The following is a 144,179-nucleotide window of genomic DNA, read 5'->3' on the forward strand; positions in this document are numbered from 1 at the left end:
TAAACTACAAACGTCGTCAGGTCCTGGGAGTTTTGCCCAGAAATCTATTTTTTTGGTGGGAAAATTCAATTTTTTTCCAGTGACATTACAACACAATTAGATTTTCCTGGCCCATACGGTCAATGGATAGACCACACAGTCCAATCCCACACCTCTGCTCAGTCCCTCTACATTCCATGGAAACATAACCTCATTTAGTAGAATTAACTCTGTCAAGTATTGGTCTTAAATGAAATATTTTTCCTCACAGATTTTAAGTTCTGGGAAGTTAATTACCAAAATTGGTTTAAATGGAAAGTTAACAGGGTTTTGAAGATGAGGAACTGACAAGATGCAAGATGGTGAAACGAGGCAGGAATGTTTGAAAGAAGCCTTCTTGAAATGGGAGCAGTCCCAATGGTGAAGGAACATCAAAATTATGGGCGCTTCATTCTCTGAGGAAACAGAAACATAGAAATTGGGTGCAGGAGTAGGCCATCGGCCCTTCAAGCCAGCACCGCCATTCAATATGATCATGGCTGATCATCCAAAATCAGTACCCCGTTTCCCATATCCCTTGATTCCCTTAGCTCTAAGGGCTAAATCTAACTCTCTCGTGAAATACAAATGGAATTGAATATTGCACAGTCTTCAGTGCACATCACCTCTTGACCATGTAATGGAAGGAAGGTCACTAATGAAGCAGCAGAAGATAGTTGAGGCCAGGATACTGTCCCAATGGACTACTGTAATGATGTCCTGGGTTGGGAGGATTAATCTGTGACAAACACAACCAAAGTTCCTCATGCAAGGTTTGACTCCAATGCCCATTGTCTTCAACTTTATCAGGGCTCTTTGCTGCCATACTCAGTCAAGTGCTGCATTAATGTCAAGAACAGCACCCTCATCTCAAAACGAGCGTGCTTTTACAAAATTCATTTTCTTAAGCAAGTGATTCCCACTCAATGTCCTCTATGGCACCAACTTCAACAACTGTTTTTGCAGCAGAATTCCATATTCTAAGCACCCTTTGTTGATGTCCATTCTATAGCACGGCTTAACATTTCTATCTATGTTGTCTGAGCTCTTGCACCACTTTACATAGTACATAGATCAGTATTGTACAGGAACAATCCCTATAACCCACCATGTCTGCGCCGAACATGATACCAAACTAAACTAATCTCTTCAGCGTGCATTTGATCCATACCCCTCCATTCCTTGCTTATCCATTCACCTATTTAAAGCCTCTATAACACCACTGTTGTTTCTTCCCCCTATCTAACCTTGAAGCCATTCCCTCTAGTCTTTGACATTTCCACCCTGGGTAAACGATGCTGACTGTATGCCCGATCAGCACTCACTTGTTGAAACAATCTCATTATTCCCACTGCCCACCCAACTGAGGAGATTTCAGTTTAATGCTTCCATCTGACAGATGATGCTGGCTGGCATAGTGCAATGCTCACTTTGTATCTCACCTGATTAAGTTGGGTACTGGCTCAGCAAGAGAAAGAAAGCAGCAACATCATCTATTTTCTCCAGCTATCGCAGATAAATAGAAAATTGTGCAGAGATTGAGTGAGGACTGAAATAGGTCTCTTACAGGAGCCACGGTCCCACCCTTGAGTCATGTAGCCCATTTTCACACAATGCATCCGCCTATATCATTGAGGATACTTGGCTCTGATGACCATGTTAAATCCTTGCTGAGGCACTGTTTCATATTCAGAAAGGGAATGTGGTTGTAAGGAGCAAATTAATTAAATCAGTGCTATTTGACAAATTTATTTTGTAATGTTAAAATCATAAGAAGGCTACAGATACTGGAAATCTGGAATAAAAACGGAAAATACTGCAAGTGTTCAGCATTTTTAGAGAAAGAAACTGAATCACTGTCTCGGGTCAATAGCCTTCTTTCAGAACTGACCTGGAACATTAACAGCGATTCCCTCCCCACAGATACTGTCTGACCTGCTGAGGGTTTTTATTGCAGTTCTGTAATAACGTTCATCTCTCACAGGATTGAAGCAAGAATTGAACGAGAATGAATATTCTGCAGTCCACAATTTGTACAAAAATAGCTGGGAGAAGAAAATAGGGCATTTGATTAATAACCACGTCTCAGGAAGCAGCTTTGAAGCCAAGAGAGGCTTAATTTTAAATAGAAGCAGAAAGTGCTGGAACCATTCAAATAGTGCCTGTGAAGTGAGGAACGGGGCTAATATTTAAGGTGAAAGACTGTTATGCTAAAGGACCTTTGACTTGTGACATTAACTCTGTGTCTCTTTCCACAGATGCTGCTGAATATTTTCTGGGTTCGGTCCAAAATTCTACCATGTGCAGTTTAGGTTTTCATTAACCATGGCTTGAATTTGCAAAGAAATAGGAATCTTATCAATGGTTAAAGCTTCCACTGGGACTTTGCTGGGAAAATACTGTAATTTCTGCTCCATGTTAGTGGAGGTTTATTACAGTTCTCCACTAGTTGCTATGTGTGGGCATAAAAAAAACGAGTGCCTTGCAGAAGGACCAGGATAAAACATTTTATTGATTGCAGATTCTCAGCCTTTAATTTTCCACACACTCCCATTTTTCCACCCTATATTGACAAGCAGTCTTACTTCCTTGTCCAATGCGTCAACTCATAACCTGTAGATGCGTGGTAAATGACGGGATCTGGTGGAAACGTGGAGGGAATCAAATGGATGCAGGATTATGCAGGATTAAATCAATGCAGGATTAGAGTGAATGGTGATCTGTCTGGGTCTGAAGTACCTATTTATGTGTTGGTTCACTCTAAGGTTCAGCTTTAACATTTCGGGAAGAGGTTGAGATTGCAAAAATTTCAAAGATTTGATTTAAATTTCAAAGTTAATTTGATTTAAGACGGAGTTCAGAAAAGTTCAAATTTTGGCCGGTTCCAATTGATTTTTATTCAGACCACATTGACATCAGAAAAGGCAATAAGGTTGGTACACTCACCTCACCATCAACAGGTCTTTGTGAAACACTTTTGATGGAGCAAACACTACAGATGCATCCATGGTGACCTATGCTGATTTCAGGTATTAACAGTGATTGCTGTTAGAATTTGACAGAAGAAAATAGGTTAAGGTAATTTGGATCAGTCAGGTCAAATTGAAAGAATAGCTTGAAGGGAATAGAAAGTAGGGAGAGTATCAGTTAAAGGGGCAGATTCTATTGGTGAAAATGTAAATATCAAAAAGCGCAGAAGACCAGATTTGGAGGAATATGAGGAGCAAGAGAGTTGCAGGGACAGAAGTGCCACAGATGTAGGGACGGATAAGGGGCTACAGTGCTTTACAGAGACAATGAGGGGTGTCGGAGATGGACAGAGTGATACTGAGGGGAATTAGGGCCAGGTCATTTTGCAGAGATAGAGTGGTGTTGAAGTGGTCTGTAGAGTCACGGAGTGGATTAAGGCTAAGTAATGGTCTTCATGGACATTTAGAAGGATATGGATGAAATGCAGGCAAATGGGAGCAAGCCAGTTGGTCCTTTGGTACCTTCCCCCTTATTCAAGAAGATCATGGTTGATCTTTTACTTCAGCACCACTAGGGGTGGCATGGTAGAGTTGCTGCCTTACAGTGCCAGAGACCCAGATTCGATCCTGACTACGGGTGCTGTCTGTATGGAGTTTGTACGTTCTTCCCGTGACCTGCTTGGGTTTTCTCCAGGATCTCCGGTTTCCTCCCACACTCCAAAGGCGTACAGGTTTGGAAGTTAATTGGTTTTGGTAAAGATTGTAAATTGTCCTTAGTGTGTGTAGGATAGTGTAAGTGTGCGGGGATCGCTGGTTGGCGCGGACTCGGTGGGACGAAGGGCCTGTTTCCGTGCTGTATGTCTAAACCAAACTAAACTAAACACTTACCTCCACTAACCCCATATCACTTGATTTCTTTAATGTCCCAATAGAAGATTTATTAATCTCTGTCTTGAATGCACTTGGTTTTGCAACCTCCATAGTCCTCTTGGAATTGACACACTGCGGTCAAATCAGCAGCATGTGGAGAGGGAAGCTTACCTTTCCATCAAAATCCCCTTGGGTTGAGGTGTAGGCAGCCAGGTACAAACTTAGTATTAATCTTTGTTAACTGGGAAATCCAGCAATTGATATTAGCAACAGCATGACCCCCATATAAAATAATGCAGCATTGCCCCAACGTTTTTGGAATTTAAGAATAAATGTTGGTCCAAATACCAATTTGTTTTCTAAACATTGTCAGGGCATCTTCTGCCTACACCTGCCTTAAATGAAAAGCCTCTGGCAGTGTAACACTCCCTCAGTACTGCACAGGAGTGGGCAAGTCCCTGGAGATAGGCACAAACTGCAACCTTTTCTTTCAGAAATCAGTGCTTCCATTGTACCTCATTTCAGCGAAATGAATTGCAATTAACCCATTCAAAGCCAGAACCAACAATCACAGATCTGCAACAGAGAGGCATTAACACAGAACTCAGTGCATTGCAAACCTGCTGTATTCAGTGTGTTTTTTTACAGCCTTATGAGACAAGCAATTCATTTCTAAAAACACCTATGGAAGAAAAAAAAATCCACAAAAATCACAAAGTCCTTAACATTTTCACATACAACTTGGTCTAATTAACTCGAAGTTAATACACCCAATCTGTTACCAATACTCACAGTATTATATATCAACATAGCCTGGTAATTACCTTGGATAAAGACTCCTGAGCAATTAGTTTTTAAAAAAGGGACATTCACCTCAATCTATTTAATGTGCATCCAATTTGAATAGTTGAGTCCAGGTTCCCAGACACTAAGAGCAGTCAAAACAGAGGTGGGCACCACACTCAGCTTCTGGTGCAATTGTCAGTAAGATTGGTTCAGTTCATTCTCACTCATAACCGGGGAGCATTGATGTAAAACGGAATAAAAATATTACCCAGTCATACAGAACAACCCAAATATAGGGGAGCTGAAAATAGACACTCTATAAAAGGGATTCTGGCTTCGACAGGAGACAAACTATCCGGATGAGTGCAGCCGAGAGGGATGGCTGGAGTGTATAACAGCAGGAGTTAATGCTAGAATATCTTTACACTTCCTATCACTTGGTGTTCATTTCATCCCTCAAAGGTCAGGATAATCTGTCATGGTGGATTGTACATGTCCTACACTTGAGCCAAAAGACCCATCGATAAAACTTAAAGCTCAGGGAGGAAAAGAAGCTCCCGTGTGGGAAAGGAGACAGGTGACAGCCACTTAATGCACCGTACAATACTAATAAAGCACACAGCCGGAGCTATCAACATACTGAGGCTTGCAGAGTTGCTCAGGATCAAAGGACCAATGCAAACATTCGAAAAAAAAGAATCGTGCTCAGAAAGCATTATTCACAACCTCAAGGTAGTCCAAAGACTTATTGCAGCCAATTTGATACACCGATGGAATGTAGTCAGTGATGTGCTGGAGGAAATAGAACATAGGACAGAGAACACTACAGCACAGGAACACGCCCTTTGGCCCACTATGTCTGTGCTGAACATGATGCCAAGGCCAACTCTTATCTGCCTGCACATAATCCATATCCCTCCATTCCCTGTATATCCATGCGCCCATCCAAAAAGTCTCTTAAATGCTAGTCTCTTAAATGCCTCCACCACCACCCCTAGAAGCACATTCCAGATACTCAAAACCTTTTGTGTAAGAAATGCAGCAGTCAAGGAATTCCCCTAGATTCCTCGACATGATGATAATCGGATAATCTATCCTATAGGTGATGTGTTGATTGGGAGACATATATTGGCTGAGGCATCAGAGAAAGCTGACATGCTCTTCTGCGAGGCAGTGTCATGGGATTATGTATGTCCACCTGAGAGAGAACACAGGTTTCGGCTCTTCTGAAAGAGAGTTTGTCCAACAGCGCAGGGCTGTCTCAATGCTTCACGTGGCGAGTCAAGCTACATTCTACTGGGTGTAGAGTGGATGTTGAAGTCCAAAGTTGCACAACTGTAGCTCTTAGTCATTTTCGGCATTAAATTTGGAATATTTGCAAGGCACAATCTGACAGCACAGTGACAAATTTGCGCTCACAGCTCCGCTTGGCGCAATGAGGCTCCTATCACAGGAACACAGGCCACGTAATCCTAGCCGCTTCCAGATGGTTCCTTCAGATCTTTCAGGAAGCAGGTGGCACGAAAGAAAAAAGAAAAAGAAAACCTCTCTATTTAGCATGGGCTCGTTGAACGTCATTACGAATTGCAGTCTCTTGTCTAGAAATTCATCCCTGCTCAGGACCCCTAACTACGTTTAGTTTAGCTTAGTTTTGAGATACAATGCAGAAACAGGCCCTTCGGCCCACTGAGTCTGTACCGACCAGTGATCCCCGCACATTAACACTAACCTACGCACACTAGGGATAAATTATTTTTATAGCAAGCCAATTAACCTACATACCTGTACATCTTTGGAGGAAACCACTGCTGTACAGATGTATCAGCATGTTCCACTGTGTTTTCAGTAGAACATAAGGAATAAAGCCCCTCATGCTTCATCTACCATTCATCAAGGTGTGCATTTTAATTGCGGTGACGCGATGGCCCAGCGGTAGAGTCGTTGCCTTACAGCGCTTACAGCGCCGGAGACCCAGGTTCGATCCCGACTACGGGTGCTGTCTGTACGGAGTTTGTACGTTCTCCCCGTGACCTGCGTGGGTTTTCTCCGAGATCTTCGGTTTCCTCCCACACTCCAAGGGCGTACAGGTTTGTAGGTTAATTGGCTTGGTATAAGTGTAAATTGTCCCTAGTGTGTGTAGGATAGTGTTAATGTGCGGGGATCGCTGGTCGGTACGGATATGGTGGGCCGAAGGGCTTTGTGGCAGCAGCACTACCTGTCCAGGTACACTGTTCAAAGAATGTCCCACAAGGACAGGTTTTTGTTTTTATAAAGCTGTGCCAGGTACTTCCTTGACGTATCAACCTCATTCCCCATTGCATCTTTTAGCCCCTCGTTTGGTCTCCCAGATACACTCATTTAGGACCACTTGTTAGTGTGGAAGAACTTAATTAGGGTGGAAGAACTTAATTAGGATCGAGATATTTTTGGAGATTAAATTTTGAGACAAGATTGAAAGTCTCTGCAAGCTCCAGAAATGATCGCAATTACAACTATGAAACCTAACTTTCCTAGCATTTCCAGATTGTGGCACTGTCTTCCAATCCCAATTCTATTCTTAATTTTTGTTTTGTATACCAAATCTACGTTAGAAGAAATTTGAGATTTCTCTCAGAAACCAGCATATCCGAGGCTAATTAACAGCCTTGTGCTGAACATGCAAAAGGCAAAAGGAAGCAAATAAACCATTTACCATTGCAGTTTCACCTCCCTCTGCTTGAGCCTTGATAATCCCAGAATTTCCCAGTTATTCCTTTATGACAGTCGAACAATCTGCAAAGCAAGGTGTTGGTGCTGGCAAGTGGAGCCCTGTCCTATTTCAGTCTTCCAATGTAGATTCCAGCACTTTCAGTAAGTTGCAGTACTTCTTGAAGTATTATAAGGCTCCCTCTGCTGCCCTGACCATGTTCCTCAATCCCTAGCTCCAAAGATCCACCAATATTAACTAGCTTTTATTTCAGTTCATGAAGGATTCATTGCCTGACTCTTGTGATCCTTGGAACAGGTTGGATAGTTATGCCAGTGCAAAGACCACTTGACGGTAAAATACATTGTCAGGCCCGGCAACAATGCTGATTTCCTCCGCAAAGCACACCAGTAAACAGTGAGGCTTCGACTTAACTCACCAACGTTTGTTCACCATCTACAAAGTCTCGTCACGAGTGTGATAGGTCCTCATCTCTTGCCTGGATGAGTACAGCTTCAACAACACTGAAGAAGCCCGACACCAATCAGGACATAGCAGTCCACTCCGAAGGCACTCCATTCACACAGTTCACTCACTCCACACCGACACATGGTAAAAGCAATTGATACCATCTACAGGATTGACTGCAGCAACTCACCAAGACTTCTTCCACAGCATCTTCCAAACCCACGACCTCTACCAGCTAGAGGTACGATGGCACCACCACCTGGAAATTGCCCTCCATACCACACACCAGCCCGACTTGGAGATATATCGCCGTTCCTTCAGCGTCGCTGGGTCAAGATCCTGGAACTCTCTCTCTTACAGCATTGTGGATGTATCCAAGAGTTCAAGAAGGAAGGAACTGCAGATGCTGCTTCCTGCAAGAGTTCAAGAAGGCAGCTCACCATCACCTCCTCAAGGGCAATTAGGGACTGGCAATTAACTGCTGGCTCAGCCTGCCATGCCTTGAATTAAGACAAATAAAATGTGGGGCAGGTGAGAAGGAGTAACATCCCATGTCAGGAGAACCCGGTTGAACATCCCGATGCCGAAATGCACGCTTCCTCTCCCACTGCCGCTCATCATGCCTCCCATTTGCCTGCTTTCAAAATGATACATGTGAAGTTAATTTGTATTTCTCTTTGCTGCTTGTTAGGTGACTAATGGTTCACTCAGCGCTTGGAGAAGCTCACGATAGCTCACACAGCAACGTGCATCAAGAGTAAACTGGTGTCAGAGAGCAGGTGACAATATGAGCTGCCCCAGTGATGGTGAATCTATTAACCTTCACTGCCATCACTCACATGGATTTCCATGCAAACTCAATCCAAGGCAGCAATTTACAGAGTGCTATGTTTATTGTCATGGACACAAAATGCTGGAGTAAGTCAGCGGGTCAATAGGCAATAGACAATAGACAATAGGTGCAGGAGTAGGCCATTCAGCCCTTCGAGCCAGCACCGCCATTCAATGCGATCATGGCTGATCACTCTCAATCAGTACCCCGTTCCTGCCTTCTCCCCATACCCCCTCACTCCGCTATCCTTAAGAGCTCTATCCAGCTCTCTCTTGAAAGCATCCAATGAACTGGCCTCCACTGTCTTCTGAGGCAGAGAATTCCACACCTTCACCACCCTCTGACTGAAAAAGTTCTTCCTCATCTCCGTTCTAAATGGCCTACCCCTTATTCTTAAACTGTGGCCCCTTGTTCTGGACTCCCCCAACATTGGGAACATGTTATCTGCCTCTAATGTGTCCAATCCCCTAATTATCTTATATGTTTCAATAAGATCCCCCCTCATCCTTCTAAATTCCAGTGTATACAAGCCCAATCGCTCCAGCCTTTCAACATATGACAGTCCCGCCATTCCGGGAATTAACCTAGTGAACCTACGCTGCATGCCCTCCATAGCAAGAATATCCTTCCTCAAATTTGGAGACCAAAACTGCACACAGTACTCCAGGTGCGGTCTCACCAGGGCCCGGTACAACTGTAGAAGGACCTCTTTGCTCCTATACTCAACTCCTCTTGTTACGAAGGCCAACATTCCATTGGCTTTCTTCACTGCCTGCTGTACCTGCATGCTTCCTTTCATTGACTGATGCACTAGGACACCCAGATCTCGTTGAACTCCCCCTCCTCCTAACTTGACACCATTCAGATAATAATCTGCCTTTCTATTCTTACTTCCAAAGTGAATAACCTCACACTTATCTACATTAAACTGCATCTGCCATGTATCCGCCCACTCACACAACCTGTCCAAGTCACCCTGCAGCCTTATTGCATCTTCCTCACAATTCACACTACCCCCCAACTTAGTATCATCTGCAAATTTGCTAATGGTACTTTTAATCCCTTCGTCTAAGTCATTAATGTATATCGTAAATAGCTGGGGTCCCAGCACCGAACCTTGCGGTACCCCACTGGTCACTGCCTGCCATTCCGAAAGGGACCCATTTATCCCCACTCTTTGCTTTCTGTCTGTCAACCAATTTTCTATCCATGTCAGTACCCTACCCCCAATACCATGTGCCCTAATTTTGCCCACTAATCTCCTATGTGGGACCTTGTCGAAGGCTTTCTGAAAGTCGAGGTACACCACATCCACTGACTCTCCCTTGTCAATTTTCCTAGTTACATCCTCAAAAAATTCCAGTAGATTCGTCAAGCATGATTTCCCCTTCGTAAATCCATGCTGACTCGGAATGATCCCGTTACTGCTATCCAATAGCATCCCTGGATAGAAAGAATGGGTGATCCCTTGTGAAACACTCTTGACTCTTGAAACCATCATTCTCGGCTTCTGTGGTGAAGGTGGCTATCAGGTGGGTGGTGGAATTGGTTAGAGGGTGGGTTTGGGGGCAAATGATCAACATTTTAATGAATCCTTACCCACCCCATCGCCATCCCTATCCCCATTCCCATCACTGGAAATCATCTGAACTGGCATAAATGTCAGGAATTTATAAATCAGTCCCACTGTAAAATATTTAGAAATTGTTAAATCAGAGGCTTAACATTTGAGGCAGCCAGAAGCTAAAGAACAGCTTTAAGCCTGTGTTTTGGTATTCTCATACAGGTACATTTCAAAATAAAAGAAATGTAATATTTTTTATGTTTAGGTTTCAGCGTCTACCATCTGCGTGCATTCTGATATTTACTTTACACTCGAGAAAATGTTTAATAAATGAGATAAAGTGGTGTGGCTCTGGACTCCAGTGTCACTGAATGGCCATTGCACTCAGAGTCAGAGTATAGTTTAGTTTGTTTTTAGTTTAGAGACACAGCGCGGAAACAGGCCCTTCGGCCCACTGAGTCCATACCGACCAGTAATCCTCACACCTTAACACTACGCTACATTCACTAGAGACAATTTTACATTTATACCAAGCCAATTAACTTACAAACCTGTACGTCTTTGGAGTGTGGAAGGAAACTGAAGATCTTGAAGAAAACCCACGCATGTCACGTGGAGAATGTACAAACTCTGAACAGACAAGCACCCATTGTTAGGATCGAACCCAGGTCTCTGGTGCTGTAAGGCAGTAGTTCTACCGCTGCGCTACCGTGCCACCCAGTCTTAGTCATACCAAGTCAGAGAGCTATGCAACATGGACACGGGCTCTTTGGCACAATTGTTCCATGCCGGCCATGCTGGCATTCTGAGTTGGCCCTATTTATCTGCAATTGGTTAATATCCTTATAAAACATTAATATCCATGTAATCTGCTTGAACGTACAAGGAATTGTATTTACTGGTTTGCAATAATGATGGCAATAATGATGCATGGCAGATGCAGTATAATGTGGCTAAATGTGAGCTTCTCCACTTTGGCGGCAAGAACAAAAAGGCAGATTATTATCTGTATAGTGTCAGATTAGGAAAAGCAGAGGTGCAACGAGACCTGGGTGTCCTTGTACATCAGTCACCGAAAGTAAGCATGCGGGTACAGCAGGTAGTGAAGAAAGCAAACGGCATGTTGGCCTTCATAACAAGAGGAGTTGAGTATTAGAGCAAAGAAGGCCTACTGCAGTTGTACAGGGCCCTGGTGAGACCACACCTGGAGTATTGTGTGCAGTTTTGGTCTCCTAATTTGAGGAAGGGCATTCTTGCTATTGACGGAGTGCAGTGTAGGTTCACCAAGTTAATTCCCGGAATGGCAGGACTGACATATGATGAAAGAATGGGTCGACTAGGCTTATATTCACTGGAATGTAGAAGGATGAGAGTAGGAAAAACACACAGTAAATAACAAAGCTTGATACACGTTTGTTAAAATACAAAGTGCAGGCACATGTTTAGTTTAGTTTAGTTTAATTTACTTTAGTTTAGAGATACAGCACGGAAACAGGCCCTTCGGCCCGCCGAGTTCGTGCTGACCAGCGATCCCCTTACAGTAGGACTATCCTTCATACTGGGGACAATTTACAATTTTGCCCTTGGGTCTCGACCCGAAACATCCCTCATTCCTTCTCTCCTGAGATGCTGCCTGAACCGCTGAGTTACTCCAGCATTTTGTGATACCTTCGATGTAGATCACGAATACCTTGCTCCCATTGTTAAATCACACGTGATACTGGATTAGCACACCATCACTGATCCTCGTGGTGCCACGCTAGTCTTAGGTTGCCAGCCTGGGAAGGAACTATTTATTATCAAACTTTGCCTTCTGTTCGATAACCAACTCATTCCAAGTTAGTACATGGACCCCACTCCTTGAAAATTGTCCATGTCCTGTTCTTTTCAACTCCATTTTAGAAACCCCTCTGCTTTTCTACTTTGTTGTTGTTTGCAACTTGTTCTCGAGTAAGACCGGGACATCCAGTCTATGTTGTTTCGACGTATGTGGAGATGACTGATTAGACCAAATTAGGCTCAAAATGTTCCTCTAGCTTTTGTCACGTGCCACCTCCCAACCTTCGTACATTTGACAGCTTCTTCTAATCCTCCCCCACTGCCAGCATCTTTGAGGTATGTTCCGAGACTCCTCACAAGAGGTAAAGGCTAAACTCAAGTGGATACTAATACACAAAGTTAACCAGGCCATTTTCCAATCTCTGCCCTGTACCCTGCACTTACTGCAACCTCCAGCAACTACTTAAAGAACAGCAAATGCGAACGAAATTCTTAAGAACATTTTTAAGAAAGTTAAATTCCTAAATCTTTAATACAACAGCCGGTGTTGAATAAAGTATGCTAATTATATAGCCGTCGTGAATGCTCTAGCACAAGGCACTCAAACTGCTATGCAACACTGTTCGATGCATTTGAATTCCAAATATAGACTGTATCACTGTGCAACATCCTGAGTAGATGTTAAACTCTCTCTGCAGAACTCCCTTTCGCATTCTCTCACAGTGCCTCCTGCCTCCACGTACTGAACCCTTCCATGTCTGTCTCCTAGTGATTTCCAAGTCACGAAGTCATACAGCGTGGCAAACAGGCCCTTTGGCCCAACTTGCCCACACCAACCAACATGCCCCATCGACACTGGTCCCACCAGTTCTCCTCTGAATTGAAGAGCATTGGATATATCCCCAGAAATCCTCCACTAGGTGCAAAGAATTTGGGGATTGCTTTATGTCTAGGGCTAGAAACAATCGTTGCAGATTATTTCCTCCCCGTATGTCCTGTCCTCATCTCTCATTTACTTGACTTTATTGTACTTTAGAGATACAGCTTTGTAACAGTCCCTTCGACCCAACTGTGAGGTCCTGGGAAAATCTATCCTTGTTCCATCTGGAGGGTGGGGTAGCAAGAGTAGAACAACGGGACATAGAGAAGATGTGGGTGAGGGATCCATCTATGACAGCAGGTGGGGAAACACATGGACTGGTCGGTAGTTTTTAACTTTGTCGGCGCCAGACATGCGCCGATACTTGTATACTGCCAAGCTTGTATGAAGAACAAAGCGTTTCACTGTGCCTAGGTACCCTAGGTACACAGGACAATAAAGTATCATAAAGTCATGAAGAGAGAGGATATCTCAGATGCACGTTACCTCTCTTGATGCTCCTCCGACCTTCTCCTGGATTCCTGCACAAGTACTTCCCCGAAGATCTTTTCCCCGTTCAACCACCCTTCCAGAGCACCTAACTAAGCTAACTAGCATTCTTTCCAAATTCTCTCTCCAATTCTCACTCTGTGATAACTCACAGGTCTGCCACCTGGGACCTTGGACAATAGTACTGGCAAACCTTACAGCTGTTCAGGCACAAACTCAGACTTCTATGGATGTCATTTATTCACAAAATGCTGGAGTAACTCAGCGGTTCAGGCAGCATCTCGGGAGAGAAGGAATGGGTGACGTTTCGGGTCGAGACCCTTCCTCAGGCTGATGTCATGGGGGGCGGGACAAAGGAAGGTGGAGACAGGAAGATAGAGGGAGATCTGAGAAGGAGGGGAAGAGAGGGACAGAGGAACTATCTAAAGTTGGAGAAGTCGATGTTCATACCACTGGGCTGCAAGCATCTGCAGTTATTGTCTTATACTACTCTATGGAAGTCATGATTCACATCATCTGCAGTCAATACCACATATAGAAGAACTACCAGGCAAACATTAATTGCTTCATCTAAAGCCTTGGCACTCAGCATGTTGAAAGAAATCTGTTCTTAGTTTCTTCCCTTATGGATTTATTCTAATTTTATCAATGTTTGTTTCCAGCACACTGTTGTACCTTTTTAACTCGATGCAATATTCAATCAGTACATTCACCCAGCCAAGTACAATTAGCTTCTGCTTTTCTCCCAATTAAGCAACTCAATCTTGCCCTTGGCTTGTGTATCTTTATTCTCTTCTCTCAATTCACCAGGATCTCGGCTGACCCATCCTGGGCAATCGTCCAGGCCTTCTAGTCATCGCTCCTCTATTGGTAACTTTTACTTTCAGATGTCTCGGCATTAAACTTCCCTTCCCTTGCTAGGGAAGTGTCTCCAATGATTCTCCGTTATTTATCCCATTGGTAGTGTCCCACACAACGTAATGGACTTTGTCAAGAAGGAGACTGAGGGGAGATTTAACTGAGATGCAAAAAACTGCAATAGACCTGGTCAAAAGATCGTGGGTGTGTGAGGCTCATTGTCTGAGTGGGTGTTCGAAACAGAAACCTTCCCCAATTTTTAAATATACTTTGAACAGTTTTTAAACTATCTGGAAAATGCTGGAAAATGGGAATCATCTAAATTGCGTCATTTTAGTTGTCATGGGCATGGTGGCAAAATTGCTCCTTCTGTATAGTAGGTTTTTACATTTAAAACTAGTCTAAGATCTAATGAAAGCAATGGGCTAGGCAGTGAACTGAACTCAGCACATACTACTGTAAATGAAATTCAAAGCACTCAGACTTGATGCCACACCATTCCACAGAGGTCACAAGGCAGCCTTTACCCAATTCACAATTGATAGCTGTGGCTTCCTCAGAACAGCACTTCCTTCCTGACACGCATACTCACCAAATCAATCATTAGTAAGCTTGCACTGTGAGTAACTCACGGAAGTTCCTTCTCATTACGGGTAACATTATTGTCACGTGTACCGAGGTACAGCGAAACAGATACAGATACTTGCGTGCCTTCCAGTCAAATCAAACCAAACACGAGTACGATCCAACCGCACACAAATACAACAGGGATTGCATCGGGAAAAATAAACAGAGTGCAGAACATGGTGTTACAGCTACAAAGAAAGAGCAGATAAAACAGAAGGTGCAAGGGCTGCAACGAGGTATATTGGGAGATCCGGATTACATCCTGAGCTGATGAGAAGCTGTTCCTGAATCTGGCTGTACGTGCTTTCGCTTTTGTATCTTCTACCTGGAGGGAGAGGGGAGAAAAGGATAAGACCGATTTCTCTGAGGGTCTGCGTTGTGGTTGCTAATTTAAGTCATGATATCCAGTTGTCAGATTTTTTATCTGAAGAAGGGTCTCGGCCAAAAACATCACCTATTCCTTTCCTCCGGAGATGCTGCCTGACCCGCTGAGTTATTTCAACATTCTGTGCCTATTGTCAGATTTTTGTGTTGCTTCCTTTTGCTACGATTCATTTGCTACAGCTTACTTACTGGCAGAAGGAGGCCACTTATTTGATCAATTCTAGGTATATGTCAATTGCCATCACTCCCATTCCTCTTTTTCTTCTTTCGTAGAGTCATAGTCATAGAGTGATACAGTCTGGAAGCAGGCCCTTCGGCCCAACTTGCCCACACTGGCCATCATGTCGCAGCTATGCAAGTCCCACGTTTGGTCCATATCTCTCCAAACCTGTCCTATCCATGTGTTTCCTTTTAGTTCTGCAACCTATTCTCTTTCATGAGCCCATCAATTCCCATCTGATTATTTTGCTACTTGGCTACACTACAATTTGCACAAGCCAATTAAACTAGCAGGAGTATTCTCCCAGAAGAATATAGTACTGAAGGTTAGGGACTGAGAAAATTTATTGTTCTGCCATCAAAATAATCTTGCATTAAAAAAAAACCTTTCAGAAAGTCAGAATGTGCCAAATTATTTCCCAATGAATTCAGGACTTTTGAAGAGTTATTACAATTGCAATGTAGGAAACACAGTAACGGAGGTGGTGAGTTGTTGGCAGAGGAAAGTGGAGCCTTGTTGAGGACATAGTCAGGATCATTTTTCAATGATACCATTGGGGCACGGTTCTAAAGCGATTCCCGTCATGTGAGCCTGCAACCCTGAGAGGTGTCAAGTCTCCAAAGCCAGAATAGAAGTTATTTTTAAAGCAGGAGTATGACAGAGAGCACAAGGAAAGCAATGGATGACGGTGAGCACAAGGGGAAACAATGGGGAACAGTCAGCCTAGGGAAACCAATGGATAACTCCTCGTGCAGGGAAACCAATGGAGGACAAGGAGCAAAGGGAAACTAATGTGTGACACAGAGTATGTGGGGATCAATGGAGGATAGGGAGCACAGGGGAACCAATGGAGCACAGGAAGAACAGGGGGAGCAATGAAGGACAGGAAGTACAGGGGGAACAATGGAGGACAGGGTGCCCAGGGGAACCAATGTGTGACAGAGAGTACAGGGGGACCAATGGAGGACAGGAAGTACAGGGGGACCAATGGAGGACAGGGCGCCCAGGGGAACCAATGTGTGACAGAGAGTATAGGGGGAACAATGGAAGTCAGGGCGCCCAGGGGAACCAATGTGTGACAGAGTACAGGGGGACCAATGGAGGACAGGAAGTACAGGGGGACCAATGTGTGACAGAGAGTACAGGGGGAACAATGGAGGTCAGGGCGCCCAGGGGAACCAATGTGTGACAGAGAGTACAGGGGGACCAATGGAGGACAGGAAGTACAGGGGGACCAATGGAGGACAGGGCGCCCAGGGGAACCAATGTGTGACAGAGTACAGGGGGACCAATGGAGGACAGGAAGTACAGGGGGACCAATGGAGGACAGGGGCAACCAGTGAACAGAAAGGAATATTAGACATGGGCATCGGCGATTTGGATAGGTTCAAGGTTACAGCAGATGTAAGGGAATCCAACAAGGAATCTTTTGGAGCAGTAAGTAAGAGCCACAGATATGGGTTTTACTGGGCAATAGGCTGAACAGAGTGAGGTCGGGCTATGTTACTGAGATGGTTTGAGGGATGGGGTGAATCTACAGTCAGGGGTTCATCGGTGGTTATTAAGCCAGCCCCAGAGCCATGGTTAACACTTCCTCTGTCAATGCAACCTCTCGCATTGACCATCACCCCTAGATATTCTCCCCAACTCTCCGAAGAAAGACTTTAGCCCACGGACTTTTAACACAGTACAAAACCAGTACACACTACACTTACCCCCCGCACACTTCACAACCCCTCCTGCCCAACCCCCACCCCCCCTACAACACACATACGATCTCATGTAATTTCAGAGATAGACAATTAGCAGAGCAAATCTAGAGTTATTTAGTGATGCAAAACTCTTAACAATTTCCAACTAAAGGACAGTGAATAGTAGTTTTGGCAGTCACACAAGATTCCTTCTTCCACAACAAACACTCTCTGAGCCAAACAATCGGACATCCTTAACGTTACAAACAAAGCGTTTCAACTTGGCAACAACAAAGAAGAAAACTGCCAATATTTAGGAAGTACAAATAATTTAATCACCATCACTGCAGGGCCTTAAATTTCCATTAAAAGTTTATCGCAAACTTGGCAGTAACAAGGACAAATCTAATAACTCTCTGCAATTCTGGGTTCCAGCATTATTCAGTGTGAAGGCTTTTTTTTTTTCACTTTTCAGTCGTCAGCAGCTTTATGATTGATTGCAGTGGAAAAGTAGGGCATCCTAGAAAGAGGCACAAAGCGGCAGCTGATCGCTGAATTATTGTTGCACCCCATTTATCAGGACTTCATCCCCAAAGTGTAAGAGGAACCTGTATCCCCGATGTTTATAAATTGACCAAGAACCTGAGCTTCAGTGCAGTTTGGTTGGTAATCCAGACGTGGGCACCACGTCGTTAATGATCCCAAACTAAACCCTGCCTCATTCAATCATCTGTTGTCCATATCCATTGAGGCCCACCCAGTCCAATGCTCACTCATCCACACTATCTGCTGGTCTGGTAAGACCACAATCGTGTTTCATTCCATGTTCCTGCCCTTCTCCTCGTCCCTCAGCCCTTCAACCTCTGAGAAGCATCTTGTCCTCCTTCAGGTCATCCTTAAATCACTCCCAAGCCTTGGCAACTCTTGAACCCTGTCTGTCCACCTCTCCCGTTTCCCAGCCTCAAGCGAGTGAACCCAATCAGCATGCTTTGGGGGAGGGCCATCAATTACAGGGGCAGGTGAAGCTTTAATAATATCGACGTTAGTTAAAAGATGCCAACAAAAGAAGTAAAGATGAAAGCGTAGTTGCCATATTTACTGCCCATTTCTTGGGAGTATATAAAGCAGATCCAACACCCGAGAGAAGGAATGGGTGACATTTTGGGTCGAGACCCTTCTTCAGGTCAGGTCTGAAGGTCACCAATTCCTTCTCTCCAGAGATGTTGCCTGTCCCGCTGAGTTACTCCAGCATTTTGTTTCTATCTTTATGTTAGCTCAAGGTCAGTTCCCTATTTTGTAATCCTATTATATCATAGAGATATACGCTATAGAACCAAGCCCTGTGGCCCAATGAGTCCACATTGACCATCAAACACCCAATTACATTAGCCCTGCACTAATTATACATTATTCTCCCCACATTCCCATGAACTCCCTACAGATTCTACTACTCATCTGCACATTGCAGTGACATATTAACCTACCGACACATTCATCTTTTAAATATGAAATGAAACTGAACCACGCAGGGGAAACCATGAACTGTAACATGGAGATGGTGCAAAATCCATAGAGATTGCACCGGAGATCATCTTTGAACCTGAATCACCGAAGCTATGAGGCTGCAGCGATGAGCCATTGAATATTGCAAGGTGTAATGATTTATTCACTTCCATGGAATTTGATAGGATCTGTGCACAGAGAGAGACTCCTGTGTCTATGCTGGTCTTCGAAAGAGGTGGTCAATTTAAACAGCCTTCCTCGAGTCATAGAGTGATACAGTGTGGAAACAGGCCCTTCGGCCCAACTTGCCCACACCAGCCAACGTGTCCCAGCTACATTAATCCCACCTGGTCCATATCCCTCCAAACCTGTCCTATCCGTGTCCTATCCGTGTCCTATCCGTGTCCTATCCGTGTCCTATTCGTGTCCTATCCATGTCCTATCCATGTCCCAAGTCCTCTTCAACCTTTCCTCAAAAACCTTATTCCTCCTGGACAAGTACCATCCAATGTTGCTTTAAAAGCTCCATTAAATGTCTTTCCACTGTCTACGCAAAGTGACTTTGAAATCAGCTGTGTTAAAAAGGTCTCTTAATTCATGAATATATGAAACCTATTTCTATTTAATAATGATGTCAGATTCTGCTGACTTTTTTTTAGCAATGTGTAAACTGTAACTTGTGTTATAGATTGAAAGGTAAGTGCGGGATTTGCAAAGATTCCCCTTCATATCTTAAATTGTAAAGTCTTTACAGCCAAAATGTCTTTCATAAAGGTCATTACTTATATTTAATTCAATATCGTCCAACCTTCAAGAAAAAGGTCAAACTGTATTGGATAGAGCCTTCCCACGAAGGCACTCAGTATGTCAAAGGGGCTAGTCATTGACTTCAGCAAGGAGGCCTGTGTACACGCCCCAGCCTGCATCAATGGTGCTGATGTGGAGATTAGTTGGGTTTTTTTTATAGTTTAGAAGTACAGTGCAGAAACAGGCCCTTTGGCCCACTAAGTCCGTGCTGGCCAACACTAGCACTATCCTACCATATAACACCATATAACAACTACAGCATGGAAACAGGCCTGTCCGGCCCTACCAGTCCACGCCGACCACTCTCCCTGACCTAGTCTCATCTACCTGCACTCAGACCATAACCCTCCAATCCCCTCTTATCCATATACCTATCCAATTTACTCTTAAATAATAAAATCGAGCCAGCCTCCACCACTTCCACCGGAAGCCCATTCCATACAGCCACCACCCTCTGAGTAAAGAAGTTACCCCTCATGTTACCCCTAAACTTTTGTCCCTCAATTCTGAAGCTATGTCCCCTTGTTAGAATCTTCCCCACTCTCAAAGGGAAAAGCCTACCCACGTCAACTCTGTCCGTCCCTCTCAAAATTTTAAAAACCTCTATCAAGTCCCTCCTCAACCTTCTACGCTCCAAAGAATAAAGACCCAACCTGTTCAACCTCTCTCTGTAGCCTAAGTGCTGAAACCCAGGCAACATTCTAGTAAATCTCCTCTGTACCCTCTCCATTTTGTCTACATCCTTCCTATAATTTGGCGACCAGAACTGCACACCATACTCCAGATTCGGCCTCACCAATGCCCTGTACAATTTTAACATTACATCCCAACTTCTATACTCGATGCTCTGATTTATAAAGGCAAGCATACCAAACGCCTTCTTCACCACCCTATCCACATGAGATTCCACCTTCAGGGAACAATGCACAGTTATTCCCAGATCCCTCTGTTCCACTGCATTCCTCAATTCCCTACCATTTACCCTGTACGTCCTATTTTGATTTGTCCTACCAAAATGCAGCACCTCACACTTATCAGCATTAAACTCCATCTGCCATCTTTCAGCCCACTCTTCCAAAAGGCCCAAGTCTCTCTGTAGACTTTGAAACTCTACTTCATTATTAACTACACCACCTATCTTAGTATCATCTGCATATTTACTAATCCAATTTGCCACACCAGATCATTAATGTAAATGACAAACAACAGTGGACCCAACACAGATCCTTGGGGTACTCCACTAGACACTGGCCTCCAACCTGACATACAATTTTCAACCATTACCCTCTGGTATCTCCCATTCAGCCATTGTTGAATCCATCTTGCAACCTCACTATTAATACCCAACGATTTAACCTTCTTAATCAACCTTCCATGTGGAACCTTGTCAAATGCCTTACTGAAGTCCATATAGACAACATCCACAGCCTTGCCCTTATCAATTTCCCTGGTAACCTCTTCAAAAAATTCAAGAAGATTAGTCAAACATGACCTTCCAGGCACAAATCCATGTTGACTGTTTCTAATCAGGCCTTGTTTATCCAAATAATTATATATATTGTCCCTAAGTATCTTTTCCATTAATTTTCCCACCACAGACGTCAAACTAACAGGTCTATAATTGCTAGGTTTACTTTTAGAACCTTTTTTAAACAAAGGCACAACATGCGCAATGCGCCAATCTTCCGGCACCATCCCCGTTTCTAATGACGTTTGAAATATTTCCGTCATAGCCCCTGCTATTTCTGCACTAACTTCCCTCAATGTCCTAGGGAATATCCTACACGCTAGGAACAATTTACAATCTTTACTGAAGCCAATTAATCTACAAACCTGTACGTCTTTGGGGTGTGGGAGGAAACCGGTGCACCCACACAGGTCATTTTTTAGATTTTAGATTTAGAGATACATTTCGCGGAAACAGGCCCTTCAGCCCACTGAGTCCGCGCCGCCCAGCGATCCCCGCACATTAACACTATCCTACACACACTAGGGACAATTTTTACATTTACCGAGTCAATTAACCTAGATACCTGTACGTCTTTGGAGTGTGGGAGGAAACCAAAGATCTCGGAGAAAACCCACGCAGGTCACGGGGAGAACGAACAAACTCCGTACAGATGGCGCCCGTAGTCAGGATCGAACCTGAGTCTCCGGCGCTGCATTCGCTGTAAGACAGCAACTCTACCACTGTGCCACCATGCCTCATGAAGAGAATGTACAAACTCCACACAGACAGCACCCGTCATCAGGATCGAACCTGGGTCTCTGGTGCTGTAAGGCAGCAACTCTACCGCTGTGCCATCGTGCCGCTCAAGAGATGATCAAGAGTTTCAAGTTCCTAGTCTAAATATCACCAACAATTTGTTCTGGTCTGACCACACTGAATCTATGACCAAGGAAGCACCAACTAAGGAAGTCCAACATGTCTCCAATGACTCTTACCAATTTCTTGTGATGACACATTGACTCCTTCTTTGCTTTGCACTGCATCGGGAAAGGACCATTCACACCCTAGACATTCACTCTTTCTTCCCCACTATTAACAGACTACTGAACGAGCCTCTCACATGATATGGATGTATGCCCTATCTTCCAATCTACCTCATTGCAACACGTGCACTTTTTTTAACTGCACTTTCTCTGTAGTTATAACACTATATTCTGTTCACTGTTTCCTTTCTCTGTTTGTACTCATGTATGGCATGTTGGATGGAATTGTGGCACAGAGCAGTGGTGCAGTGGTTGAGGGCATCGACAATATCATCTAGCCAGGCCCACCCTTGCAACTCCAATCCAGTGCTGCCCCAAGGACAACAAGCCTTCACGGCCAAGTTAAGGATCTACATTTTTAACCACTTTGAGTGTGAAGGATATAAGATAGCGCTGGAAAGTGGCGACTCTTGCATAGTACCTCATTCTAATTTGCTATTCTTACACTCGTGCACGTACGTATTATTCTCCCTGGGTATAGCTAGAGTTTTACTGAAAATTATTCAAAAAAAGAATTTCACTGTACGTAAGGAGATGTGACAATAAATTACCATTTACCCATTAAATGCAAAACAAAGTTTTTGCATGAAGGTACACATGAGAATAATAAATCAATACCAATACCAATACCAATAGGGCGGCACGGTAGCGCAGCGGTAGAGTTGCTGCTTTACAGCGAATGCAGCGCCGGAGACTCAGGTTCGATCCTGACTACGGGTGCTGCACTGTAAGGAGTTTGTACGTTCTCCCCGTGACCTGCGTGGGTTTTCTCCGAGATCTTCGGTTTCCTCCCACACTCCAAAGACGTACAGGTATGTAGGTTAATTGGCTAGGTAAATGTAAAAATTGTCCCTAGTGGGTGTAGGATAGTGTTAATGTGTGGGGATCGCTGGGCGGCACGGACTTGGAGGGCCGAAAAGGCCTGTTTCCGGCTGTATATATATGATGATGATGAATACCAATACCAATACGAAATTCAAGACAGAAGGCAAAAACTGGAATAGATGAACATTGGCTGCACAGAAGAGCCTACATATTAAAGATGTACCTGATAATCTGGTCCTTGCTTATATATTCTCTTGTCTACTGCTTGGTGAAACTCATTTTTGAGCACATAGCTAAACTGCTCACCAAATATGTTAGTAAAAGAAGTTAGCAAGTGGGTGATACGACAATATGTTTAAATTAGCAACATGTCCTTTAAATTCCATGAATCATCCACCTCTGTCTGTCACACATGCTCACTTTCGTCTATCCTTGCGTGGTTACATCCTCCGACTCAGATTCACTGACCTGAATAAGGCACAAGGACAGAATTAGGCCTAACAAGGCTGCTTTGTTTTATTTTTTTCAATCTGATTAAGCTGAAGAAATGAGGTCCAGCAGACATGAAAATAAACTTTTCTAAACTGGGGCAAGTTAATATAAAAATATATTAAATCCCTTGAAAATCGTCAGCTGTGCTGGGTTAGATATGTGCCTTAACCTTAGTGTATCAAACAGTTGCATGTTTAAGCTCAGACACCAGCAGAGACTGGTGAGTGATTAGGAGGCAGTGTTAAACCCCTGTCCCACTTAGGCAATTTTTTAGGCAACTACAGGCGACTAGGCTGTCGCCACATGGTCACCAGGGTGTTGCCTGTATGGTCGTGAGTAATCTCCAAAGAGTCGTAGCGTTTTTCTGGTCGCCGCTGGATTTTGAAATGTTTAAAAAATTTCGGCCACTGCTGGTTTGACGCCAATGATCATAGCCTGAAGTCTCTTGACGTAGGTCCTGTCGTAGGTTGTCGCCAGGTGACGTAGGTTGTCGCCGGTGCTGACTTCGGTGAATTCCATTGGCGACTACCTACGTCAACTGGCGACAGGTACCGGCGTCAAAACCGGAGGCCAAAATGACGTGAATTGTCTTCACTTGTCTTCAGTTGTCGCCGACAGGGTCGTAGCTTGTCGTAGCTTGTCGCAGGTAGACGTAGGTTGGCCTCAGTTGTCGTAGGTTTTTGCCTGCGTGGCCGTAGGTTGTCATAGGTGTGGTCGTAGGTGGCTCGTCCTAAGTCGCGACGACTGGGTCGCAGGTTGTCGGTAGCTTGCCGTAGCTTGACGTCGACTGGGTGGTAGTTGTTGTAGCTTGTCGTAGACATTGTCGTGGGGGGGTCCAGTCGCTGTTTTTTTGGCGAACTGCTACGACTATGACAGTCGCCGGCAGTCGCCTAAAACAACGCCTATGTGGGACAGGCCCCTTACCTGCACCCCACAGGTAGTTGTTGTAGGTCCTGGCCACACAAAACATGAACAGCATATTGATAAGCATTCTGACTTGCAAACATTTTGATCGACAGTACATAGAACTTGCATCTACAGCACTGGAACAGGTTCCTCCGACCGCAATGTCTATGCCCAACATAATGTCAAAATAAACCGACCTCATCTGCCTGCACATGATCTATACCCCTCCATTCCCTGGATATCCATGTATCTCAAGTGGGGTCACGACCCGATATGTCGCCCATTCTTTTACTCCAGAGTTGCTGCCTGACCCGCTGAGTTACCCCAGCATTTTGTGTCTACTGCCTATCTAAATGCTTCTTAAATGCCACAGGATGCCTCTGCCTCCACCACCACCCCTGGCAGTGCATTCTAAGCACTCACCATCCCTGGTGCAAAGATTTGCCCTGCGCATCTGCTTTAACTTTGCCCCTCGCACCTTAAAGCTATGTCCTCGAGTCTGACATTTCCACTCTGGGATAAAGGTTCTGACTGTCTACCCTATCTATGCCTCCATTAGTTTTATATACCGAGAGGCGTACTGTATGATGAGGAACAGTTTAACTTTTCACAAGAAACGGCTCCATTAATAAATCAATTGTAGTACCAACGTGGTAACAATTAAATGCTACGTCCATTGACAGTGCGTAGAATGTAACTGGTGTTCGAAGTACATGGCCAATTTGGCAGCCCATATAGAAACACCCCACACTACATTGGGAAATAATTGTTCTACATTGTAAAATGTTTGTCGTACATTTGGAGGAGCAGTTAGCAGTACAATGAAAACATTCTTTTCCAGCTGTTGGCAAAGTTATGCTTTATCTACTGTACAAACAAACGTTGATGAAATGAGGATATTTCCTCTGGCTGGCATGCCTTGAATGAGGGATTATAGTCTCAGGTTACAGGGAAATGGATTAGGATCAAGGTGAGGAGAGATTCTTTCACTCAGAGGGTGGTGAACCGACAGAATTTTCTATCAAGGCAGCAAACGCCACCTCACTGAATATTTCTGTGAAGGAAATAGGTACATTTCTATGTAGTAAAGGCATCGAAGGAGACATTGGGAGAGAGCGGGAATATGGTACTGAAACAGAGGATCAGACATGATCATATTGAATGGCAGAGCATGGGTCTGCCCTTTAACTTTACCCTTTACTCATTATCCTTTATCAGTATAATGTGGACGGCTCGATTGTAATCATGTATAGTCTTTGCTTTGACTGGATAGCACGCAAAAAAAAGCTTTTCACTGTATCTTGGTACAATGACAATAATAATAAACTAAAGTAATAAAACTTAAAGTCTGAAGAAAGGTCTCGACCCGAAACGTCACCTATTTATTTTCTCCAGAAATGCTGCTTGACCCGCTGAGTTACTGCAGTGCTTTGTGCCTATCTTCTTTAAAGTAAAGTAAGGTTTGAATAGCCTGCTCCTGTTCTAGCAGTCAATGTCACTGAATGGGAGCAAGTCAATAACAACATTTGGCAGAGGAGCCTACAACACAAAACAATCGTTGATTTCTGGATGAAAGGATTTCTGAGCAAATTTTTACTTTACTGTTAGTAAAGTAAAGACGTACTCAAAAATCCTTTCATCCAGAAATGAAAGATTGCTGCTTTGTTGCAGCATTGTTCAGCCATCAGAGATTGAGCTGCCTGGACATGTCCAGCAGAACACAGTAGGTCAGGTCTGTGCACTGGACACCCAAACTAGATGTTTAACATTTCAAGTTTTCCCTTTTACAGCCTGGCATTACATGATATCTTCCAGCACTGCTGTTCCTTGTTCAAGTATGTGTGACAATTATAAGGATGGAAGGTCTCGACCAGCAACGTCACCCATTCCTTCTCTCCAGAGATGCTGCCTGACCTGCTGAGTTACTCCAGCATTTTGTGCCTACCTTCAATTATAAGGAAGGGTTTGTTTAATGATGTTATGCGGATGTGATCCTTTAAGATCCTTTATGATGTTCACCAATGCACTTATGTTATCTCCACCTCTGTACGGGACCAGCTGGAGGATCCAAACTCCTCTGACCACTTGGATCTTGGAAGAAGAACTGGCTGAGGTCCACATTGGGTGGAGTTTCAACCATGAGCAGCAGGAGGAAACGACAGGGTAATTAACCACTAGTGTACCAACTAGTGGTAGAAATTTTGGGGGAGGAGAGTGTGGGAGTGTGGGATATGGGATTAGTGCAAATGGCTGGTTGATGATAGTGCACACTCAATGGGTTGAATGGTCTGTTTCTTCGCTACATCTAAGTCCTCAAGTGAGAAATTTCAAATAAGAGATGGTTGAGACAAAGAAGGTAGCTTTGCAAAGATGGGGAGCAGGACATTACAAGGAGGAGACAAGACAACATGTCCACTTGAGTTAGCATCCTGTAAAGGCCCACGCGCAAATTCTCTGTCATGGATTCCTTCCAATTTTCATGGACATTCTTCACCAAGCTGTTCAAGTTTTCCCTGGCAGAAGCCAAGTTGAGATCACTCAGGTTCAAAGACTCCCTGCGCTGAGACCTGCCTTGGAGCCATGTGTTGCTGCCACTCAGAGCAACAAGGACCGCCAGCAACGCGCACGCACAACTCCCAGGTTTCTGAAAGCGATCTTCCCCTGGCATCGGAGAAGCAATTTTTGTTGTTGTTTTGCAGCAGCAACGTTGATATATGGGAACCCATGGCGACAGTGAGAGGTTAGGGCTTAAAAATAGTCGCAAAGTTCACCCGTGTACATTTGCACTGTGCTTCAGTTTACCAGCCAGAATGCGTCCGAGCCACGCAAACCGGGTCGAGTTTGGACTAAGAGCATAGTAACAAGGTCAGGTTGCTTAGACGTACATCCCTTGAGATTAAAAGATCAAACGTGTGAATAAGATAATTAGTAAGAGAGGTGGAGATTCTGTTCCCTTCCTGGGAGTGGGAGAAGAGGGTGGGGAATGGGGGTGGGGGGAGGGGGGAGTTCCAAATGAGGAGGGATAACTTGAAAATAACTATGAGTTCTATCAGGCAGGCGTAAATAAAAACAGAAAATATTGGAAGTCCCTCTTTAACTATAACATTTAAGAAACAGTTAGACCGATACATAGATAGGACAAGTTTGGAGGGATATGGAACAAGCGCAGGCAGATGGGACTCGTGTAGCTGGGACATATTGGCCAATGTGGGCAGGTTGGGCAGAAGGGCCTGTTTCCACACTGTATCACTCTATGACTCTATCCAACAGGTCAGGCAGCAACAATGGAGAAAGAAGCAGGTTCAGTTAACGGTTCAGTTTGCTGATTTTTGTCTGACCGAGTTCAAAAGAGGGAATGCCTCTGATAGAGTGGCTGAATGTCAGGAAGTAGTGGTGTCCCTTTGGTCAGACTAGCTGGATTATTCTTTTGCAGAACGAGTACAGTCATGCTGGACCAGATGCTCTCCTTCAGTGCTGGTTTTGTATTACCTCAGATTTCTAGCATCTGCAGCATTTCCAGCAGTGATTATCTCTCTTCTGTTCTCATTCATCTCCATCTATTTATACCTTGGTCAGACAGACCAGCTGTTATCACCAGCTGCCATCATACTCCCAGCCAGCACTACCAATGCCTCAAGTCTATCACTGATTCTTAGTCTCCAACTTATCACAGGCACTCTCTCCTCTTCTCCCTCCCTCCCTCCCCGTTCTCAGTGACATAGAACATAAAGGTAAAGGTTTGTAGGTTAATCGGCTGGGTGTAAATGTATAAATGTAAAAGTGTCTCTAATGTGTGTGGGGTAGTGTTAATGTGCAGGGGTCGCTGGTAGGTCCGGACCCGGTGGGCCGAAGGTCCTGTTTCCGTGCTGATTCTAGAAACTAAACTAAAACTAAAAAATCTTCCATAATGCAGGTTCCTGTAACACAAATTGGATATAACATGAGTATAGAATTAAGAACACTATTTCCATTACGCTGGCTGAATTAGAGAAACACTTAAAAGTCACTTTGTAAATTAACAAACAGAGAAAAAAATTAAACAGTTAAAAGGGAGAATTTTTTTTTCCATGTAACCTCCCTGCTGTAATCGTACATCATTGACTTAAAAATGCAGATGCTATTTTAACCAGGAGTGGCTATTCAAATAGACAAGTAATCGTTTCTATTCACACTTGTGCAGTAATACTATATAGAACAATGCAACATACAGCCTTCAGTATTTCTGGCTTACAGTAACAAATATAAACTTATTACTATTGAAAGGACCTTTATTTGAGAAAATCCTGCGGAAAAAGATATATTTTTTATCGTGAGTCTGAAACTCTAGCCCCTATAACCACTTACCACCCATTGAGACAATTAGAGTTTTGGAGTTTTTGAGACACAGCATGGAAGCAGGCCCTTCAGCCCACTGAGCCACGCCGATCATTGATCACCTGGTCATTACTTTCAATCTCCTACACTCGAGGGGCAATTAACAGAAGCCAATTAACCTACCGTATAAGACTGCATGTCTTTGGAATGTGGGAGGAAACCGGAGCACCCGGAGAAAACCCGCACACTTACCGGGAGAATGTACAAACCCAGCACAGAAGCACCCATGGTCAGGATCGAACCGGGTCTCTGGCCTGGCACCGTGCGGCAGTAGGTCTACCGTTGTGCTTCTGTAATTCCTATAATGCAATATTTCTTGGGAACATAATTATTGCGTTAAAGCTGAAATATCTGTATTTGATCACCAATGTTTCCTGATTCCGATGAAACATCATTGACCAGAACATTTTTAATCTCCCTGAGAAGCTTTTTAAAATTTCAATCAGGCCCAACGCCAGAAAGGATTTCTCCTGATAAATATCTGGTGGCAGAAAATGTAAAACTACAGGTGCTGGAAATGTCAAATAGAAAGAGGAAATCACTCAGCAGGTCGGGCAGCAAATTACTTACCCTAGACTTTAGTATCTAGAGATACAGCATGGAAAAATGCCCTTATGGAATCGCCCAGAGATACACCCAACGTCTTCTACAACTGCAACATGACCTCCCAACTTCTATACTACTCATAGGCCTACTCCTGCACCTATTGTCTATTGTCTATTGTCTATTGTCTATACTCAATACTCTGACTGATGATGGCCAATATGCCAAAAGCCTTTTTGACCACCCTATCTACTTACGACTCGACCTTCAAGGAACCATGCACCTGCATCTCCTCTGAACTTTCCCCCTCTGACTTTGAAGCTATGCGTACTAGTGTTTGACATTTATGCCCTGGGAAAAGGTTCTGAATGTTCTGAATACCCTACTCTTGATCAAACATCTCATCCAAATCATTGATGTAGTGATTGGGTGCAGGTGTGTAATGTTCTCCCTGTGGCCACCCGGCTGCTCCGGTTTGATCCCACATCCCAATGACATTGCGGATTGGCCTCGATTGTAATCATGTATGGTCTTTCTGCTGACTGGATAGCACGCAACAAAAGCTTTTCACTGTACCTCGGTACATGTGACAATAAACTAAACTGAACTGAAACTGGATGAGTGCAGCTCTCCTAAATGGAACTCTATCCACCACATTGAACTTGTCCCCCCCCCCCTCCCCCCCCCTCCCCCCTCCCCCTCCCCCCCCCTCCCCCCTCCCCCTCCCCCCCCCCCCCCTCCCTCCATCACCACCACCACCACCATCAGTGTCCAATGGTTGCAAGGTGTGCTTTCTGCACAAAGTACTGCATTTTACCACTATGGGCACTCCAACAGCCCTTCCCAAACTGGTGATCTGGTACACCAGCAGCACATGAGACCCCTGCCATACTGCCTCTGCTCCCTCGTAAGGCTCGTATACACCTGAGGTGGAAATATACCACTGCTCCCTCCAAATCCTGGAACTCCCACCCCAACAGCATCCATGGAAAGATCTCTGGAAAGGCTGCAGCGGTTCAGGTGGCCCATCACCACCAACCTCCCATGGGCAGTTTCGGGTGGGCAATTAATGCTGACCTTGCAAATGATGCTCAGACCCCAAATAGTGAAATAAGACATAGTGCCTGGACCACTGAGTGCTTCCTGCATTTTGTGTTTTCAAATATTTGCAGTATTTTACTTCTGTAATTATTTTTAACAATCTGCACAGTATAAATAGACAATGCATATAAAAGTGTAAAGTGTCTATCTCTATTTGCTGCTGAGTATTTCCTAGGCAACCTCATTTATAAAATTATACTAGCTAATTATGCACAGCTTGTTCACATTACCCATGCGTTCAAGCATTCCCTAAGAATCGATAAACTACACACCACAGGAAAATTCCCTTTTGCCAATCAGGCCCAGGACAGATTTTGAAAACTTTATCCAATTATTGCCCGCCCACACCATTTTCTCCAAAGCTCCAGTACTTTTATGCAAATCTTTTTCAGAAGTTACCTTTGAATCTAATTCCTTCAAGGAAATTCATTCCAGATCATGACAACTAGTGGATTCAATAAATAAATTCTGACCTCCCTCTGACTATGTTGCCACAATACAGCTTGTTCCTCCAATGCTGGGTGGCGCAGTGACGCAGCGGCAGTGTTGCTGCCTTGCAGTGCTAGAGGCATATATGCAGGGGTGCAATGCTGCCGGAGCTCACCGGACAAAGCACTGCGGCACCTCTGTAAAAAAAAGCCAAAATAAACAGCGGGGAATTTTAACTAGCGAGGAATTTAACAGCGACCGCTCTGGCTCCTAAAAAATTAGCACTGCAACACTATATATATATATATATATATATATATATCTCTCTCGTTTATTATATTGTTTACACTGTGCTATGTTTACATATTCGGTTGTGCTGCTGCAAGTAAGAATTTCATTGTTCTATCTGGGTCTCATGACAATAAAACTCTCTTGACTCTTGTCTGTACGGAGTTTGTACGTTCTCCCTGTGACCATGTGGGTTTTCTCGGGATGCTGCAGTTTCATCCCCCACTCCAAAGACGCAGGTTTTGTAGGTTAATTGGCTTTGGTAAGTTGTAAATATTTTCCCTAGTGTGTAGCATAGTGCTAGTATATGCGGTGATCGCCGGTAGGCGCGGACTCGGTGGGCCGAAAGGCCTGTTTCTGCACTGCATCTCACAAAGGTTTAATACAACCCGTTATAATTGGAGAACAGTTAAAACAAAACTCATTCCCAATTGGTCATAATAAACATCAACATAAGCTCCTGTGTCCACTGTACTCTTGTATCCAAAATGCACTTAATTGAAATCATTCCTCATTTACTAGTTCTTCGTGTGGAGGCTACACTGTGAGACTGGCACATATTCTCCATCACTAATTGCTGCTGAAATGTGGAGGAAGTGCTTTGGTGAGTGTGTAGCCACACATAGGCTCAGGTGAGGATGGCAGAATACTTTTCTTGGAGGACAGTAATGAATTGGCAGAGATTTTACAACTTTCCAGAAGATCTTACAGTTACCCCATTGCTGAGATGAGCCTTTTAAAAAAATTAAAAATCCATGTTTTGTTGTATTTAATTACTTAAATTTAAATTCCCCAGCTGCCGCCGTGGGACTTGAACTCGTGTCTCCGGATCAGTGGTCTAAAACTCTGGCACCAAGCCCGGTAACTGAACCACTGCACCACTGCGGCCCAGAGTGAACACATTTTGGATACGGTGAACTGAGGTGACCTGTTTGGCAGTTCTGATCAAGGGTGAACTTCTGGACATGTTTCATTGCAAATAAGGTGCAAGATGTAGCAGAATATGATTATCGTCAGCTACGTAATGTGATGTTGCTTTCCACTCGTGCAACTGGACAGTTAACATTTGTCCCTATCTAAATCATTGTCCACGTGTGGGATTGACACAGGCTCTCTCTCTGTCCCAGTGCCAGTTGGGCTTTACTCTCACATCCATATACTTCAGTTTAGTGGCTGACAAGCTGAGCTAAATTAAGGCAGGTCACCGTGGAACTATCATATCATATCATATCATATATATACAGCCGGAAACAGGCCTTTTCGGCCCACCAAGTCCGTGCCCCCCAGCGATCCCCGTACATTAACACTATCCTACACCCACTAGGGACAATTTTTACATTTACCCAGCCAATTAACCTACATACCTGTACGTCTTGGAACTGTAACCAAGCCATGCAGTATTGTTATCTCGCCTCAACCTACCCATGCCCAGTTCACTGCAACAGCTCAGTTCAAGCCTTTAACTGTGCCCTTGTGCATTACTTTTATTTTAACATCCATTCGCTGTGACTAAGAATCACTGCTGATCAAAATGCCATTTGAAGCTGCATTTCTCTGTTAAAATGTCATCTATTTATAACATTGTGCAGAATCTGTGTGAGTCCATTATGTAAATCTGCTTGGGTTCTTGGAAGGGAGGGGGGGGGGGGTGGATGTTAAGGGTATTGTTGGAAGTTAAGGCAAAGAATCTTCTTGCAGACAGTTCCTTGGGATCGATGATGACTTGCTTCCACTTGTGTTCTGAGGATGCTGCCAATATGGGAACCATTTGCCCCACCATAGCTGGGATAGAGGAGTGGGTATTGTGGGACTCGGTGTGTTCCTTCTACAATTTACTCGGGGCTTCTGTGTGCTCCTGATGAATGGCCTTGAGATTCTCAATATCCTCCCATGTACTCCTCCTGCATTTTAGAGCAGTCATGAGCCAAGGTATTTTCAGGAGTCCTGGATAATCTTGCATTTCTTCGGCAGTTGATCCTTGAATCTTTTCCTCCGTCAGTCTAATAACCGTTAATAGCACTTAAAATGGAGAGTTTATCACGTTCGCAAGCTGTAGTAACAGAATTAGGCCAGTCGGCCCATCGAGTCTACTCAAACATTCAATCATGCCCGATCTATCTTTCCCTCTCAACCCCATTCTCCTGCCTTCTCCCTGTAACCCCTGACAGCCATCAAGAATCTATCAATCTCCACCTTAAAAATATCCATTGACGGCCTCCATGGCCTTCTGTGCCAATGAATTCCACAGATTCACCACCCTCTGATTAAAGAAATTCCTCCTCGTCTCCCCTCTAAAGGTACGTCTTTGGTGAGTAAATAGCAATAGAAATACAGAGTGATCTCAGAAGGACCAGGATCATTGTGGCATGGTGGAGGCACCATGGACACCTTCCAGGAACACACTGCTTGACTGTCACCACCGATAACTTTCTTTTATATGGTGTTACATCACTTAAGGTGATGAGTGTAATGCGAGGAATAGATCTGGTAAATGCACAGTCTGTTGCCCAGGGTAGAAAAATCGAGAACCAGAGGACATAGGTTTAAGGGGAGGGGGGGTGGGGGAATGATTTAATAGGAACCCGGGGGTTAACTTTTTTACACAAAGGATGGTGGATGTCTAGAGCAAGCTGCCGGAAGAGGTAATTGGTAGAGGAAGAGGTGCTATCATAATGTTTAAGAAACATTAGACAGGTACATGGATAGGGCAGGGTTAGAGGGATATGGACCAAAAGCAGGAAGGCGGGACGAGTGTAGATGGGGCATGTTGGTCGGTGTGGGCACGTTGGGCAAGCTCCCAGAAGCTCAGGGTCACTCCTCTGGACTGAGTACAGCCGTAATGCAAAGCCATCATAGTGGCGGAGCGGTTAGCACTGCACCAGTGGCCTGGGTTCAATCCTGCCCTCCAATACTGCCTGTGTAGAGGTTGCATAGACTTCCTGTGGCTGTGCGAGTTTCAACACCCCTCCTGGGTGCTCTGGTTTCCTCACACATCCCGAGGTTGGTAGGATAATTGCCACTGCAGATTGCCTTTAGTGATCAGTGTGTGTGTGTTGAATCTGGTGAGGCGAGCTGATGAAAATGTGGGAATGATAAAAAACTAGATTAACGTAGGGTTGGTGTAAGGGGTTGTTCACGGTCAGCTCCTACTCAGTGCAAGGCCTGTTTCTATGATGCGTCTCTATAGAAACCAACCTCATGGACGTCACAATGGCAAAACTCAGCACTGCCGTTCTGTTACCTTTACAAGCAGAAAGCTCACTCCATATGTGGCTTACGTACACAATGTTAGGATGACCCACAATACTGCTTTAAGGTATAAGCAATGGCACAGGGAATAGCTGAATGACTAACGGATTCAATATGAAATAGCAAGATTATTCACTGGATGTTTTCAGGATCCTGAGAACTCAATGGATATTTAAAAGGCGGAGATTGATAGATTCTTGATTAGTACAGGTGTCAGGGGTTATGGGGAGAAGGCAGGTGATGGGGTTGAGAGGGAAAGATAGATCAGCTGTGATTGAATGACAGTGTAGACTTGATGGGCCAACTTGCCTAATTCTGCTCCTATAATTTATGAACTGTGACCTCCAGGTTCAAGAACAGTTTCTTTCCATCAACTATCAGGCTCTTAAACCACACTGCTCGATCCTAACCTCAAACCTACCGACTTTGCACAGGTTACACCATGTATGTCAGCTTTCACAATTAGGGCCAGGTTACCTAATATTACTGACAATTTATTGTGTGGTTGTTAATTGTATATTTATTTGTTGATAGATACAAAATGCTGGAGTAACTCAGCGGGACAGCAGCATCTCTGGAGAGAAGGAATGGGTGACGTTTCGGGTCAAGACCCTTTTTCAGACCCGAATCATCACCCATTCCTTCTCTCCAGGTATGCTGCCTGTCCCGATGAGTTACTCCAGCATTTTGTGTCTACCTTCGGTGTAAACCAGCATCTGCAGTTCCTTCCTACATATTTATTTGTTGTGACAGTTACGTTACTGTGCCTGTAAAGCTGTTCTATTCCCAATGCATTTGATCGATAAGTACGCATGAATGTGGGCTCAGAATATAGCCAGTGACTGAAGGATATGCACAATTGATATGGGAGAGCAAGTTACGCAACTCGGTTCCAATGTGGGTCTGCAGTCCCTTCACCAGGACTCTCCAGCTAGAAACTACGCAGGGAAAACCCCACAAGGTCATCTCAAACAGAAATTTGCAATTGAGTTTCTGGCCACATGAGGCAAAAACACCTTAACTTGGAAGACAACTCAATCAGCTGAGAAAAATCCGCAAAAATTAGGAATTTCGTCCAGTTTTCATTAGACGTTTTGCTCAGCAGGAGCAAATTTGCCATTCAGATACATGCAATTAGATTTAACAAAAAGCCTTCAAAGGAATCTTTTTAATTATGGACTAGATTTCGAGGCCCAAAAGAAATGTAACATCCCACTCATTTCATGTATTGACATTAGATATTAGAGGTTTTTATGAAAATTAATTTGAAGATTGGCTTAATCCTTTTACCATCACATTGAATTTCCCAGCAATTAATTTTGAGAACATTTTTATTTGATTAGATTTTGATCAGCAGTTCCAAAGAATATTTTTGGAATTGAAACTGAAAGATTGGCTCTGGTATTGCTTTATTAATGGTTTATTAGTTGCTTGCCACATATACCGAGATAATTTGTTTGCTTGCTATCCAGTCAAATCAGACCATACATGAGCACAATTAAACCACGCCTGAGTACTACAGGTAGTGTAAATAGAACAATAGCAGGACACAGAATATAGAGTTACAGCATTACAGCGTCGCAGTTACAGAGAAAAATAGAAGGTCCACAATGAGGTAGGTTGGAATATCAGGACTACACCCTAGCCTATGGAAGGACTGTTCGCAAGTCTGATAACAGCAGGGAAGAACCTGTTCCTGAATTTGGTGGTATGTGCTTTCAGGTTTTTGTATCTTCTGCCCGATGGGAGAGTGGAGAGACCACATGGCCTGGGTGAGAATGGTCCTTGATTATATTGACTACTTTCCCAAGGCAGTGTAAAGTATAGTGGGATTTGATGGTGGGGAGGCTGCTCTGTGCGATGGGCTGGGCTTTATCCACTACAACGTGGTCAACCAATCTACTCTAAGTTTCTCCAATGTATGCGGAGACCACATTGTGAACAATGAAGTCGATACACAGGCAGAGAGTTGTGGGTTAAAGCTCTACAAGAGCTTCAGCACTCAGACTGCTGGAGTGACCCTGAGCATCTGTGTGCCTGCAGCTTTAATCCCACTCCTGCCATGACCACCCTGTCTGAGATCTCCTGCACTGTTACAACGAGGATCAACGCAAGCTCCAGGAACAACACCTTAACTTCCACCTGAGCTCATTGCTGTCTGCAGGACTCCAACTTTTGATAACCTACTCCTCCTTTCTGTTTGTATCAGAACCGACACTTCAACCTTCCATCATTTGGCTCAGTCTACTTGTTTCTTTTCTTTATGCTCGGGAGGCACAGTGGCCCAGCGGTAGAGTTGCTGCCTTACAGCGCCAGAGACCCCAAGTTCGATACTGACTATGGGTGCTGTCTATACAAGGTTTGTACGTTCTCCCTGTGACCACGTGGGTTTTCTCCGAGTGCTTTGGTTTCCTCCTTCACTCCAAAGACATACAGATGTTGTAGGTTAATGGGCTTTGGTAAAATTGCAAATTGTCCCCAGTGTGTAGGATAGTGTTAGTGTATGGAGTGATCGATGGTCGGTGCAGACTCAAAGGGCTGAAGGGCCTGTTTCCATGCTGTATCTCTAAAGCCTAAAGCCTAAATCCACTGTCTGTATAGTCTAGCCTTTTGGACATGAGCGCATTACACAGCGAAAGCTTAAAATATATTAGAGCATGCCGCTCAAACTAGTCAGATTGCATATAGCAAAGACTGTCATTTTTAAGAAATAGTCAAGCACTAAAAACTTGTTAACTATAATTTTAACGGAATTCATATTGTCTCATCCATTACTGAAGGTGATGTTTAGTTTAGTTTAATTTAGAGATACAGCGCGGAAACAGGCCCTTCGGCCCACCGAGTCTGCACTGACCAGCGATCCCTGCACACTAACACTATCCTATACACACTAGGGACAATTTAAACTTATTGCAAGCCAATTAACCTACAATAGACCTGTACATCTATGGAGTGTGGGAGGAAACCGAAGATCTTGGAGAAAGCCCACGCGGTCACGGGGAGAACGTACAAACTCCATACAGGCAGCACCCGTAGTCGGGATCGAACCCGGGTCTCCGGCGCTGCAAGCACTGCAAGGCAGCAACTCCACCACCGCGCCACATGCTGCCCATAATGTGCCTATTATTTAGAATGTATTAGACTAAGTTGAGTGATTCAATCTTCCACAATCATAGAACTCTTTCACTCCTGGTCTGGGAACAAAAGAGTGGAGACAGGTATCTCTGAGCAGTGAATAATTATCAGTAATTCATTTTGGTCATTTGTCTTGCCTAAGTTATAATTACACAGGCGGGATAATGGCCACGATTTTGTAGCTTACCCAATGATCCATTTTATCTCCAACTTGACAAGGGAATAAATATCCACACACTTTATCATTCAATTATTCAGTACACGATTTAAGTGTATCTGTCCTTTTAAAATCTAAACATTTATACACTACATTCATAATTTAGGTGATACTGGTTTAAAAAACGATAAATCTTCAAAATGAATCAATTGTCTGTCTTCTTATTGATCTAAAGATCTTGTTGAAATATCAAGATCTTGTTGAAATATAAATAAGTAGCAGCCGGAGATAATTTTAGAAAACAAATCATAGCACAGGGAATTGAAAAGCAAGCTCCTCATACTGCAAATCTTTCCATGCTCCATGTAATGTTATCTTCAAAAAGCTTTGGAAATTATGTGTGCTGCTGGGTCTGTCTTGGAAATGAGAAGACAATTTGGGGTAAAGGTATTGTAAACTTACAGTATATGGGGTCACAGTGAGCAACATGTTGTCAAAGATGAATTTTAAAGTGAATCCAATCTTGAAGTTCAAGTGGCATTCAAGTACATTATTCGTTGAGTTGTTGGTTTTGATCTCATAAGAAAAGCAATGTCCAAATTCAAGCTTTGTAACCTACCCAGAATAATACGTTTACAGGCCGGAGTAAAACTGCCCAATGTTCACCATTGATAGTATCATTCCAGCCAGTGCAAACTTGATTAGATGGGGCAAAAATGACAACCATTGACTTTCAGAGACACAGCCCAATGAGTCCATGCCGACCATCAATCACCCTGTGCACTAGTACTATCATGCACACCAGGGACCACTTAAAATTTTACCAAAGCCAATTAACCTACAAAACAGTACAGAAGAAGGAGGGCAAATTTTCTTACATCTATAAATATATCATGAAACAGGAGGCCATTCAGCCCATCAGGGTTCCCAGTAGATCAATCCTATTTGGCTCATTCCCCTCTCCCACTCCAGTATAATTTATTCTCTCTCACACATATCGATCTGGTCCTCAGACAACTTTCCCATCCCCACCCTTCAATATTTATAGGCCGTGATGTGTTTTATTGTAAAAAACGGAACAATGAAATTCTTCTGCCTCCTATACCTTCTGAATGGTATTTGTCCCAGGAGAGTGGCATGCCAAGATGGAGCTGGCAAGTGTGCAGGAGGACGGACGTCCATTCCCATCCTCCCCTCAAATATCCTTCACTAATCTTAGCCAGAATCATGGAGCCACGTTGTAAATCCAACTCCACTAAGGACGAGGGGACAGAGGAATTAGAAGCTGCCGATTAACTGAAATCCAAAGGAAAAAGGTCGCCCTGTATCATTGTGCCGAAGCCTATTAAGTAGCAGTTCACATCAGGGCAATACAGGGGCAAGAGGCAATACTTATGAGTGTGTTTCACAAGGAGACGCACATGGAACTTACAGCAACAGACAGACAAGAGTTCAAATGGCATTAATACACACTTGCCACACTTGAATCCAAAACAGGGAATAATTTAAAAGAAGACCAAGTCTAAATGGGTTCCAAACTGCCAGGGGCACTGTCTGGCCGCTCAGAGAGAAAGCTCGAGATAGCTGATAGTAATGGAGTGTTTGTCTCCAATGCAGCTGCAGAGATTGCTGGCTCCTGCAGCCAGCACCGGACATTAGCAGGGTGGAAGAGAGACTTTCTTATTTTCGATGCTCTGCGGTACACTGACAACATAGATTGCATTTCACAACATTTTATTCATCGGCTTCCGATGAGCTTCATCATAATGTTGGTCCTTGTTTTTGAAAGGTGGAAGAACTAATCAGATCCACAGCAACAGGCACACATAATAACAAGCCGTGTTGTTCTGTTCCCCCAGAGCCTGCTTGTTAATGAATGAATTCCCTTGATTACAGTTCAGAGGAAGCAAGCTCTATTTACTGAGTGAGTGGACCTTGAGAGAATATTCAATATTACAATTTCTAACAATCATTCAATGAATAAATCCCAGTTCTGCAATATAATATTCAATATCAGATACAACAGTAGATCAAAAATCTATTATATTGATACATCCCATTGTATATATTACACTCCTGGGCTTTTCGTTACTGCCTGAATTGCCGGTCAAAGAAAATTAAATTCAGTTTTCTACAAACATTTCATCTATTGGAAGAAGTTGGTAAATGTCTTAAAAAGTGGCCCACAGAAAAGTTTAGAGTTAGGTATGTTTAGGTTGAGGTCTATTATTATTATTAACACTTTTTCTAAGGTACAGTGAACAGCTTTGATTTACATACTATCCAACCAGATCAGATATTACCATACATGAATATAATCACGTCAAACTCAAGTACGATAGGTAGAGCAAAGGGGAAGATACAGGGTACAGAATATAGTTCTCAGCATTTTAGTTTTTAGAGATACAGCCCGGAAACAGGCCCTTCGGCCCACCGGGTCCGTGCTGACCAGCGATCCCCGCACATTAACACTTTCCTACACCCACTCAGGACAAGTTTTTTTTTACATTTACCAAACCAATTAACCTACAAACCTGTACGTCTTTGGTGTGTGGGAGGAAACCGAAGATCTCGGAGAAAACCCACGCAGGTCACGGGGAGAACGTACAAACTCCGTACAGACAGCACCCATAATCGGGATCGAACCCGGGTCTCCGGCGCTGCAAGCGATGTAAGGCAGCAACTCCACCGCTACGCCACATGCAGCCCATAATGTGTCTATTATTTAGAATGTATTAGACTAAGTTGAGTGATTCAATCTTCCACAATCTGTGTGATGGACTGGGCTACATCCACAGCACTCTGCAATTTCATTTAGTCTTGGGCAGAGCTGTTCCCAAACCAAGCTATGATGCAACCAAAGATAGACACCAAAACCTGGAGTAACTCAGCGGGACAGGCAACATCTCTGGAGAGAAGGAATAGATGACGTTTCGGGTCGACAACCTTCTTCAGAAGAAGGGTCTCTACCCGAAGCGTCACCCATTCCTTTATGATTTCCTTTACAAACATCTCCTTACACTTTTTATACTCTTCACGATCATTGTCATAGAAACATAGAAGATAGGTGCAGGAGTAGGCCATTCAGCCCTTTGAGCTAGCACCGCCATTCAATATGATCATGGCTAATCATCCAAAATCAGTACCCCATTGCTGCTTTTCCCTATATCCCTTGATTCAGTTAGCCCTTAGAGCTAAATCTAACTCTCTCATGAAAACATCCAGTGAATTGGCCTCCACTGCCTTCTGTGGCAGAGATTTCCACAGATTCACAACTCTCTGGGTGAAAAAGTTTTTCCTCATCTCAGTCCTAAATGGCCTACCCCTTATTCTTGAACTGTAACCCCTGGTTCTGGACTCCCCCAACATCGGGACCATTTTTCCTGCATCTAGCCAGGTTTTGGTATGCTTGTTACCTCTGGCATTCTACCTCCATAGGAACATTTTTGCCCTGAACTCTTGCCATTTCTCCTTTGAATGTCTCCTGAAAATGTATCTGAAAACACATTTTTCATCATTTCCCTTTCCACTAATTACTTTATGTCTATGGCCCCTTGATTTATATCACCCTGCTAAGAGAAATAGCTCATTCCTCATTACTCTTTCCAAGCCCTTCATAATACTACACATTGCAGATCTCACGTTTGTTTAAAGTAACAACCCCATCATACCCAATCGTTCCACACCTACCTACAATATACAGTACCTGTCCTGATAACAATAACTCTAATGTTCTCTGCAACCTCTGCAGCCAAACCACAATTTTCCAATTCAATGTAGTGACTAGATGTGTGTGTGGGTTGCCCAAACCGTGGTCGAATTATTGTCGTGTAAACGTGGCAGGCTCCTCTGTTGCCTTCATCCGGGGACCCCAGCAGTCCTTCCAGGTGAAACGGAGGTTCACGTGCACCTCATCTAATCTTATCTACTGTACCTGGGGTTCCCGATGTGCCCTCCTGTATATTGGTGAGACCAAGCACAGACTTGGTGAGCGTTTTCGCCGAACACTTGCGTTCGGTCCACCAAGGCCTACTGGATCTCCCGATTGCTAACCATTTTAACTCCTCTTTCCATTCCCATACCAACCTTTTTGTCCCGGGGTTCCTTCGTTGCGACATACAAACTGGAGGAACAGTACCTCATACTCCACTTGGGCAGCTTACAGCCCAACCTGTTGAGTTCTCTCATTTATTTGAAGGGGAGTATCCTGATTTTTCTTTCCTCTCCCACTCCGGAATGGCTCCCAAGCTTTGTGCCGATTTCACACCTTCTCTGGGCTACTTATCCAGAATGGTATGGAGGTACAAGGAACTGCAGGTACTGGAATCCTGAGCAAAACTCAAAGTGCTGGATGAACTCCACGGGTCAGGCAGTATCCGTGGAGGGAATGGACAGGTGAGGTTTTGGTCGGGACCCTTTCTCAACATGGTATGGGATAGGCTCAATGGGCCAAAAGGACTTTTTCCATTCCATCATTGCTCATGTGTACAGTCTTTGTGCCTGACCGTTACTGCTTATATATTCATAACCAGGTCCAGCACTTCACAAGGCAACTGCAGAAGGAACACTTTCACCTTGAGTACACAAAATAAATAACTTTGCCCCAGAGAAGTATCAAACATGGCCTCGTGCTTCTGTATGCCATGCCTTAGCTGGAAACCTCCGCTCTCAGTAGTTCCAAATTAAATGATTTACTGCACAGCGACACAGACAGAACTCCTGAACTCTTCCAGATACATCAACATCAACTGCAAATTTAAAGTACTAGGAAGGATTACAATGGACATCAAAATTTATTTTCCCTGTCCATGCCTTGTTGACTTTAATGGCAAGCTCTTAGACGTGTTCAGCAATAAATCTGCAGCCAAGTATCGTAGCGGGCTGATGGTGTTTTATCCAAGAAATGACCTGACTTATCACAGATCTCGGGATACGTAGCCCTGAGCAGTTACAAACAATCCTGAGCTCAATACATCTCCGTTAATAAGGCCACTTTAGTACCAATGCATCAGCTCCAGTGCAAGAAAAAGCACGTAGAGAGACCAAGGGATCAAACCTGTGATTATCTGTCACATTCACCAGATGTGAAACGGAACAATGAAATTGTAATCTGCTGCATCTTTACAGGTGTAACAACAGAGGTCAGGTACATTAGTGGGACACTACATCACAGTAAGAGCCTGGTACCTTCTTGGGGCAATGCACTGGGCCCACGGCCCTAGTACATGCATGAAGGGTAGAAATATTGAGCACATATAGAAATATGTGCTCAATATTTGGATACTCCAAAGACATACAGGTATGTAGGTTAATTGACTGGGTAAAATGTAAAAATTGTCCCTAGTGTGTGTAGGATAGTGTTAATGTGCATGGATCACTGGGCGGCGCGGACTCAGTGGGCCGAAGGGCCTGTTTCCGCGCTGTATCTCTAAATCTAAAATCTAATTCTAAATCTAAATCTAAAATACTGTTACTGTAAGCTATTCTATGTTGCTAACCCTTTCCATCACGCTTCTGGTGTCCAGTCGCGATGTCTGAGTGTATCCTAAGTGTTTCTCTGCTGTTATCTTTGTAACAACAGAAAGAATAAATATATAGAAAATATAGTTATTATCAGTTATTCTAAGTAAAGCAGAGGTTAAGGTTATGCAGGGTGATTCAGAAACCTGTTGGTTGAAGGAAGAAGCTGATCTTCAAGCTGGAGGCAACAGTTCTTAGGCTCCTGCAACTACCTCCCGATGGTAGCATCGAGAAGAGAGCATGGCCAGGGTGATGTGAGTCTTTGATGATATCATTGTGTTCCTGAGGCAGTGCTCTCGGTAGATCTCTCTGATGGTGGGGATGTCAGCACCCGGAATGGAATCATTACATCGACATGATTATTTAACAGGAGCTACTGAGACTGATTGAACAAGGAAGCTAAAGCAACAGGTGGGGATGAGGTCGATTAGCTCTGTCAGGACCAAGATGGCTAAGCTGGAACTTCTTATCAAAAGTTCCACGGTGGCACAGTGGCAGAGTTGCTGCCTTACAGCGCCAGGTTCCATCCTGACTATGGGCCTGTTTCCTTGCAGTATCTCTAAACCAAACTAATCTCTAAATTAAACTAAAAAACAAGCTTAATTTTATTAGTCACTAAGCTCCAGTTCCTTTGAAAGAGATCTGCTATGGGACAGAGGAGGTGGCCGAAACATTGGACAGGCTAGTGGGGCCCAGGCCTATTCCAGATCCAGAAATAGAGGACTTCCACTGATGCTTGGCACAGTACCAAATCAAATTCAAATCAAATCAAATTGCTTTTATTGTCATTCAAAAATAGATTTGAATGAAATTGTCGTTACCATGCAGTCATAAACAATAAACAATAAAGAACACAAGACACACAATTACAGTTTAACACAGACAACCATCACAGTGTTTCCTCCAGGCACACCCTCACTGTGATGGAAGGCAAAGAAAAGTCTTATCTCCTCCTCTGTTCTTCTCCCGCCGTCAGGCAGTCAAACTGCTGCTTCGAAGCGTTCGAGGCTCCCGACTTTTGAAACCCCCGCCGGGCGATGGAAGGTCCCAGGGCTGAGCCGAACAGGCCGATGAAGGTCCTGCGCCCCCACCGGGCGATGGAAGGTGTCGCGGCCGAGCCACGCAGGGCGATGAAGGTCCTGCGAACGGGTCGATCGAGCCTTACGATTCGAGGCGGTCGAAGCTGCTACGGCTGGACCTCCCGAAAGCCAGTCGCCAACCAGGGACCTGCAAGCTCCCGATGTTGCAGTCCACAGAGCCCGCGGTAAGTCAAGGTAAGATGGTGAGTCCAGGCCCTGCGACCAGAGCCTTCAAGGTCGATCCCAACTCCACGGTGTTAGGCCGTAGCGCGAACGGAGATACGACACGGAAAAAGGTCGCATCTCCGTTGAGGAGGAGATTTAGAAAAAAGGTTTCCCCCACCCCCCCACCACCCCCCACATATACACAGCTTAAATAGGTCAATACATACATTTAAATGCTAACAATAGACAAAGACAGAAAAAAAGACGGACAGACTGCCGGTGAGCCGCAGCCGCAAGGCGCAGCCACTTCCGGAACCAAAGGAACGTCTCAACTCTGGAAGTGCCATCTTTTGGAAGAGATGTCACAGTAAGTCCCCATCTGACCCTCCATCCCATTCAAAGCATGCCGTGGCACTATACTAAGCAGAGAAATAGCCCTGGTATTCACCAATATTTGTCCTTGAGCCAACGTCACCATAGAAGAGATTGTGTCATCCTTGTCTCTCGCAGTTGGATGCTACGTGTCTCTTAAATATCTCATCGCAACAGAGATTCCATTTCCAAAGGACCTGTAAGGCAGTTGAGAGACATCTGAGGTGCATTCTAAACCAAGATGGCTTTATTTCAGATCAACTCATCCATAGGATATCTGAGATGTGCAACGAGTCTAAAAAAAACTGGAATTGATTAAGAAGCAAGCAACACAATGGGAGAGTCATTGGGAATTGTTGGACGTGGGAAGTAAGGCAACACAAACTACTCCTGAGTCAATAGCTGTGACCATGTGCTAGCAGATATTACATGTGAAGGTACAGGAGCCTGAAAACTGTAACGTCCAGGTTCAGGAACAGCTACTTCCCTAAGGCCATTCAGCTATTAAACACTACAACCTCAAATAAGCTCTGAACTACGTAGATTATTATTGTTATTATTGCACTATCATTATTTGTTTTTTTTGTGTGTACATATGTGTGTGTGTGTGTGTGTGTGTGTGTGTGTGTGTGTGTGTGTGTGTGTGTGTGTGTGTGTGTGTGTGTGTGTGTGTGTGTGTGTGTGTGTGTGTGTGTGACCTATATATATATGTGTAATTATGAGTATGTGTATATATACACACACTGAACTTTATTTTCTCTTGTTTATTATATTGTTTACAGTGTACAACATTTACATATTCTGTTGTACTGCAGCAAGTAAGAATTTCATTGTTCTATCTGGGACTTATGACAGTAAAACACTCTTGACTATCTTGACTCTTGGCTTTCAGTGACTTTCAGTGGAGAATTGGGATGGAAAGTTGGTAGATCCAAGAATGACTAAATCCAAGATCCAAGATCCAAGAATTACTGAATCCACCAACATCAGCTTCTCAACTCAGCCTCTTACAGTTGTCAAATTGTACAACTCCTCCCCCTTCTTAGTTTAGTTTACTTTAGTTTAGAGATACAGTACGGAAACAGGCCCACCGGATCCGCACTGACCAGCGATCCCCGCACATTAACACTATCCTATACCAACTAGGGACAATTTTTACATTTACCTGTACGTCTTTGGAATTCTGTCATAGGGTAGGCTGAGACTGTGACTTTATGACTGCTGGCAGATCAATTTCCTTCCTGGGATAAATAAAGTTCTATTGTATCGTATCGTATTGCATTGTATGGTATCGCTAATTACAGCCTAAATGCAAATCCGTATTTTTGGAATGTTCATTCCACTTTGGCCATTCACGTAATGACCCGTAAAATAAAAAGCATCTCCTTTCCATGGGCTCACAATCTTCTATTTGATCACGGGATGTGGACATCGTTGACATCCTGAATAACGTTCCGAATGAGGAGACCGCTAAGAGCCAACCACACTGGTAAGTCTGGAGTCAAGGATAGGCCAGGCTGGGTGAAGGCAGCAGACTTTGTTTCCATGTGTAGGAAGGCACTGCAGATGCTGGTTTAAACCGAAGATAGACACAGGGGTCTCGACCCGAAACGTCACCCATTCCTTCTCTCCAGAGATGCTGCCTGTCCCGCTGAGTTACTCCAGCTTTTTGTGTCTATCTTAGACTTTGTTTCCATCATGAATTTGAAGAACCAATTTGGGTTTTACAATATTCTGGTAGTTTTATGTTCACCGTACTGGATTTCTTTTCAAACCTAGTTTACTGAATTATTTTAATTTTTTTAATTCCCCATCTGCCATGGTAATTAAGGGAGCGATATTTAATTTCAGGTCTAAAAATTTAATTTCACATACCATTTGGGAAGTGCATTTTATTAATTCATTATGACTGTTGTCTTAATTTCAGATCCAATAAAGTCCTCCAATGTATGTTCATTCACTTGGTTAGCCAAACCTACACTGTAATTTCAAACTCTTTCTTACATCTAGTACACATCTAAAAATAAATCAGCCCTCTTTAAAAGAGTGGTCTAGGTTACAAGGACAAATAAAAGCAAATTGCCTTGCACTTAATATGTAGAAACGACTTTAATGTGCAACTTGCGACACAGATTCTGTCTATTGATCTTGCTACTCTTGTAATTAAGATTTCTGCAGAAGCACAATATTTTGGCACTTTTTGGACCTATTCCAAACATCAAGCACTCCCACATCAGGCTTAACACATGCTGGGTGTTGGGACACCGAGTACCTGGAGTGAACCCACTACATCACAGAGAGCGCCCTCTGCTGTGCCGAGAAACGTTTCCATCTCCCCCGCAACCCATGCTTATAGCGGCACCAGTATCAACAAATGTCCCATTACCAGTCTCAACACTCAACAATAAAGATCTTTAAAACACACTTTACTCAATCGTTTCCTATTAATAAAGAGTTGGATCCAGTTCCCCCCCCCCCTCCCCTCCCCCCTCCCCTCCCCCCTCCCCTCCCCCCTCCCCTCCCCCCTCCCCTCCCCCCTCCCCCCTCCCCTCCTCCCTCCCCCCTCCCCCCTCCCCTCCCCAATCCACTCCCCTCCCCCCTCCCCCCTCCCCTCCCCCCCCCCTCAAGTTGTTAAGAAGCGATGCAACCCCTTGGCTCTCGATGGTGAACAGACAGGAAAATAAAAAAATCTTGCCTGGATTGAGCAGGTTTCCATTCCCTTTCAGGCTGTTCCTCACCACTTTACAACCAAGGAAGGGTGAACATTATCTAAACCAGGAGCTGCAGCTGGAGATGTGTGCAGAGCAGGTTCTCATTGTGTGATAATCACCATTAACGAGGGATTAATGTTGCCCAGGACTTTGGGAAAATTAACCGGCTCTTCTCCAAGAGGCAATTGTGGATTCTTTGGATAAGTAGAAGTGGCCTGGTGTAAGGCCTCATTCAAGAAAGAAATTGCTGGGGGCAATTTTGCTTTCGCAAGATAATGTAAGATGAGCAATATCGTATCGCCTGATTAGAAACATCATTCCAATGATTAATTCTGCTTTTGTACATTCTGCTTGACGGGAGATGGAAGAACAGGGAACAACCAAGGTGGAAAATGTTCTTCATTATGTTGGCTGCTGAAGCAGCCAAAAGGAAATTGCAGGGAGTTGTAGATGTAGCCCAGACCATCGCACATATCAGACTCCCTGCCATTGTCTGAAGACAGGTCTCGACCCGAAACATCACCTATTCCTTTTCTCCAGAGATGCTGTCTGACCCGCTGAGTTGCTCCAGCTTTTTGTGTCCATCTTCCCAACCATGGACTCCATTTACACTTCACGCTCCACAGGGAGTCCTCACTCAATAGTAGGGAGTCTGGAATGTGTGATGGGACTGGGCTACATCCACAACTCTGCAATTTCTTTAAACCAATCGACTTTCTTTGAAGCAAGGTGGAAGAAGTACTGAGATGTTCCTCAACCATGAGGCAGCAAGATGCAGGCCTTTAATCAGTCATCATCCCCACACTCTCCTTGAAACTGTGTGGTTTCTCTCAGGTGCTTCTTTCTAAAGACATGCGGTTTGGTAGGTTAATTAGTTACTGTACGTTGTCTCTCATGTGTAGATGGGTGGTAGAATCTGAGGGGAGTTCATGAGAAGGTGAGGGAATAAAATGGGATTAAAGAATGATTATTGTAATGAGTGGTCAGTGCTGACACCATGAGTGGAAGTGCACATTGCTGTGCTGTATCTCTCTTTGCTTGTATGACCCAATGTCACAAAAGCAGATTATCTGAGTTAATGGATCATGCTGTGCATGATCTGAAGTGGCTGTATTCCCTACGCTGCATTTTGCACAGTAGCACATTGTCTGCAAACCAGTCAAGAAAGCTGAGCTCATGACAGGCAACACACAGTATTCTTTTAGCAGCTCCTGCTCAGTTTTCATACAATTGCTCTGGCCTGACAAGACGCGGCCTGTTCTTCATTTGACTTGCACTAGATGTGATGCAGAGCATGAAATGGCTCTGTTCCCTCAGCGTGAAGATTAGATGGATGAAAGTGACTGAACTACAGTGCAATTGCATCTAGCATATTGCGATTCTGCAGTGGAACTGTTGTGGAGATGGAGGACTACCAGGTTGGCAGGCTTTTAAAGCAAGTCCATGAAAATGCAGATGAAATGACCAAGCCCTCAGTCTCCCCCTTATCATGGTCCGTATGCTGGGAGACATGTCCGCTGTTGTTATCATACTTCAGCATTTCACTAGACTGTCAGCCTGGTTACCAGCAGACACATGTGCCCACAACCTTCTGGCATGGATGCCCGGCTGACACCTTAGAGTTAAGGTTTACCTCCAATTATAGCAAAAAGATGCTCACTTTTCTCTTTAAAACAGCTTACAATTAATCTCTGTCATTTAAAGCAGCAGATGAAGACAAAGAGGGTTGTAAGGATAAGACAGATGTTTGGTTGATCTGGGCGTAGTGGTACTGTGCTTGCTCATTATATTGTTTGGATCAATGCCCACCATCTGCAAGTAAAATCAATGAAAGCAATCGCTCAATCCAACTCTCTGCACCACAATTACAAATTATTGTAAGTTTAACCAGGAGGCACCTAATTGGCAGCATGGGCAGAACAGATTATATCAAAGCATACTCTTGCACAACTTGTGTTCTGCAGCTGAAGGCAGTGGCTTCCAAAGACGTCGACATGCTCACAACATTTGAAAAGGTTCTAGATGAGAAGTTGCAGCGGTTCTTTTGTGACGATACACACCAGTTCAGCATACCAACATCTCCAAAGTGTTAAACGTCGCTATTTAACACGTATCTTTATTGGTCGTACATATCAGCATTGTTTTGTGAGCAAACCGAAAGCACTGGAAAGGCTGTGGCTAATTAGGTAAATGGGATTAGCATGATTAGTAGTCGAAGATCGGCATGGACATGGTGGGCTGATGCCTGCTTCTGTGCTGTATGTATTAATGAATATTTCCAGTGATTGCAGTGTTTCGTTTCTACAGTTCCACCATTGTATTGTCTCTATCTCTCTCTCTCTCTGGAGTCACATCCTATTGACATCTCCTCCAGACAGATAAATTGCAATGATCAACTCTACACTCCATCACCACTACCATTTATATCATTCAGCCTCTCCAGGCCTCCACTCTGCCACAGGTGTTTCCTATGTTTCCCTCCACCCCTCCCTCTTCTCTACAACTTATAAAACATGCTTCCAACTTTTCTGGTACTGATGCAAGCTCCTTGACCTGAAACATCAAATTTGTTTCTCTCACCACACATGCTGTCCGACTAACTGAGTAAATCTGGCAATTTCTGTTTTTGTTTCAGATTCCCCAGCATCTGCAGTTCTATCCTTTTCGATAATATGATGCACAGGCACATCAGAGAGATTGTTGTCTATTGTGCTGCACTGTGCAATAAATCCATTAATTCGCACTTCTGTTTCATCGCATTGAATGCATGACTATGATAAACATTTACCATGCATTACATGGTAACATGTGACTGCAATACATACTACACGATGATTCAAATTGGCAACACAACTCGGCACTTGAGCAAACATAAACCTGCTTTTATATATCAAATATTCTTAAATAAAATCCAAACAGATGTTCTTTCCTCCTTAAGCAATGTTCTTGGCTCTTTTAATGATGTCTCTTCAAACCTTCTCAAACTCTTTTTCTAAAGTTTTAATTCAGTAAATTTTGTCCTCGCATCAACCCAATGAATCTACCATTAATAGCCAAAGTTCGTCAGATTTACATTAATAATTTTCATCTGAAATACCTTAAATATGGTAAGGAGCAGAGCAAATTTTCCACAAAGCATTATTCATTTCAAGATAGATTGAGTGAACACTAATTAGTATGCAGGCAATATTTGCACACCTCATTTTGGTCGAGTGTTAATCTGTTTCTGTTAAACCAATCAATATGTCAAATAATATGGAGATGGTAATCATGTTCACAATGATTTTGAAAGCAGTGTGGAATGTAAAACTATTCTCTACCGCAACACAATTATGTTGCCATTCACAACAGGGCAAGATCCTCAGGGTAAACCAATAATGAGTGAGCCACCATCTAGCTCATTGGAGACCCTCAGACTTTGTCTAATGAGGCTTTACTGGACTTTACCTTGCACTAAACGTTATTCTGTTATACTGTATCTGAACACTGTGGGCAGCTCAATTGTAATCATGTATAGTCTTTCTGCCGACTGGTTAGCATGCAACAAAAAAGTGCTTTTCACTGCACCTCGGTGACGTGACAATAAACTAAATTAAAGTAAATTAAAGTTGAAAACCAGCTATGAAAATCTTTTCCTCTCGCAGAGAACTGAAATGTATTTTGGGATACCAATCTCCAAGTATTGGCTGGCCAATAGAACAGATGCCAGGAACATTTGGCCTATTCCAAGGTGTGAAGCCACATCTTCTCATATATGACACATATCACAACCATCAGCTCAGTAGCTCCTATCCAATGCCCAGGGACCAACAGGACCTGATGGGTCCCGACCTGAAACATCGCCTATCTATGTCTTCCAGAGATGCTGCCTGACCCACAAAGTTACTCCGGCACTTTGTGTTCTAAGCAGGACTTCTTCGGTCTGAAAGGCAGGGTCTCAGCAAGTAACACAGTGAGCTGTTATGTAGGAACATTGGAAGAGTTCACATCTCACAAAGGCACCAGCCCAATGCCCACAGGCAGCCCCATTTCAAACATAGGTGTTTAGTCCCACAGCACTTTTATTTACGCTGAATATGAGCCAACCACTATGGCATAACTGTGCACTGACTGTTCCAATTACTGTGCACTGACAACCTTAATCAAGATCTATCCACAGAAGTAATTATTGAAAGCCACTTGCTACATGAACAGATGCAAGTCTGAAGAGACCTATATCTCAGATCACTTCAGAGCCAACTCAGTCGCAGTGTTGTTAGAGGACAATTAGTTAAGCTTATGTGCCAGGGTAACACTTACAATCAAGGTGAAATCAGTCATTGCAAATATCTAGAAGAAGGGATGTGGCAAAAATGGATCTTAGAAAGGGACCGAACTATTTGAATGACGTGCATAGAGTTCTGACAATGTCAAATAGGGACTTGGTTCACGTGGCTAGGCCAAAGAGCCTGTTTCTGTGTTGTATGGCTCTATGTGCTGGTTGCTAGGTTAATAGGTTACCATGAATCTCGCTTGATGAAGGTGATCAGCCAGAGAACCGGGGGTAGTTGATGGACAGAGAATGGGTTAGAGGGAAATAAGTGAGGCATTGTCATCCACGAACTCTCTGTAGGTCGCTCAGATAGGGAGAAGCGTGAGGAATGTTGAGGACATAAGCTTGCAGAAAAAGAAACGGGTCTGAGAAGATCATAAGATCATAAGGAATAGTAGAATTAGGCCATTCGGCTCATCAAGTCTACTCCACCATTCAATCATGGCTGATCTATCCCTCCCTCCTAACCCCATTCTCTTGCCTTCTTCCCATAACCTCTGACACCCGTACTAATCAAAGATATATGGTATCTGCTACCCCTCAATTCGGGCACTGTGTGGAGTTCTCTCTCTGACCGCCTTGGTTTCCCTCCCCACTCCTGCCCCCCACACAGTTTCCTCTCAAACCTCAAAGACACTAAAATAGCTGGTATCATCGTCAGGGAAGAAGTTTATCAAGAATTGCAGCAGGATCTTGATTAGTTGGCTATGTGGGATGAGGAATGTCAAATGGAGTTTGACCTCGAAGGTCAGTTTTGAGGTCGGGGTCATGGTCAGGATTAATTTGCATGTAATGCAGAGCACGGCACATATATCGTGAAACTAATTCTTAATCACCACGTGCTGTATGTAACTTCTACAACTTCCAGGGTTCTCAGTAGTTTCCTACCTTGAATCTCCAGCGATGAGGCCAGTGAGCGCCAGAGGAATATTTGTCCCACTACCCACATGACACCCGAAGAAAACAATGGGCGGCACAGTAGCGCAGCGGTAGAGTTGTTACCTTACAGCACCAGAGATACGGGTTCGATCCTGACAACGGGTGATGTCTGTACAGAGTTTGTACATTCTCCCTGCGACTGTGGGTTTTCTCTGGGTGCTCCGGGTTCCCTCACATTCCAAAGACGTCCACATTTGTAGGTTACCTGGCTTCTGTAAATTGTCCCTGGTGTGTCGGATAGAATTAGTATACGGGGGATCATTGGTTGGTGAGGACTCGGTGGGCCAAGGGGCCTGTTTCCACACTGCTTCTCTAAACTAACTCACAGAAGGGCAACCTAACCCTAAGCTTTGTGTAAATCCATAACATTATTCCACAATATCATGACGATGATCTACTTTCAGTCCCAGATACTTATTAAAAGTTGGGAAAATAAAATCTTGTTAATGCAATTGAAGTCCAGCCTAGTTTGTAAATTGGTCCAAACAAAAATACTTCTTTACCATTTCCCAAAATACCACATTTGATTCTAATAGACTCCCTCTGGGGTTGATTAGAAAGCTGAAAGATTTTCTCCAAAGCAGTGCAGTGTCACTAGGTATTGGATATTCACTCACAGGGGAAGGCACAGAGTATTAGTTTAACACCTCATCCTATGAAATCTTCAGCATTTACAAAAGACGTTGTACGCAGGGGCCCAAGCATGTTGTTAGTGAGGACACACTGCTATTGCAAAATTAATTGCATTGCAGAAGGCTCAAACCACCCTGTGCAATAGAATAGGCCTTATGTGATTAACATGCTCAAATGCGTGCCGCTGCTGGTAGTGCTGCTGCCACACAGCACCAGAGATCCAGGTTCGATCCTGACGTGGGGTGCTGTCTGCATGGAGTTTACAACTTCTCCCCGTGACCTCAGGGTGGGTTTACTCCGGGTGCTCCGGTTACCTCCCAAATCCCCAAGAGGCATCGGTTTGTACATTAACCGGCCTCTGTAAATTGTCCCTGGCGAGTAGGGATTAGAAAAGAAAGTGGGATAACATGGAATATGGTTTTGAATGGGTGATCAATGGTCGGTGTGGACTGGGTGGGCCAAAGGGCCTGTTTCCATGTTATATCTCCAAAACTAAAACTAAAAACTAAAGGCCTCTCCTGGAGGAGAGCCACAGTCATTTCTGAAAGCAAAGCTCACCTTCCTGAAGTTTGTCCCCAGTGCTGGACTCCTTGACGTGAATGGGCAGCTTACCCAAGGTTATCTAAACAGGCCTCACATTCATAACACAGACCTGCATGTCGAGGAGTGGCTGTGGTGTCCACAGGCCATGCATGCCCTGTGAATATTGTCCCTGCACTTGCCCAATGCCTTCATGCATCATGTGCATGCAGTCAACCTTTGAAATATATGTGGTGCAACAATGCCACTAGCTTAGCTTAGTTTAGTTTAGAGATACAGCACAGAAACAAGCCCTTCTGCCCACTGAGTCTACACCGACCAGCGATCCCCACACATAAACACCATCCATCTCGGGACAATTTTACATTTTATACCAAGCCAATTAACCTACAAACCTGTACGTCTTTGGAGTGTGGGAGGAAACCGAAGATTTCGGAGAAAACCCACGCAGGTCACGGGTAGAACGTACAAACTCTGTACAGACGGCGCCCGTGGTCAGGATCGAACCCAGGCGCTGTAAAGCAGCAATTCTACCGCTGCGCCACCTATGGTTTTCCGGAAGAGTTTATTCATGTCATGCACAGTGATGCGATTTCAGGACCATGCAATATCACATGTCCCACGGGTGTGACCACTGTCACCAACCCTGACGTTTCACGCTCGAGGATCCCCAAAGCCATCAAAGGTCAAGAGAAGGAAATGAGACACAAGGAACTGCAGGCTCTGGAAACTTCAGCAAAGCACAAAGTGCTGGAGTAACTCCCTGGTCAGGCAGCAACGTTCGAGGGAATGGACAGACGTCATTTTCGGTCTGGTTCCTTCTTCAGAGAAGAAAAGGGAAGGTTAATTTCAGCAAGTAAACACCAGGCCTCTACTGACTCATTCTGTTTGCAGGTTGCACAGTTATAGAACCCTCTACACTTTTCCACTGCATACTAGGATAATATATCGGGTCCATTTCTGGTTACTTGGGCTATAAACAGTCTCTATTGTATAATTACCACTAATATCGGTATAATGAATCACACTCTATGGCTACATAGAGCTGAAGGTGCATAGAGATCGTGTAGCACAGGAGGTTACTGAGCTGTAGAGGAGCAAGGCAAGGGAAGAATATGAATACACGCAAATGAGAATTGTGTTTAACATACTGCCAGACTGGACCACAGTGTCCATCCATCAGTACATGAGGTGATAGAAAACAATAAGTGAACAGGGCAGCCTTGTATCTTTCTGCTTGGGCATATATTTGATTTTCATTATATCATGACCATGTTAATGACTTGGATGAGAATTTAGGTTGCACAAAGAGTAAGTTTGCAGAGGACATCAAAACAGGTGATATATGGACAGCAAACAAGATTGTTTCAAGTTACAAAAGGATCACGACCAGCTGGGAAAATGGGCAAAATGGCCAAAAATGGCAGGTGGAATTTGCCAGACAAACGGGAGTGATGCAGTAGAACATAGGTGCAGGAGGAGGCCATTCAGCCCTTCGAGCCAGCATTCTGCTGGGATATACACAATGAATGGCAGGGGCGTGTTATTGAACAATGGGTCCTGGACTAAAAATACACAGTTCCCTGAAAATGAAAACACATATGGCACGACACAGTGGCACAGCAGTACAGTTGCTGCCTTACAGCGTCAGAGACTGACTACGGGCGCTGTCTGTAGGGAGTTTATACGTTCTCCCTGCGACCACGTGAGTTTTCTCTAGGTGCCCTGGATTCCTCCCACACTCCAAAGACGTGCAGGTTTGTAGGTTAATTGGCTTCTGAAAATTGTCCTGAGTGATTAGGATAGAACTAGTGTACGGATGATCGCTGGTCAGTATGAACACGGTGGACAAAGGGCCCATTTTCACACTGTAGCTCTAAACTAAACTAAGCTCTAAGGTAAGCAGGGGTTGAGGATGGCATATTGGATGTTTGCCTTCATTGGCCAATTCACTGAGTATAAAAATCAGGACATCACATTACAGTTGTACAAAACATTGGGCATTCTGCTCAGAAAGAATGAGCAGCACCTCATATCACTTGGGCAGTTTACGACCCAGTGGTATAATTTGATTTCTCTCATTTAAAGTAACCCCTACATTCCCTCTCCCTCTCCCCCCTCTCCCCCAGCCTAGACATCCTACTAGTTCCACTGTTCGCATCCCTTCGTTATCACCTCTTTTGCCCCATTTTTGGGAACCTATTGCAACCAAAATGCTAAAGCTTCTGCAGTTGTATTTTCTCACAGCCTTTGCTTAAGATGCAGCTTGAAACCTTGCATGTTTTGAAAAGAACTCACAGGAAAAAGGTCCCAGGCACTTCACTCTACCCATTAGTTCCATTAATATCCAACTGTAGTAACATCCCAACAAGGTGATTCTCAGGAACATTCATCATAAATTGCTGCTGGCAAGTTCAAACTGGAGATTCACTTAACTTGATTTCTGTGCAAGGATAATCTGAGGATTTCTGAGTCTGAGCCTAATTGTTCAGTCCTGTACGGGTTCCCAACCTTGGTGATTTGGAAGGATTACCCAGCTGAGCAAGTTACACTGAAGGGAGGGCGGAAATGTAAAGCAGTGCGAACCAACCACAAAATCGTGAATGATTCCCTCTTTAGATGTCGCTGCTCCACTTCCAACTTCAAAACCAGACAGAGGATCGAGAACATGTTTCAAGATTTGCCGCTAATGATATTTAATTGAAAATCTTAATGGCCAGATGATTCTGCTTAATGAGTCACGGCATTAAATGAGAAACACAAATTATTTATATTCCGATTTTCACTGGATCATTTTATAACTTACTCCAAAACTCAGTTAATTCACTGAAAGCTAGTTTGTACAGCCCCTAAACAAGCTATTCCTTCCAAATCTGTGCAGGTTGTGGTAGACTCAGTTTCAACCTATCTGTCGGCTTATCCTTCTTTAATAAAAACAGAGAATGCTGGAGAATCTGGTCAGGCCGCATTTGGAATATTGTGAGAAATTTATGGCACCATATCTGAGGAAGGATGTGCTGGCTCTGGAGAAGGTCCAGAGGAGGCTTACAAGAATGATCCCAGGAATGAGTAGGTTAACATATGATGAGTATTTGACTACACTGGGCCTGTACTCGCTGGAGTTTAGAAGAATGAAGGGGGGGGCCTAATTGAAACGTACAGAATAGTGAAAGGCTTGGATGTGGAGTGGATGTTTCCACTAGTGGGAGAGTCTAGGACTAGAGGTCATAGCCTCAGCATTAAAGGATGTTCTTTTAGGATGGAGATGAGGAGGAATTTCTTTAATCAGAAGGTGGTGAATCTGTGGACTTCTTTGCCACAGAAGGCTGTGGAGGCCAAGTCAGTGGATATATTTAAGGCAGAGACTGATTAGTATGGGTGTCAGAGGTTATGGGGAGAAGGCAGGAGAATGGGGTTAGGAGGGAAAGATAGGTCAGTTCTGATTGAAAGGAGGAGTAGACTTGATGGGCCGAATGGCCTAATTATGCTCCAATCACATGATCTTATGAGATAATCAGCTGTCGAGCAGCATCTGAAAAGAATCAATGACCTACCCTGAAGAGCAGACGTAAAAAATAGGCATCATTTAACTTGCAGAGAAGGGGTGGGGCAGGGCTGGAGAAAACATCAGTGAGAAGGTGGAAACCAAGGGAGATTGGACTTCCATCTATTTCTCTTCTCCACCCCACATCACCCCCCCCCCCCCCCCCCCCTCTCCCCGGCCTGGCTACTTTCCTCTTCTGACTTTACAATCCTCTACACCAAACCTGTCTCACACCTACTGTTATCTCTGGCCTTTGCTCCAACCATCTGCCTGTCAAAAAAATCCCCCTTGCCTGTGTCGACCTATTATCTGCCCCCCTTTGTCCTGGCTCTCCCCCTTTCCAGCTTTCTTCTCCCCTCCCCCACCACCACAATCAGTCTGAAGAAGGGTCGCGACCCGAAACATCACCCATCCTGTGTAAGGACTCTATTCCATTCTCCCAATTCCTCCATCTCCATCAAATTTACTCCAGATGTGAAACTTTCTGTACTGATGCCTCTGAAATGTCTTACTTTTTCTTAAAGTGGATTCTCTTCTACCTTAATGGACAGAGTTTTGACTGCGTTACATCTGCTTCCCATTCCTCTGCTCTGCCCCCTTCTCCCCAACGCGGAGCATGGACAGTGCTCCCTTCATCTTTATCTTCCACCCACCAGCCTCTACATTCAATGGATCATTCATCACAATTTCCAGCAGTCCCCACAAGATTCCGTCATTAAAACATATTTCCACGCCCTTTCTAGTTTTTAGTTTGGAGACATGGTGAGGAAACAGGCCCTTCGGCTCACCGAGTCTGCTCCGACCAGCGATCGCCGCACATTTACACTATCCTACACACACTAGGGACAATTTTACAATGACCCCACGCCAATTAACCTACAAATCGGTGCGTCTTTGGAGAGGGCAAGGAAGCCGGAGATCCCAGAGATTTCTACTCAACATTTTCAGGGGTGCAGCATTTCCAGGGGTGCAGCATTTCCAGGGGTGCAGCATTTCCAGGGGTGCAGCATTTCCAGGGGTGCAGCATTTCCAGGGGTGCAGCATTTTCAGGGGTGCAGCATTTCCAGGGGTGCAGCATTTCCAGGGGTGCAGCATTTCCAGGGGTGCAGCATTTCCAGGGGTGCAGCATTTCCAGGGGTGCAGCATTTCCAGGGGTGCAGCATTTCCAGGGGTGCAGCATTTCCAGGGGTGCAGCATTTCCAGGGGTGCAGCATTTCCAGGGGTGCAGCATTTTCAGGGGTGCAGCATTTCCAGGGGTGCAGCATTTCCAGGGGTGCAGCATTTCCAGGGGTGCAGCATTTCCAGGGGTGCAGCATTTCCAGGGGTGCAGCATTTCCAGGGGTGCAGCATTTCCAGGGGTGCAGCATTTCCAGGGGTGCAGCATTTCCAGGGGTGCAGCATTTCCAGAGGTGCAGCATTTCCAGGGGTGCAGCATTTCCAGGGGTGCAGCATTTCCAGGGGTGCAGCATTTCCAGGGGTGCAGCATTTCCTGGGGTGCAGCATTTCCAGGGGTGCAGCATTTCCAGGGGTGCAGCATTTCCAGGGGTGCAGCATTTCCAGGGGTGCAGCATTTCCAGGGGTGCAGCATTTCCAGGGGTGCAACATTTCCAGGGGTGCAGCATTTCCAGGGGTGCAGCATTTCCAGGGGTGCAGCATTTCCAGGGGTGCAGCATTTCCAGGGGTGCAGCATTTCCTGGGGTGCAGCATTTCCAGGGGTGCAGCATTTCCAGGGGTGCAGAATTTCCAGGGGTGCAGCATTTCCAGGGGTGCAGCATTTCCAGGGGTGCAGCATTTCCAGGGGTGCAGCATTTCCTGGGGTGCAGCATTTCCAGGGGTGCAGCATTTCCAGGGGTGCAGCATTTCCAGGGGTGCAGCATTTCCAGGGGTGCAGCATTTCCAGGGGTGCAGCATTTCCAGGGATGCAGCATTTCCAGGGGTGCAGCATTTCCAGGGGTGCAGCATTTCCAGGGGTGCAGCATTTCCAGGGGTGCAGCATTTCCTGGGGTGCAGCATTTCCAGGGGTGCAGCATTTCCAGGGGGCAGCATTTCCAGGGGTGCAGCATTTCCAGGGGTGCAGCATTTCCAGGGGTGCAGCATTTCCAGGGGTGCAGCATTTCCAGGGGTGCAGCATTTCCAGGGGTGCAGCATTCCCTTCAGCAATCCCTCTCTTCCATTTCCAACCATCGCTGGTGTTGTACCACAGAATAATATGGAATCAAACAGAAAAACATGCCACCCTTACCCCTGGCTCCTTCTCCTCACTCCCCTCTGGCATAAGATACTAAAGCTTGAAAGCACATCACACCAGAATCAAGAACAACTTCTTCCCTGCTGTTATCAGACTCTTGCAGAGCCCTTGCGTGTGCTAAGGGTATATTCCCAAGCTCCCAAAACTAATTTGGTGCAGTCCTTACACTTCTTTTTTTCTAATCGGTGCTTTCTTTGTAGCTGTACTCTATATTCTGCACTCTGGGTATTTTTCTCTTTGCACTGCCATGCTACCACACATGCATGGTTTGATTGTACTCATGTATGGTTGGATTTGCCTGGACAGCATGCAAAACCTCTTTTCACTGTTTCTTGGTTCGTGTGACAACAATAAACCAATAACCAGTAACATTGCAGTCTCTCTTACTCAATATGGGGATTATCCAATTTGGATAACTTACTCTCTCTCTGAATATGCTAGAACTGACCATTTCTGCTGTAAGTCATCTATCTCTCATGTTAGCTCGGTTTTCTCTCTCCACTAATGCAGCCTGACTTGCTGGACGGGCCCCCCAATCCACAACACAAAGTATTAAACCGTTAACCCATTTGAACTGCCCTCACTTGTACAGAAATATTCTCTTTGTTCTATCCATCCCTTCTACCTTCTCTGTGATTTTAAATAACAGGTATAACAGGTATAACAGAGCTTTATTTGTCGTTCGGTACCGAAGTACCGAACGAAACTACATAGCAGTCATAGAAAAAAAAAGAACATAAGACACATAACCCCAACACAAACGTCCATCACAGTGACTCCAAACACCCCCTCACTGTGATGGAGGCAACAAAACTTCCACTCTCTTCCCCACGCCCACGGACAGACAGCTCGTCCCAGACCGACCCGCACAGTCCCCGCACCGGGCGCTGAAACGTCCCGCGGCCGAACCGGGCGATGAAAGGCCCGCGACCAAGCCTTGCGCAGCTAAGTCCTGTGGTCGAGCCGCACCGGGCGATGTCAAGTCCGCAGCCCAGCCGCACCAGCGATGAAAAGCCCCGCAGCCAAGCTGCACCGGGCGATGTTAAGCCCCGCAGCCGAGCTGCACCGGGCGATGTTAAGCCCCGCAGCCGAGCTGCACCGGGCGATGTTAAGCCCTGCAGCCGAGCTGCACCGGGCACTGTTAAGCCCCGCAGCCGAGCTGCACCGGGCACTGTTAAGCCCCGCAGCCGAGCTGCACCGGGCGATGTTAAGCCCTGCAGCCGAGCTGCACCGGGCACTGTTAAGTCCAGCGGCCAAGCCGCACCGGGATGTAAAGTCCAGCGGCGGAGCCGCAGCGGGCGGTGTTAGGCCCCGCAGCCGAGCCGCAGCGGGCGATGTTAGGCCCCGCAGCCAAGCCACACCCCGCGCCGTGCTGACTACATTAGTGGGAGAGCCATGAACAAAGGGATAGAACTGCAAAGTAAGTGGTTATCCATTTAAAACTGAGAATAACAATCTCTTCTCTCAGAAATTGGTGAGTCACTGAAACAAGTGAAGGTGGTGGAGGCTGGATCATTTGATCTATTTAAGGGGGAGATAGATAAAGATTTGAAAAAATCAAGGAATTGGGGGTAGACACGAAATGCTGGAGTAACTCAGCGGGTCAGGCAGCATCTCAGGAGAAAAGGAATGGGTGACGTTTTGGATCGAGACCCTTCTTAAGATTGCTAGTGCGGCATGGTGGCGCAGTGATAGAATTGCTGCCTTACAGCGAATACAGCGCCGGACACTCAGGTCCGATCCTGACTACGGGCACAATCTGTACGGAGTTTGTACGTTCTCCCCATGACCTGCGTGGGTTTTCTCCGAGATCTTCGGTTTCCTCCCACACTCCAAAGACGTACAGGTATGTAGGTTAATTGGCTGGGCAAATGCAAAAATTGTCCCTAGGGTGTAGGATAGTGTTAATGTGCGGGGATCACTGGGCGGCACGGACCCGGTGGGCCGAAGGGCCTGTTTCGGCACTGTATCTCTAAATCTAAAAAAAATCTAGAAACGTCACCCACTGCTTTTCTCAAGAGATGCTGCCTCACCCACCAAGTTACTCCAGCATTCCGTGTCTATCTTCGGTGTAAATCAGCATCTGCAGTTCTTTCCTACACAAAGAAATAGGGGTTCTGGTAGATCTGGCAAGAAAAGAGGCCAGGAGATATCAGCCATGATCGCATTGAATGGCAGGACAGGCTTGTGGGGGTCTGATGATCTACTCCTGCTTCTATGTTCTTCTGTTCTTCTAAATCCCAGTATTTTATTCTCATGCACCTCACGCTTATGGGCAATAATTTCAATCCCCCTACAGCTCACACTTTTTATCAACCCTCTTCATTAGATTAAATACCCCTTCAATAGACTTAAAAGGTTTGTGCAGGGAAGGTTTACGAGGATGTTGCCAGGACTTGGGGGCCTGAGATATAGTGAGAGGTTGAACAGGCTAGGACGTTATTCCTTGGAGCGCAGGAGGATGAGGCGTGACCTTATAGAGGTGTACAAAATCATGAGAGGAATCGATGGGGTAAATGTACAGAGTCTTTTGCCCACAGTAGGGGATTCGAGAACCAGAAGTTTAAGGTGAGGCGGGAATAATTTAATAGGAACCCGAGGGGCAACTTTTTTACACAATGGTGAGTATATGGAATGAGCTGCTGGAAGAGGTCGATGAGGCAGGTACTATCGCAACATTTAAGAAACATTTAGACTGGTACATGGATAGGATAGGTTTCGAGGGATATGGGCCAAATGCAGGCAGGTGGGACTAGTGTAAGATGGGGCATATTGGCTGACGTGGGCAAGTTGAGCCGAAGACTCAGTTTCCACGCTGTGTGACTATGATTTTATGACCTTAATCAGGTCTTCTTTCTGTCAATTTTACTCATTAATCCTCTCCTAAGGTTTATTATCCTCTCCTGAGGTTAGATTCTCTCAATTCTTTTTGTACCTCCAGTGATTAACCACCCCCCCCTATAACTTTAATCTTCACCAACCAGCGGGAATAGAGAGATGACATTCTCCCAATTAGTCAGACAGGAGATAACGTTCTTGGCACACGTCTCAGAACCCTTCTAAATATAACTTGTGTTTGTTGAAGACTCCAATGTATATATTTTAAACCATGGAGAACTCAAGCCGGGCAGCATTAATAAAACATCATAAGATGGGGTGATGCCCATAGTGGAGTCAGTAAATCAGGCAAGCACTGTCATCTACCCCCCAACTAACACTTTGATAAATAATAAATCAAGGACTAAAATCTCCATTAAAAAAACATGTCAATAGATATGCAGTGCCCTCCATAATGTTTGGGACAAAGACCCATCATTTATTTATTTGCCTCTGTACTCCACAATTTGAGATTTATAATAGAAAAAAAATCATATGTGGTTAAAGTGCACATTGTTAGGTTTTAATAAAGGCCATTTTTATACATTTTGGTTTCACCATGTGGAAATTACAGCAGTGTTTATACATAGTCCCCCATTTCAGGGCACTCAATTGGGTTCAGATCGGGTGATTGACTTGGCCACTCAAGAATCCACCATTTTTTAGCTTTGAAAAACTCCTTTGTTGCTTTAGCAGTATGTTTGGTATCATTGTCTTGCTGTAGAATGAACCGCCGGCCAATGAGTTTTGAGGCATTTGTTTGAACCTGAGCAGATAGGATGTGTCTATACGCTTCATAATTCATTATGCTACTACCATCAGTAGTTGTATCATCAATGCCTCCATACATGCCCAGGCCATAACACCCCCACCACCGTGTTTCACAGATGAGGTGGTATGCTTTGGATCTTGGGCAGTTCCTTCTCTCCTCCATACTTTGCTCTTGCCATCACTCTGATATAAGTTCATCTTTATCTCATCTGTCCACAAGAACTTTTTCCAGAACTGTGGTTGCTCTTTTAAGTACTTCTTGGCAAACTGTAACCCGGCCACCCTATTTTTACGGCTAACCAGTGCTTTGCATCTTGCAGTGTAGCCTCTGTATTTCCGTGCATGAAGTCCTCTGCGGACAGTGGTCATTGACAAATCCACACCTGACTCCTGAAGAGTGTTTCTGATCTGTCGGACAGGTGTTTGGGGATTTTTCTTTATTACAGAGAGAATTCTTCTGTCATCAGCTGTGGATGTCTTCCTTGGCCTGCCAGTCCCTTTGCGATTAGTAAGCTCACCAATGCTCTCATCTTCTTAATGATGTTCCAAGCAGTTGATTTTGGTAAGCCTAAGGTTTGGCTGATGTCTCTAACAGTTTTATTCTTGTTTCTTGGTCTCATAATGACTTATTTGACTTTCATTGGCACAACTTTGGTCCTCATGTTGATAAACAGCGATAAAAGTTTCCAAAGGTGATGGAAAGACTGGAGGAAAGACTAGGTGCTGAAAGCTCTCTTATGCCTGCATTAAGGAGGCATTTAAACGCACCTGAGCAATTGCAAACACCTGTGAAGCCATGTGCCCCAAACATTATGGTGCCCTGAAATGGGGGGGACTATGTATAAACACAGCTGTAATTTCTACATGTATAAAAATACCCTTTAATAAAATCTGACAAGGTGCACTTTAACTACTTGTGATTTTTTTTCTATTACAAATCTCAAATTATGGAGTACAGAGACAAATAAATAAATGATGGGTCTTTGTCCCAAACATTATGGAGGGCTCTGTAGATAGACACTTCTATCTGCGGAGATGAGTATTTTTAGAGTTCATCTCATCAGACTGTTATTCTTAACAAAAGCACAGCCTTTTCGAGTGGGAAGCAAGGGGGTAGGTAATAAATGAGGTGGAAATAGGAAGAAGCCTACTCGACTTAATGAAGGTGCTTATTAATATCCAGGGAAAAATGTCCCAGATTCTCTTCGAAGGGTCTCTTCGTAATGGCACCAGCAGTGCCCATAGCATGCACCTTGTAAATCATGTAATAGTGCCTTACAGCTGAGGATTTAATTTAATTTAATTGTGGCTCTGGGTGACAAATTAATAATGAGCAGGAAAATAGGATTCATTTTCAAGCGGAGTGGACTGGAAATATACATAAGGCAATGAGAAAAGGCAGCAAGCCGCACTATACTGGGTGCAGTGATTGCCGTTTCCAGTGCAGGATTAACAAACTCATCAGGAAGGCTGGCTCCGTCCTGGGGGCGGAGTTAGATTCATGGGAGGTGGTCTTAGAGGAGAGGATGCTCCTTAATGCATTTAAGAGAGAGCTGGATAGAGCTCTTAAGGATAGCGGAGTCAGGGGGTATGGGGAGAAGGCAGGAACGGGGTACTGATTGAGAATGATCAGCCATGATCACATTGAATGGCGGTGCTGGCTCGAAGGGCCGAATGGCCTCCTCCTGCACCTATTGTCTATTGTCTATTGTCAAACTGCAGAGCATCCTGGACATGACACACTGGGCAACCTGAGGAGCACCTTCAGCAACCGACTGGTTCCACCAAGATGCAGGACAGAACGCCACAGGAGATCCTTCTTCCCAGTGGCTATCAAACTGTTCAACTCCTTCCCTTTCTATCGTGAGGTAGTCTGACTCCCCCCACCCCCCCCCCCCCCCCCCCCCATCTCCAGAGATGTTGCCTGTCCCGCTGAGTTACTCCAGCATTTTGTGTCTATCTTCGATTTAAACCAGCAGTTTAAACCTGCAGTTTTTTCCTACACATATCAGGCATCTGTGTCCAAAATGATGTGGAGGTAGTACAAATGGCAATTTTAATCACCATTTTCTTGGAAAATCCCAGTGTCCTGGCTCATCTCCATTTGCAGTGTAGCTTCCAGGATCCTTTGCTTTTATGGCAAGTAGCTCTCACCTTTGCACCCTCTACCCCAGCACCAAGCCCAGTGAGATTGCCGCTGCTGTACCGTAATTCAGAGGTAAAGTTGGCAAACAGTCTCAATTCCAGCAAAGCTGTGTATGGTTGCTGATCCGTGTCAACATGCAGACGGAGTGCATATAAAGTTATCAGGGTAGGTGCAGGCTAGATGCTGGAAAACTGTTCCCGACGTTGGGGGAGTCCAGAACCAGGGGTCACAGTTTAAGAATAAGGGGTAGGCCATTTAGGACTGAGATGAGGAAAAAACCTTTTCACCCCAGGGAGTTGTGAATCTGTGGAAATCTCTGCCGCAGAAGGCAGTGGAGGCCAATTCACTGGATGTTTTCAAGAGAGAGTTAGATAGAGCTCTTAGGGCTAACAGAATCAAGAGATATGGGGAGAAAGCAGGAACGGGGTACTGATTTTGGATCATATTGAATGGCGGTGCTGGCTTGAAGGGCCGAATGGCCTTCTCCTGCAACTATTTTCTATGTTTCTAAGTCCCCTGGTGATGAGTCCCCCTTGCCCACGGATGGTCCTCGCTGGGTGTTAATTCCATGAACCTGATATAGCCGCACAAGGTGGAACCTCCAGCGGAGAGGACTGACTCCACTCGTGGGCACTCCATGAGCACTGGGAGCACATGCACATGCACTTCTCACATCTACTTCAGTCGGTTCCCACCGTGGGCTCTGCTGCTTCCCTCCGGCGCTTTGTCAACCACGTTGCGTTCAAAATCAATCGCAAAAAAAAAAGGAATGATACAATTTAATTTCTCAGCCAACATCTCTCCAGGGTGGAATAATGCAGCAAATGACGAACAAAACAGACAACGGGAGGTCAAAAGTTTGGATTTTTTTTTAAAAATTCAAACATTTAAATGCTTGATCCTTAATCCTTTAATCTTTAATATTTTTCAATCACATTAGTTAACTGACTTCTTTAGAAAGATTTAGCCTTCTGCAGGAAGGATGGACTGTATCTCCTGTTTGTGCCTGGCCAAGAAACTGTCGTTAAGGTATAAAGTGCTCTTATGCAGCACCTTAAACGTAATAAAATACCCTGAGATACCCGGCTGAAGTGATGAACAAAGAGAGTTTGGCAAGCAGTCAGATGGAAGATATTAGGAGAGCAAACCAAAAGTTAGATTTAAGGAGAGGAGAGAGTCGACGAGATGTAGGTGTACCGGAAGGGAATTTCGGAGCCTTGGGCTTTGGCATCCTTGCAGTGTGAGATATCTAAAAGGAGGAAGTTACACAAATATTGAGGAAAGTGGCCAAGGAGGATCAAACATATATCATTGTTTAGTTTAGTTTAGTTTAGAGATATGGCGCGGAAACAGGCCCTTCGGCCCACCGAGTCTGCACTGACCAGTGATCCCCGTGCACTAACAGTATCCTACGCACACTGGGGACAATTTACAATTATACTAAGTTAATTCATCTACAAACCTGTGCGTCTTTGGAGTGTGCGAGGAAACCAGAGATCCTGGAGAAGATCCACGCAAGTTACGGGGAAAACGTACAAACTCCGCACAGACAGGCACCCATAGTCAGGATCGAACCCGGGTCTCTGGTGCTGTAAGGCAGCATCTCTACCGCTGCGCCACCGTGCCACACATTGCTCTTTCCAAGGATTGGCATCACTCGTGAATTGCCCTGGTGTGTAAGAGAGTGGTTAATTCGGGGGGGAATTTATGGGATTGTGGGGGCTGACTTTATGAATGAAATCTTTGCCTTTGATCCACCAGTATCTGACTGGCCAGCAGTCAATCAGGCTGACAGTAGAGAGCAGTGAGGTCAAGAGAAGTGGACGCCATCAGTGTACATGAATGTTGGCTGATGCCACTGAGGTGCGGGTACCACATCAATGGGCAAGGCCAGCATGTGCCCTGGTTGGGCACACAATGGGTAGGATGGGCAGTCACTGGCAGAGCCACTTTGGTTGGAATTGGACGTGCAAGGGTAAACCCAAAGATGGGGGTGGTCACAGTGAAGCAGATCATTTGGCTGTGGAGAGTGTCGCTGGCGTATCAAATGATACAAAGAGGCAAGCAGCGATGGGCAAAGAATATTACCTTATAATTGGAACGTTTTCAACCACAACCTCAATGGCTGCCAATTTGTAGCTGAAGCTGGAGCACAACCCATACTGGAGACATTTAGCTACAAAGAGGTGGAACCAATGGGCACCCTGGCCGTGGAGAGCAAACTGTTGGAAGTTAGAAAGGGAACAGCAGTTGCAAGGACAAGTATGAAGTTTCTAAGGAGCAGGGAGAGGAGGTGAGCTGGAAAGAGAGTTGGAATTCGATTGGCAGAGAGTGAGAGAGAAAGTGGTAGCCACTGTGGGCAAGGCAATCCCAAGAGAGAACTTGATGAGATATGGGGGAGGAACAAGGCAAGAGGACTGATTCATAGTACCTTCAAGTTGCAGTTGCTTCATTGGAGTTAATTTCACAGAGCGCCAATGCATTAAATATTTCCTTTGGAGCTATGCTCCTGGCTATGTCATTGTGAACAGCGTCTATTGTATCATTGTGCCCTCAGGGCACAAGGGATGAAAAACATGTGCTTTTTAAAACTGCTTGTCACTGAGTCAGGATTATCTCCTCCAGTGGAGCCACTGGCGTTACAATGGCCCAGCTTACTGGACTGATGATTGCTCTGCAACTCCACAGATGGCTCCGCTCATGGGAAATTGCAAGTCCTTTGCACTTTAACCTGCTCTCCTGGCCCATTTCATCTTAACCGATCATTATCCATTCACCAACCACCAACTTCTCCCTTGTTCACTGGTTGAAGGGATGAGCAAAGCAGCCTCATGGACACGAGCAGCTTTTACAAAAGACAATAGACAATAGACAATAGGTGCAGGAGGAGGCCATTCGGCCCTTCGAGCCAGCACCGCCATTCAATGTGATCATGGCTGATCATTCTTGATTCAGTACCCCGTTCCTGCCTTCTCCCCATACCCCCTGACTCCGCTATCCTTAAGAGCTCTATCCAGCTCTCTCTTGAATGCATTCAGAAAATTGGCCTCCACTGCCTTCTGAGGCAGAGAATTCCACAGATTCACAACTCTCTGACTGAAAAAGTTTTTCCTCATCTCAGTTCTAAATGGCCTACCCCTTATTCTTAAAATGTGGCCCCTTGTTCTGGACTCCCCCAACATTGGGAACATGTTTCCTGCCTCTACGATTGAGAACGATGACTGTGCTGTGGAGAAATACGCTGGCCTTCAATTTTCGGTTTTTTTCTTCAAATAAGCTCTGCTGGCGTGTAAGCAGCCCAAGCAAAATATGATGTGCTGTTCCTCCAATTTACATTGGGCCTCACTCTGACAGTGGAGAAGGCCCAGGTCACTGTGGGAATGGGAGGGTGAGATGAAGTGTCTAGTGGTGGGGAGATCGAGTGGACCTGAGAGGGCTGTCGGGGTCCTTGGACGGAGTCGAGGGAGGAGGTGTTGCATCTCCTTTCTGGTGAGGCAGAGGTTCATTTGCGCCTCCTCCAACCTCATCTACTATATCCGCTGTTCCAGGTGTGGACTCCTATATATTGGCGAGGCCCGACACAAATTGGAATAACAGCACCTCATATTTTGCTTGGGCAGCTTACAACCCAGCAGTATGACTATTCGTTTCTCTAACTTCAAGTAACCCTTGCTTTCCCGCGCTCTCCGTCCCTCTCCCATCCAAGTTCTCCCACTAGTTTCACTTTACAATTTACTGATTGTATGCCATTTTCACACCTGACCCTTCCATATCTCTACACTCCCTCACTCCTGACTCTCAGTCTGAAGGTGGGTCTCGACCCGAAACGTCACCTATCCCTTTTCTCCAGAGATGCTGCCCGTCCCGCTGAGTTACTCCAGTTTTTTGTGTCTATAGACAATAGACAATAGACAATAGACAATAGACAATAGACAATAGGTGCAGGAGTAGGCCATTCAGCCCTTCGAGCCAGCACCGCCATTCAATGCGATCATGGCTGATCACTCTCAATCAGTACCCCGTTCCTGCCTTCTCCCCATACCCCCTCACTCCGCTATCTGACATGTTAGCTTCGGACTTAAGATTTGCAGGATAGGGGGAGAAGAGATAAAGACAGTGATAAATAAAAGACAATCACAAAGGTTAAAATAGGATTGGAAGAGGATTAATGGGTCCTTGGTGATCAGCACAGACCCAATGGGTTGAAGAGTCTGCTTCTGTGATTCTAATTAGCATTACATCAGTTACTCAGCTGGCTGGAAATCGAGTGGCTTTGCAATTAGTGAAGATTAGCTTCTGGTGCAAAATTTGTATCCAATTAGTTTGCTAATTCACAACATTTGTTGGCCAATGGCTGAGTTCCTACACCTCGACCTTGAAGAAGAAAATCTGAAAAGGGAAGAGCCCTCAATGAAGGTCTTCACCTCATGATGGGTCGACTGGGCTTGTATTCACTGGAGTTTAGAAGGATGAGAGAGGATCTTATAGAAACATATAACATTCTTAAGGATTTGGACAGCTAGATGCAGGAAAAATGTTCCCCATGTTGGAGGAGTCCAGAACCAGGGGTCACAGTTTACGAATAAGGACTGAGATGAGGAAAAGCTTTTTCACCCAGAGAGTTGTGAATCTGTGGAATTCTCTGCAACAGAAGGTATTGGAGGCCAATTCACTGGATGTTTTCTAGAGAGAGTGAGATTTAGCTCTAAGGGCTAACTGAATCAGGGATATGGGGAAAAAGCAGGAACAGGGTGCAGATTTTGGATGATCAGCCATGATCATATTGTATGGCAGTGCTGGCTCGAAGGGCCGAATGGCCTGCTCCTGCACCTAGTTTCTAAATTTCTATGTTTTTATGTTTCTATGATCATCCACAAAACATCTCTAAACAACCCGAGCTCATTTCAAAGACCTCACCTCTATTACATTAACATGCTATTAGTATACCACAGCCACTTTCAGATGAGACTTTCTTCACCTACTCCAGCTAAGGTGAGGATAGACTTGTTTTTATATAGCCTTTTGCATGTGCATTTTGGATGTTCCGAGAATCTGCACAATCAGGATACACTTTGGAAGTGGGATCATTGCGATAATATTATGCACATTAATTTATGCGCATAAAGCTCCAGTACACAGAAATGCAATAATGATGGATGATTTGTTTTAGCCCTGCAGTGTATGGGATAAAACATGGTTGAGACACAAAGAAGAACTTATTCGCTCTCCTTCAAAATAGTGCCACAGTATCTTCCCCATTCACCCTCGAGAGAGAAGGTAGAATCTGTGTTTAATATTCCATCAAAAAGACACTCAGTTCTGCAGCAAATGATAAGCCCAGAAGTTCATGTCCATTCACACAGCGTAGAAGACGAGATCACCACCAGCTAAGCTATGGATGACAAAATGGAGGATCATAGAAACATAAAAACATTGAAATATAGAAACTAGGTGCAGGAGTAGGCCATTCGGCCCTTCAAGCCAGCACCGCCATTCAATATGATCATGGCTGATCATCCAAAATGTGGATTTTACCACGGAATAGAAAGGAAAGGGAGAAAAAACAGATTAAGGAATGGAGGGGCGTGGATCACATGCAAGGCGAGGTGATTAATTGAAATGGCATTGTGTTTGGCACAGTCATTGTTTTTGATTGCTTGATTAATTTCTCGGCAATATCTAAACCTGATAGAAGTTTATCAAATTATGGGGGATATTGGTAGGGTAGCCTGTCACAACCTTTGCCCCAGGGTGAAAATGTCAAAGACTAGAGGCATAGCTTTTAATATCAGAGGGGGGACGTTTAAAGATGTGCAGGGCAAGTTTTTGTACACAGATGGTGGTGGTGCCTGGAATACTGCCCAGGGTAGTAATGGAAGCAGGTACGATAGTAGTATTTAAGAGGCTTTTAGATAGGCACATTGATATGCAGGGAACAGAGGGATATGGATCACATACAGGAACAGGAGATTAGTTTAACTGGCATTACTTTGGGCACAGGCATTGTATGCTGAAGGGCCTGTTCCGATGCTGTGCTGTTCCATAGACAATAGACTATAGACAATAGGTGCAGGAGTAGGCCATTCGGCCATTCGAGCCAGCACCGCCATTCAATATGATCATGGCTGATCATTTTCAATCAGTACCCCTTTAAAGTTCCAAGTTCAATGATGACACTAATATTTGTTTATGTTTACTTGTTTCGAGATACTGCGCGGAAACAGGCCATTCGGCCCACCGGGACTGCGCCCACCAGCGATCCACGCTTATTAACACTTTCCTACACACTAAGGACAATTTTTTACATTTACCAAGCCATTTTACCTACATACCTGTACGTCTTTGGAGTGTGGGAGGAAACCGAAGATCTCGGAGAAAACCCACGCGGTCACGGGGAGAACGTACAAACTCCGCACAGACAGTCGGGATCGAACCCGGGTCTCCGGCGCTGTAAGGCAGCAATTCTACTGCTGCGCCACCATGCTGCCCATCAGCACGGCTTTGCAAGATCTGTAATATCTGTTGCAAGAGAGAAAAACTAATTGGTCCAACAGGGCTGGGCAGATTTTATTTTAAAAGTGGGAGAATGTCGAGAAATATGTTACATCACATATAGGTTATCTAGATTCCTTTGTAAACCAGTTATCATTATTTTCAAAGATCAAATCTTGATGGACAAGTTCAGATTATCTATACCCAGTCACCAATATTTTGAAAAAGTAATATCGTAATTTAAGCACTTAATAGCAACAAAATTTCACTCCATTTGGAAAGACATCCATGGTTTGTTTTGACAGTTTTTAAATGAACTTGGAAATCCAATTGAAAATAAGACATTAAGTATTCCTCTGTCTTTCTCAGATGGAAAGTACAATACCACACACTAATAACGCAGATTTTACATCCTATTCAGAAACATTGTAGATCTTTACAAGCAACATCGAACCTTTGATGGTATCCAGCATTGTAATCTAAGAAACACAATCACCAATTTACACACAGCAAGCATGCACAAATAACAATGTCATATTAGTCAGATAACCTGTTAATTGAGGGAGCAACATTGGACAGTGCATTAGGATGGCTCCTCTATCTTCTTTGAAATAATGATATTGGAGCTTTCAAAGACACCCAGAAGACTCAGTCAGAAGAGGCCTCCATCATCAGCACTGCACCTCCCTCAGCACCCTGTACTCTCAGTAAAGATTCTAGTGCTCACATTCACAGAGCAGAACTGGAATCCTCTTTGACTGAAGATGAACAGTACCAAATGAGGCACAGCTAATGCTGCATGTTCAAAGCTTTAGACTTCAGAGATACAGCGTGGAAACAGGCCCATCAGCCCACCGAAGCCGCGCCAACCAGTGATCACCCCGTACATTAGTTCCATCCCTCACACTAGGGACAATTTTCAGAAGCCAATTAACCTACAAACCCACTTCGGAGTGTGGGAAGGAACCGAAGCACCAAGAGAACACCCAGGCACTCAAGGGAGAACATACAAACTTCATACAGGCAGCACAAGTAGTCAGGTTTGAAACGGGGTCTCTGGTGCTGTAAGGCAGCAATTCTACCGCTGCAGCACTGTGCCGCCCTGAGCCACCTGTGCTCTTTTTGTGAGGTGCTGGATCTGAGTCTTACCATGAATGGGTAACACCGTGGGCCATTGCCTCACAGCACAAGAGTCCCAGGTTCAATCCTGACCCCTGATGCTGTAAATCTGTATCCAATCATTTTTTTCACTTCACAGCGTTGTTTGGTCAGTGACTGTGTTCCTACACTTTGACCTTGAAGAAAAATCCGGAAGGGAAAAGTCCGCAATATGCTGTGACCATACACGGGCGGCACAGCGGTAGAGTTGCTGCCTTACAGCGCCAGAGACGCAGGTTCGATCCTGACTATGGGTGCTGTCTGTACGGAGATGTCCATGTGAACCTGCGTGGGTTTTCTCCGAGATCTTTGGTTTCCTCCCACATTCCAAAGACGTTCAGGTTTGTAGGCTAATTGGCTTGGTATAAATGTAAATTGTCCCTAGTGTGTAGCTTCGTGTCAGTGTGCGGGGATCGCCGGTCGGTGAAGACTCGGTAGGCCTGTATCTGCCCTGTATCTCTAAACTAAACTAAGCTAAACATGGGTTATCCGTTTCCTCCCATATCTTAAAGACGTGTAGGTCAGTAGGTTAACTGGCCACTGTAAATTGCCTCTACTATGTAGGTGAATGGTAGAATCTGGGGCAATTGATGGGAATTGATGGGAGAATAAAATGGTATTAATGTAGGATTAATGTAGCAAAAGGTTAATAGATAGTGAAATTCCCTCCTTCCATATTGTTATCTGACTCTAATTTGCAATCATGTTTTCATTTAGACCTTGTTTTTTATTCTCACTTGTACATCGGGTTCTTTTGTGCCTTATCTTCTTTTCATTTCATTGACTTTATGTTGGCACTCACACTGAAGTGATTAAGATAGTCAATAAAAGCAATAAAAATAACCAATACTGCAACAATCCCAATAATCCCCTCCATAAAATGGTAAAATAAGGTGACAGATAATGGTGTTGCAGTCCAAGCATCTGTTTGAGTTCGGCAGAGGAATTTATCGGGCATGAACCTGCACTGGAGGAGACTGACCTGTCCAGAAAACAACGACTGTTGTTGCAACAACAGCAGCACGGTGGCGCGGCGGTAGAGTTGCTGCCTTACAGTGCCAGAGACCCAGTTCCGATCCTGACTACGGGCGCTGTCAGTACGGAGTTTGTACGTTCTCCCTGTGACCTGCGTGGGTTTTTTTCCGAGATTTTTCCCGGGTGCTCCGTTTTCCTCCCACACTCCAAAGACGTGCGGGTTTGATGGTTAATTGGCTTAGTATAAATGTAAATTGTCTCTAGTGTGTACATGATAGTGTTGGCTTGCAGGAATCGCTGGTCGGTGCGGATTCGGAGGGCCAAAGGGCCTGTTTCTGCGCTGTATCTCTGAACTAAACTAAACTAAACAGTGAAAACTGTGTTACTGGAAAGTCATCCATCGATAATCCTAATCACCCACTGAGCTGTGAGGCTGCAACACTGAGTGCTGTATCACGTTGACACTCCATAACCAAAGCATGAAATCACTTAAATCCTCCTGAAAGAGTGGGCATGGTCTCATCTTAACATTTCATTCATAAGACTGTTCCTCTGATAGAATATTCCTCCCTCAGTATTTGTATTCGTACGTTTCAGGTCTCTCGATTGGAACTGACCAACAAAATTGTTCGGCTGAAATGAGCCACAACAAACACTTGCACTAAGCTGTGACTCAGCACAGAAGTTTATGTCCAAATAGGTGGGCAAAGAGGTTTAGTTTACTTTACTTTAGAGATACAGCTTGGAAACAGGCCCTTCGGCCCACTCAGTTCGTGCCATCCATGATCACCGATATACTAATTCACTAGTACACCACACACTAGGGGCAATTTACAGAAGTCACTTAACCTACAATCCCTCACGTCTTCAGAATGTGAGAGGAAACCGGAGCACCCGAGAAAACCCACGTGGTCACAGGTAAAACGTACAAACTCCATCCAGACAACACCCATAGTCAGGATCTAACCCAGGTCTCTGGCGCTGTAAGGCAGCAACTCTACCACTGTGCCTCCATGCCTCCCGAGATTATGGGCCAGGAGATTCGCATTAGATGAAGTGATCCCAGTTTTGAGTAGACGTTTGTCTTCATCAGGATGGTTGTCTCTGTCATGTACTCAATAGCCCACTTGGCTCTGCCTGGTTTGGGGAATGGAGGATTACGGGGGATAGTTGGCTGAGGCCTGTAATGTGGGCTTGATGCCTCTAGGCTGGGAATCTCGACAGGTTCCGATATTCCAGATGAGATATCGATGAATGAGGAATCCCTTGGTTCCAAAGACGTACAGGTATGTAGGTTAATTGGCTGGGTAAATGTAAAAATTGTCCCTAGTGGGTGTAGGATAGTGTTAATGTACGGGGATCGCTGGGCAGCACGGGCTTGGTGGGCCGAAAAGGCCTGTTTCCGGCTGTATATATATGATATGATATGATAAAAGTTAAAGAGACTGAGAATCTGAGAGTGTGAAAAGACGTGTTGATAAGAAAATGGTCAAGGAATTATAATTGTGAGGTAGAGAATAAATTGAAAAAAGTTAAAAATATGATAGATCTTAAATTATCTTCATGAAATTCTGTGTAAGAAAATAACTGCAGATGCTGGTACAAATCGAAGGTACTTATTCACAAAATGCTGGAGTAACTCAGCAGGTCAGGCAGCATCTCAGGAGAGAAGGTAGTGCTCTCCCTGGTACATTCAACGCCAAAGAAGTTGTGTCAGTCTTTTCATTTTCTTTTCAAGGTAGTCTCTCATGTCCCAGTGTCATCTAACAATATAATACACAAATTGCAGACGAGCTAAGTCAATACTCAGCAATAGTCAGGCTTAAACCACATCGCAACAAAGCATTGAATTATCAAACAAGGAGCCACAATGTCTCTGGACAAGTACAAGATAACTATAATTGAATAAAATGTCTTCCCTAATTGGGAATTGCAATTAGCATGAGCAACCTCCTGAAGATGTATTAATCAATCTTGGACAGCTGAAGGGTTTTCCATTTTTACTGAATAAGCCTGGTACACCAAACCTCGGCTCACTTTCACTTGGGCATGGACTGCTTGCTGCCTGTTTCAATCAGCCTGGTTTCAACACACTCTCGCGGAAATTCTGAGGAAGGTGCTGGGAGGTGTAAATCGAGCTGTCATGGTGGGTGGTCACCATTAATTATAGATCACTTCTCCTAATGAATTTTCCATCCACATACACTAAACGCAACATGTGTTCTTCCCCCATCTGATCACAGTAATCAAGGTCATAGTTTTCTAAACCTACCTCCAACAGTATTCACGGTATACATAGAAACATAGAAACATAGAAAATAGGTGCAGGAGTAGGCCATTCGGCCCTTCGAGCCTGCACCGCCATTCAATATGATCATGGCTGATCATCCAACTCAGTATCCCGTACCTGCCTTCTCTCCATACCCCCTGATCCCTTTAGCCACAAGGGCCACATCTAACCCCCTCTTAAATATAGCCAATGAACTAGCCTCAACTACCTTCTGTGGCAAAGAATTCCACAGATTCACCACTCTGTGTGAAAAAAAAACTTTCTCATCTCGGTCCTAAACGACTTCCCCCTTATCCTTAAACTGTGACCCCTTGTTCTGGACTTCCCCAACATCGGGAACAATCTTCCTGCATCTAGCCTGTCCAACCCCTTAAGAATTTTGTAAGTTTCTATAAGATACATTACAAAAGGACATTCAGGGCAGTATCAGAGTAGTTGGTCCAACTCTTTAAAGAACAGTGCAGATGGCTCTATTTCATGCGTACAAGACACAAGTATTCCATTCATTGTCTTACCTGAAGCTCTCAGGAATGATTTGTTTAAAATCTTTCACACTAACCCATTACCTGTTATTCCATCATTTACATCAACCATCCCCAACTTGGTTTTTAAACCCCACACAGAGGACAGGGCAGTGGCGAATCCTAGAAGGGTTCAACAGAGATATCAACAACATTGAAATGATTTAGTTGCAACTTCATTAGAAAATGGGCAGCACGGTGGTGCAGTTGCTGCCTTACAGCGCTTATTGCGCCAGAGACCCAGGTTCGATTCCATCTATGGGTGCTGTCTGTACAGAGTTTGAACGTTCTCCCCGTGACCGCGTGGGTTTTCTCTGAGATCGTTGGTTTCCTCCCACACTCCAAAGACGGCCAGGTTTGTAGGTTAATTGGCTTGGTATTAATGTAAAATTGTCCCTAGTTGTGTGTAGGGTAGTGGGCCTAAGGGCCTGCTTCCAGACTGTATCTCTAAACTGAACTAAATGTAAAGATAAATATTAGTTTATGGATCAGTCAATGATATCATCAGGAATTCAAAGTAGGGTGGATGGGGGAGGCATATTTTACTGAGCATGATTAAGGAGGCTTTAATTCAAAAAGTTGGGAGGCACAAAGCATCATTATACTAAGTTATTATTTTCTTACACTGCAGAGAGTATTAGTTTTCGTATTTGTGTCAACGCATGTGTGTAATAAAATAACGTGATTGGTTACACTGCTTAATCATGAAAAGGATGGTCTTAAATTTTGTATCTGCTTTTTCCAGTCTCTGAATTACAATGATCTCCCAGCGCTCAGATGTAAGCATTTAGTTCGGTAAATTTTAATCACCTGACCAAGTAACTTAACCGATTGAACCCTGACTTGTGGTTTCTTCCATTCGGAGGATGCAGCCGTGATCCAGATATTTCCTCAAGAAAGTGGTGGTGAGACACCTTCATGAGCCCCTGCTGCATGTGTGGAAAGGTGATCGTTGTGGAGTTATTTTGAGGCTACTCAGCGCAGAACCAGAGCAGAACAGTGTGGACAAAGTTGGCATTCTGGGCTTGCCCCATCCGCCTGTTTATATCCCCCGAAGTCCTTGTTATCCATTTGTCTGTCCAAAGATCTTTTGAAAGTCTTAACTGGTGTCCACTGCATTCATCTGCATTGATGGTGTTTAATGCAGGTAAGTGTGAGGGGTTGCATTTTGGAAAGTGTGACAGTACTCCCTCCATCGGAAACCGCTCTGATCTCCATTACTGGAAGACAGACCAGGAGAGGCCGGACCTCAGCACTATTGAGCCGCAGACGCAGAAACATAAGTAACAGCTATGTCCAATACAATACCATTCCACAATTTTGACCTGGTGGAGATAGAAGACTGATTTGTATATCACCAATTTGAAAGTAGACACAAAATTCTGGAGTGACTCAGTGGGTCAGGCAGCATCTCTGGAGAGAAGGAATGGGTGACGTTTCGGGTCGAGACCCTTCTTCAGATTAATACAACTTGGGAATAAATGTGTTGTATCAGCTAAAATCAATGTACATTCAGGCCAGCAGCTTCTGAGTGCAATGCCCAAAAACTGTGGACATTTGGAAGTAATTGAACAAAGACAATAGAAGCAGGATAGGTTTAGGGTTAGGTTTATTATTGTCATGTACACCGAGGTACAGTGAAAAGCTTTGTTTTTTGACTGCAAGCCAAACAGATCAGATATACCATATATAAATACAATCAAGTCAAACTCATACAATAGACAAAGTCAAAGGGAGGATGCAGAATACAGTTATCAGCATTGTAGCACATCATTTCCATAGACAAAGTCTAATGTCTACAATTAAATTAATTAACTATTTTAACAGGCAAGACAGGGTAGGTAATAAATTCTAACTATGGTGTGTGGGAGTTGATGAATCCCAGTGGGATACTTGGCAATCGCATCTGTAGTAAGTATCTGCTGTGGAGGAAATTCAGCTCAAAGCTAATGAGCTGGTCTAGGATACAGGCACTGCAATGCCTAAGGACATAAGGTCAGAAGCGTTAGGAGTAGAATTTGGCCATTCAGCCCATCAAGTCTACTCTGCCATTCAATCATGGCTGATCTATCTCTCCCTCCTAACCCCATTCTCCTGCCTTCTTCCCATAACCCCTGACACAGTTTGAAGAAGGGTCTCGACCCGAAACGTCGCCCATTCCTTCTCTCCTGAGATGCTGCCTGACCTGCTGAGTTACTCCAGCATTTTGTGAATAAATACCTTTGATTTGTACCAGCATCTGCAGTTATTTTCTTATACTACCTGTACTAATCAAGAATCTATCGCTGCCTTAAAAAATATCCACTGACTTGGCCCCCACAGCCTTCTGTGGCAAAGAATTCCACAGATTCACCACACTCTGACTAAAGAAATTTCTCTTCATCTCCTTCCTAAAAGAACGTCTAATTCTGAGTCTATGACCTCTAGTCCTAGACTCTCCTGCTAGTGGAAACATCCTCTCCACATCCACTCCATCCAAGCCTTTCACTATTCTGTATGCATCAATGAGGTCCCCCCTCATCCTTCTAAACTCCAGCGAGTACAGGCCCGGTGCCGACAAACGCTCATCATAGGTTAACCTACACATTCCTGGGATCATTCGTGTATCTTGGATCAAGGAGGGAGTATGTCACCTGGAAACTTTGTGCAATAGAAACTTTGTGCAATGGGACCATTAAGTACCATAGAATTAATTAATTAATAGACAACAAATGAGGCAGCTATTGGGATCCAAAAGGTAGGGTTGCCTTTGCACTTATTCAACAGGTATGCAATTCTGCAGCCTGTGTGGATGAGAGCAGAGACTGCAGTGTGGATGTGACCATGGTAATTGGGGAATTCAAGTTGGGAAAGTGAAAAAGGCTTAGATTAATCACGAGGATAGTATATAATTATGGATACTATTTCTTGTGGCCAAGAGGATGAATCCCAAAGGTTGTGTTGCTTGCCCAGTGCCAGGATCAAAGATATCTTCTTAGTTAAATCAGTCTTTTGTAAGATCAATCTGAAATGTTGCATAGAGACTTGGTCTCTTACCTAATCAAAGACATACTTGCATTAGAAAGAGTGCAATGAAAGTTAATCAGACTAATTCCTGAGATAACACGTTTTTCAGATGAGAAGAGACTGAAGACTGGGCCTACACTCTCATGTGATTCAAAGAATGAGTCGCCTCAATGAAGCATAGAATTCTTGAAACTTGCACACTAAAGAAGTTTTGATGAGTTGCCGAGACCTGGAGAGAATAAACAGTATCCATTATATTGCAATCAATGTCCATACGTACCCTGCTCAAGTGAACCAAGTCCTCAAGACTTCCAGTAATATACTTAACATGCATCCTCCCCTGGTTATTAAAAGTTTTGGTGAAGTGAAAACGATGAGCCTGAATAATGAAGAAACAAGGAACTGCAGATGCTGGTTTATGCAAAAAGACACAAGCATTGGCAAGATGAAGATCGTTTTGCCGAATATGTGCTCAGTCTGCCAAGGCCTACTGGATCTGCCGGATGCTAACTCTCCTTCCCATCGCCAGAGTCACCTTTCTGCCCTGGACCTCCTCCATTACCAGTGTGAGGCTACACACAATCTGGAGGAACAGCACCTCATATTCTACTTTGGTAGTTTACGAACTAATGGCATGAACATTGAATTCTCCAATTTTAGGTAACTGTAAAACTCCCGCTCTTTCTTCTTCCCTTACACCCCCCCCCCCCCCCCCCCCATGTATTCCCCTGAGCCCACCCAATTTTTCCCCTCCCCCTTCCCATCCACCAGTATTCCTTCCTCTAGCTGCACAATTCACTACTCTTCAATCCTTTTGTCTCACACCTTTTGCCTTTTCATCTTTGGCCTTTGTCCAACCGTCTGCCTATGAAAAACCCATCACCTGTCACCTACTGTATTCGGCCTGGCTTTGTCCTGCCCCTTCCAGCTTTCTTCTTCCCAACAATCAGTCTGAAGAAGAGTACTGACCCGAAACGCCACCTAACCATGTTCTCCAGAGTTGCTGCCTGACCTGCTGAGTTACTCTGGCACTTTGTCTCTTTTCGCCTGGATATCATTGCTGATTCTTTTAACCGTGGAAGTTATAACAATTAATCTGGGATAATGTTGCTGATTCTTTTAATCCTGTCACAAAATGGCGCCCTTTGTCCCCAAACAATGTGCAACTACTATCAGCCATGAACACAGTTTAAGAATAAGGGGTAGGCCATTTAGAACGGAGATGAGGAAAAACTTTTTCAGTCAGAGAGTTGTAAATCTGTGGAATTCTCTGCCTCAGAAGGCAGTGGAGGCCAATTCTCTCAATGCATTCAAGAGAGAGCTAGATAGAGCTCTTAAGGATAGCGGAGTCAGGGGGTATGGGGAGAAGGCAGGAACGGGGTACTGATTGAGAATGATCAGCCATGATCACATTGAATGGTGGTGCTGGCTCGAAGGGCCGAATGGCCTACTCCTGCACCTATTGTCTATTGTCTATTGTCTATAAACTTACCCTAATCCTGCACTATCCCATTTTATTCTTCCTGTATTCCCATCAATTTCTTCCAGATTCCACTACCCACCAACTTATTATGTACACTGGGCATTTAACCTCCCAACTACATGTTTTTGAGCAATTCCGCGCTGTAGCAGGGATACCGGGCAAACTCCACACAGACAGCACCGGAAGTCAAGATTGAATTTGAGACTACAAGCTGCACCATGGTACCAGTTCTTTAAAACCTGGGCATGAAGAGCATAAATTAGTGTACATGAATCCAATTAATTTAATTCTCATTCCACCCACCTACTGTCCTCAAAACAAAATACTGGAGGAGCTGAATGGGTCAGGCAGGCGAAGGAATGGACAGGGTGACATTTCAAGTTTGGACAGACCCTTCTTAAGAAGTCAACTGTCCGTTCGCTCCACAGATGCTGCTCCACAGATACGATATGATACGAAAGAACTTTACTTATCCCAGGAGGAAAATTGATCTGCCAACAGTCATAGAAACACAAAAACACAAAATATATGAAAGTTGAAATTAAAGCGTCGAGTGGAAAGGATTGAGGATGCGCAAAGATTGGGGGGGGGGGAGTCAGTCTCAGTCTCAGTCTACACCACCACAGAAGGGGGAGGAGTTGTGCAGTTTGATAGCCACAGGGAAGAAGGATCTCCTGTGGTGTTCTGTACTACATCTTGGTGGAGCCAGTGTTGCTGAAGGTGCTCTTCAGGTTGACCAGTGTGTCATGAAGGGGGTGGGCTGTATTGTCCAAGACACTCCGCAGTTTGAGGAGCATCCTGCCATCCAAGACCACCTCCATGGCGCACTGAGTTCCTCCAGCATTCTGATTTTGCTCAAGGTTCCAGCATCTGCAGTCTCTTGTGCCTCCCACCAATTGTACTATACTGTACTCTCAGCCAATTAATTAACTTGTCCGAAATCTCTCGGCAGGGATCATTAGCATTTGCTGCTTGAATGTGATTCCATGGGGAGTGTGGTGCTTATCTAGTTTCAATTCATGTCTAAATGATGGACAGCCCATCTGATAAATACAAGAGTGGTCAAAAGATCTCTGTCAGGGAGAATAATATAAGAAAATAACTGCAGATGCTGGTACAAATCGATGCCTTCTGTCTCCTTTTTCTGTTCGTTTACTTATTTATCTATTTATTTTCTTCTCTAAGTTCTAGTAATCCCTGTAAAGCATCTTTGAGTGTTTGAAAAGCGCTATATAAATGTAATGCATTATTATTATTATTATTCACAAAATGCTGGAGTAACTCAGCAGGTCAGGCAGCATCTCGAGAGAGAAGGAATGGGTGACGTTTCGGGTCGAGACCCTTCTTCAGACTGACAGGGAGAGAGTGAAGTCCAGAGAACTGAGCCAGCTTTTCATTATCTCTCAACTCCTCCAACTTAGAGGAGCTTTTCAACAAGTGCCTTCCTCAAGCCAAGGGAGCCGAATGTAATTTTTTTCCCCGTGAAGCTTTACAGTATTAATTGCGTGATGCGCTGTGTTTCTCTGCATACTGTTTGATCATTGGGGTGGGAGCGCAATCTTCCCCTGACTGCACAGCCACCACGCAGGCTGCACAAATCAATCGCAGTTTCAAGGAAGAAAAGAGAAAATAAAATACTGGAAGCATGATATTTATTCAAATTCATCTTTTCTCCACAGAGTATACCATCTCCAAAAGGTATGCAAAGTTTGACATTTTAAGTGTGCGCCAGTGTGTTGAGATGAATACACATAGTTCCGCAGATTTAATTTTGTGAGCCTGATGATAGTTTCTGAGCCTCGTGGTATTTTTGGTATGTCGTCAAGAGAAGGTTATAGGAGCACAGGGAGTCTCTGAGCTAAGGGAGAACTGCCCTGTGGGAGTGACGTGGTCCAACTGATGTGGTGGTACCACAGCAAACATCACACCATATTATTATGTGTTAATGCTCAATGGGCCAAGGATTGGGTTTCAGAAAAGATGTGCTTTACCCAAACCGTGTCCATTTCGGCTGATTACCTGATGAGCATGCCCACTGTATGTTCTCGCTGACCTCAGGAAATAGTTGTGTCCTTAGCAAGGCGGAGCTCGGCCAGAGTTTGGTCAACTTGATCAATGCTCACACCAAATGGCAGTGGAAATGTGGAACTGTGTGGAAAGGAACTGCAGGTGCTGGTTTGTTCCAAAGAGAGAGACACAAAGTACTAGAGTAACTCAACGGGTCAGGCAGCACCTCTGGAGAAAAAGGATGGGTGACGTTTAAGGTGAGGACCCTTCTTAACTTTTCAAGAGAGAGTTAGATTTAGCTCTTAGGGCTAACGGAATCAAGGGATGTGGGGAGAAAACAGGAACGGGTTACTGATTTAGGAAGATCAGCCATGATCATATTGAATGGCGGTGCTGGCTCAAAGAGCCGAATGGCCTACTCCTGTACTTAATTTTCTTCAGACTGCCGTCTGGTCTGAAGAAGGGTCCCGACCTGCAACGTCACCCATACCTTTTCTCCAGAGATGCTGCAGAGAAAGATCATCATCGTGTGCTTACAACGGCAGCAGCCGGTGTGGGAGGAGAAACAGTAAGGAGATGAAGGATCTTGAGGTAGAGTCTGGAGATTAGACAGAAGGGCTGAAGAAGGAGACAATGTCTGCAGTAGCTACAACCTTGTCTTCCAGCTGAGTGGAGGTGCAAAGTATTGCAGCCTGAGCTGTGAGGAGCTACTTTGTGGAGAAGGGCTTGTGTTTTCGGAGCCCGATAAATCACAGTCCCCAGTGCAAGTCAAGTGATCCTGTCCACACTCCAGTCACTGCCACCAACACAGTGCCCGAGTAATTACACAGGAGATCTGAGATGACACTTAATAATCTCCCACCCTGCTGTGCAAGGCTACCTGCACTGATTACAAGAAGTAATTTAATGATTATTTGCTCCAAACACTATTCTTGACACCAGATGGAATCTTGCAATGTTGAACACAAGAAGAATATATTCCAGTTTAACACATTGATGTCCATTTTGCAAATGCAATCCAGAAATATGCCTTCTCAGCCAGCAATTGTGTAATTTAAAAATTGCTGAAAAAGCTTTGTCCGCAATAAAATTGTTTAAATAAATGTCGTGATCGACCAGTGCCTATCTCCATCGGTGGATTACCTCATAGGATTAGGTAGCTGGAGGAAGAGTATTATTCCGATCAGGCAGCCCCACCTTTATTGATTGAATTGATTGTTAGAAAGATAAAGCATGGAAGCAGGTTCTTCAGCCCACTGAGTCCACACCGACCATGAACCGCCTGTTCACACTACCCCACTTTCACATCCACTCCCTACACATTAGGGGCAATTTACAGCAGCCAATTAACCTACAAACCCGCATGTCTTTTGGATGTGGTAGAAACGTACAAACATAGAAACATAGAGTAGGTAGCTGCAGGAGTAGGCCATTCGGCCCTTTGAGCCAGTACCGCCATTCAATATGATAATGGCTGATCATCCAAAATCAGTACCCTGTTCCTGCTTTCTCTTGATTCCGTTAGCCCTAAAAGCCATATCTAACTCTCTCTTGAATACATCTGGTAGGAAACCAGAGCACCCAGAGGAATCCCACGCGGTCGCAGGAAGAAGGTGTACACTCCATACACTGTGCCATCTTTAGAAAGACTAAACATAGCATGACATTCCCCTGTAGTCCTCTTCTGCAGCATGGCAATTCAGTTCGTGGCTGCATTTCTGACCTGGGAACTAGTTCTCAGGTGCTGGGGGGATCTCTGTTCTAAAACTGTATTCCCAGGTCCACAATTCTTCAGCGAGGAGAAATATTCTCTCTGCACCTCACCTGCCAAGTCCTTTTAAGAATTTTGCGACAGAATTTTTTTTTAAAACAGAAGAACATGCTGGAATAATAAGATGCAGAACACAGCCATTGCTGGAAATCTGAGGGAAAAGAGTCTTGAAAATTCCCAGCAGACCAGACAGTATCTGAGAAGGAAAGAAAACAGAGGCACGGTTTCAGGTGGATGACCTTACATCAGAATCAGTGAGCTCTGACAGAAATCGAAAAGGCTAGTTATCTGAAATTGTTGAATTCACAATAATATCCTGTGTGTTGCAAAGTGTCTAGGCAGAGGTGAAGCTACTGTTCCTCAAGCATATACTGACTTTTGCTGAGGCAGTATAGGGGCGGCACAGTGGCGCAGCGGTAGAGTTGCTGCCTTACAATGCCAGAGACCCGGGTTCGATCCTGACCACGGGTGCTGTCTGTACAGAGTTTGTACGTTCTCCCTGTGACCACGCAGGTTTTCTCTGGGTGCTCCAGCTTCTTCCCATACCCCAAAGACGTACAGGTTTGTAGGTTAATTGGCTTCAGTAAAATTGTAAATTGTCCCTAATGTGTAGGTGTCATCTCAGGCACTGGCATTTATTAGGTTGCTGGCTCCTCACGTGGCAATAGAGACGCATCAGGCATCACAGACCATGTGATGGACAAACAATTGGATAAAGGGACTGCAAGAGAGGGGGAGATGCCTCTTACATAGTGTCAAGAACTGTTCAGGTTCTAGCTGTGCGATCCACCCTAACCTTATTTCAGGGTAGTCTTCAGATATCTTCATCATCAATTGCAGGGAACCTAATGTGACATCCATGCTAAGCACCACTGTGTTCTATCAACCCCATCCAATGTCTAGCCATAACATGGGCGAGGGGGAGTGTCAATGTATAGAAGTGTGAAAACGCACATCTCCAGATATAGGGACAGTTTTCCCCCTGTTGTTTATCAGGCAACTGAACCATCCTACCAACAACTAGAGAGCAGTCCTGATCGACTATCTACCTCATTAGAGACCCTCGGACTATCTTAGAGATACAGCGCCGAAACAGGCCCTTCGGCCCACCGAGTCCGTGCCGCCCAGCGATCCCCGCACATTAACACTATCCTACACACACACTAGGAACAATTTTCTTTTACATTTTACCCAGTCAATTAACCAACATACCTGTACGTCTTTGGAGTGTGGGAGGAAAGCGAAGATCTCAGAGAAAACCCACGCAGGTCACGGGGAGAACGTACAAACTCCGTACAGACGGCGCCCGTAGTCAGGATCGAACCTGAGTCTCCGGCGCTGCATTCACTGTGAGGCAGCAACACTACCGCTGCGCCACCGTGCCGCCCGGTACTTTACTGGACTTTCTCTTGCATGAAATGTTATTCACAGACTTCCCTTTATCATGTATCTGTGCACTGCGGATGGCACAATTACGCAACGGAAGCTTTTCACTGTGCCTTGGTAGACATGACAATAAACTGAACTCAAACTCACATGATGGTCTATGCTGCATGGTCGTAAGGAGCCCAGGAAGCACTAAACCGCCTAAAGAATTGCCGTGGTGAACTGGAGCTGTGTTGTAACACTCGAGACCCATGAGAGTGGTGAGAGGGAGAGTATACAATACGTCCCAGCCTGTCCACCACCTGAGGACCAGCCAGGCACAGTCCCTAGATATACCTGTAGCCTTGGCCTAGATATAGGTCGGCGTGGTGGAGTTGCTGCCTTACAGTGCTTGCAGTGCCAGAGACCCGGGTTCGATCCCGACTGCAGGTGCTGTCTGTACGTGCTGAGTTTGTACGTTCTCCCCATGACCTGCATGGGTTTTCTCCGAGATCTTAAGTTTCCTCCCACACTTCAAAGATATACAGGTATATCTTTAAGGTATGTAGGTAAATTGGCTTGGAAAATGTTTTTTTTTAATTATCCCTAATGTGTGTAGGATAGTGTTAATATAGACAATAGACAATAGACAATAGGTGCAGGAGGATGCCATTCAGCCCTTCGAGCCAGCACCGCCATTCAATGTGATCATGGCTGATCATTCTCAATCAGTACCCCGTTCCTGCCTTCTCCCCATACCCCCTGACTCCGCTATCCTTAAGAGCTCTATCTAGCTCTCTCTTGAGATCCTCTCCTGGAACAGCATGCAGAATTGCCACATTCTGGTGCCATCTTGCAACTTAGAAATATCTTAGAAGTATCTGAAATGTTTGATTTTGCCCGAAGGAATTATGTAATATCCCTTATTTTCTCACTGTAAAGGCCCAGTGTCTTGGCAGCAATGCATCGATAAAGTACGGGTTTTTAAAGTGGGGGGGCGGGAGGCGAGATGGAAATCAGCGGATGAGAATGGGGGGTGGCCATGTTTTGTTTTTTGCTCAAGATTCCAGCATCTGTGGTCATTACGTTTGTGTTTGCGGGAGTGGGGTCATTGTCAGATACATTAAAACTCCGATATCCCTTTGTTCGACTATTTGGACAGCCAGGTGATATTTGTTCCATTCACCTAGAACTCACCTGGATCCCAGTTCCTGCTCTCCCTCTCCATTCACCTGGGCCTTTGTATCCTCGGCCACCTTTGAGCTTATCTGGTTTTCCAGAACAGTTATTTGAAGACGATGCAACATCTAAGCAAGCCAATTAAAAGGGTGCTGGGATGTCAGTCGGAGTAGTCGAGTAATTCTGCCACTCCAGCACTACCGAAGTCCCAAGGATATATGATTATTTTACTGTATTTTCCAATGAATGACCACACCTCTACCTCTCTATAGGAAAATAACTGCAGATGCTGGTACAAATCGAAGGTATCACAAAATGCTGGAGCAACTCAGCAGGTCAGGCAGCATCTTGGAGAGAGGAGAGGAGCATCTCCCCTAGATGCTGCCTGGCCTGCTGAGTTACTCCAGCATTTTGTGATACCTTCCACCTCTCTATACACTTCCTTTGTGAGAATCCATTCTCTGAGATCTCCAGTTTCCTCCCACACTCCAAAGACATACAGGTGTGTAGGTTAATTGGCTTAGTATAATTGTAAATTGCCCCTTGTTGAGTGGCATAGCATTAGTGTGCAGGGATCGCTGGTCGGTGCGGACTCGGTGGGCTGAAGGGCCTGGTTCTGCGTTGTATCTAAACTAAACTAAACTAAACTAAACTAAACTAAACTAAATAAGTTAACATGGCAGAGCTGTCAGGGGCGACGCAGTGATGCCAATTCCTTGCTTCGCGGTCCCAGCAGTATCACCTACTCTGTACATAATTACAGTTTCCTCAGCTGGATCTTAATTCTAATTTGTGTTAAAATGATTGACCTGTTTACCCAGATTGTTAATGATTATGCGCTGGAGCTGGCTTCCTTGGGAATCTCAATTTGAAATCACAGCCACTTGATTGATGGCACCATTCCCTTATGACGTTCTCCATGGTAAAGGCTATAATCTCCATTCCCTTGCAATTTACTTCTGGTTAATGTTGTTCATCCTCCCTGAAGCTTCCATTGACAATAAAATCAAACACCATTGAGAATAAAGGGAAATTCAGATCTTGTCAGAAAACCTCTGAGTCGAACAGTGGGAATATCATTTGCAATAGACACAAAATGCTGGGGTAACTCAGCGCGAGAGACGGCATCCCTTGGAGAGAAGGAATGGGTGACATTTTGGGCCCAGACCCCACTTCAGACTGATGTCAGGGGAGTGGACGGTACAGAGATAAAATGTAGTCGGAAACAGTAAGACTGGTGGGAGAACTGGGAAGGGGATGGAATGGTGAGAGAGGGAAAGCAAGGGCTAGAACCAATAGAGATATCATTTGCGATGTTTTGGTCAATTATGAAACAAAAATCAACGTCTTTACAGAAGAAATTTATAATTATCATAGAGTCGTTTCTTCCTCTAATTGCTTTCTACTTATTTAAATAAAGCAAGTATTTGAAAACCCAAAAGAAATGAAATTATGTGTGAAAATCAGCAGAGGCAGTGAACACAAAATGCCACAACAATGGAATTCAAGGCGTGTACACAATCAGACGTGCATCAATTTTGATTTGGTGTAGTTCAACTTCTCTTCTAACATTATACACTGTGGGAACCATTCTCTATATTTTAATTCTCTTTCATAGGAATGGAATGGAACGGAATGGAATACTTTGTTACATGTGACAAGGCACAGTGAGATTCTTTGCTTGTATACCCAATGTATACAAATAGCGGCCATCTACGACGCTGACAAACTCGTCGGTCTGAAGTCGCACATAACCAGACTTGGGAAGGACAACAGAATTCCTTCCTTGGGCTTTTTGGAATGTAGGAGGAAACCGGAGCACCCGGAGTAAACCCTTATCAGTGAGATCGCATGCAAACCCTACATGGATAGCAGCAGAGATTAGGTTAAAGCCAGGGGGACTGGAGTTGTGAGGTAGCAGCTCTGTTCTTGTGTAATGATAAAATATTGTGACAGCATAGAGATAACATTCCCTCTGGTGATTGTGTAAGTAATCAAGGCTTAGAGATTCCAAATCAAAGAGGGGAAAATAGAATGGTGAAAGGCTTGGATAGAGTGGATGCGGAGAGGATGTTTCCATGAGTGGGAGAGTCTAGAATTAGAGGTCACAGCCTCAGAATTAAAGGACTTTCTTTTAGGAAGGAGATAAGGAGAAATTTCTTTAGTCAGAGGGTGATGAATCTGTGGAATTCTTTGCCACAGAAGGCTGTGGAGGCCAAGTCAGTGGATATTTTAAAGGCAGCGATAGATAGATTCTTGATTAGTACAGGTGTCAGAGGTAATGGGGAGAAGGCAGGAGATTTGGGTTAGGAGGGAGAGATAGATCAGCCTTGATTGATTGGTGGAGTAGACTTGATGGGCCGAATGGCCTAATTCTACTCCTATCACATGATCTTATGGCCTAATGGCTAAACGTGCAGAGGGAAGGGGAGGTGATGAGATCCAAAATGGGCCTGGCACACCCATAGGTCTATCATTGCCATGAAACTAAGGGATCTGCACTGGTTCAGTGAAGACCATAGAAGAGCACATTGGGAATACTTAAAACTGTGGTTCCAACCAGCGGGACAGCACAGTGATGCTGTGGTAGAGTTGCTGCCTTACAGCACCAGACACCTGGGTTCGATCCTGACCAAGGGTGCTGTCTGTATGGAGTTTGTGCGTTCTCCCTGGGCCCAAGTGTGTTTTGTTCATGTGCTCCAGTTTCCTCACACACTCCGAAGACGTGTAGGTTTATATGTTAGTACCTTATCCATGGCCCACTTTTTGACCTGGCACTGTTCGACAAGGTTAAGTAGAAGGATTTTAATCCATGTATCTGCAAAGAATCCAATTGGTGTTCTCACTGGAAAGAGAAAGGCAACACTTATTCCAAGTTTACAAACTCCTGTATTCTGTGGGAACCACAAAGTCCTCCAAAAAGCGATGAGTCAGCTTTATTATTCGTAATCAACTCTTTGTTTTAATTAGCACAAGAGCAGTCAGTCAATCAGCTTGTCATATCAATCTCACTGAGCCAACAGTAATTTCTGCAACTAATTATTATCTCAACGGTTCATGAAATGCTTGGCGACCAAACAGAGTGCAGATTATTATGTGAACATAGAAAAATCAATATGGTGTTTCACCAGCTCTGAACAGCTGTAACATATTTTGTACAAAAATTGTTGCTGTTTCAGAGTGCTGACTATTTTGTAAAGGGCGCGATTAATGGGCCATTCGCTGGTAAAAATGCTCTTGAAACATGAAGTGCACCAATGAATTGGAACTAGTCTGGATATTGGGTATTATATTATTGCAGGAATATAAAAAGAGAACCATGTTATTATAGGTGCTATGTGTTCTTGCCATATTGCACCACTCACTAGCATGCAATATTAGGAGCAGGGAGGTTCTGCTGCAGTTGTACAGGGCCTTGGTGAGACCGCACCTGGAGTATTGTGTGCAGTTTTGGTCTCCTAACCTGAGGAAAGACGTTCTTGCCTTAGAGGGAGTGCAGAGAAGGTTCACCAGATTGATCCCTGCGATGGCGGGACTTACATATGAGGAAAGACTAGATAGACTGGGCTTGTACTCGCTGGAATTTAGAAGACTGAGGGGGGATCTTATAGAAACATATAAAATTCTTAAGGGGTTGGAGAGGCTAGATGCGGGAAGATTGTTCCCGATGTTGGGGGAGTCCAGAACCAGGGGTTACAGCTTAAGGATAAGGGGGAAGTCTTTTAGGACCGAGATGAGAAAACATTTCTTCACACAGAGAGTGGTGAGTCTGTGGAATTCTCTGCCACAGAAGGTAGTTGAGGCCAGTTCATTGGCTATATTTAAGAGGGAGTTAGATGTGGCCCTTTTTGCTAGAGGGATCAGGGGGTATGGAGAGAAGGCAGGTACAGGCTACTGAGCTGAATGATCAGCCATGATCATATTGAATGGCGGTGCAGGCTCGAAGGGCCGAATGGCCTACTCCTGCACCTATTTTCTATGTTTCTATGTTTCTATGCTGTTTAGAAGATGCACGTGTTCCCTTGGTAGCTAATGGTCTGAAGGCATAAACGCATTGTAAATTATAGATTGGTAATCATAGATCTTAAAGAATGGTCAAAAGACAGAATCTTGGGAGCAACAAAGGCTCAGCTTAGTCTGCAAAATCTAACAGGCCGAAGTCTAAAATGGGAGGGGGGAGGGGGGGAGGGGGGGAGGGGGGGAGGTAATATTTTAGATTTAGATTTAGAGATACAGAGCGGAAACAGGCCCTTCGGCCCTTCCACCGGGTCCGTGCCGCCCAGCGATCCCCGCACACTAACACTATCCTACACACACTAGGGACAATTTTTACATTTAATTAACCCAGCCAATTAACCTACATACCTGTACGTCTTTGGAGTGTGGGAGGAAACCGAAGATCTCGGAGAAAACCTACGCAGGTCACGGGGAGAACGTACAAACTCCGTACAGACGGCGCCCGTAGTCAGGATTGAACCTGAGTCTCGGGCACTGCATTCGCTGTAAGGCAGCAACTCTACCGCTGCGCCACCGTGCCGCCCTTTAGTTTAGTTTCATTCTGTTTAGTTCATTTTAGTTTGGAGATACAGCATGGAAACAGGCCCATTGTGCCCTCCAAATCCATGTTGAACATCACACATCCATTCACACAGGTTCTGTGTTATCTCAATTTGTCATCCATTCCTTACACATTAGGGGTATTTACAGAGGCCAATTAACTTACAAACCCGCACGTCTTTGGGATGTATGAGGAATCCGGAGTAACCCGGGGAAAACCCACATAGTCATAGTAAGAACTTGAAAACTCCACACAGGCAGCACCGAGGTCAGGATCAAACCCAGGTCTCTGGCATTGTGGGACAGCAGCTTTATCAGCTGTGCCACTGTGCCACTCTAAAGCTGATAAAAGTCTACAAAAATAATGGATCACTGAGATAATTGGGATGTTTTATTCAGTTGATATATTTGCTGGGTTATTCAAGAATAAGGGCAACTTCAGGCAGGAATGGCAGGCAGTGACCAGTGGGGTACCGCAAGGTTCGGTGCTGGGACCCCAGCTATTTACGATATACATTAATGACTTAGACGAAGGGATTAAAAGTACCATTAGCAAATTTGCAGATGATACTAAGCTGGGGGGTAGTGTGAATTGTGAGGAAGATGCATCAGTCAATGAAAGGAAGCATGCAGGTACAGCAGGCAGTGAAGAAAGCCAATGGAATGTTGGCCTTCATAACGAGAGGAGTTGAGTATAGGAGCAAAGAGGTCCTTCTACAGTTGTACCGGGCCCTGGTGAGACCGCACCTGGAGTACTGTGTGCAGTTTTGGTCTCCAAATTTGAGGAAGGATATTCTTGCTATGGAGGGTGTGCAGCGTAGGTTCACTAGGTTAATTCCCGGAATGGCGGGACTGTCGTATGTTGAAAGGCTGGAGCGATTGGGCTTGTATACACTGGAATTTAGAAGGATGAGGGGGGATCTTATTGAAACATATAAGATAATTAGGGGATTGGACACATTAGAGGCAGGAAACATGTTCCCAATGTTGGGGGAGTCCAGAACAAGGGGCCACAGTTTAAGAATAAGGGGTAGGCCATTTAGAACGGAGATGAGGAAGAACTTTTTCAGTCAGAGAGTGGTGAAGGTGTGGAATTCTCTGCCTCAGAAGGCAGTGGAGGCCAGTTCGTTGGATGCTTTCAAGAGAGAGCTGGATAGAGCTCTTAAGGATAGCGGAGTGAGGGGGTATGGGGAGAAGGCAGGAACGGGGTACTGATTGAGAGTGATCAGCCATGATCGCATTGAATGGCGGTGCTGGCTCGAAGGGCTGAATGGCCTACTCTTGCACCTATTGTCTATTGTCTATTGTCTATTGTCTATTCACTGCAAATTTGAGAAGGGGAGAGAACAGATAACAAGAGAATGACCTGCAACGTGTAATTTACATGTAGCATGTTACTAGGATTTTGTTCTCCTGAATTGTTTTGGTACATCACAATCAACCATCCTGTGTCCAAGGCAGACACAAAATGCTGGATAACTCAGAGGCTCAGGCAGCATCTCGGGAGAGAAGGAATGAAGATATCCTGTATCCAGGCCCATTTGAAGCTGGGTTTGCTGCCTCTCACTCAAAACTGACCAAACCAGAGGATTCAAGGCTCCAGCAAACAAAATAGACCAACCCACCTGTTTGCTAAATGCCGAGAGGGATTCTGCAGCAGGGCATTCCAAATCTAAACAATCGGCAGCAATTGAAAAAATAACCTTTATTTTTGTTAATCTTGTTTTGTGGCTTTCACATGATGTTTTTTTGCCCGCTGCAGCTACGCCGGCTTCTCACGTAAGTGCTCCTGATATTCCCCACAATCTGAAGTGCATCCTTTCCTGTGCAGTACCAGATAAAGGATGGAAATATCCCACTCGGTTCAATTGCTGCTAGGATGTGCTACTTGCCATTTCATTTAATTTACAGATCTCAGCCCGAACAAATACTTCATTTCCCAAAGCAACTGAATAAATTACAAGATAATAAATTACACGAATAAATAAACCAAACGCAGGCTCGGCGATCGTTTCGCTCAACACCTTCGCTCAGTCCGCTTTAACCAACCTGATCTCCCGGTGGTTGAGCACTTTAACTTCCCCTCCCACTCCCAGTCTGACCTTTCTGTCATGGGCCTCCTCCAGTGCCATAGTGAAGCCCACCGGAAATTGGAGGAACAGAACCTCATATTTCGCTTTGGGCAGCTTACAGCCCAGCAGTACGAACATTGACTTCTCCAACTTTAGATAGTTCCTCTGTCCCTCTCTTCCCGTCGCCCTTCCCAGTTCTCCCACTGTCTTCCTGTCTCCAACTATATCCTTCCTTTGTCCCACCCCCTGACATCAGTCTGAAGAAGGGTCTCGACCCGAAACGTCACCCATTCCTTCTCTCCAGAGATGCTGCCTGACCTGCTGAGTTACTCCAGCATTTTGTGTCTACCTTTGAATAAATTACAAAATCAGTTCTCCAAAACCCATCCCATTTTGCCATAAAATGCCACTCTGCCACACAGCCCATATCATTCACTTCATAATTTAATAAGTCCAATCAAACCACAGACTAAATTACCTCCAGCATTTCCTGATTCAGAGCCCTCCATTGTTTGATTTGTTTTATGCTCCTCAGAGATATCTAGTTGTTATCATACATAGAACTTAAAAAAGATGGCATCCAAGGAAAATCATTGATGGACAAGCTGAGAATAGTTGGGTCGCGGACACTCGATTCCTCGGAAGTTCCAGCAGTGATGTGTTAAGGCTGGGATGATTGGCCTCGTACAACTACAATCATCTCCCTACATGTGAATCATGAGTGCAACTGGACTGCTTTCCCTACAACACCCGCTGGATGCACAGAGTCTCTCTTGCCCAGAGTAGGTGAATCGAGGACCAGAGGACATAGGATTGTGAGGGGGAAAAGGTTTAATAGGAATCTGAGGATTAACTTTTTCACACAAAGTTGTGGTGGAACAAGCTGCCAGAGGAGGTAGTTGAGGCAGGGACTATACCAACATTTAAGAACCAGTTAGACGGGTACCTGGATAGGACTGGTTTGGAGGGATATGGACCTAACGCGGGCAGGTGGGACTAGGTGTAGCTGGGACGTGTTGGGCGGTGTGGACAAGTTGGGCCGAAGGGCCTGTTTCCACACTATCACTCTATGACTCTATTTCAGTTTTACAAGGGCTTCTTAATGCCACACTCGGTTTGATGCTCCCTTGATGTCAAGGGCAGTCACTCTTCCCTCTGGAATTCAGCTCAATGGTCCATGTTTGGGCCAGGACTGTGATGGGGGTCTGGAGCCGAGTGGTCCTGGCCAAGTTTGACTTCAGATAATGGGGAGAAAAGTATGCAATGGTACCCATTGGCTTCAGTTTGGCTGAGGCTGCTAGAGGTCTGTGCCAAACCTGACACCAAATTAAACTAACCTCTTCTGCCTGCAATGATCCATATCCCCAACCAAGTGCCCAGCAAAAGGTCTCTGAAACCTCACGTATCTATTTCCACCACCACCCCTGGCAGTGCATTTCAGTCACACACTTCTCTGTGTAGAAAAACGTCCTTCACATCTCCTATAAACCGTTATTTCTGGAAATAATGCTATTCCCTCTAGTATTTGTCATTTCTCCCATTGTCCTGTATATGTCTCTCATTATTTCATAAACATCAATCAGCTCACAATTCGGCCTCTGACACTCCAGAGAAAACAATCTAAGTTTATACAACCTCTTCTTATAACTTATTGGGAGAGTCTAGAACTAGAGGTCGTAGCCTCAGAATTAAAAGACGTTCTTTTAGGAGGGAGGTGTGGAGACATTTCTTTAGTCAGAGGGTGGTGAATCTGTGGAATTCTTTGCCACAGAAGGCCGCGGAGCCCAAATCGGTGGATATTTTTAAGGCAGATACTGTAGATAGATTCTTGATTAGGACAGGTGTCAGAGGTAATGGGGAGAAGGCAGGAGAATGAGGTTCGGAGGGAGAGATAGATCAGCCATGATTGAATGGTAGAGAAGACTTGATGGGCCATATGGCCTAATTCTATTCCTATTCCTTATGACATGACCCTTTAATCCAGGCCACATCCTGGTGAATCTCTTCTGCACCCCCTCCAGGGTGCTCTGGTTTTCTCCCACATTCAAAAGACGTGCAGCTTTGTAGGTTAATTGGCTTCTGTAAATTGTCCTTAGTGTGTAGGATAGAACTAGTGTACGGGTGATTGTTGGTCGGTATGGACTCAGCGGGCTGAAGAGCCTGTTTCCATGCTGTATCTGTAAACTAAACTAAACTAAATTAAATGGTAAAGGAGTTGTGGATGCTTGGTAATTGCAATAGATCCAGGTGCTTCCATGCAAATAAAGGGAGACAATTTAAAACAAAACTAAAAACACTATGAGTATTGTGAGACATAAATTCAAAGAACAATCATTACAGATGCTGGAAATCTGACATAAACAATGAGAATGCTGAAAGTTAGCTTGTCAAACAGCATCTCAACATGTGACATGGCACAATACAGTCCTTAAGGCTTACTACTTCATAGTGGTACAGGGGGTTAGAACTGTTGCCTCTCAGCTCCATTGACCTGGGTTGCCTGCGTGGAGTTTGCATGTTCTCCCTGTGCCTGCACTGGTTTCCTCTGGTGCTCCAGGTCCCACCAACACAGCATATATATATATATAATAATAATAATAAGCATTTATTTTATATAGCGCTTTACCAGGTGCTCAAAGCGCTTTACAAAAACAGTCATAACATAAAAACAAACAGACAAACTATCCTGACGGAGAAGCGGCGAACAAACAGCGCCAGCGTCCTCTCACGTCAGGGTCCGGCAGTAGACAACAAAAAGCGCAGGACACACAGATACAATTTTAACACAAACAGCCATCACAGTGATTGCTCCAGGCACACCCTCACTGTGATGGAAGGCAAAGAAAAGTCATTATCTCCTCCTCATTCTTCTCCCGTGGCGCCACGAGGCGATCGAGGCTCCCAACTTTTGAAGCCCCCACCGGGCGATGGAAAGTCCGAGGGCCGAGCCGAGCCGAGCAGGCCGATGAAGGTCCTGAGCCCCCACCGGGCGATGGAAAGTGCCGCGGCCAGGCCACGCAGGGCGATGAGGGGCCTGCGAGCGGGTCGATCATACCTCGCGCTCCGGGGCGGTCGAAGCTGCTACGGCTGGAGCTCTCGAAAGCCGGTCGCCAGCCAGGGACCTGCGAGCTCCCGATGTTGCGGTCTGCAGGGCCCACGGCCGAAGCCGCCGAGATGGTAAGTCCAGGCCCTGCGTGGGATGGTGGGTTAATTAGCCATTGCAAACTGCCCCTGGTGTGTGGGTGAGTGGGAGAATCTAAATGGAGTAGTTGGGAATATGGGGAGAATAAATGGGATTAGTACGATTAGTGGCAATGGGCGCTTGGTGGACAGTGAAGACTGAAGGACCTCTTTCCACACAGTGTGACTCGTGATTCAACAACTTCAGATAACTGGTCTTTTCAGAAGAGGAATTGACTGCCTCTTGCACCACCATGAACTTGTTGTCTAATTGCATTTGGCACTAATGACCTGTTTTGGTTTTTTTGCACTTTTTTTTCCTTTTCACTGTCTTGTAGAATTGATGTGTGATTTACGTATAATTGATGTATAATCTATGCTCTTGTGTGTTGTCTGAGTCCATGTCCCTGTGATGCTGTGGCAAGTTAGATCTTCATGGTACCTGGACCTCAGCGCACCTGTGCAACCGACGACAAACTCAACTTGACTTGACTTAAAAAGTCACCAACCTGCAACGTTAAGAGAGTACGGGTGTGCAAGAGATTAGAGCAAGAAGCAATCTTGCTGTCGGGGCTCAGCGGGTCAGGCAGCATCTGTCAATAGTCAATAGTCATTTATTTGTCACATACACATAAATGTGTAGTGAAATGCAGTTCAACAATAAGACCAATAAGAATAATCAATAAAAATGCAATAACACATACAATCATAAACTAACACCATACAAAAGAAACATCCATCACAGTGAGTCTCCTCCAGTCACCTCCTCACTGTGATGGAAGGCCAGAATGTCTTTTTCTCTTCCCCTGCCATCTTCTCCCGCGGTCAGGCTGTTGAAGTTGCCACGTTGGGGCGGTCGGGGCGGTCGGGGTTCCCGACATTGAAGCCCCCGCCGGGTGGTGAAAGGTCCTCGGCCTGATTCAGGCCGCGCCGGTCGGTGAAAAGTCCGCGGCGGGCCGACCCAAGCCCCACGATTCGGGGCGGGCGAAGACGCTGCCGCTGCCGGAGCTCCCGATGTCGGCAAGATGCGAACCAGAGCCCAGGTGGTCCCAGGTGCATGGCCGGTGGTAGGCCGCAGCGGGAACGGAGACACGACACAGAAACAAAGGTCGCGTCTCCGTTCGGGAGAGAGAATGTTACAGTTCCCGTTCCCTCCCACCCACCCCCCCCCCCCCCCCCCCAACATAACATACAAACACTACACCATATTAAAACTACAATTCATACAAAAACAACAAAAAACACAAAAGACAGACGGACTGCAGGCAAGCCGCAGCTGCGAGGGCAGCACTGGCTCCCAGTGGAGGGAAATGTACAAGCAATGCTTCAAGTCGGGACCCTTCTATCAATTCAGTTTTTCTCACTGCAATCGTTGCCTCAACTGATGAGTTTTCAGCAATCCCTGTGTTATTACCATCCTTTCAAACTGCTGGAAGTCAGGAAAAAATGACTGCTCCGAAATTGAGTCATGCCATCCTTTAATAGATTTGCTGCTCCTTCGTGAGTCTTACTAAAGATCCCATATTCCGACTTGTGGGAGAGATGAGTGCAGATGTCTATGAGCTGGACAAGGTTTTAAAACTCAGGGACCCCACTGATCCATCGTTCTGTTTCTCAAAATGCTCCATCAACCATTCTCAGAGGCGTTCAACTTATCTTTCCTGTCAGCTCAGTCCAGGGATAGCATATAAATGTCTCACACCTTCAAATAAGAGCCTTTTAACTGCACCAGTGGGTAAAATGAATCTTCTGAAGGTTCGCATGACATTTATTTCATTTGAAGTGACTCATGGCGACATTTTCCTAGCACATTCGTACAATCCCTCACATTCCACTGGCCCAGAAAAGCCACCAACATAATCAAAGGCATGTCGCACCCTGGCCCCCGTTGGGCCAAAGGTGCAGAAGCTTGAAAGCTTGTACCATCAGACTCAAGAACAGCTTCTGCCCCTCCGTAATCAGGCTTCTGAAAGGTCCTTCCATAAGCTAGGGCTCTGTCTGATTCACCTCCACCTAATTGCAGACATTGCCCTTTGTCTACGTATGTCAATGGTACACTACAATGCTGAGAACTGTATTCTGCACTCTGTATCTATACCTTTGCTCTACCTATTGTACTTGTACTTGAGTTGGGCTTTATTGTATTTATATATAGTATTGTCTAATTTGACTGATTAGCATGCAGAAGAAAGCTTTTCGCTGCAGCTTGGTACACATGAAAATAATAAACCTAAATCTTAACCTAAAACATAAACTGGATTCAGCCAGACAGACCACGTGGTATTGATCAAGCATCAAGTCGGGACAAAACCAAGTTGACCCCAAGTAAAGTTGACCCAATTAGAAAGTGGGATTCCAGAGAAAAAGATGAAACACCCCTGGTTATTAAAACTATTAGATCACAGGTTGACACGTATAAATTGGCAAAGGCTAGTGATAAACCAGAGGACTTGTGTTTTTTTTTCTAAAACCAGACTAAAATGTTAATGAGGGAATATTGATTATGAGGGAAAACTGGCAAATAACATCAAAACCAGCAGCTTCTATTGACAGTTAAAAGGAAGAGAACAGTTGGGGTCAGTATTGAGCTGCAGAGGATGAGTGTGCAATTAATTGCAGGAAGCAAGGAAATGAGCGATAAGTTAAATCAATACTTTGCATAAGTCTTGATGGTGGAAGACACTGAAAATATTCCTGAGATATCTAATGGGCAGATCTTGAACTTGGGAGAACTTGTAACAATCACTGTCACCTGAGACGAGGTATTGTAAAAAGTAATGGGACTAAAGACAGACAAGTCACCAGGTGGCCTGATGGCCTGTGCCCAAGGATGTTAAAGGGAAAGATGAGAGAGATGGTGGAGCCATTGATTTATCACAATTCACTGAGATCCAGCAGAGCACTAAAGAATTGGAAAACCAAAACTTGCCTCCAATGATCAAGGAGGGCGGAGACAAAATGTGGATAACCATGGAACTTAGAACATAGAACAATGGCGCAGCTGGTAGAGCCACTGCCCCACAACACCTGAGACCCAGGTTCGTTCCTCATCCCAGGTGCTGTCTGTGTGGAGTTTGCACGTTCTCCCTATGACTGCATGGGTTTTCTTCAGGTGCTCCGGTTTCCTCCCACATCGCAACGACGTGCACATTTGTAGGTTATTTGGCCCTCTGTAAATTGCCCCGAGTGTATCGAGAGTGGATGCGAAAGTGGGATAGCACAGAGCTGGCATGAATGGTGATCAATGTTCGGCGTGGACTCGATGGGCTGAAAGGGCTGTTTCCATGCTGTATCTCTAAAAGAAACTAAACTAAACTAACAGTAAAGCACAAGAACGGGCTCTTTGGCCCACAATGTCAATGCCGAACATGATGCCAAGACCAACAGTTATCTGCCTGTGCATAATCCATATCCCTCCACTCCTTAAATATCAATGGGCCTTTCCGAAATTTTCTTAAATGCCACTTGAATATCTACCTCCTCCACCACCCGGCCTTGAGTGTTCCAGGCAGTCACCACACTCAGTATAAAACATCTGGCCCACACATCTTCTTTCAAATTTGCCCCTCTCATGTTAAAGCTATGCCCTGTGGTATTTGATATTTCCATCCTGAGTAAAAGGTTCTGACTGTTTACCTTAACCATGTCTCTCATAATTATATCTTCTATCAGGTGCCCCTGCAACCTTCTGTGTTCCAGAGAAAAGGTCTGCTCAACCTCTCTCTGTACCTAATACCCCCGAACCCAGGCATTATTCTGGTAAACCTCCTCTGCATCCTTTCTAAAGCCTTCACATCCTTACTGACCCTCTTCCTGGTTACCCTCGTGTTTTTAATGTAGGTAGAAAAAGCCTTCGGATTTTCCACATTGAGACTCACCAAAGCCACTCTGGGGATCGGTTAGACCCCTCTAATCACCTGCTCATGTTACTTCCCCTTTGCTTTACAATCCACAAACGTACTGTCTGATTTCATCAGCTGCTAGAGCCGCTGCCTCACAGCACCGGAGACGAAGGTTCGATCCTGACCCCGGTGCTATCTGTGTGGAGTTTGCATGTCCTGCATGTGACGTGGGGTCACGTGTGGCGGCCCCTAACGGCTGCGGCTCGCTGGCAGTCTGTTCGTCTTTTTTCCTTTTTTTTGTTGTGTGTCGGTGTTGGGATGGTTTTTGTTTTTGTTTTTTGGCTGTGTATGTGTGGGGGGGTGGGGTGGGGGGTGGTGGGGGAAACCTTTCCTTTTTAGGTCTCTTCCTCACGGCGCGGGGCGCGGCTCGGCCGCGGGCCTTCCATCGCCCGCGGGGCCTTCCATCGCCCGGTGCGGCTCGGCCGCTGGACTTTACACCGCTGGTGCGGCGCGGCCGCGGGACCTAACATCGCCCGGTGCGGCTAGGCCGCTGGACTTTACACCGCTGGTGTGGCTCGGCCGCGGGGCCTAACATCGCCCGGCGCGGCCGCGGGAAAGAGTGGATAGGAAAGTGGGATAACATAGAACTTGTGTGAAGAGGTGATCGACGGCTGACGTGGAATCGGTGGGCCGAAGGACCCGTTTCCATGCTACATCTCAAAACTAAACTCCTCCACCTCTTGTCCCTCCCTTCACGATGAATGAAACATTGAAACCCCGGAGCATTGAGCTGCTGGCTACGTATCTCTCACAACATTGTCGTCCCAAGCATTGTTTCAGGCTTAAGTTAAGTTAATCTGCTTTCCCAAAGAAATCCTTGCAATGAAATAAACACACTTCAGCTCATTGCCTTCACCATCTCCCTTCACCTCCTCTTGCCTGTTCTTCCTTTTAGACTTACTGGTCCTAACCTTTAAGTGTCCATCACTCCTCCTTATTTCTGACCTTCCCACCCCCCTTGCCTCTCCAGTTTAAACCCTCCTGAGTAGCACGATTGAACCTCACTGCAAGGATATTGGTCCCCGTCCAGTTCAGATGCATCCCGGCCCTCTTGGACAGGTCACCTCTGCCCAGAGATCGCAATGGCCTAAAATTCTGAAACACTGCTGCTCCCTGCAGCAATTCCTGAGCCATGCATTCATCTGTCCTTTCTTCCTATTCCTACCCTCACTAGTATCATCATATCATCATATATATACAGCCGGAAACAGGCCTTTTCGGCCCTCCAAGTCCGTGCCGCCCAGCGATCCCCGTACATTAACACTATCCTACACCCACTAGGGACAATTTTTACATTTACCCAGCCAATTAACCTACAAACCTGTACGTATTCAGAATAATTTGGAGAATACTTCCCTCCGGGTCCTACTTTTTAATCTTTTACCCAATTCCCTGTATTCGCTCCTGAGGATTACATTCCTTTTCCTACCTATGTCATTTATGCCAACGATAGAGCTCGTGGTTTAGCATCTGTTGTGGCCAAGATGCTGGAGTCTTTAATCAAGGAAGAAATAACTGTCATTTCGAGCTGCTTTTGAGCTTGTCACCGGGTGGATTAGCTTAATACCCATATTGATGGCAGCCAGCGCACTGGATTGGTGGCGTGTGCATTGTTGATAAGTACACTATGTTTAGTGCACTTCTAACCACTAATTCCATGCTGACAAAGTTGACAACCATTCCTCTGGGTGAGAGCCAACTATACTTCCAACTGGTGTATTCAGTCAGAGGCTAATACAGTGCTAGCCAGTGTTCTGGGTCAGTGCCATTTTCCAATTTCTTCTTGGCTTACTTCAAAGTTCTTGGAATCAAATTCTAATACTGTTCAGATTGTCCAAGTGTGTCTGAACATGTTTAGAAAGAAGTCCATTATCTTTCAGTATGTGATTTCCTACTGAACCATTTCATTCACTTGCTGATTCCCTACTATTTCTGCTTTTCATGCAGAAAAATATAAATGTATAGATTATATGAACCATCACTGATATTGGTTTGTGAGTGTGTGCGCATTTGTGAACATGTTTGTGTGTTGTTTGTTTGTGTGTATCTGTATTTATGTGTGTATTTATGTGTTTGTGTGCATTTGTGTGTGGATTTCTATTTGTGTGCACGTGCATTTGCATTTCCCTCTATGCATGAAGTTGCTTTTGTGTGTGTATATGCATGTATCTGCGTGTGTCCATGTACACGTACACGTGTGCACATGCGCATGCATTTGTTTATGTGTTTGTGGGCTTGCATTTTACATTTGTGCACGCATTTGTGTCTGCCTTCGTGGTTGCGTGAGGATGATGTCGCCAGAAGTCTGACACATATAGCTTACCAGAAATCTGAGACCTCTGGTCAGCAAAATATAACTGTGCGTGAAAAAACATCGACGCTCCAATAAACAACTCCTGTAGTTTTAATCTTATCCATCCCAACATCACCATTTATCATGCTTGGGTATCACTCTCACCAGTTGAGGATATATTTATTCTGATTCATCCCTTATAACCTGTGCTTCAAAAGCAGAAGTGATTGAATGACTGAATCAGCTAATAAGTGAAGCAAGACAGAATTACGGAAGTGATTTATGAGGACTTACTGTCTGTATTTCTTCTGGGACATTGAGATGCTGAGGAACAGAAGCTGGCAATGAGGTTGGGTGGAGAGGGATTTGGAAATGGAGTAAAACCGAGAGTGATGTTGGCAACACCAGAAAAGTGAAGCAACAAAATGAATCTTTCATTAACTTTCCCTGTCTCACTGGCATTTAAAATGACATTGTACAAGAGAAACAATTCATAAGATCAATCATGGCATCTGCCTTGATTCAGGGTTTGTATCATTGTTCAAATCTGCTTTAATTCCCAATAAATTCCTCATTAAAATTATTCACATCTAATCTAGATATTGACAAGATATCTGCTTCCTTTATCGGTGACAGGCAGGAAATATTGGGCCAAGCAGATGGGAGACACAAGGAACTGCAGATGCTGAAATCCGTAGAATACAAAGTGCTGAAGTAATTCAGTGGGTCGGGCAACACCTCTAGTGGACATGGACAGGCAACATTTCGGGTCGGGTTCCTTGAAGAACGGACCCAATCCAAAACGTTGCCTATCCATGTCCTCTGGAGATGCTGCCTGACTCGCTGAGGTACTCCAGCATTTTGTGGACTAAACATATTTGCAGCTAAACCAACAAGATCCTCAAGGTTTAGAGATTAGTAAGAAGGAATCTCATTTGTTACAAATTCCTGTAACAACATGGACAGGACAGGTTTGGACAGATATGGGCCAAGCATGCGGGGCAGACGGGACTGGTGTAGCCGGGACATGTTGGCCGATGTGGGCTGTTTCCACGCTGTATCACTCTATGACTATGACTCTTAGACTTTGCATCAAAGGGGTAGTTATAGGAACATGGGATGAAGTAAAAGAAGCTTCATAAAAAAATGTGAAGCAGTGATCAAGAGAGAGCTCACTAAGTCCAACTTTGATGGAAACCAACCTGATCAGTTTGTGCCTGCAGCAAATCAATGAGCTAAGTTTATTTTGTAATCCTAAAAGTTAGAGCTTTTTTGGTGCCAGAATAATAAATTCATATTCGGAGAACACAGTGGAAACAATAATGACTTGAAATTGTAAAGAGAGACCCTCAACCATGCCATGCTTGTGTTGTCGAGTTCGACTTCGCCTTCGCGGTCAGTTGGATGACAATAATCAGAGACGGCACAGACTTTACCTGTTAGTTTATTAGAGATCTCTTGGACAGGTTTCTAAAAGCACACACAGAGTTGTGGACTCCGGGGCCAGTGGAAACGTGTCACACCAGCTCCTAGAATTAAGCCCCCTTTATTCCCCAAAACTGCAGAATTCACAGTTATTTACAAGTATCACAACCAATCAATATTGGAATTAAGTCAGTTTTCCCTTATACGGCCGAGTGTTGGAACAAAGTCAGTTTTCCCATATAAGGTCCTAACATGCTATTGTTCAAGGTTTAGTCGGCGTCTGTTTACTGTTTGTGTTCTTTATACATTGTGTTTTTCTCCTCTGAAGACGAGCTGGAACATTCTGCGGTTTGGGCTACTGATTACTACTAGCTTTAGCAAGTTCAGCATTTTTGTGATTACGTAGCCTCAAGCAGGTGTGAGAGAGAGAGAGAGAGCCTCAAGCATGTGATTCAACCTAGCACACAATGTTGCAAAGCCCATGCAAAGTCCAGTGGCCGAAGCAAACAAAAAGGACAGATCTGGCTCTGCGTTCCTCATCTCCACAGTGTGTGTGTGTGTGCGTGTGCGTCAGTGCACGTACACGCATGTTGTGTTTGTGACCGCGTGCGTGGGTCTGTGTAAATGTGTGCTAAAGGAGCTTGTCATCAAATTCACGTTGACACAGCAGAGATGCCAACAAAGGAATTTGGAAACCATGATAATAATTGGGCCATATTCTTGAGAATCTATTTGACCTGCAGGACCTTTCACTTGCCCAGCAGCAAGTGTTGATTGAAACTCCTCGTTTCACCCTCGTATACAAACTGGTGATAATGAAGGCTGCCGAGTGAATTCCTGGAACAAGAGGACACTTTGCATGGAGCACACAGCATGAAAAATTTATAGTCTCAACTTGCTTTCAGAAACTTTATGCAATTACTGCCAATTGAATTATTTTCATTCTTCTTGTCACTAAATTTAACTTGGCAGTTTTTTCTGTCCGGGAATTACGCTTTTCTGACAGTTAGGACTTCAAGAAGCAAGAAATGATTAATAGGGAACAATTGCAAGGGAGAAATGAGAGCTCGACCAATTTCATTAGATGGGTAAGGTTTCAGAGGAACAATAACATTGCCATTTGCATTTTTTTATGGATTTGGCACACATTCAATTTAGACTTATCTTCTTTGCTGTGGACTGCCAAGCTTCCCCCCCCCCCCCCCCCCCCCCCCAACACCTTGTTCTAGTTGCCCAGCTATGTCCTATCCACAAGAAATCCAACCAGGGCCCTTGCGACCCATCAGCCCACACCCGATCATCAACAAATTGATGGAAGGAATAACTAACAGTGACATCAAGCAGCACTTCTAAACCTTGAGAATCTCGCAACAACCTGCTCACAGAAGCTCAGGTTGGGAAGCACCATACTCAGTCATTACAACCTCATTCCAAACATGGATAAAAGCGCAGATACACCAGAGGTGAAATGAGAGCAACAGCTCTTGAAATCAAGGTAGCTCAAGATTGAGTACGGCATCGCAAATTCCCAGCTAAACAGCAGTCAATGGGGATCAGGAGCTAAACCTTCCACTGATTGAATCATGAGCCGAAAGGAAAATAGTGGCTGGAGGTCAAACATCTCAGCCACAGGACAGGAGTTCCTCAGGATCATGTCCTTGCCCCAACTATCTACAGTTGCTTCACCAATGACCCTCCTTCAACTGCAAGGTCAGAAGTGAGAATGTTTACTGATGATTGCGCGATGTCCAGCTTCATTCACAACTCCTCCGATGGTGAAGCAGTCCACAGTCAAGTGCAGCAAGACCTGGACAATATTCAGGCCTGCGCTGATAGACGACAAGCAAAATTTGTGTCAAGTACCAGGCAATGATGATATCCATCTCTAAATCCCCATCTATCCTTGGGATTACCATTGACCAGAAACTGAACTGGCGTAGCTGCATGCACAATGTGTATATAGAGAGCACTGCTACAGGAACAGGTCAGAAGCTAAGAACCATGTGGTGAGTAACTCACCTTCTACCTACCTTTGATTCCTATTGTCATTATTGATCAGTTTCATGGTTCCGCCTACATCAGTATCGAGGCCCTCCTCATTCTGTTCATGAATGTCAACGGACTCTGAGCAACACCTTCTGAGTCAAGGACACCTGGTTCCATATCCATCAATATTGAGAAACTCCTGATTCTATGTCCATCAGTATTGAGAAGCTCCTAGTTTTATGTCCATCAATATTGAGAAGCCCCTAGCTCGATGTCTATCAGTATTGAGAGGCTCTTAATTCTATGTCTATCAACCTTTTGGCTCAGATCCAGTCTTTTTTTTCAATTAAAAATAAAACTCAAACATATGCCTTGCTCGCCCTTGAGCTAAGGTTAAAAGGAAATCCTTCCACTTTATATAACTCCATAAAATTTCAGATATACTGTCCTGGACCCAGCACATAAATGCAATCGTGAAGTAAGTTCTTTAGTACTTACTAAGATGTTTAAAGAGACTAGGTATGACTCGAATACACGGACTAACTTTTGCAAACATACTGTCGAAGGTATCCTGAGTGGTTGCATCATTGCCTGCAATAGCAATTCTAACACATAGGAAAGTAAGAAGATGCAGAGGGTGGTGGGATCAGCCTGGTCCATCACGGGCATAGCCCTCCCACTCCCAACAACAGCATCTCCATGAGGCACTGCCTCAAGCAGGCGTCATCTATCATCAACGATCCCCACCATCCCGCCTAAATATTCTCCACGCTGTTACCAACAGGTGTCTGAAGTCCCAGTTTCATGAATATCTACTTTCCAGCAACTATCGTTTCCTTGAACCAACCTACACAACCCTACCTCAACAATGAAACATTATGGTCCACATTTTGCAGTACTATGGACTAGTTTTTTTTCTAATTATGTTGTTCTTTCTTTTAGAATCTTTTTCGTAATTTATATGATTTATGTGTGATTTGTTCTTTCTGGGTTTCTCTGAGTCCATGTGCCAATGATGCTGCTGTGCGCAGGATTTTTATATTTTTTTAGATTTAGAGATACAGCGCAGAAACAGGCCCTTCGACCCACCGGGTCCGCGCCGCCCAGCGATCCCCGCACATTAACACTATCCTACACCCACTAGGGACAATTTTTACATTTGCCCAGCCAATTAACCTACAAACCTGTACGTCTTTGGAGTGTGGGAGGAAACCGAAGATCTCGGAGAAAGCCCACGCAGGTCACGGGGAGAACGTACAAACTCCGTACAGACAGCCCCCTTAGTCAGGATCGAACCTGAGTCTCCGGCGCTGCATTCGCTGTAAGGCAGCAACTCTACCGCTGCGCCACCGTGCTGCCCCAGTCTTTTCATTGTAGCTGTACTTCAGTATACTTGTGCACATGACGGTAAACGTGAACACGAACTTGAGGAAAGCGTAATCACAGTGGAACATCATTGCAAATACTTGAGCACAAACTCCCAGTACCTATATGAATCACATCTGTACTGAGGAGACTTTCACGCCACGCAATCTGCATCTGTTCCAAAAGCAGCCTCACAAACACCTTCTCTGGGGCAGAAAAGAATGGCCCTGGTCTTTCCAAAGGCACACATCTCATAGAGTCAGTCATACAGCGTGGAAACAGGCCCTTCAGCTCAACTTGCCCACAACGACCAACATACATTAGTCCCACCTGCCTGCATTTGCCCATAATCCTCTAACCTGTCCTATCCATGTACCTGTCTAAATGTTTCTTAAATGTTGCAATAGTACCTGCCTCAACTACTTCCTCCGGCAGCTTGTTCCATACACCCAACACCCTTTGTGTAAACAAGTTACCCCTCAGGTTTCTATTAAATCTTTCCCCCCTCACCTTAAACTTATGTGCTCTGGTTCTCGATTGCCATACCTCTTCTTGCGTTTGAGGTAGCAGAAGTTATGAAGCTGCTTCTGCTTCTGCTGTTTATTCACAAAATGCTGGAGTAACTCAGCAGGTCAGGCAGCATCTCGGGAGAGAAGGAATGGGTGACGTTTCGGGTCGAGACCCGGATTACCGGTCTCCATCTTCTGCTTCTGCAGTCTCTGTTTGTTGTCGTTCGTCTGACTGAGGTCAGTTGACAGGGCTCACCACGGGGAGGTCGACAACGTGAGCCCCGATTCCCATACTGAGGGCAAGAGACACTGGGTGTTTACCCAGTCTATTCCTCTCATGATTTTATACACTTCTTTCTTTTCAAATCTTTTTATTAAGTTTCAAAAAATGATAAGCATAACAGTGATATTGATATATAGGGATCAGGATTACATTAACAACAAATGTAACCTAAATATAATATAAATCCAATTTCAAAATACATATAGGGTATAGACCTCCCAGTCTCTATGTAATCGTAGATACAAAAAGGTTAAAAGAGAATTTATATATTTTAAAAAAGATTTAAAAAAAAAAAAATGAATCCCTAAACTAAAATAAGCAAACAAACAAATATATTAAGATTTATACACTTCTGTAAGATCACCCCTCATCCTCCTGCACACCAAAGAATAGAGTCCTAACCTGCTCAACCTCTCCCTATGGCTCAGGCCCTCGAGTCCTGGCAACATCCTCATAAATCTTCTCTGCACCCTTTCCACTTGACAACATCTTTCCTTTTACATGGTGAGCTAAACTCAACACAATACTCTAAATGTGGTCTCACCAACGTCTTATATAACTGACACACCTCATGAAGAATGATTCAAAGGAAACGTGGCATGCGTTTGACTTTGCTGAATTTCACAAAGTTGGCATCTTTCGTGAATACTGAGCTCTTGGCATCAACTATTGGCCTGGTGGGTAACGCTCTTCCCATCGTATCAATGCAAATATCTATCCTTGCCGTGTGAGGGAGGGTGACAGTGTCCAAAAGGGTGGCACGGTGGCGCAGCGGTAGAGTTGCTGCCTTACAGCGAATGCAGCGCCGGAGACTCAGGTTCGATCCTGACTGCGGGTGCTGTACTGTACGGAGTTTGTACGTTCTCCCCGTGACCTGTGTGGGTTTTCTCCGAGATCTTCGGTTTCCTCCCACACTCCAAAGACGGACAGGTTTGTAGGTTAATTGGCTGGGCAAATTTTAAAAAGAATTGTCCCAAGTGGGTGTAGGATAGTGTTAATGTGCGGGGATCGTTGGGCGGCATGGACCCGGTGGGCCGAAGGGCCTGTTTCTGCACTGTATCTCTAAATCTAAAATCTAAATCTAAAATGTCATCCTTCAGATGAAACATTAAACCAGAGTCTCATCTACCCTCTCAGGAGAATGTAAAAGAACCCAAGACACAATTTGAAGAAAGAAAAGAATGTTCTTCTCATCTCTTTAGCTATGTCCCAACTGATATCATCAATCAGGCAGAATCTCTGATTCCAAACTGGCCAAATCATACTAAGCAACACCTGAGAAGTGCTTCCTTGGCTGCTAACTCTATGAGGCTGGATAAACCCAAGTACTTGTTTCAGTGGGAGATTTCTTGAACAAAGAATGAAGAATGGAAATAATGCTTGACACCCGTGGATCTTGAAGATCTGGAAGTCAAACATTCAGCGGCAGAGTACCATTTATATTCTACGAGGACTCCACATTATGTGCAATCTTATATCAGGTCACAAGGCAGCAAGATCGTGCACTAATTGTGAACTGAATCACACAACTCAACACATTGATCAAAATACACAACAGAGGGAGCCTGGCGAAAATGCTCACTTGATACATGACCTGATACGATCTAGATCATACACAGACACTCCAGTCACACACAGTCAAGACTGATCAGAGGGAAGAACCTTCGGCAATTTAATATGATCATTAAATCAGGAATAAACGCAACACACTCTCTCTCTCTCAACACAATTTGGCCCCATGTGATAGGGCACCTCTGTCAGAATGTTGCAGCATACATTTATTGTGTGCACCTTCTCCTGCAAGAGAAAGGGAAGAATGTTAGCGTTGCCATGTGTCAGGTGTAATGGGACTGCCATAGCATAGGTTTAAAGGGTGGTTGAGGAAGAAACTCACACAACACTTAATGTAAAGTATTTGACATTTCAACAGATTCCCTCACCCAACACAACTGGAGATACACCTGTCCCACTTGGGGAGAAGGCAGGAACATGGGGTTAGGAGGGATAGATAGATCAGCCATGATTGAATGGCAGAGTAGACTTGATGGGCCAAATGGCCTAATTCTAACCCTATTCCTTTTGACCTTATAACCATATGAAGATTGAGAAAAGCAAAGAAGGGAACTAAAGGCATGCTTCAATAGCGACAACATTCAAAGGGCATTTGTTTGTCTGCATTTAATGCCAAATCACGCATTGGTCTACAAAACATCTGGAAGAATGGTAACTAGTCCATAATTTTGCCACTGCACCACCGAGAACAAGTACAAGCCAAGTTCCATACCATAATGATACCATGGAATAGTGCAATCTCTGACTTTACAATAAGACAGTTAGACTCTATGACTCTATACACTTAATAAGTATCAAGACAAGTACTTGAATTGCTAAGGCTGCTAACAAGGTGTTAGGAATAAGAGAGGTGCGTGCACAATAGTTAGCACGATGATGTTAGACCAAAGGCCCTGTTTGCATGCTGTCCATGGATCTATGGCTCTTTCTGACTATGGATCTATGACTGTCCATAATTCTATTATTCCATGACTTTTATGACTCAAATGCAAGAGGCAGGCATGACCCTTGGTTTAATGTGTGAGTGGGGTTAAGCAATAACAAGAGGGAAACCAAACTGTTTTTGGAGTGGTTTGCAACCTCCTTAGAAATATAATTAAACAAGAAGTAAGATTAACTGGTATCAAAGGCAGCACAAAATCATCAAAGACTCATCTCTATCCAGCCCGGACAAATCAAATTAGCAAAAACAGTTTGATGGATGATTCATGGAGAGCACATAGGACAGTTTATTGGAACAGTACTTAAAATCTTCGAGGGTTCATGATTCAAACTGACATCAATATGGTTCAATGCAATTAGCTTTAATTGTGCAACATTTTTACACACTCATAAGTTCATAAGTGATAGGAGCATAATTAGACCATTCAGCCGATCAAGTCTACTCTGCCATTCAATCATTGCTGACATATTATTCCCTCAACCCCATTCTCCTGCCTTCTCCCCACTACCCCTGACACCTGTACTTATCACACTCATAGTTACGTGTGAGTTTACAACACTAAGACAGATATTAAGCATTAAATGATAAAGAATGCATGTACCAGTGATGTTTATTGAGCTCAAGTCCTGCCAATGTATTCTTGCTGATCCTGAACACCGCCCACTTGTTTCTAGTAGGAGTGTATTAAAACCCTGTGTTTCTATTTCTAATGCATATAACATTTGCATTGAATTAAGTTCAGTTTAGTTTATTGTCACATGTACCGAGGTACAGTGAAAAGCTTTTTTGTTGCGTGCTAACCAGTCAGCAGAAAGACAATGCATGATTACAATCGATCCATTTACAGTGTGTAGATACACGATAATAGAATAACGATTCGTGCAAGGTAAAGTCAGCAAGTCCGATCAAGGATAGTCTGAGAGTCTAAGAGGTAGATAGTAGTTCAGCTCTGCTAAGCGAAGTCATGTGAACAATGTGTTTTGGCCCACAGATTGTTGAGGTAAATCTGGTCACTTTTTGTCAATAATTTTATTTGCCATTGTGTCAGTAAAATGTGCTGCTTTGTCCAGCGAGTATCCTCTGTAACATTCCTTACCTCTGAGATGCTGTGCTGATGTGTCCTCACAGCATTCATATCAAAGATCTCAGTCATTTGCACCTTAGTCTCAAAGTCTATATCTGTTCTCCTTTCTGCTCTCTCCCGTTTTATATGCTCAAGATTTAGTCTTCCATGTATATTCTAACTACATCATGGAACCTATCAGGAAACATGTTATCTAAGACTTTCCAGTGTAATGAGCTAGATTTAATGAGCAATGTTTCAGCAATCAATCCTCCAAGTGATTACGGTTATGTATGAATTATCATGGAGAGAATGAGGCATTGATCAGCCGTAAACCTAAATAAAGCCTATTATGTAGAGTATTGGCTGAAGTAAATAATGAAATTACTTTGAAAGATATGTCAATAGGAAAACATTTAGAGAAAGTCATTTAAAGAAATGTTTCAAAATTCTCAACAACTGCATTTAGAAAATATACAAAGAAAATTAATCTACCAGTAACTACTTAGAAACGTTTCAGATTGTATTAGATTATAGGAAGGGAGTAATAATAATGCCAAGAGTAAAAATCCCAAATATTGGGAAAGCTTCAAGCAGCAGCAAAAAGTTCAGCAAAAAAAATAATAAAGAGGGTAAAGATGGATTATGAGTGTATATTAGAGGCATTTAAGAATTTCTACAACTGCAAAAAAACAGGATAAATATAAATGTGGGTCCCACGCAAATGATAATAACAGAATAATGAAGTCTTTTGTTCTCACCTACACTGCAAAAGACACAGTCAATTCAAAAGAAATGATGGAGACTTGGAGATCTAATGACAGTGATGATGTCAAACTAATCAACAAATGTTAATAATTGAGAAATTATGAGGAGTAAAAACTGAATAACTCCCATGTGCCGGAGAGACTGCAATCCAGGGCTCTTGGAAAAAGTTGCTTCAAAGATGGTGGAAGTGTTAACAATTATTTTTCAAATTTCCCTGGTTCCTGGGGCAGTTCTAGCAGATTGGGAGTTTCTAAATATAAGACTGGCATTTGAGAAAGGTCTGAAGGAAAAACTGAAATCCATAGACACTTTGTCTATAGATTTGCTATCAACAAAGTGCCGGGCTGTATAAGGACAGAATCAACATCTATTATTGTATTACTAAAACTCTCATCTTGTATGTATGTATATATATTTGTATGTATGTATTTTCCCAAAATACAGCCAAAACGGTACACGATAGCGCAACAATTTTAGGCCTCCCTTACTCACCATTCGCCTGCAGTGTACAGTAGCAAGTTTCATTCAAATTGTTGTTATATTTTAAAAGTTACTCACTTTTTAAACTTTAATAAAGCAATGCACAGCAAGATCCCAGTTTATTCTTAAATAACCTTTGCATTTGAATCACAACCCCAATCGGCTCCAAACCTCTCCTGCATTGGTCTAACTCCCTTCTCATCCCAATGAATGCCTAAAGGTTGTTGTGCTGTCCAGCTATCCTAACCTTTGACATACTGCAGCTTCCACACAAGTGTGTTCTCCCCTCCCCTGAAAGATCCTTGAGATCATCAGCAAATTACAACTTTTGTACATCTATATGCCTCACGGTTTATTTGAATGGCTGAATTCACCTGCTCTTTTTCCCTCAGTCTCTCCCCGTCCCCATGGCAACTGTGGCAAAAGCTTGACAACACAATGAAAGTAATTAAGGTAAGTGATAAATATTCAGACATATCTAGATTTCAGTAACTCCATGAGCTTTTTTTAAATAACACTGGATACCAGAGATATCTCATTTAAATTCCAGTCGGCCTACAGAGTGGCTCTATAAGACGTACAGGTATGTAGGTTAATTGGCTGGGTAAATGTAAAAATTGGCCCTAGTGGGTGTAGGATAGTGTTAATGTACGGGGATCGCTGGGCGGCACGGACTTGGAGGGCCGAAAAGGCCTGTTTCCGGCTGTATATATATGATATGATATGATAAAAGCTTCCCATCATAGCCCTTGACTGACGTAAATTTTGATCTGAACACATTGGTTATTATAGATGATGGAGAGTGAGTGATGACCCTATAGATGAAAACATACATCCCTGTGCGGGTGTCACTGGCTATTCTGGGAACACTGCTTCTGCAACATCAGCAGCTGAAGAAGTTGTTCCTTCCACTGTGTCGGACGATTTGTTATTTCTTGAACCAAAATGACAAAATGAACTTGGCACTGACAAATTGAATTTCTGCCGACAGCAAAAACAGAAGATATTTCACTTTACAGTCAAGTCACTTTTACTCAAGGTTTGTAAAACATCAGCACACAGACAATGCAGAGATGGCTCAACAGCCACACGCCAGAATCTGTTGGAGAGAGAGGGAGGGAAAGAAACAGAGAAAAAGAAAAAAAAAGTTTAGTTTGGCTTAGAGATACAGCGCGGAAACAGGCCCTTCGGCCCAGAGATTCGACCAGCGATGCCCGCACACCAACACTATCCTACACACACTAGTCAAGAGAGTCAAGAATGTTTTATCGTCATGTGTCCCAGATAGAACAATGACATTCTTACTTGCTGCAGAACAACAGAATATGTAAACATAGTACACTGTAAACAATATGATGAACGAGAGAGAAAAAAAAAGTTCAGCGTGTATGTATACACTTTCCTTCAAGTACACACAGATATATACTTATATACATATACACACATCCACATACACACACACACACACACGTATATATATATATATATATATATATAAACACACACATAGTCAAATTTATAATTTAAAATTATACCAAGCCTATTAGCCTGCAAACCTGTACACCTTTGGAGTGTGGGAGGAAACCAGAGCTCCTGCAGAAAGGCCACGCAGGTCGTGGGGAGAACGTACAAATTCCGTGCAGGCAGCACCTGTAGTCAGGATGGAACCCGGGTCTCTGGCGCTGTAAGGCAGCAACTCTACCACTGCGTCTCCGTGTTGCCCTAAAAAGTAATAAAATAAAGTACAATTAAATTATTTATGTACAGTACTTTCTTGTGCTTTACAGAAGCATCAACCTAGATTATAGAATCCTAGGAGTATGCAGCATCATAACAAGCCATTTGACTCATAAATCCGTGCCAAGTGTTAAACACCCATTCACACAAATCCCAATTTATTCTCCCATCTCAAGGGCTCAAGGTGAAAGAATAGGTCTCTGAGCTGGGATATTTCTACTCAGGAATAAGAGGTCACCAACTGAGCCAAGGCAGCACTTGAATGAAATCAATTAATATATATTTTGGGATATTTTTAGATCTTTTTTAACCTCTGACGTGTACCAATATTTACTCCTGCAGCTAAAATATATTAATAGACAATAGACAATAGACAATAGACAATAGACAATAGGTGCAGGAGCAGGCCATTCAGCCCTTCGAGCCAGCACCGCCATTCAATGCGATCATGGCTGATCCAAGCCCATCTTATTACTCCTCAGATGAGCTGCTACACTGTTTGAAGTAACTAATATATTTCTTCGTTTTAAGGATGTATATATATTAGCTTTCACTTCTCACACACTAGAAAATAAAAACAATCATTTCATTTCCTGCTTGCCATTTTATTAAGCTTCGCCAATCGGACAACTTTGGGACTCCTATTCAATGCCTAGTTCAGCTTGCATGCCTGTCTTCTGAAGAAGGGGCCTCAGCATGGAATGTCACCTACTCCTTTTCACTAGAGATGCTGCCTTGCCCGCTGAATTACTCCAGATTTTTTTGTGCCTGTCTTCTGCACTGTGAATGCTGGCTGCTACCCTGCTGCAAGTATCAGCCCATCAATGCAGCTGGCTGCTCCACATGAGGTCATATAAGGAGTATGAGTAGAATTAGCCCATTCGGCCCATTAAGTCTACTCTGCCATTCAATCATGGCTGATCCATCTCTCCCTCCTAACCCCATTCTACTGCCTTTTTACCCTTAACCTCTGACACCTGTACTCATCAACAATCTATCTATCTCTACCTTAAAAATATTCACTGACTTGGCCTCCACAGCCTTCTGTGGAAAAGAGTTCCATATATTCACCACCCTCTGACTAAAGAAATTTCTCCTCATCTCCTTCCTAAAAGAACGTCCCTTAATTCTGAGGCTATGACCTCTAGTCCTAGACTCTCCCACTAGTGGCTGAGTGGGATGTGGCTGTTCCACAGCTCTCAGAACCCATCCGCCTCGTAAACTCGACCAAAACCACGGCCGACACTGCCTGCTGCACACTGATGTCTTCCAGGGTCTATATATGTACTCTTTCAGCTCTGTAAATTTCGGAGTGACATTCCTCTGGATATGTGTATATGTATACAAGTATATATCTGTGTGTACTTGAGGGTAAGTGTATACATACACGCTGAACTTTTTTTTCCTCTCTCTCGTTCATCATATTGTTTACAGTGTACTATTTTATGTGCTATGTAAATGCAAATATTTGATGATTACCTCATCCCCTCTTGGTACTTGTGAACGCTTGCTGTCCTACATAACAGCGGCAACTCAGCAGATTCCAGAAATAGTCATTAATTAGGAAGTAGTTTGGAAGCTCTTTGCGATTTGATTACGTGATACATCAGTGTTGTCCAAACACAAGCCACAAGCTGCATGTGGCGAATTAGGAATCCAGATGTGACTAATTGCATTTCCGAATAGTAAATTGAAAGAATGATTAGACGATGCTATTAACCCTGTAAGCTCAAGACACATTTATATTGTCGGCAAACACAAAATGTAATCCTATTGTGCATTGCTAAAACAGAAGGAAGAGGAACCGAGTGTTTTTTGATTGTTGTGAGTGCTTTACATTCGTGGTTGCAGATTGGTGATGAATATCTGTATGCCTAACGCATTTACACCTGTGACCTCCATCCTCCAACCTCCCAGAGATGCTGCCCGACCTGCTGAGTTACTCCAGGGCTTTGTGTCTATCTTCGGTGTAAACCAGCATCTGCAGTTCCTTCCTTCACGCATTTATACCTGTATTGGAAAGATCTTGTTCTTCACAAAACTTCATAGAGATGGCTAAAATCCAATTGCCGTGGTCACACAGGCACTGAATGGTGTCAAGTTAGGAAAAGGGGACGTACAACGAGATCTGGGTGTCCTAGTGCATCAGTCACTGAAAGGAAGCATGCAGGTACAGCAGGCACTGAAGAAAGCCAATGGAATGTTGGCCTTCATAACAAGAGGAGTTGAGTATAGGAGCAAAGAGGTCCTTCTGCAGTTGTACAGGGCCCTGGTGAGACCGCACCTGGAGTACTGTGTGCAGTTTTGGTCTCCAAATTTGAGGAAGGATATTCTTGCTATTGAGGGAGTGCAGCATAGGTTTACTAGGTTAATTCCCGGAATGGCGGGACTGTCATATGTTGAAAGACTGGAGCGACTAGGTTTGTATACACTGGAATTTAGAAGGATGTGAGGGGATCTGATCGAAACATATAAGATTATTAAGGGGTTGGACACGTTAGAGGCAGGAAACGTGTTCCCAATGTTGGGGGAGTCCAGAACCAGGGGCCACAGTTTAAGAATAAGGGGTAGGCCATTTAGAACGGAGATGAGGAAAAACGTTTTCAGTCAGAGAGTTGTAAATCTGTGGAATTCTCTGCCTCAGAAGGCAGTGGAGGCCAATTCTCCGAATGCATTCAAGAGAGAGCTCTTAAGGATAGCGGAGTCAGAGGGTATGGGGAGAAGGCAGGAACGGGGTTCTGATTGAGAATGATCAGCCATGATCACAATGAATGGTGGTGCTGGCTCGAAGGGCCGAATGGCCTACTCCTGCACCTATTGTCTATTGTCTATTAAATCAGCAAATTATTTTGGGTAATACTGGGATTTATAAGAACAGAATTTATGAGAATTTATAAGGACCCTCAAGCCTGTCCCACCACTCAGTACGACCATGGCTGTTCTGCTTCAAGCCTCAAGTCCACTTCTGAGTTACCCAAGGCTCTCAATTCAACAATCTTCCAAAAATATATTAATCTCCTCGTTAAATACCTCCAGTGTTCTGGCTTCTGTAACCCTCTGCAATAGACAATTCCAGAGATTTACATAATCTGTGAAAAATGATAACGCACCTCAGTTTAAAATGACTACCACTGATCTTGTAACTACATTTCCTTGTGGAAACATCTTGCCATCTCCCCCTACGATGTCCCTGAGGACTTTACACATTTCAATCAGATTGCCTCTCACTCTTCTGAGTTCCGGGAGGGACAGATCTAATGTGCCTTCTAAAATGATCCACTACTAATTCAAATGTTGAAGTAATGTGCAAGATTTATCCAATCTCAGCCAGGATCAGCCAGGAAATGGCAAATCTCCTTTGACAGGCCAAAGGGAATACAGAATGGGAGTGTTCAAGTCTGACACAATTATTAACATAAGGACCTGCCTGAGTCACGCAGATGGTGAATGCTGTTACTTGTGAGGAAAAAGTAGTTAAAAGACAAAGGGAAACAGCTTCCTCCAGTGGGTTGACCTGTTTAAAATGCACTTCAAATCAAATGACTCAAGGTCTATACTTGTTCCACAATGATGCAAGATAATGGGATTGGGATATATTGCAGTAAATTAATCTACGGAGCAACTTTTGTATCCTAGCATTGACACACATCTGAAGTATTCACTTGAACTCTCAAAGTTTGACGTAAACACCTTAGGACGTAAATGTTTAACATTGCCTGAAGGGAGGTGAAGAGATGGAGAGACCGAGGGAAGGAATTCCAAATATTAAGTGGTTTAAGGCATGTCTACTGATGGCAAGATTGGAGGATTACATGCTTACAGAAGGGTGTCGGTGGAGAGAGAGTTAAGAGGCAGATAGATAAGCAGGCAAATTACATTCTTAAAATAGCACATTCACCAAGAATCCCCCCCCCATAACTAATTAAAGACCTCAGACCACCAAGGCTGCAGCCTTCCAAATCTTCTGCAATTCCAGACATTTTCTTTCAGCTTCACTCAATCCAGATAAGTGGCCCACCTCCAGCAACATCATGGGATTGTTCTGTCACCGCCATCTCAATTCCTCATGTCTGTTACTTAGGAAGACTAGTCTCTACTCGACTAGTTTCTACATTGACACACTTGGGCAGTTTGTAACCCAGAAACCCACAGATTGACCTGAGGTGCAGAGTTCCAACATGCCTTGAGATAACCAAGATTCTGAGAATATTCAAACTGTGAAAAGACAGTGAGACAGCCAGATACAGAGGAAGAAAGAGAGAGGGAAACAGAGGGGGCAAGGGAAAACGACCAAAGAGTACAGATGCAAAGTACTCTAAAAGGAATGTCTTGAAAACATTGCCATGAAATTTCCCATGTTCAAAAAGTCTACATGTCTTTCTCCATGTTAAAAACAGAGGAGAATTATTCATTGAGAACCTTACCCACTTTGGCGGCTCCATCTCTTCACTCTCTAGTTATCCGTTTCCCCTAATATATTTATAACACCTCTTTGAATTCTCTTTACTCTTATGTACGATAACTAATCCATGCCCTCCTGATTTCCTTCTCTGGTGTGCTCCTCATTCCCCTATGCTCCTGCACTTGATCCCAGCTGTCTGTATCTGACCCATGCCTTCTTTTTCCTGATGAGAGCCTCCAGTTCTCTCATCATCCAGGGCTCCTTACTCCTGTGGACCTTTCCCTACATTCTCACAAGAACATGCATAGCTTGACTAGTGTAGCTGGGACATGTTGGCCGGTGTGGGCAAGTTGGGTGGAACGGCCTGTTTCCACACTTCTTCAGAATCAGAATCAGAATCAGAATGACCTTTATTGTCATCCAAAAGAAACAAGTCTTTTGGACGAGATTTCATCACCCACAGTCCAACAATAAGAGCAATAAAATAAGCAATTACACACAACCACAAACTAACACAAAACAAAAAAAAGAAACATCCATCACAGTGAGTCTCCTCCAGTCACCTCCTTCACTGTGATGGAAGGCCAGAATGTCTTTTCTCTTCCCCTGCCGTTTTCTCCCTCGGTCAGGCTGTTGAAGTTGCCACGTTCCAGGCCACGCCGGACGGTGAAAGATCCGCAGTGGGCCGACCCAAGCCCCGCGACTCAGGGCGGGCGAAGACGCTGCCGCTGCACGTTGGGGCGGTCGGGGTATGGCGTGCACAGCCTAAAGTAGTAGGCCAAGGGTAGACATCCAGGCCAGGGCAGCATCAGTTGCTGGGTGGATGGCCTTGATGCCACCAGGGAAAGCCTCAGTGAGCAGTCATTCACGATGTGTGGGATGGTCAGGTCTGGATATCCACAGTTTCCACACTGTCTCACTCTATGACTCTATGATCTTGAACTTTTACTACCACATTTTTAAAAACATTGCACTTTCTGGATGTCCCTGCGCTTTCAAACAGCCTCCTCCGATCACCTTTTGTGGGCTCCTGTCCAGTACCATCGTAGTTGACCTTGTCCCAACTTAGAACCACAACTTGTGGATCAGCCTTGTCCTCAACCATAACTATTTTATATCCAATACAACTGTGGTTGCTGGTCTCAAAGGGCTCACCCACTGACACATCAGTCACTTGACCCTGCCTTGTTTCCTGAGAGTAGGTAAAGATTTATCCTCTCTCTGTAGGGAGCTCTACTTATTCCCCGAGAAAACTTTCCTCAAAATATTTCATAAATTCCATCTCATCTCAGCCCTGGGCAATCTGGCAGTTCCCTGGACAATATTGGGAAAGTTAAAATCCCTATTATGACAACCCGATTAGTCTTGAAGCTGTCGGCAATCTCCTGGCACATTTGTTCCCCTAATTCCCAAATAATCTTTGGAAGCTTATGATACAAACCCATCAAGGTGATCATCCTCTTTTTATTTCTCAACTCCGTCCGCACAGCCTCACTGGACGATCACTCAGTAATGTTATCTTCGACTACTGCCACTCTACTCTTCTAAATCAATAAAGCTACTGCTCCTCCTCTTTTGCCTCCACATCTATCTTCCCTGTAGCACCTGCACCCTGGAATATTAAGCTGCCATTCCTGTCCCTCCCTCAGCAAAATTGTGCAATGGCTAAAACATCCTAGTCACACGTAGCCATCCACACCTTCACCTGTCAGGCCTCTGGTATTGGAATGAATGCAATTTAATCCAACCGTCTTTCCTCGCTCCCTTTCTTGCTGCGCCTTGCCTACTGAACTTGCTGCTTTTGATTTCTATATTCACCCACACTCTCCCCTGCCTTACTATTGCATTGGATTCTGTCGCCCTTCTAATAAAGTTTAAACCCTCCCAAATGCCACTTGAAAAGTTGCCCCGGCAGGATATTGGTCCCCCTCAAGTTGGATGCAATCCAACCCTCTTGTACGAGTCAGTCACCTCTACCCCAGAGGAGATCCCAATGGTCCAAAGGTCCAAATCCCTGTCCCCTGCACCATCCCCTCAGCCACTTATATACCTGCCCTATCTTCCCATTCCCACCCTCACCGGCACATGGCAATGGGAGTAATCTGAAGATTACTACACTTGAAGTCCCGCTTTGAAATCTTTTTGCCTAACTCCCTATATTCACTCTGCAGGACTTCATTCCCTTTCCTACCTATGTCATGTGTGTTAATGTGCACGACCACTTCTGGCTGCTCACCCTCCCCTTTGAGAATGTTCTGCGGCTGATCTGAGATTTCCTGGACCCGGGCACCAGGGAGGCTAAAACGTCTTCCTGGAGTCCTGTTTGCGACCACAAAGTCTCATGTCTGTCCCCCTAACAACGGAGTCTGTGTGTCACAATCGTTCTGTCTGACTTCACCCTACACCGCTGCATCTCAGAGCCAGGCCTGGTGCCACAGACCTGTCTGCTGCTGCTGCTGCTCTCACCTGCATGGACATCCCAATAGTATCCAAAAGGGGAGACTTGTTTTCGAGGTGAATAGCCACAGGGCGTTCCTGCACTCATTGCCCACTTCTTTGCACTTTCCTGGTGGTCCCACACATCCACTTCTTGCCTGCAGCTTGAATGTGACCACCTCACTGAAACTCTTACCTCTGAAACCCTCAGCATCCCCGATGATCCTCAGTCTCTTCAGCTCCAGTTCCTTCATGGGGTCTGTCAGGAGCTGCAGCTGGCCACACTTCCCACAGGTGTGTAGTCCTGCGGGGACACTAGCCGTTTCCTTGATTTCCAACATCCTTTAGTTTTAGTTTTAGAGATACAGAGCTGCCAACCGAGTCCGCGCCAACCAGCAATCACCCGTACTCGAACACTATCCTGCACGCACCAGGGACGATTTACAGTTTTTACCAAGCCCAATTAACCTACGAACCTGTACGTCTTTGGAGTGTGGGAGGAAACCGGAGCTCCTGGAGAAAGCTCACACAGGTCACGGGGAGAACGCACAAACTCCGTACGGACAGGTACCCATAGTCGGGATCGAACCCGTGTCTCTGGCTGCGCCACCGTGCCGCCCTTTAGGAGGAGCACAACGCTGCCTTAACTGCCACCCTACTGCATTAAGATTAAAGAGGAAGTGGTTCAAAAAAATCCTCACCTTATCTTACCTAATCTTATTTCACCTTACCTCACCCTACCCTCCTCGTCATAGCCTTTTGAGCCAAAGCCTAAAACAAGGCACTTGGACCGCAACACACAGCCATTTCAAAAACTTCCCTTCCCAAATAGCTTCTCTGTCTGTGCTGTCTTCCTCTCATATACATATAGAAACTTTGACACAGGACTAAAATAGAAATTTAAAATTAAATGTTGAAACTTGAGTTTAGGGTTGGATGTACAACTGTGGTTATTGTCTCCCGGATCTACCCCCTTTAATTTCTATAGTTATAACTTTTTTTTTTATTCTCTCTTCCCAATAGTTTATAGTTTTTTTTTTCCTTTCTTCTTTATTTTTATTTTCTCTCTTTAAAAATTTAAAAATTGAAGCTATGTAAGAACTTTGTAACAAATTTGTCTTTTATTTCTATCTGTACATATGCTTTTCAACAAAAATAAATAAAAATAAAAAAATAAAAAAATTTAAATAAATTTAATTTAAAAAAAAAAAGAAACTTAGAAACATAGAAAATAGGTGCAGGAGTAGGCCATTCGGCCCTTCGAGCCTGCACCGCCATTCAATATGATCATGGCTGATCATCCAACTCAACGGGGTACTGATTGAGAGTGATCAGCCATGATTGCATTGAGTGGTGGTGCTGGCTCGAAGGGCTGAATGGCCTACTCCTGCACCGATTGTCTATTGTCTATTGTCTCCATACCCCCTGATCCCTTTAGCCACAAGGGCCACATCTAACTCCCTCTTAAATATAGCCAATGAACTGGCCTCAACTACCTTCTGTGGCAGAGAATTCCACAGATTCACCACTCTCTGTGTGAAAATACCACGAGGAGCAGTCTCTCCAACACACTCACAGCTGCTTTATGAATCTCAACATGCTCTGCTGCTCATCCACTGCTGAAACTATGGGCTGGGCCAAAGGGCCTGTTTCTATGCTCAGCAGCTCTATGATTTCATGAGTGTAATTGTTCCTGAACGAGCCTTTATTGTAGGGAAGCCTGCGCACAAAAAGGAAACCTTCATCAGAGTTAAAGACTATTAAAGACCTCCTATCTAGCAGTGTCAAAGAGCTGCTACTGGAGCGGTAACCAAAATGTACAGCTTGTAAAGCCATTTTTCTCCTGAAAGTATAAAATGGGGAACAAAGTCAAATGCAGCACGATAATTTGTCGCTGCTCCACCTTTATGCTCTTACAATTCCTTATCTCTGTTATCCTTATCTCTGTTCCTCTGTCCCTCCCGTCCCCTCCTCCTTCCCAGATCTCCCTCTATCTTCCTGTCTCCACCTATATCCTTCCTTTGTCCCGCCCCCCTGACATCAGTCTGAAGAAGGGTCTCGACCCGAAACGTCACCCATTCCTTCTCTCCCGAGATGCTGCCTGACCCACTGAGTTACTCTAGCATTTTGTGAATAAATACCTTATCTCTGCAACATCCTCTCCCCAGACTCAGTCTGAAGAAGGGTCTCGACCCAAAAGGTCACCCAGTCCTTCTATCCAGAGATGCTGCCTGTCCCACTGAGTCACTCCAGCATTTTGTGTCTATCTTCGATGTAAACCAGCATCTGCCGTTCCTTCCTTCACGTGATAATTTCCACCTTCTCTTTTCAACATCAATTTCCATGGGCAGTCGTATCAGGCAGAGGTATGTACACAAATCAGATGACCGACAGTAACTTGTCATTACTCCTGTATGGAACGCCTTGCTATAAATTAATAATGGCAGACAGAAATGTACTTAATTTCAGAAAGGAAATAATTAATTGATTAATATAATCCCGTATAGGGATGATTTTAATGAAATAAGTGATTAAATTATTAAGTGCAGACAATGGGTGCGTAATTATTAAAGGCAATGAGTAATTTAATTGTGAAATGCAACACTTAAATTAACATTAAAACGTGGCGTTAAATGTAGTGAGTGATTCTTGAATGTAACACACAATGAAATGAGCAGATTGATCTCCATTTCGTTGGCATTGCGGTGAAAGTGAACCTTTTGAGGAATAAATAAGGCTTACCTATCTTTTGACTGCACTTGAGTTTGTTTCTCGATGATTGGAATCTTTCCAACCCGACGATACCCATTTATACACCTAACAGCTCACATCTGTTAGGTGTAAAAAGCATTTGACGGCACTGGGCCTGTACTCGCTGGAGTTTAGAAGAATGAGGGGGGACCTCATTGAAACGTACAGAAGAGTGAAAGGCTTGGATTTAGTGGATGTGGAGAGGATGTTTCCACTAGTGGGAGAGTCTAGGACTAGAGGTCACAGCCTCAGAATCAAAGATACGAGAGGAACAAGATAGACCACTCGACCCTAAAAACCGTAGTATGTCATGGCGCCATTTTAGTAGGCAGAAACTTGCAGAAACATTTATAAAGAAAAATAATAAAAATCTGTGAATTGATAGATGAGACATATTCTGCATTTTTATGGTATCATCACACATACTGTTCCCCCAAAACACTGATTACACTGCGAGAGGCATAACAGACGGTGGGTTTTGCCTACTAAAATGGCGGACGTTACGCTCCTTTGCGTACTATACTTCAGTATAGGCGATTTCAACGGAGTGGTCCATCTTATTCCTCCAGTATATTTGCTCAGAATTAAAGGACGTTCTTTTAGGAAAGAGATGAGGAAGAATTTCTTTAGTCAGAGGGTGGTGAATCTGTGGAATTCTTTGCCACAGAAGGCTGTGGAGGCCAAGTCAGTGGATATATTTAGGGCAGAGATAGATAGATTCTTGATAAGTACGAGTGTCAGAGGTTATGGGGAGAAGGCAGGAGAATGGGGTTAGGAGGGAGAGATAGATCAGTCATGATTGAATGGCAGAGTAGACGATGGGCCGAATGACCAAATTCTGCTCCTATCATTTATCATCTTATGACCTGGATCCAGAGTTGGTGCCGGCGAATAGACATGGTAAAATGGTGATTCGGTTCTGCTTGCAATGCAAGGTAGTTCCTCAGAATCCAAATGTCCACATTGATCAAGAAGACATTAGCATCAATCTTGTCCAGGCTTAAAGATCAAGAATTACTTGAAGAACAGGAATTTTGTCCCGGGTGCCACAGAACCATCAAAAGTTTGAAAGAAAATGAGGAATATTGATGCACCGTACTCACTATCGAAAGGAAACACTGAGATATGCATGTGGATCCCTCTGTGGAAGAGTGCGTCAGATTTGGCTCTTAGGGCTAACGGAATCAAGGGATGTGGGGAAAAAGCAGGAACGGGGTACTGATTCTGGATGATCGGCCATAGTCGGCTCGAAGGGCCGAATGGCCGACTGCTGCACTTACTTTCTCAGTTTCTATGGAAGGTTCTCAGCCTCACGGCACTGTTCACACTTCTCTGTAGTACATTGATTTCCTGGATCCCAAATACATCTGTGTATTGTGCAGTTTCAATGGTGTTCCAATGTGTCTCTCAAGGAATCCAATTAACAGCCTTTTATCTCAACTTTATCGGGGTGGCCTCAGGCCAAGTCTCCCAGAATGTTTTCTGGTGCTGTCACATCTGCCCTGTCCCAATATTGAACAAACATGTCCCATTTACACGTACACACAGATTAACTAATCATTGCAAACAATGAACAGTGTAATCACTTCTATCAAGTGGTTGCCTACTGTTTGAATAAAGATCGTACTGGTCCTTACTTCTTCACTGGTTCTTGTATTAACTCTGACTCTGGCTCTCTACTACCTAGTGACCACAAAGCTGTGTATTTTTCCACACGTTTAATACTTATATATGTCATAGAGTGATACAGTGTGGAAACAGGCCCTTCGGACCAACTTGCCCACACCGGCCTACATGTCCCAGCTACACTAGTCCCACCTGCACTAGTCCCACCTGCCTGCGCTTGGTACATAGAAACATAGAAATATAGAAAATAGGTGCAGGAGTAGGCCATTCGGCCCTTCGAGCCTGCACCGCCATTCAATATGATCATGGCTGATCATCCAACTCAGTATCCCGTACCTGCCTTCTCTCCATACCCCCCGATCCCCTTAGCCACAAGGGCCACATCTAACTCCCTCTTAAATATAGCCAATGAACTGGCCTCAACTACCTTCTGTGGCAGAGAATTCCACAGATTCACCACTCTCTGTGTGAAACAAAACTTTCTCATCTCGGTCCTAAAAGACTTCCCCCTCATCCTTAAACTGTGATCCCTTGTTCTGGACTTCCCCAACATCGGGAACAATCTTCCTGCATCTAGCCTCTCCAACCCCTTACGAATTTTGTAAGTTTCTATAAGATCCCCCCTCAATCTTCTAAATTCCAGCGAGTACAAGCCGAGTCTATCCAGTCTTTCTTCATATGAAAGTTCTGCCATCCCAGGAATCAATCTGGTGAACCTTCTCTGTACTCCCTCTATGGCAAGAATGTCTTTCCTCAGATTAGGAGACCAAAACTGTACGCAATACTCCAGGTATGGTCTCACCAATGCCCTGTACAACTGCAACAGAACCTCCCTGCTCCTATACTCAAATCCCCTCGCTATGAATGCCAACATACCATCCGCTTTCTTCACTGCGTGCTGCACCTGCATGCCTACTTTCACTGACTGGTGTACCACGACACCCAGGTCTCGTTGCATCTCCCCTTTTCCTAATCGGCCACCATTCAGATAATAGTCTGCTTTCCTGTTCTTGCCACCAAAGTGAATAACCTCACATTTATCCACATTATACTGCATCTGCCATGCATTTGCTCACTCACCTAACCTATCCAAGTCACCTTGCAGCCTCCTAGCATCCTCCTCACAGCTAACATTGCCCCCCAGCTTCGTGTCATCCGCAAACTTGGAGATGTTTGTACATATCCAAGGTACATATCCCTCCAAACCTGTCCTATCCATGCACCTGTCTAACTGTTTCTTAAACGTTGGGATAGTCCCAGCCTCAACTACCTCATCTGGCAACTTGTTCCATTCACCCACCACCCTTTGTGTGAAAAAGTTACCCCTCAGATTCTTATTAAATCATTTCCCCTTCACCTTGTACCTATGTCATCTGTGTGAACCTAGGGATGCGTGAACAGACTGATCTTTGCTGCTAAGGTGCTCGTCAAATACTGTGTGGACTCTTGGATACTGGTGTAGCAGCAGTTATGAGTCCAGCCAGGATCCCAGGGAGCTCTTTACCCAGCCATGTGTTGAACACCCTCCATGTTCTCCTTCACTCCAGACAATACACTATGCTACCAAGCATGCTTCGCTAAACCTCTAACCCTGGTATCAATCTAGTGAGTTCACCTTCCCACCAGGTTTACTGATCAGTTCACCGTCACCTGCTGGTCGTCATCTCTACATGTCCTCCCATCCTACCTTCCTCCTTCATCTGCTCCACCAGCATTTTCTCTGTCAACTCAGCTAGTCAGTCAGGATTGAGGATGACTTGCTTCCATTCTGGTTCTGTGGGTTCTGCAGTGGCCGATGGAGGGATTCGGGGTTCTCAATGCATTTCCACATGCTCCTTCTCCACCTGGAACGGCCTTGGCTCCTGGGGGTCTGAGGGAGGGATGTTCTCCTACTGAGTCCATCTCGTAATCTCCTGGAATAACAGGGCTCAGAATAGAGTGTTGTTTCAGGAGAACGATATTGGGTTTGTGAGAATGGTGGCCTGCCCTACACAACCAAGGCAAGGGGTGCATGAGTTTGAAAATGCATAGCTCCAGATTCAGGGATGGTTTCTTCCCAGGTATTATCAGGTATTAACTGAATGGTCCTCTCATCAGCTAGAGAGCGGTCCTGATCTCCCATCTACCTCATTGAAGACCTTTGAACACTCTGTATTGCGGACTTTATCGAACTTTATCATGCACTGAATGTTGTACCCTTAATCCTTTCTTTGTGCACAGAGGAAGGATCATATTCATGTGTAGTCTTTTCTTAGACTGGATAGCACGCAAAAACTTTTTCAGTCAGAGAGTTGTGAATCTGTGGAATTCTCTGCCTCAGAGGCAGTGGAGACCAATTCTCTGAATGCATTCAAGAGAGAGCTGGATAGAGCTCTTAAGGATAGCGGAGTCAGGGGGTATGGGGAGAAGGCAGGAACGGGGTACTGATTGAGAATGATCAGCCATGATCACATTGAATGGCTCGAAGGGCCAAATGGCCTACTCCTGCACCTATTGTCTATTGTCTATTGTCTATTGTAACTCCCATTTCCCAGTGGTATGAATATTGATCTAACTTCAGGTAGCCCCGGCATAGCTGATAGCTATGTTCAGATAACTCTCTCCATCCCTGCCCCTCCCAAGTTGAACTAGCTTCTCGTTTTCACCCAACAAAGAGCTAACAATGACCTGTTTCCTTTATCATCGTTACTTTTTTGCGTATCTTTCATTCATTGTCGTTTATCTCTCACACTATCGTCTATATCTCTTGTTTCCCTTATCCCTAACCAATCTGAAGATGGGTCTCAACACGAAATGTCACCCATTCCTTCCCTCCAGAGACGCTGCCTGACCCGCTGAGTTACTCCAGCTTTTTGTGTCCATCTTCAGTTTAAACCAGCATCTGCAGTTCTTTCCTACCCATGTCCCCGTGTTTGACCCAGATCCTTCTAAACCTTTCCTACCATATACTTGCCGAAATGTCTTTTAAATACATTCTTGTCCCTGCCTCAACTAGTTCCTCCGTAGGTTTGTTCCATATCCCTATTGCTGTTTTGTCTCCACCACATGTGAACAATTTTCCAGCCCACAAACCCTGTCCCCTGGACTTCTGTGTGATCACACATTATTACTCCGATTTCCTTATGATGTGGGAGGCTATTTGGCCCATTGAGTCTATGCTGGCTTTCAACACAATCCCACTTATCTCATCTTTAGTTTGGTTTAGCTTAGTTCAGTTCAGTTCAGTTTAGTTTAGTTTAGTTTAGTTTAGTTTATTGCCACGTGTACCACGTGCTATCCTTCCCACACATCATGAAGTTAGATCAGAGCTGAATTAAGCCTGCACCTTAACTCATCTAATTCCCACCTCTGATAACATTGTAGATACAGGATTAAGATTTCCCTGGCTGGGGCATCTAGAATTGTCCCAAAACAAGAGGTCGGCCTTTCGGGATGGGGAAGAGAAATATCTTCACCCGGAAGAGAGTTAATTTTTGGGAATTCTCAGCCCTTCCACCATTTCCGGGAGAAGAAATTCACCACCGAGTATGTTGGGAATTAAGATCAATGGATTTTGGATATTCCAGGAATCAAAGCAATTCCAGGTTCGTGCAGAGAGGTGGCACTGAGGTACAAATAAGACCTTATTGACCTCATGACAATAATGATCGTGTGAATGTTCAGCCTTGCAGCTGAAATTCATTCAGAAGTGAAGATGAGGAATGAAGAGCCAGTGTCTCAGTCAAGTAGATCAGGTCATTGAGAGCATGGATGAAGGGAAGGTGAGTGAGCGTGGTGTGGTGGGTAACACCACTGGTTTTGTGCCTTGATCAAGTACAAGGTCAGAAGAAATAGGAGTAGAATTAGGTCATTCGGCCCATCAGGTCTACTCCGCCACTCGATCATGGCTGATCTATCTTTCCCTCCTAACCCCATTCTCCTGCCTTCTCCCCATAACCTCTGACACCTATACTAATCAAGAATCTATCTATCTCTGCCTTAAAAATATCCACTGACTTGGCCTCTACAGCCTTCTGTGGCAATGAAATCCACAGATTCACCACCCTCTGCCTAAAGAGATTTCTCCTCATCTCCTTCCTAAAAGAACGTCCTTTAATTCTGAGCCTATGTCCTCTGGTCCTAGACTCTCCCACTAGTGGGAACATCCTCTCCACATCTATCCAAGCCTTTCACTAATCTGTATGTTTCAATGAGGTCCCCCCTCATTCTTCCAAAACTCCAGCGAGTACAGGCCCAGTGCCGACAAACGTCTCAGTGTCTCAGTGATTGAAATGACAACAGTCTTTAATGACGAGAATCTTTTATTGTCATTTAAAGCTGCCAAACCTTAATGGAGAAATTCTAACTTCAACAATGAGACCATTAGGGGAGCGGAATTCTGCTGATGCAGCCTAAGGGTCTGGGTCAAAATCATCAGGGCAAATGAGCAACGTTCCCACAGAGAACGGTCCTACCCCTGCTCACATACACTGACTTCATACCTTCCGATGGGAAACTTCTGAAACAAATGAGCCTCGCAACAGTTCATTAATGAGAAGGTAATGACTGTGTGAATTCTCAAGTATACGCAGATTACAATTTACTTGATTAACAATCCGAATAGTGGAAGACTGAGTCATTGTGATACAACTCAGCCACATGATCTTTATATAACTCCCGCTCCAGTCACCCAGGTGCATTCCCCGACCTGCGCCCCATCAACTGAGTAGATTCACTGGACAGTGGCACTCCAGGGACAGGGACCAGCCATGCTAGGCATGTATCCTTGCATGCTTGACCAACTTCCATCAAAAGCACAACATGTGGTATAAGTATATAAGGAGAAAGACACAAAAGGTGGACTAACTCAGAGGGACAGGCAGCATATCTGGAGAGAAGGAATGGGTGGCGTTTCTGAAGAAGGGTCTCGACCCGAAACGTCACCCATTCCTTCTCTACAGCGATGCTGCCCGTCCCGCTGAGTTACTCCAGCTTTTTGTGTCTATCTTCAGTTTAAGCCAGCATCTGCAGTTCCTTCCTACACGTGTGGTACAAGTATATATATCTACACACATACTAAAGCTGAGAAAGAAAGTGCAAATGTGTGAGTGCTGTGCTAGGTAATATCTATTTTGCTGTATTGTGTAGGCTTCCTGTGTGTTCATGGTATGTGTGTATGTTCTGCTGCCTTGTATATGGTTGTGTATGTGTGTACAGTCACTATATCCATGGGCTATCCCAAGGTGGAACATCCTTCCCAGCACCACCAGATGTGCACCAACCTTGTCACTCTTCAAGTCACAGCTCGACAACTTGGACATGGATCATCCCACCAAACTTGCCCACGTAAAAATCTAAATAACCTTTCTGCAACCAGCACCCACGCGAGCGAAACCTGCACGAGATAGCCCAGCTGTTGCCAGTTGTGCAGTAGAAAACAGAAACAGAAACAGAAATTTATGTATGTGTTTGTGGATGCGTGTGTGTGTGTGTGTGCTTGTGTGCATGTGTGTGCATGTGTATGTGTGTGCATGCACGTGTGTGTGTGTGTGTGCATGTGTATGTGTGTGTGCGCATGTGTTTGTGCATGTGTGTGTGTGCGTGCGTGTGTTTGTACCTACGTGTGTGTGTGTGTGTGTGTGTGTGTGTGTGTGTGTGTGTGTGTACTCATGTGCATGAAAAGATTAAAAGCTTGTTGTAGCCAAAGGAAGATGGCAAATTGGATCTATTGTTACGTCGGAGGGAGAAAGGCCATCTGCTGGCTGGTGTTACTGCGACTGGGAACCTGTCAGCAGTTGAGGTTCCTCAAGGCACAGTGCTCAGTCTTCACTTCTGTGTATTATACGTCAATCATTGAGACTTAAATGCAAAAAAATCATAAATGGTTTAAAAATTGGACATGTGCTGGAGTGACAAGGAACATGTTCGACTGCAGAAAGATATCATAGGTGGTGTCATCAATTGGGCAAAAACTTTGCCACGAGAAGCTTGACGTAATGTGTGTTTGTGGAAGAGCAGCAAGGCAAGGGAGTCCATGACAAATGGAAGGGTATTGAGAGCTGCGTAGGTGCAGCGGGGATTTGGGCCCAACGTCCATTGATCTTTGAACAAAACAGGACAGGTTGATAAGGTAGTTAATAGGGGGTGCTCTCCACTAGTCTTCTTCTTGCGTATGGCGTGCACAGCCTAAAGTTGTAGGTCAAGGGTAGACATCTCGGCCAGGGCAGCATCACAAGGGTAGGCATCCAGGCCAGGGCAGCATCTCCACTAGTAGGTGAAGCATAGACCATAAGAGCAAGGGGATTATGCAGGATCTGTGCACAATTAATTAGACCACAGCTTGAGAACAGTGCCATCCACCACGTGAGGGGTACAATGTGGCTGCCCTGGAGTGAGTACAGAGGGGATTTACAGGGGGGTTGTTGGGATTGGAAAGTTGTGCCCATGTGGAAAGTTTGGCTGTGCTAAACTTTAAAAGGAAGCAGAGTCTCAGGAAGGGTCCCGGCCTGAAACGTTGTCTGTTCATTCCCTCCACAGATGCCGCCTGACCCACTGAGCTCCTTCAGCTCGGTCTTGCTGCAGATTATGGTGTCACAGCCACGGAGAAAGCGAAGATTTAACAAAAAGTGTTAGGGCTGCAACAGGGTAGATAGGGAGATCGGGATTGCGTCCTTACCTTATGAGAGGTAGACCACAGGACCAGAGACATTAACTGCAGCGTTATGAATGTTGGTTTCTCTAATTTCAAGTAATTTCAAGAAATGCATTCCCTCTCTCCCCATCCCTTCCCCACCTTACTCGGCCTGCTCGTTTCACCGTTCGTATCCCTTCCTTATCACCTCCTTCACAGCCATTGGGCCATTGTGGGCTCCTTGGCCATTGATGCCGCTCTGATTTGTTCTGTACCTTTTGAAACCTCTAGTTTCCCTCTCCTCTGCCTCTCAGTCTAAAGAAGGGTCTCAAGCCGAAACGTCACCTTTTCCTTTTCTCCAGAAATGCTGCCTGACCCGCTGAGTTACTCCGGCATTTTATGTCTATCTTCAGTGTAAACCAGCATCTGCAGTTCCTTCCTACATATTAATGGGATTGGGTGCCTGGAGCTCCCATTGGAACACAACAGGTGTAACATACCTAGCAGCTATTCCAAACTTCATGTTGGCCAATTCATAGAAACATAGAAACATAGAAACATAAAAAATAGGTGCGGGAGTAGGTCATTCGGCCTTTCGAGCCAGCAGCGGCATTCAATGTGATCATGGTTGATCATCCAAAATCAATACCCTGTTCCTGCTTTTCCCCTATCCCTTAATTCCGTTAGCCCAAGGAGCTAAATCTAACTCTCTCTTGAAAACATCCAGTGAATTGGCCTCCACTTCCTTCTGTGGCAGAGAATTCCACAGATTCACAACTCTCTGAGTGAAAAGGTTTTTCCTCATCTCAGTGCTTAATGGCCTACCCCTTATTCTTAAACTGTGACCCCCCCACGTTCTGGACTTCCCCCAACATCGGGAACATTTTTCCTGCATCTAGCCCATCCAATCCCTTAAGAATTGTATATGTTTCTATAAGATCCCCTCTCATCCTTCTAAATTCAATGGATTGTTTGCAGAGGAACCAAGATGACTGACTGCTAGACAGAAGAAAGGCATGCGGCAACGAAAATAGGCTAAACCCAATTTCCCAGTACTTATTGTTCCTGGCTGATCAGTATTCCAGAGAAAAGGTGGAAATTCCGCAATAATCTGAATTAGAACACACTGTGTTTGTTAATTCCACAAAAATGATTAATCATTGCTGACACTTCAACATGAGTAATCAAGGTCAATTAGGCAAATGTAGAGCACCATTCTTCTGAAGTCTTATTAAGTTTATCTTTGCTTTAGTAAGCCCTTGTATGAACTGTTATTTGTAAATCACAATAGTTTTTGCTGCTTGTGAAAATATCACATGGACGATCAATAGAGGGACGGTTATTATGTAATTAGTATTACATAATCCATGTCTGTCCCTCTTGAACTATAATCCCTCTGAATTGTTTTTAATTAACTGCCTTTCAGAGCTATTTCTGGAAACAAGGTGAAGCCTGGCAGAAACTGATGTATCTGTATATTGGGCTTGTGTGCTAATGCTTCCATTCTGTTCACTTCATGGGTGCAGTTATGACCTTGCAAAGCGTTCTTGAAATTGGCCAAATGAAATGTAAGGATGGTTTTCACACTGAAAGAAGTGCAAAAATAGAAGTTGTTTTATGTTTCCCAGTGCTGAATACCCTTCCCAATGAAGGCAAGTCCCGATGTGGTGACACAGTGGCGAAGCAGTAGATTGCTGCCTCACAGCCCCAGAGACCCCGATTTGATCCTGACGTCAGGTGCTGTCTGGATGGAGTTTGTACGTTCTCCCTGTGATGGCATACGTTTTTCCCCGGGTGCTCCGGTTTCCTCCCACACTCCACGGATGTACGGGTTTGTAGGTTAATTGGCTCTGGTAAGATTGTAAAATGGTCTCTGCCTTCTGTGGCAGAGAATTCCACAAATTCACAACTCTCTGGGTTTGTTTGGTATTGTTTTGTATTGTATATATTATTGCAATAATTGATCACATTTATTTTTGTTATAAAAAAAGTATGGTGCACCCCATGGTCCAGGGGAACCTGTGGGATTTTCTGGGACCACTCAGGGATTGGATGCATCCCACACCAGGATTGTGATATAGTTATTTAATACTTAATATTTAGAATATTTGGTCATTTTTGTATTTGGTGGTGGGTGTGTTGGTATTTGGTTTGTAAATGTTAGTGTTTGTAGATAATTGAATAACTTTATTTTTGTTTAAAAAAATACAATGCTCAAAGGTAACCCTGGACTGTTAAAGCCCACAAACAGGCTGACAGAGAGCGTGCAAACTCCACGCAGACAGCAACTGAGGTCAGTATTGAAGCTGCTGGGTTCTTAGAGCTGTGAAGCATTGGCTCTACCAGCTGGGCCATTTCATGGCGCTGAGGGAGGGCTGCACTGTCAAAAAGTGGACGTTAAACAGAAGCTTGTTCATCATCTCCGGTGGAACTCAAAGATCTAATATTGCATCCAATGAAGAAGAACAGGGCGTGTTCTCTCGTGTTTTGGCCAACATCTCTCCTGTAGCAGGTCCCCAAGCCGTTTGCACAGTTGTTGTTTGTGGGAGTTTGCTATGATTAATTTGGCAACAGTGTGCATTGTAGCAGTGGCTACTCCTCTGAAGCTCACTGGGCTCTTGGGGGAACCCTGAGAGGGAAGTGAAAGAGGCTACACAAAATGCAAGTCAATGTAAGTTCAGCTTGGACTGAATGACCTTTCCTATCCATTGACAGCTGATGAAAGCTTTGTACTGTAGCAAAATAACCTCCTTTGATTAGTCCTTTTATGCTCATATTTTCCATCACATCCTCTCCAGAAGTCAAGTAACTGAACCTTTGAAGCATCAAATTCAAAGTGCTTTGAGAATAAACTGAATTTCAATCCTTGTTCAGCGAGAGTTATCATTCTAATTGCAAGAACTAGTCTCAGACAGACCAGTTTTTCTTTGTCTGGAGTCACCTGGAGGCTATTGGATTAAATCCATTTATCAATTCATCCTCAGCATTTCACCCTCGAAGGCTAATGGGTCTCCTCAGAATGGGTCTCACTTTGAAATATACAATACTAATATTTTATAAATGGCCTTTCCAAAAAAAGCTTCAGTGAAGCTTAGATAAAGGCATTGGCCGGCTTACTCAAGGTTACAGTGAGCATTTAAAAACTATAGGAGAGTTCTCCTTTCTTGTCACAACCTACTTGCCTCCAAGTCACCCCTGGCCCTGATGATTCAGAAGTAAAATGGGTCACACTCTTGTGCAGTGTGGATTACTCACTGAGCTGTCGTAGCTCGGCGAGGGTACTAGGCTGATAAAACGCTCCCCACTCTAACAGGCATGGGCTTCCGGCATCCAGCCAGACAGGCATGACTCAACCCCGAGCAGTTTGCAAAAAGACAGCTTTCAGAATTAGTCTGCTGACATTAAACTCTCAGAGCAGCAAGTTTATTCCAGCACCCCCACATTCTCTTCTAACCCGAGGCAGGCGTGCACTCTGCTTCTGCCCTGCGCCTCCGTCATTTGGAGTCTTGCCCACACCTGCCCTGGAAGATCCTTCTGAAGTAAGTTCACCTTGCTTAGTCCCGGCTTCCAAAACTGTGGTTTGGTTTGGTACTGGTCTAACAGGGATAATAACACTAAGAAAGAATTTCCAACTCTTTGGTACTTTGGATGTCCCAAACCGCACACCAACCAAAGAAGTACTTTGGAAATGTGGCCACGACTGCAATGTTGGAAATGCACTCGCTAATGTGTGCCAATGCATGTTCCCATAAACAACACAGCAAGTAATTTGTCTACAACGAAATTGACTAGGTGATAAGTGCCAGCAGGTAAATCGGGGATAACTCACTGCTCCCCTTCACACTATTACCATGGCATCCATTAGGGCAAGAGAGCAGTTTAAAGTCTCAACGAGAAGGCAACATGCTCGACAGAGCAGCACCCTTTCAGTTCTGTATTGAAATGTCAGCACAGATTTCCAAGCTCAACAAGACAGAAGATTTTGACAAGAGGGCAAGAGTGTTATTGGTTTAAACATGGCTCCTGATTTATTCAGAGGTAGAATTAAGCCTCTAATATCCCATGAGAATTATGTATTGGACACTATACATAGTAAGAGCTACCAATCTGTCAATGCTTTCCGTGTCTGGGCCGGGTGGCATTTCCCGTGTTGAGTCAAGTTGATCTGCAGGCTCCACTCCAGGTGGTGCCCTTCCGTCAATTCCTTTAAGTTTCATTTTTGCAACCATACTCCCAATGGAACCCAAAGACTGGGAGAATGCTGTGAGTTCCCACTTGATACTGTACCAGAACTCCAGGTCCCCATCTGCTATTAACTATTATCAAACGGGTAAACATGTAGCAGGTTACAGTTCACTTGTGTTGCCTGGTTTACAGATTGACTCGGGATTCAAAGGAAGCATCCACAAGAGGCACTTCAAAAGCATCTGGGAGAAGGTCAATTCCGATGACGAGTTTGATGCGTTTTCTTTTAAGAAAGCAGTGCGATCATATCAAGGACACCGTGATTAATATTCATTAAAGGAGGTGGAAATATCTCCAAAACAAATGTCAGATATCAGAGGCTCAGTTGATCAAAGAGACTGGGGCTGTGGACAAGAATAGATCCATCTAGCCCAGGCTCAAAATCTACTTCTATTCCTTAGAGTTTGAGGCCCTCTGAGGGGGTGCTGTAAACTGTTTATGTCTGTGTTGTTAGGTTTTTGTGCTATTGTATGTTCTTTTTCAGTACCTGCACTGATGTACAGCACTTTGGTCAACGTGGGATGTGTTTAAATGTGCTGTACAAATAAAATTGACTTGACTTGACTAGATCCCACCGCACCAAGCAAATGCTATGACCTTCACCTCCTAGAAATCCGGTTTCATTTCAGCAGGATAAGCTCACTGGCCCAGCACTCTTTACAGGCAAAGCTCGTGTGCAATAAAGCTTTCACAAGCAAAGTCTGCATAAGCAATGTCAATAGACAATAGACAATAGACAATAGGTGCAGGAGTAGGCCATTCAGCCCTTCGAGCCAGCACCGCCATTCAATGCGATCATGGCTGATCACTCTCAAACAGTACCCCGTTCCTGCCTTCTCCCCATACCCCCTCACTCCGCTATCCTTAAGAGCTCTATCCAGCTCTCTCTTGAAAGCATCCAACGAACTGGCCTCCACTGCCTTCTGAGGCAGAGAATTCCACACCTTCACCACTCTCTGACTGAAAAAGTTCTTCCTCATCTCCGTTCTAAATGGCCTACCCCTTATTCTTAAACTGTGGCCCCTTGTTCTGGACTCCCCCAACATTGGGAACATGTTTCCTGCCTCTAATGTGTCCAATCCCCTAATTATCTTATATGTTTCAATAAGATCCCCCCTCATCCTTCTAAATTCCAGTGTATACAAGCCTAATTGCTCCAGCCTTTCAACATACGACAGTCCCGCCATTCCGGGAATCAACCTAGTGAACCTACGCTGCACGCCCATTGAGTAGAAGGGGTTTCAAGTCAGTTACATGATGGTATGGCTGTCAAGTTCAGCTTTGCCCTGAAGCAGATTGTGAATGTAAATCAAGATTCAGAAAGATGGAAGGGAATCGCACCAAACTCCGGAGGTCTACAATAATGATTAAAAAAATACTGGAAATACTCAGCAGCCCAGGCAGTGCAAATGGGGAGCAAACAAAAGTTATGAAGTCGCAAAAGATGGAAACAAGTCCACACCATCCATCATGCATCCCTTTACAATAATTCTCCATTAATTTCATGTTATTCTCCCAACATTCAAATCTAGACAGGCCAGATTCCACCATAGCTGGAAACTAGGGGAGATTCACAGCAGCCGGCCAATCTATTAATCTTTGGGATGCGGGAGGAGACTGGGGCCATAAGGTGAACAATGCTATGGTTGCGACCGGTGGGATAAAAACAATGGTAAAAGCAGAGGAGAAATACGCCTTGAGTTCCTTACCCATCTCCTGCGGTTCCACACATAGATCACAACCTTGGTGTCCCGAAGTGTCCTATTCTCTCTCTCTCGTTACCTTCTTTTCCTTAATATACTTAGAGAATCTCTTTGGATTCCTCATAATCATTTGCCAGAGCTAGCTCACGCACCACTTTGTCCTCCTGATCTCGTTCTTTAGAATGCTCCTCTAAACGCTGTATTCCTCCAGGGATATACGATTTCTGCTGCCTCTACTTGACCCATGCCTCTTTCTATTTCCTAATCAGAGCCCCAATTTCTGTCTTCATCCAAAGTTCTTTATTCCTACCTGCTTTGTCCTTTACTCTATCCTGGACTCTCACTATCACACTTTTAAAAGCATCCCAACAGGGACCCACATCCAACAGGATGTTTCCACTAGTGGGAGAGTCTAGGACTAGAGGTCATAGCCTCAAAATTAAAGTACGTTCTTTTAGGAAGGAAATGAGGAGGATTTTATTTAGTCAGAGGGTGGCGAATCTGTGGAATTCTTCACCACAGAAAGCTGTGGAGGCCAAGTCAGTGGATATTTTAAAAGTAGAAACAGATAGATTCTTAATTAGTACAGGTGTCAGAGGTTATGGGGAGAAGGCAAGAGAATGGGGTTAGGAGAGATAGATCAGCCATGATTGAATAGTGGAATAGACTTGATGGGCTGAATGGTCTAATTCTAGTCCTATCCCTTGTGACCTTATGACTTTCCAGATGTCTCTTTGCAAGCAAGCAAACGTTTACAAGGTGGAGTCAGAATCATAGAGTAATGCAGCACAGAAGCAGGCCCTTCAGCCCAGCTCTCCCATGCTGACCTAGATGCCCCATCTAAGCTAGTCGCATTTGCCCACATCTGACCCATGCCCATGGAAACCTTTCCTATCCATGTACCTACCTGTCCAAGTGTTTTTAAATGCTGATATACTGCCTGCCTCCTATGGCAGCTCATTTTATATATCCACCACCCTAAGTTTCTGTCTAATACCATTAAAATTGACCTTGCCCCAATGTAAAACTTTAATTTAGCCATGACTATTTTAAAGGTAAAAGTACCATGGTGCATGGTCTCAAAGTGCTCACGGACACTTCAATCACTTGTCCTACCCAATTTCCTAAAAGTAGGTCAAGCTTTACCTCTCCGGTATTCACCATCTATATTGGGAAAATTAAAATCCCCAGCTTTGATAACCCTCTTGGTCTTGCAGCTATCTGCAAAGTCCCAGCATATTTGTTCCCCTTTTTTATTTCTCAACTCCACCTATTTAGCTTCACTGGATGGTCCCTCAGTCATAATGCCTTGGACTACTGCCATAACATTCTCCTTCATCAATAAAGCAACTCGCCCTAATTTTTTACCCACACCTCTATCTCACCTGTACCTTGGCCAAGGTACATACCCAAAGGTATGTACCTATGCATGCCCTGTGTTCATCTGCAATACCTGTCAGGCCTCTAACATTGAAATAAATCCGATTTAATGTAATCATTTTTTCTCGCCTGTGCTATCTACTGAACTTGTGGCCATTGACATCTTTATTGACTTCTAGCCTCCTACCTGACTCACCCCTGCATGGGATCCTGCTTCCTGCCAATCTAGTATAAACCTTTCCTGGTAACACTTGCAAACTTGCCCACCAGGTGTTGGTCCCATTCCAGTTCAGGTGCAATTGTCCCTCTTTTACAGGTCACCTCTGCCCCAGAAGAGATCTTCATGGTCCAAAAATTGGAATCCCTGCCCCGAGCACCAAGTCTGCAGCCACGCATTAATCTGCCCTATCTTCCTATTCCTACCCGCGCCAGCACACGGCACTGGGAGAAATCTGGACATTACTAGCCTTGAGCTACTGCCTTTTTAATCTTTTGCCTAACTCTCTCTATTCACCCTGCACCACCTTATCCATTTTCATTACCACCTATGTCCCCTCTGTGCCAATGTGTACAACAAGGTCTGGCTGATCATCCTCCCCCCTGAGAATGATCTGCAGCCACTCTGAGACATCCTGGACCTGGCAACAGGGAGGGGGGCAACTCACCATCCTGGAGGCCTATTTTGCTGCCACTGAATCTCCTGGTCTGTCCCCCTAACTAACGGGTCTTCCGTCACAATTGCTCCCTCTGATCCTACCCTTCCTTGCTCTGCCTCAGAGCCGGGCTTTGTGACCTGACCGCTGTTCCTCCCAACAGTATCCAAAAGGGTAGACTGGTCTTCAAGGAGAATTGCCACGTGTGATTCCCACACTCGCTGCCTGCACACTTTCCTCTCCCTGGTTGTCACCCAACCTCTCTCTCCCTGCACCTGAGGTGTGACCACCTCACTGTAGCCCCTATCTAGAATAAGTTCATAAGTTCATGAGAGCAAGACGTAGGCCATTTGGCCCATCGAGTCTATTCTGATGAATTATGTTTCCCCCTCTGAGAGCACACACCTAAGCTTTACTCCTACAGAAAATGTAGAACCAAGTCCCCTAACACTTCCCGCTTTTGTGAAATGACACAGCGTGAAGTTAAAGAAAGACGCGTCAAGACGGCACGAGAAATAAATAGTTTGCAGAAAATAAACCTGCGGTAAAAGTTGTGAATTTTGCTTCTCTTTCTGCTCTCATCGTGCTGTTTTGTGACGTAGTTCGTAGCTGAGAGCAAATCCTGTCTTCTGATGTTTGACTGATGGTTTTCTGCATTCAGTTTGCAACTGATTGGAAGGGGCACAGAATTAATTGCTCTTTGCAGTTTTAAAGTTTCCCAGTACCATTAGAATGCGTTAAATTTAAGAAACAGGCAAGGCTTAATTGATTTTGCTGCAAATAGATTGAGGCTGATATTGAGATTCAGCTCCCAATGTTCTGCCGCTTAAAATTATTAAATTACCAAGTTTTTCTTTGAAACATCACTTCAGCTGTGCTCCCAGCTGGTAAGGCAAAACTATTTTGCACTTAAACCGTGAATCCCACTTTTAATCTTTGGTATAACAAATATATGTCAATAAACTGATTACAGGAACATTATCAAATAAAAATTGACTCCCAGGGTGAGATGGCAGGGCAGGTGACCGAGAACTCAGTCAAAGGCTGGAGCCATGGGCAGGTACAGCACGGGAACAGGCCATTCAGCCCACCAAGTCCACACCGAACAATAACCACCCACTCGTCCTATATCCTACAGATACTACCCACATTCTCATCAACTCTCTTGGCCACAGACCTCATCACTCAGCTACACAACAGGGGCGATTTACAACGGCCCATTAACCTACCAACTCAAGCATCCTTGGGATGTAGGAGCAAACCAGAGCACCTCCTGTATACGTATAAGATTATTAAGGGATTGGACACGTTAGAGGCAGGAAACATGTTCCCAATGTTGGGGGAGTCCAGAACAAGGGGCCACAGTTTAAGAATAAGGGGTAGGCCATTTAGAACTGAGATGAGGAAAAACTTTTTCAGTCAGAGAGTTGTGAATCTGTGGAATTCTCTGCCTCAGAAGGCAGTGGAGGCCAATTCTCTGAATGCATTCAAGAGAGAGCTGGATAGAGCTCTTAAGGATAGCGGAGTCAGGGGGTATGGGGAGAAGGCAGGAACGGGGTACTGATTGAGAATGATCAGCCATGATCACATTGAATGGCGGTGCTGGCTCGAAGGGCCGAATGGCCTCCTCCTGCACCTATTGTCTATTGTCACCCAGGTGAAACTCATGTGGTCTTGGGGAAAATATGCAATTTCCACACAGACAGAGCCCGAGGTCAGGATTACACCCAGGTCTCTGGTGCTGTCTTCTTCTTCTGTCGTGTGTCTTTTAGACCTGCAGCTCCGTTGAGGCGATCCAGGCCAACGTGTCATCGTCCAGGTCAATCAGACATCGTTCACCATTCGGTGGCCGGTATTTGGGGCAACTGATGACTGTGTGCTCCACTGTCTGCTGTGAGACATCAGCTTTAACAGCTGAGCTTCCGCGACACTCTTACGGTCTTAAGGAACATCTCAAAACACAAAAAATAGGGAGAAAATTGGTAGGAAAGTGAAAGGTTTGGAAAAGAGTTGACGTGGAGAAAACGTTTCCACCAGTGGGAAAGTCCAGGACCAGAGGTCACAGCCTCAGAATAAAAGGACGTTCCTGTAGGAAGAAGATGAGGAGGAATCTCTTTAGTCAGAGAGTGGTGAATCTGTGGAATTCATTGCCACAGAAGGCTGTGGAGGCTGCCAATGGATGTTTTTAAGGCAGAGATAGATAGATTCTTGACTAGTACGGGTGTCATGGGTTATGGGGAGAAGGCAGGAGAATGGGGTTGAGAGGGAGAGAGAGATCAGCCATGATTGAATGGCAGAGTAGACGATGGGCTGAATGGCCTAATTCTACATTCTATCATTTATGAACTTATGAAAGAGGTAGCTGAGAGTATAAACATAGTGCTTTTGACATCTAGCTGTCTTCACACACGCACATTATTCAATGCCAGCCATAAAAAACGTTAACCCCTTCTTTTTATGTAGTTACACCAAATGTGCTTGTTTCATTGAACTATTTCACTGTAAAATCCCTTCAGGGCATTTACTTGGTGAACTTGGCAAATATGCATATTTTTATACCTTTCTTATACCTTTTTGAGTAATCGGAACTACCTATAATTCTTTTGTGTACATTTTTTCCTCCAATTGGCTCAGGAGAGAGCCCTGTCATTAGAGAATGTGGGTCTAAAAATGCTTCAGCTGGCAGCTGTAACAAACCACAAGAGGACACA

The sequence above is a fragment of the Rhinoraja longicauda genome, chromosome 21 (genome assembly GCF_053455715.1).
Source record: "Rhinoraja longicauda isolate Sanriku21f chromosome 21, sRhiLon1.1, whole genome shotgun sequence".
In the NCBI taxonomy this organism is placed as follows: Eukaryota; Metazoa; Chordata; class Chondrichthyes; order Rajiformes; family Arhynchobatidae; genus Rhinoraja; species Rhinoraja longicauda.